The sequence below is a fragment of the Aristolochia californica genome, unplaced genomic scaffold, assembly GCF_029961685.1.
Source record: "Aristolochia californica isolate CCGP_79_NKW_82.1479 unplaced genomic scaffold, dmAriCali1.0.hap1 SCAF_13, whole genome shotgun sequence".
Lineage (NCBI taxonomy): Eukaryota > Viridiplantae > Streptophyta > Magnoliopsida > Piperales > Aristolochiaceae > Aristolochia > Aristolochia californica.
Genome location: NW_027181804.1, coordinates 25,193,668 through 25,315,563, shown reverse-complemented (window position 1 = coordinate 25,315,563; position 121,896 = coordinate 25,193,668). Strand labels below are relative to the sequence as shown.

At 40.6% G+C, this 121,896-nt stretch overlaps 11 protein-coding genes across 17 annotated transcripts in view; 4 read left to right on the top strand and 7 right to left on the bottom strand.

The window, feature by feature from the left end:
• Positions 1-339: 339 nt before the first annotated feature.
• Positions 340-52,801, top strand: LOC137947849 (actin-related protein 4-like). Of its 5 annotated transcripts, none has more exons than XM_068793658.1 (21): positions 349-486; positions 571-712; positions 904-995; positions 1,162-1,329; positions 1,428-1,501; positions 1,625-1,705; positions 1,944-2,004; positions 2,245-2,294; positions 2,856-2,910; positions 3,407-3,484; positions 3,944-3,997; positions 27,716-27,769; positions 27,886-27,946; positions 34,065-34,116; positions 34,236-34,302; positions 34,514-34,576; positions 34,665-34,727; positions 34,852-34,914; positions 39,378-39,442; positions 39,747-39,804; positions 52,384-52,801. In XM_068793658.1, exons 2-21 carry the CDS (start codon positions 700-702, stop codon positions 52,387-52,389), a joined length of 1,278 nt encoding a protein of 425 aa, XP_068649759.1. In that variant the 5' UTR covers positions 349-486; positions 571-699; the 3' UTR covers positions 52,390-52,801. The 5 variants fall into 5 exon arrangements, with proteins under 5 accessions (XP_068649760.1, XP_068649759.1, XP_068649758.1 ...); XM_068793657.1 differs by having other exon boundaries at positions 353-486; positions 633-712; positions 39,736-39,804; XM_068793655.1 differs by having other exon boundaries at positions 353-486; positions 39,736-39,804.
• Positions 52,802-54,246: 1,445 nt separating this feature from the next.
• LOC137948637 (trihelix transcription factor ENAP1-like) lies at positions 54,247-55,744 on the top strand. Its single transcript, XM_068794749.1, has one exon. It carries the CDS (start codon positions 54,514-54,516, stop codon positions 55,600-55,602), a length of 1,089 nt encoding a protein of 362 aa, XP_068650850.1. The 5' UTR covers positions 54,247-54,513; the 3' UTR covers positions 55,603-55,744.
• Positions 55,745-62,188: 6,444 nt separating this feature from the next.
• Positions 62,189-65,010, bottom strand: LOC137947737 (cationic amino acid transporter 6, chloroplastic-like). The gene is made up of 5 exons (XM_068793507.1): positions 64,626-65,010; positions 64,269-64,494; positions 63,673-64,003; positions 63,283-63,514; positions 62,189-62,876 (listed from the first exon to the last, which is right to left on the bottom strand). Exons 1-5 carry the CDS (start codon positions 65,008-65,010, stop codon positions 62,332-62,334), a joined length of 1,719 nt encoding a protein of 572 aa, XP_068649608.1. The 3' UTR covers positions 62,189-62,331.
• A 14,402-nt stretch (positions 65,011-79,412) lies between these two features.
• Positions 79,413-84,191, top strand: LOC137947736 (uncharacterized mitochondrial protein AtMg00810-like). Its single transcript, XM_068793506.1, has 2 exons — positions 79,413-79,556; positions 83,223-84,191. Exons 1-2 carry the CDS (start codon positions 79,413-79,415, stop codon positions 84,189-84,191), a joined length of 1,113 nt encoding a protein of 370 aa, XP_068649607.1.
• A 1,249-nt stretch (positions 84,192-85,440) lies between these two features.
• LOC137947794 (polyadenylate-binding protein 2-like) lies at positions 85,441-102,352 on the bottom strand. Of its 2 annotated transcripts, none has more exons than XM_068793567.1 (6): positions 102,127-102,352; positions 101,881-101,983; positions 88,851-88,924; positions 86,851-87,042; positions 86,115-86,242; positions 85,441-85,797 (listed from the first exon to the last, which is right to left on the bottom strand). In XM_068793567.1, the coding sequence occupies exons 1-6, from the start codon at positions 102,238-102,240 to the stop codon at positions 85,749-85,751; spliced, it is 660 nt and encodes a 219-aa protein (XP_068649668.1). In that variant the 5' UTR covers positions 102,241-102,352; the 3' UTR covers positions 85,441-85,748. The 2 variants fall into 2 exon arrangements, with proteins under 2 accessions (XP_068649668.1, XP_068649669.1); XM_068793568.1 differs by having other exon boundaries at positions 88,851-88,921.
• A 1,470-nt stretch (positions 102,353-103,822) lies between these two features.
• LOC137948306 (phospho-2-dehydro-3-deoxyheptonate aldolase 2, chloroplastic-like) lies at positions 103,823-107,383 on the bottom strand. Its single transcript, XM_068794347.1, has 5 exons — positions 106,720-107,383; positions 105,393-105,670; positions 104,993-105,269; positions 104,662-104,907; positions 103,823-104,582 (listed from the first exon to the last, which is right to left on the bottom strand). The coding sequence occupies exons 1-5, from the start codon at positions 107,164-107,166 to the stop codon at positions 104,310-104,312; spliced, it is 1,521 nt and encodes a 506-aa protein (XP_068650448.1). The 5' UTR covers positions 107,167-107,383; the 3' UTR covers positions 103,823-104,309.
• A 449-nt stretch (positions 107,384-107,832) lies between these two features.
• LOC137949029 (uncharacterized) lies at positions 107,833-111,334 on the bottom strand. Its single transcript, XM_068795285.1, has 6 exons — positions 110,622-111,334; positions 109,374-109,472; positions 109,189-109,233; positions 108,928-109,065; positions 108,170-108,499; positions 107,833-108,042 (listed from the first exon to the last, which is right to left on the bottom strand). The coding sequence occupies exons 1-6, from the start codon at positions 110,976-110,978 to the stop codon at positions 108,031-108,033; spliced, it is 981 nt and encodes a 326-aa protein (XP_068651386.1). The 5' UTR covers positions 110,979-111,334; the 3' UTR covers positions 107,833-108,030.
• Positions 111,113-112,191, bottom strand: LOC137947735 (CBL-interacting serine/threonine-protein kinase 7-like). Its single transcript, XM_068793505.1, has 2 exons — positions 111,608-112,191; positions 111,113-111,287 (listed from the first exon to the last, which is right to left on the bottom strand). Exons 1-2 carry the CDS (start codon positions 112,189-112,191, stop codon positions 111,113-111,115), a joined length of 759 nt encoding a protein of 252 aa, XP_068649606.1.
• A 2,209-nt stretch (positions 112,192-114,400) lies between these two features.
• LOC137948785 (uncharacterized) lies at positions 114,401-116,396 on the bottom strand. The gene has a single exon (XM_068794954.1). It carries the CDS (start codon positions 116,125-116,127, stop codon positions 114,955-114,957), a length of 1,173 nt encoding a protein of 390 aa, XP_068651055.1. The 5' UTR covers positions 116,128-116,396; the 3' UTR covers positions 114,401-114,954.
• A 338-nt stretch (positions 116,397-116,734) lies between these two features.
• LOC137947838 (serine/threonine-protein kinase SAPK3-like) lies at positions 116,735-119,697 on the bottom strand. Its single transcript, XM_068793640.1, has 9 exons — positions 119,397-119,697; positions 118,816-118,890; positions 118,336-118,437; positions 118,106-118,159; positions 117,893-117,985; positions 117,723-117,815; positions 117,487-117,591; positions 117,294-117,392; positions 116,735-117,208 (listed from the first exon to the last, which is right to left on the bottom strand). Exons 1-9 carry the CDS (start codon positions 119,517-119,519, stop codon positions 116,927-116,929), a joined length of 1,026 nt encoding a protein of 341 aa, XP_068649741.1. The 5' UTR covers positions 119,520-119,697; the 3' UTR covers positions 116,735-116,926.
• Positions 119,698-121,595: 1,898 nt separating this feature from the next.
• The window catches only part of LOC137947804 (calcineurin B-like protein 1), a 7,523-nt gene continuing 7,222 nt past the window's right edge, over positions 121,596-121,896 (top strand). Inside the window, exon 1 of one of the 2 annotated variants that reach the window (XM_068793587.1) lies at positions 121,596-121,721. The gene's annotated coding sequence lies outside the window, so the exon portion shown is untranslated. Of the gene's footprint in view, positions 121,722-121,742 lie in introns of those variants that run through there. The other variant, XM_068793588.1, reaches the window with a different exon arrangement.

Below are 121,896 nucleotides of genomic sequence, written 5' to 3'. Positions count from 1 at the left end.
TATTTAAGAGGGCCATTCTTGTCCTTTCTCTATGATTCGTTCTCTCTATAGCATCGCTTCGATCTTTTCTTCTGTATATGGCTAATTGTGGGTTGTGTGATGAGCGAGGGTAGCTCGCACAGTTTTTTTGGTGGCTCGATGTTAGTAGGTTGGTTTGGGTCGGGCATTTTCCGCTTGGGTGGGCTGATTAATCTCATTCGGAGCGGCTTCCAGATGCTGGTCAGATCTCGGGATAGGATCTGTAATAGATTCCGGGTCCAGCGTCCGGGGTAGGGGGTCTGGGGTTTCGGGTCGGGGTCCGACCCGACTTCTGGGGACCTCCGGCTGATGGATTTAAGTTTTAGGTTTCGAATTCGTCTGCTGCTTGTCAGGCGCGCTTCTCTCGTTACTGCTGTGTTCTGACAGGCTGTCAGTGGTTTCCCGTTGCGGACGACCGGCTTCCTCCCTCCTTCCTCGCTTTCCGATCACCAACGGGGTGCGCCGCCGGTAAGGTCTCAGATTGTCTTTCCCGTACTCTTTTTTCTTCATTTTTCTTCCTGGGATGATCGATTTGTGCTAATTTTTTGTCAGGGCGGGGTCGGTTTCGATTGCTGTCTTGTATATTCTTCCCTCATTTGTATTGGAACATATAGACTCCCGGAAAAGTGTCCGGCCGGTACTATTTTGGCTCGAACTCTTATCGATTCTGTTTTGAGGAACATGTATGGAGGTGGTGAGTGCAATGTACATCTTTTTTTTTTTTTTTCCTCGTTTAACTTTTCTTTCTGTTATTTATTTTCTTCCGCTGGAATGTTGAACTACAAATTTCAGCAATACAAATATCCATGTCACTTTCTCACTGAAGGTCTCGTTGTGGATTGTTTCTTTTTTACCATGACATGAGTTGGATTTGGTTCCATACAGATGAAGTATCAGCTATAGTACTTGACTTGGGTTCTCACACATGCAAAGCTGGCTATGCTGGTGAAGATGCTCCAAAGACCGTGTTTCCGTCTGTAAGTGTGCTTTAAACGTTAGAGTTTCATTGACTTGCATGACCACTAATTGTGTTTGATGTTTTTGTTGCAAAGTTTGTTATGCTGTCCAAGTGGGTCTACTTAGTTATAATCGGCTTGATAAAAAATTTCTCCTTGTTTGATCCTAATTTTTCTGCCTTCATAGGTAATTGGATCAATTGAGCAAACTGGAGCTGTGTATAATGAACGAGATTCAGAAGCTCCAACAGATGATAAAAGCGGCAATAGACCATTTGATGCAGAGAAAACAAAGACAAAGCACAAACTTTATGTGGGATCTCAAGCTTTAGGCTACCGTCGTGACCATATGGAGGTGAGTGGGTGGAGCTACTTGCCTAAGTGTGTGCAAGGTCTTTGCCTATTCTTTTTTTCATCTCTAATGTCAGGTTTTCTCCTTGACAATTCATTTAGGTGCTGTCGCCTATAAGGGGTGGAATTGTTCTGGACTGGGATATAGTTGATAATATATGGGATTATGCTTTCAGGTCTTACATTGCTTCTTAGTTGACTTTGGTTTCTTTGTTTTGAGCTTGCCATTTGTTTTTCTGCTTGTAGCTGTTCCAAACTTGATTGCTTTATAAGTGACATGATGAATTATCTTCTGTCAGGGAACGTTTGTTAATTGACCCTAAGGAGCATCCGATGCTACTTGCTGGACCATCATCTAATACGCCACAACAAAGAGAAAAGTCGTTTCCTCTTCCTTTAGTCAGATGATGATTACTTCAGTTTTGAGATATATATGTCCAAGCTACTTTTTTAATCATCCTCTATCTGATTTCCCCCCCTCTCTTTCTTATGCTCACTATCTATCATATGAGTTTGTTTCTTGATTTTTTTTTTTTTTGAAATTTTGTTTCTTGAAATTAAATATTGTTGTTTTTTTACCTGTGGTCAAATGTAACTTGCACATGATAAATTTTACAGGGCAGCAGAGCTAATGTTTGAAAAATATCAAGTTCCTGCTTTATTCCTTGCCAAAAATGCTGTATGTTTTCTATTGACTTTTAGTTTTGTTAAAAAATAGTCCTACATGGATTAGTGAATACAAAGATCTTGAGTTTATTAGTTGGGAAAAAGACTTCCTAAGTTGGCTAGTCATTTTGGGATGGGCCTTGGACCCAACTCACAAGTTTCATATGGACGTCTGTAATTTTCTGCATATATGAAACTCCAATACATGATTTTCTTTTGTTGTTTTGCATAATTACTGTTTCCTCATTCTCAGGTCCTCACATCTTTTGCTTCTGGCCGAGCTACCTCTTTGGTTGTTGATAGGTCAGACTAAATCCTCTTTGAAGTGTCTGTTTTTTGGTCATTCTTATTTCCTTTTTTACTTTGGGTTGATGCCTTTTAGTAATCAAGGGACCCTGGATAAAATTTGACCAGAGTTGATAGCTGAACTTTCATACTAGAATTCTTTTCTCAGGAAGCTGTGCCCTCTTGCTAAGTTTTGTTTTTTTGTGCCCCTCTTCCAAAGGTGTTGTTTTTGTGCCCCTCTTAATAATAGTTTCTTTTCTACCTCATATGAGATAATGGGTTTCACATTTAAAAAAAAATGAGATAATGTGTTTCCACTTTTTACAAAGATGGTCCACATGTTTCCGCCTTTTGTTAGAATTGTTTGGTATCATCTAGTAATTAATGCACCCCAGTTAAAATGTAACTGAGTTGAAAGCTGAACTTCCAGTTTCCATTTCAAACTTGTTGTTAAGGTACCTACAGCTTGTAAACTTGTCATTTTTTATTTAGATTCTGGTTGCCTTTTTATTTATATGAAAACATCAGTATGCTTATTATGTGCTACAAGCATTTATAAATAATATTTTCATTGCACAGTGGTGGGGGATCTACTACAGTTGCTGCGGTACATGATGGATATATCATTCAAAAGGTACTCTCCTGCTTAATGCGGATATCTTAGCATTTCTATTTGGGCATTTCTATTTGGTGCGTAAAAGTACTTATAATTGAGTTTATATCATTGGAAAATTACAGTAGAGGCATCTGTTTGGTACAGAAGTAATTGACCTACACTACACAAAAATGTGATTACCATTAGAAACTAAGAGGAAATAAAAGTAGTTTTTTTTTTTTTTTGAAATGGTGCTGATTTTTATTAAGGCAAAAGCTCAAGAGAGCATATTACAAAGGAGGAAATAAAAGTAGTTAAGAGTCCAATTTTTTTATGTAAAGTTAGTGATTGGAAAAAAAATATGAAATATGTTGCTGAAATATGAAGTTAATAGGAACACCTTCCCAGTATACTGTGGTGGTCCTGAATGAGAACAACAGCTCTTGTTGAGAAGTTAATGCAGTAATACCCTTTTTTCTGCTTTTGAGGAAAAAAACATCCAACTAATTGGCTATGGCTCTCTCTATTATTACAGGCTGTGGCAACATCTCCAATTGGAGGTGAATTGCTCACTGATTGCTTGATGAAAAGCTTGGAAAGCAAAGGCATCACAGTAAGCAATTTTTATTTTAGAGCAAAGTTGGTAAAAAATAAAATGATTGAGTTTAATGGATATTGCGAACTCCACTTATACTTGGCTTGTTGCTGCTTTATTGCATTTTTATGTGTGAGTAGATATAGTTCGCTTTTCATCTCTCTTTTATCTCTCTGTTTGTTTGTCTATCTTGCTCTCTCTCTCTCTCTCTCTCTCTCTCTCTCTCTCTCTCTTTGTCATTGAAAAGTCTTTCATCCATTATTCTTATATTGCTTGTACCTGTTTCTTTCTCTTCTTCCTCTGCTTTGAACTGCTTTCGTTGAGATGCTGAAAAGCCAGCTTAATGGAAACAATAAAATCTCTATGAAATGAAGTTAAATAGTAGAAAAAGTATTGTCTACTTTCAAATTTTAGGAGACTTAAGTCCAATTAAGTTGACCAAACCAATAGATGTACTAAGTTATTTTGGTTCTACAGATAAGGCCAAGGTATTCTTTCAAAAGAGAGGAGATACGCCCGGGAGCATTTCAGGTAGCTCCCTGCTCTCATAGATTGTTGACATGTAAATATTGTTCTTGTAACATTTACAATTTCTTTTATTATTGTACTCCAAAATCGATCTTTCAATGTATAAAGTAAGTGATTTAAGAACATTTCTCTTAGTTCATGGATTCTTGGAAGTTACAAGACTTTTTTTGTAGAAATAGGCAGATAAAGAAGTTCTCCAAGAGATCTCTTGCTTTCACTTATTTCAGGTTGTTTTTACGTTCAATTCACTTTGAAATTCTCTCACCTTATAATTTCACTTGTTTGTTGTCCCCTCTTACCTGATTCTATGCCAAGGACATGACTGCATGTCCTTATTACTCAGTGACCTACATTGCCCTTTAGAACCCCAAAATACTAGTCCCATTGTATTATCTCAATTGGTCAGTCTCATTTGCTTGGAGTACAATAAAAAAATCATGTTGTATTCAGCCTAAATATGATTTTACTAATATCACCTTGAACTGAATTCAAAAACTATGCTGTCAATAAGTTGAAATTGTGGAGTTTTAAGTTCCAGCTTTGTGTGATATTTTGTGAAAAGGTGATGATTTTATTGCAAACAAAAGGAAAACATTAAATACATTAAAAGAGCCCTCCTTTTTTTTTTTTTTTTTTTGAAATAGTGTTGAATTATATTACAGAGCTACAAAGAACTGAATTACATAGTAGGGGGACCGTCCCAAACAATGAGAGATTACAGGGAGGTCCCAAGCTTAGCTAATCTATCTGTCGAGGAGTTGGCCCATCTAGGAACATGATGCCATGTACAAGGAATGGTAAATACAATCTTTGAGATAGAAGAGAGGGTGGGCTAATGATGCCAATGGGGTGAAGCAGAGCTCGAGCACCAACTAATAACTTCTCTGGTGTCCTCTTCAATGAGCAACTTTCCATGAAGCCGGTCCTTGAAAATTGTAACACCATGATGAAGAGTAGTCACCTCAGCTGTTTTGGAATTCGTTACCAACCTGTCTAGCATAGGATAGGATGACGTTGCCTCTGTGGTTTCTGAAAACACCCCCGACACTCTCCTAATTTTGGAGCACCTGAAAGCACTGCCATCGAAATTCAGTTTGATGCAATCACTGGGAGGAGGAATCCATTCAACCATGGTAGGTGGTTTTTGGGATCCCGACATTTGAGCCAGAAGACGCTAGTTTCAACGAAGGGAAATTCTTGCCTGGGGGGGAAATTCCTTTTTGGTGTGCCACCAACTAGAGATAAGACCCATAGTGGAAGAGATGGTGCTTTCCAGATTGCTGAACTTGAGGTTGAAACGACGATTGTTGTGCTCCAGCCAAAGACACTAAGGGGGGGTTAGTCAACTTGACTTAGGAGATGAACTTCAGCCGCATTACTCAGTTCATCTCCTGAGGTCGTTAGTGAAGAGCCGGACTTCAAGTCATATAGATGACTAACATGACTTCAAAAATCATCTCCAAGGCGTAAGCGACGGAATGTGGTTTCCGCTCATACTTGCCCTTCATCCACATGAAATGATCGCCGGGGTTCGAACCCTCGTCGGTTTTATTTTTTTCCCCCCTCTCTCTCCCTCACACCCTCTCACGCTCTCTTCTCATTTCGTTTTTTTTTCACCCTATCTCCTGCACCCCCTCTCTCATCTCCCTAAACCCCGAACTCTCTGCTCCCTCTCTCGTCTCCACCGTCCCTCGCCGGTCTTCCTCTCTACGGCCTCCATCTCTCGCTACGAACTCCTTTCGGCGTCCTTCTCTCCATCTCGTACTTACTCTCCCTCTAAACCTCCCGCTTGCTTCTCCCTCTCTCTTATCCCTCTCGGCCTCCCTCTCTTCTCTCTCTCTTCTCCCTCTCTTCTCCCTTTCGGCCTCTCACTCCCTTCTCCCTCTCGCTATTCTTTTTTCCCCCAAAATACCTTCCGATTTCATTCGTTTCCCCTATTTCGGTTTTGATTTTCTTCGATTTTGACATTTGGGCTTTGATTTCTTAATTTCTACTTCGATTCGGCATCGATTTCCCCATTCGGCTTTGATTTCACCCTTCGGCTTTGGTTTTCCCCAAATTTATTTATTTACATATTATTTTTATTAAATTATATTATTATATTAAACTAGATATTTAAGTCTAGTAAATAAAATAAAGTTACATTATGCATTTGATCAATTAATTATTTTCAATTTTTTGGAAATATATTATTAACTAATACTACGTAAAAAAGCTATATTATGTTTTTAATAAAATAATTCTTTATTTACTCATTATATATATTTTTAATTATTGTATTATATTAGTGATTTAATAGTGGTAATTATGATATTGTTAAATCAAGCATTTGATCAATTATTTTGGTTTAATTAACCCATTTTTTATTTATTAAAATGAATGGTTTCAAATTTAATATACAACTTAAAAGGAAATTTATTATTAATTAATATTACGTACAAATGTTAAAGTTATGATTAGATCAATTTTTCATCTTAAATCTTTCATTTTTAGGTTAAAGTATATCATATGTTATTAATAAATTAATAACTAAACGTATTACTTTCGTTTTTGTTATTTATAACATTATTTATTTATTACTTGTAATTAATCATGTGCGTATTTCATTGGCTCACGTAATTACCATATTAATGCACAATAAAATATCTAATTTAATTAATAAATATATTAATATATTTTAATTATACATTAAATAACTTATTCGTGTAGTAATAATGGTTGTTTTACCTAATTTGGGGTTTAAGGATTATGTTATAATTAAGTGTATTATAAGGGTTTAGGGATTCTCTTGTTTTTTATGCTTTACTCATGTTGGGGCACTAACATTGGAAACTATTTTCCAGTGTACATGAAGTCGTCAACACTAACACCAAGTGGGAATATGAAGTTCATGTAGATGACTAACATGAAGTTCATGTTGGAGATGAAGATGTACTTCAAATTTCCGTTTTGTTGACTGACCCCCCCTAAAGAACATGAGCGAGGCAAGCGGAGAGAAGCAATTTGCCAATTCTAGGCAAACAAGTCCTAGATACCATCTGAATTGTGCCAAAGAGGTTCCGGTGGAGGCCCACTTGGATGCTGATTTTCTGAAATATGACCATCTAATACCCCAAGAGTAGTTGCAATGGAGGAGAACATACTGAACTCACTCCTCGCAAGCACCTCAGAGAGGGCAAGTACTATCGGGAGTGGTGAATCTGCGCTTGTGAAGGTTATCAACAGTGAGGATTTGCTCCCGAATGGCAGTCCATAAGAAGAACTTAATTTTGTTCGGGGCCGAGAGTTTCCATGCTGCATAGGCTTTGTGCTCTGGAGCATTGGGATACCCTTTACTAATGTGGCAATAAGCGGAGGTAACTGAGAATATACCATTAACATTAGGCTTCCAAATCAACTTATCATGAATCTGATCACGCAAGATAATGCTATTGAGGCTGGATAAGAGTGAGGAAAAGGCATCGGCTTCTTCGTCATTCAAATCTCGATGGATGTGAAGATTCCAAGACTGATTGCTTCATGCATCAGCCACCAAGCAGGACAACCATGAGGAAATCCTAGAGTCCAAAATACTCCTCAAAGAGAGGGCGGGGACCGTACCACTCATCATTCTAGAAAAGAAGAGTCCTCCCATTCCCTGTATAGAAGGACGTCGCGCCCTTGAGTAGGGAGCAACGTGTATATAGATTCCCATATCGGGGATCGACGGCGGGGATCGCATCCCTCTCTCAACCAACAATGTGTATATAGATTTCCATATCGGGGATAGACGGCGGGGATCGCCTCCCTCTCTCAACCAATGGCCAGTGTGCTGAAGCATAAAACCTACCATGTTCTTCCACAAGCTGTAGTGCTTTGTATTGAAATTCCAAATCCATTTGAGGAGGAGGGCGCAATTCATGTCTTTTATTGGCTGAATACTCAAATTACCACGAAGCCGAGGGAGACAAACCTCACTCTAACTGACGAGATGATATCTGAAAGTTTTCTTCGAACCTCTACAGAGAAAGCGATGTCTGATGGCATTGATCTTAGAGCAAATAGAGGCCGGACAACACATGAAGGATAAAAGGTAGTTGGGCAGGCCAGCCAAGTAGGATTTCAGTAAAGTAAGGCGTAGTGGATAAGAGCTTACCACGCCACGTGTTCGTCCAATCTCTTCTCGAACTTCTCAATGAGAGGGGACCATAAGGTGCATTGGGACGAGTATCAAATAAAGGAAGACCCATGTATGTGGATGGAGTGCTGCCCAAAGAGCAACCCAGGAACTCAGTCATGTCTTGGAGAATTGTATTATCAATATAATATTCAAGCAAAGTGGTTTTCCTCTAGTTTATAGTTTGTCCCGATGCCAGCTCGAAGAGGCCAAGAATGACCCATAGTTTCTGGATCTGGTCCATAGTGCCCATGCCAAAACATATGGTGTCATCGGTGAATTGAAGAATCGGGATGTCAAAAGTAGCATTCTCAACAGTGGGAAGAAGCCATCCAATCTCTTTGGCCGAGTAGATTAAAGAGGAAAGATATTCAGTCACCAAGTTGAAGAGCAAGGGGGATAAAGGGTCGCCTTGTCGGATGCCACAGGCTCCCTTGAAGTAGCCACACATAGTCCCATTGTGGAGAATAGAATAATTGGCAAAGGAGGTGCAACTTCGAATCCAGGATCGCCATTTTTCCCTGAAATCCATTTTGCCCAATAGAGAGTCCAGCAAATGCCAATTAACCCGATCGAAGAGAAGCTCGTGGCTAGCCATTGCAGAATCCAAAATATTTCTTCCTTTGATGAAAGCGCTTTGACTCTGGTGTATGGCAATAGGCAGGACCGACCGACGACGGTTGGCTAGAAGATGAGCTAGAACCTTGTAAGTGTTGGTAGTGAGACTTATGGGCCGGAAGTCTGCAAGTTGTTCCACCACAACTCTTTTGGGAACTAGGCAATGAATGAAGCCCCTATGCTTTTGAAAGAGGTGCCTCGATGGTGGACCATATCAGAAAAATCCGCGCAGATAGTAGATTGCAGCAGCGATAAAATTCTCCATTGCATCCGTCTGGGCCCGGGGCAAGGCAGCTTTCTCAATTTTTTGGGAGGAGAAAGGTAGCTCAATAAGACCAGCAGCTGGAATTGAAGAGAGGTAGACACACTGGAAGAAAGGGCGGAGCAGATGGCTTTCAGTGTAGAGACTGCAAAAAAACTCTCCAAAGTGTTAGTAACAAGAGACTATTTTGAAGTAACTTTGCTATTGATGCATAGTGAGGTCATTCGGTTGGCTCTTCGCCTAGCAGTTGCAACGGCGTGGAAGAACTTTGTGTTTGCATCACCCTCTGAGAGGCATTTGACTTCCAATGAACTAGCTTATTATAAGCAAAGGATTGCAATTGGTCTTGAAGAGCATAACGCTGTGCAGTTTCAGAGGGAGATAGACATCTGGTATCTTCTTCGGCATCAAGGGTAGTCATTTGGGATAAAATAGAGGTCTTCTCAGCCAAAAGAGGAGAACGACGCCCCAATGGCCAGCCTCGCAAGAGGGGCATGAGAAGCTGGAGTTTAACTAGGAGGGACCATCCCCTAGGGTCGACAACCATGATCTTCTTCCAGAAGCATTGAAAGGAAGGGTCACAAGTAGTATCATTGAGCCAAGTGTTGTCAAATCTGAAGGGAGGGGGTCCCCAACTGCCGAAGTGAGTATCAATCATTATCGACCAATGGCCCAAAACCGCAAGCCCGAGAACTTTGCCCGTTGTATTGTTGTAAAGCCACAACCAGTCCTCATTGGTGAGGAATTGTCAAGTTTTGATAGGATGAGGGGCTGACGGCCATTTGACCAAGTGAAGGCTTTACTGGATAGGGTAATTTACTCCAGGTCCCAACAACCAATGAAATCAACTAAGTGCCTCATGGAAGTTGTAATTCTTTGGGCTGGAGGAGATATCTCATGGCAGAATTGCGTCACATTAAAATCACCGACAAGTAGTAGGGGGAGAGGCCAACGCTGACAGATAGATAGGAGGTCATCCCAGAAGATGTCTCTCGCTATGCTGTGTGGGTTCGCACACCCCCACCAAGCTCCAAATATTGCCATAACACTTGTCACACAATTTGATGCCGAGGGAGAAGCAACCTAGATAGCTATCAAGGACCACAATAGTTCTAGTGTCCCAAATGAGGAGGATTCCTCCCACAGTGGCAATGTCATTGACAGTAAGTCAACTGGGGTCCTTGGAGGGCCAGATGTCACGCATGAAGGCAAGGGTGGGAAAGGTTGGCAAAGGAACACCTCTATCCGGGGGTTAGCTGGGGCAATGTGACTGTCAGTGTCAGGTTTGCATGGGGGTGGGGGGTTGGCCTCAGTGAGTTACATACCTGGGGCAACGAGTTGACTCATCGCTGGGAGTTAGCCATGCCATTGAAGGTAAGCTTGATATTATCAACGACGATGCATAAGAAGTGTTGGCCATTGCAAAATGTGAAGGGGGTTAATGAGGAGGTGAGCTTCATCGGGCCAGTGCCAGTGCTCTGTGGCAGCATCCATGGCGATGATAGAGTCGAAGCATGCTATGATGTTTGACTGATGACTGCCGGAGGTCCACCCCCAGGCCAAGAATGGAGACCCATTGGCCGAATTGACTCGAGGGGCTGAGGGGAGCCATTTGGATATGCTGATGATGTCTGAGAGGGGGCATGGTGGGAGAGTGAGGACTGCTGCCTTATAAGGGTGCACATAGAAATGAATTAGCCAGCTTTGGGGATCGAGGTATGAAATTTTGGGAATGTATTGGAGGTGGAGTTGTGGGGTTAGCCATTGGAGGACAACGAGTTTTTGGACTCCAGGGATAGTGTTGATGACGATCAAGGATAGATTGTTCATCGCGAAGGAGGTTGGAGGGGAGGGGGATTAATTCGGTAGATGTAATTATTTCTGGTTGTATGGTGGCAAAGGGTGGAGCCGTTGGTTTCAGACATTTTGGGACGGCCATGGGGGTTGAGGGGGGTGGGGTGGGAGTTTGTTTTGGGGGCAGGACATGTTTCTAGGGGTGTTGGAGGTCAGAAGAAAGTGGGTGGAAGGTTGGGAGTGGGTGAAAATGAGGTTGCTTCTTGCTCGCCGGAGTTGGGGCATGTGATAAACCACGCAAGGTCTCATACAAAGCTTGCCACCCGAAACCATTGCGCGTTCTATTTGGTATGTAAATACGAGCTAGGACGAGGCTTCCCAGGCATTGGGTAATCCGGCATTCACATTGTCCTCGGAAGGTGGCCACCGAGAAGAAGAAGGCGAAGCAACCGGACCACAACTCACATGAATGCGGACCGTTGTCCTTCACGGTGGTGACACGGGAAAATTGCTAACAAAAGGATGTAATGGTTACAAATGGAATGCAAATGAAAGAGACTTTGGGGCAGTTGGTAGTGGTGATGCAAATGACCGGTTCGAAGGTGGGATTAACTCTTTCAACAATCGCCATATTATTTCCGTAGGAGAAACGCGAAAAGTGTTGGGGTTACCACCATCGAGATACGATAATCCAGTCGCTACTTGGATTAGTAGTCGATTTGGTTTGAAGCTTGTCGTTGGGGGGTTCTGGTTGTCTTGGTCTCCGGTGGCTCGCCTGGTTGCTGCGGACAAGGATGAGCTTCTATTGCTGGAGCTGCTTGCAGGTGAAAAAATAGGGAGGTTCCTAATTTAGCACAAGAGCCAGCAATAGAGTTTGCTGGTCAGGGAATATGAGACCAAATATATCCAATAGAGGAGACAAGGTACAAAATATCTAAAAAAACATCCCAATGTCGCCATGGAGGATTGAGGGCGAAGAGCACCAGCCAATCACTAGTTTGGAGTCTCCTTCAATGATGAGGGGGACTTGCAAAACCTATTAGGGAAGATGTGAAGACCATGAAGGAGACCTGAAAGTTCAACAGTAGTAGAATCAACAATGCCCTTTGTTGTGGAGGAAAACTCTGTTTAGCTAGGTATCGTAATCTTTTCCCCCCTTTTTTAATAGCTTATATACCTTCATTCAAAAAAAAAAAAAAAAAAGAATCAACAATGCCCAAAGGTCCATAATATGTGACGAGGGGGATGCCATCTGCATCACGCAATATGCCACCACAACCCGCAGTTCCAAGATTGCCAATATCACTCTCGTCGAAGTTCAGTTTAAGAGATCCACGCGGGAGAGGCTGTCAACTTGCAACCGTTGGAGGCGAGGTGGGAGTTGACATTTGGACAATTGTAGTGGTTGGTGCGAAGAGGGATATTCTTTTTAGGCAGTCAAATTCCTTCGTTGTGTGAAGCCAAACAAAAATGAGGCCGTAGCAAATAACTTCGTCAATAGTGCTATACATGCCATTGAATCTTCAGTTATTTCTTTCTCTCCAATGACACCAGGGGATGTGGGAAATACAAGTCGAAAGGAGAAGCTTATCCAATTTTGGGATGGGGACCCCAGGAGAAGCGACTCATCTGCCAAGGTCTTGGGGGAGACAAAAATGATTACCCAATCTGTTAAGGAGAGAGGCCTAGACTTGCTAGGCAAATGAGCATTGGAGGAGAAAGTGACTCACAGTTTCCTCTTCCAGGTTGCAAAGGGGGCAAAGAAGGGGTGGAGTTGCCACGCCTTGGTGATAGTCAAGTCTTGGCAAGTCGTGAGCTGCATAAAGGGCTGACAAGAATTGACATGGGTCCATCCCCATTCTACCAATCAGTCCAAAAATTCAGGTTAGATCCATCACTCACAAAAAAACTGATTGTAGAGCAGAAGATTTGGAAAAGGTGAAACATTGATCTCCAAATTGGAGATAGGTGGTGATGTTTGCCCTCAATAATCCATCTCACCCCGGTTTTTTGAAGTTTAGCAATCACCATATGCTTCCATATGGTCTCAGAAGTGGAGTTAAGCTTCCAAAACCACTTAAGCAGAAAAGCATGTCCCATCTCTTTGGTGCGCCAGATCCCGAGATCCCAAGGCACTTGGGCATGCAAACATCATTCCAACTCACCAGATTATAATTGAAACCACTGCTAGCACCCCTCCATTAGAAGTGTCTTTTGATCAAAGTCGATACGGGGCAAGGCAAGAAGGAGAGGAAATAGTTTGGGATCCTGACGATGCAAGAATTAAGGAGCGTATGTCTCCCTGCCTTTGAAAGCAATCGACCATCCTTGGCTTGTTGTTCATTAGAGAGAGCCTGACGTAAATAGAGGGAAGGATCATGACAGTGCACCCAAGAGCATTGGCCACGCTCTGAAGCAGATCTGGACTCATGTGAAGCCCCAAAGTAGTGGTTTTTCTCGAATTGATCTTCTGTCCAAAGGTGACCTCAAAGAGTCCAAGGAGAGCCTTTAAGCCTTTTGACTTGGTCGAGAGTACCAACACCAAAGCAAATAGTGTCATCTGCATATTGCAGCAAGAGGATGTCAAACTCCTCTTGGTTGGCAACCTTAACCCATCCCATTCTTTTGGCTGAGTAGATCATGGAAGATAAGTATTCAACGATGAGATCGAAAAGGAGGAAAAGGAGTCGCCTTACCTAAGGCCTCTAGAGCGCTTAAAATACCCACAAACTATGCCATTGAGCAGGAGGGAATACGAGGCTGAAGAGATACAACTATGGATCTAGAATCTTCACCATTGCCCAAATCCCAAACGCACTTGATACTGTCAAGAAGAGATCGGTTAACCTGATTAAAAGCCTTCGTCAAGCTTGAGGACATACCCGAGGAAGACCGGATTTTGTGAGATGGTCGAGAATCTCATGAGTGGCCATGGCTGAGTACAAAACATCTTTCCCTCTAACGAAGGCATTTTGCCCTTGGTAAGTGACCATGGGGAGGATTGTCTTGAATCTGTGAGCAAGAATACAGGCAATAATTTTGTAAGAGCTTGACACAAGACTGATTGGTCTGAAGTCATTGGGAGCACCACATTAGCCTTTTTTGGAATTAGAGCAATGAGAGATGCCCCAACACTCTTGAAGGAGATGCCTTAAACAAAGAAATTGCGGACCATGGAGATGATGTCCTCCAAAATAGGCTAGCATCGCTCGTAAAATTTACCATTGTACCCATCAGGACCTGGGCTTGATCACTGGGGGAGATCAAAGAGAAATGAAGATCAAGAAGCCTTGGTCTGCATGAAATTCTTCTATGTAGAGAATATTAGTAATAGAGGCCATATTCGAGATTACTTAATTGTTTATTGTTGGAAGATAAGCTCAAGCCCACACAACCAACGAAGACCCCATATATCTAAGATTATTATAAGATGGGCCACACGACCAAGGAAGACCCACAAGATGGGCCCAAGCCCATAAGAAGTAGAACCCACAATGATTACCATGAGCTGGCATCCTTATCACATCAGTTGGAAGATCAAGAAGGACTCACAAAAGTATCTTATCTTATGGTTACGCCAAAGAAGAGTTTTAGTTTTAGTTATGTTTGTCTTTTATCTATATTGAGTTATTTAATTATGTTAGGACTTATCTTTAAATGTTAGAGTTTGGGTGTAGTTGGGACAAGGGTAATATTATTGTAATTGGTCTCTACTACCTTCCTCTATTATAAATAGAAGTGCATGTACTCCGATTACAACAAGTTATTGATGTCAATGAAGTATTTTACTTTTCCATAAATTCAACGTTGTATCAGAGCAGGTTCTGTGAGTTAACTTGGTCAACTCACGGAGGTAATGTGATCATTTTCTCTAAACCCTAAAACCTAAGTCTAGGTTCGTAGTCATTTTTTTCAGTCCCTATACCTGTAGTTTTCTTTGCGTTTTTTACCTCTATACGGAGTTTTTAATATTTAAAAATATATATTGACGGAAATATATTTGAGTCTACTTTCCAAAGAAAAAACGATTTGTTCCAATCGGAGTTATCTACAGAGAGATGTCGATATTTGAATGAGCGAAGGTCATTTTGCAAAAAGGTTCATGTAGCAGCAACAATCTTCAGATTCCGAGGTATTTTTTGCTATCAAGAACTAGACTTGATATGGAGAAATATATATCAAAAGAAATATCTGTAAGTCTATTCGTTTACCTATTCAACCAATTTTTTATCTGTGTTATCTACAAAGAGAAATCGATATTTGAAGCAGCAAAGGTCAAATTGAAAAAGAGGTTCGAGCGGTAGTAGAAAGCATCAACTTTTGAGGTATTTTATGCTATCAAGAAAGAGATTTTATATGGAGAATTATATATCAAAAAACAGATACGTAAGTCTATTTGCTTACCTATTCAACCAATCCTCGGTATAATTTTTTTATAAGGAGATATTGTTCTTGGAAAAGTCGATGGTCATTCTGGAAAAAAAAGAGAAACAATACTTAGTTCATCCAGATGACAAAGACAGAAATATATCAGATTATTTATCTTTTGATAATTATATTTTATGAAGAGAAGTTATACTTGGATGAAAGGTATTTAAGTCTACTTTCATAATGAGAAAATTTCATGTTAATCTGATCTATATTTAAAGAAATATTCGCATTGGAAGAATCAAAGGTCATGCTGGTATTCTGTTACATTGAAATTCCGAATTTAAGCCGATTGTTTTGTGTCACTTTTTGAGTTGATATATCAGGAAAATATCTCACTTCTCCCTGGTTTGATGACTTATTTATACATCTCCGTTATTTGGGCCTATTGTTACTTCTATGTTATTTGGTTCAAGCTGGGATCACTGCCATTTCCTCCCAGCTTGAGGGAGAGAAGTAGAAGAAGTACAAGAAAGAAGTATTTTATTTCATATGTTGTGAATAAGTTTATGTGACTAAGATATTCAAGAAAGGGGAAGCACAAAAGATGAAACTTGTGCATCTAAGAAGAAATTTTTATATCGGATTATTTCATGGGTTATTTTACAAAGTTTATTATTTGGTTATTGTTATATGTGTTGGAATATGGTCATGTTATAACAGCTGCTACTATTATGTCTCTTTGGGGACATTATTATTGAAGAAGAGGTGGCCTCATATCATCATTTATTTTACCCCGTAAAAAAATATCATGGTTTGGGAAACTATGACAGAGGATATCCTATCAAAAAATATCACGGATTGGAAACCATGATGGGCCTTGTAAAAAAAAAAAAAATCATGGTTGGGAAACCATGACGGAGGATACCCTGTAAAAAAATATCACGGTTGGGAAACCATGATAGGCCCTGTCAAAAATATCACGGTTGGGAAACCATGACGGAGGAACTTATTATTACATCTATGTTATCCCCCCCTGTAATGGCTTTTATGACTCCTACCATTTGAGAGTCGTTGTCCTGTGAAGGGACACGGTGGTGGGCACTTCAGAACAATGCTGATAGACACACTACCGATAGAAGACGGAGTGTGCCCTACATCCAACATTAGGACTGGAGTATGAAGCAATGACTTACCGGCTAGTAGTGATTTTTACTCTCACTTATATTATGCCCACAGGTGGAAGGACGTAACAGCGTGAGGGAGAATGTTGGAAGATGAAAGCATATCAGAAGATGTGCCATTTTATTCATCATTTGCAGCAAGCTGGGAGTTCATGTTGTTCTCTCACCCCCAACTTGAGGGGGAGTGTTGGAAGATAAGCTCAAGCCTACACGCCAACGAAGGCCCACAAGATGGGCCCAAACCCATAAAAAGTAGGTCCCACAATGATTACCATGAGCTGGTATCCTTATCACATCAGTTGGAAGATCAAGGACTCACAAAAGTATTTTATCTTATGGTCACGTCAAAGAAGAATTTTAGTTTGAGTTATGTTTGTCTTTTATCTATATTGAGTTATTTAATTATGTTAGGACTTATCTTTAAGTGTTAGAGTTTGGGTGTAGTTGGGACAAGGGTAGTATTATTATAATTGGTCTCTACTACCTTCCTCTATTATAATTAGAGGTTCATGTACTCTGATTACAACAAGTTATTGATGTTAATGAAGTATTTTACTTTTCCATAAATTCAACATTTATGATTAATGAAGTAACTTGGTTAATCCTCCTTGCTGAGGCAACTGCATGGAAGAATTTGGTATTGGCATTTTCTTTGGCAAACCATTTGTATCTGGCTCATTGCTTTCATTGCAACCGCTCCCCATAAACAAGAGATTGAAATTTGTTTTGAAGGAGAATATGACTAGAGAATTCAGTGGAAGTGAGGCACCTTTGCTCTTCACGAGAATTGAGGTCAGCAAATTGAGATTGGAGGGATACCTTCTCAGCATTGGTTGAGAGGTGGCAATCTGAGGACTAAGATTTAAAGTTACTCTTTAAAAGTTTCAGCTTGCGAGGGAAAATTCTACTATCATAGTTCGTGCCATTCAATTCAGACCACCAGGTATTAACACTGTCATCAGAATCTTTGTCAGTCAACCAACCATTTTCAAATCTGAAAGGTGTGGGTCCCCCATTTGCCAAAATTGGTATCGACCTGGATTGGCCATTGATCCAAGCCAGTACGATCAAGCACCATCCCACAAGCATCCTCGTGGAATCTCAACCAATCCGTAGTGGCGAAGAAACGGTCTAACTTGGATAGGATAGGTAGGTGCTACCCATTAGACTAGGTAAAGAATTTACTTGAGAGATTGATTCCAAGCTTCTGGGCGAACCAAATTGACATGCTTGCACCGTTTCAGTAGGAGGTTCCTGTATTGGCGATGATAGCAAAAGCAAGTTTCTCCAAATTGTTGCGAAGCAGATGGGGTGGAAGGATGATAGTGGAGTGGTCGGGATTTTCGGGGGTATTTGGTTTTGGATTTGTCTCAGTGGTGGTGGTTCTTTGGGGGTTGGGGTGGGGTGGGGTGGGGTGGAGGGGAAGGGGGCGAGATGAGAAGGGGAGTGTTTACGGATTCGGAGTTATGAGTAGGGATGGTTGTTTGAAGAGAAGGGAATGTTGTTGTTCAGAGTTTCATTGTCCTTATGGTACTTGATTGGGTGCATTGAAGTAGTTGCCATAAATTGGTGAATAAACAAATTCACTCTCAAATCTTTCTTGGTGATTGTGAGGATGGTGCGGCCTTAGGAGACGCAGAAGTTCTCAGGATTCATGGGTGGTGGGCCCGGGCGGGTTCTATTGCAATATGGTCATGGTAATCCATTATCTCGCATCGTTTTCAAGCACAGTGGTCCTCAGATTGTCATGCAGAATGCCATTCCGAAGTGTCCTACTCTTGCTATTTGCATTGCGACGTTTATTCAAAATTTCAGAGCAAAGTCCCTCACGTCTTTGTCGGTCTTCTCCGTCAGAGTCGTCGCCTGGTGTTGGTTGCTGCTGTTTGTGTCTTTCGGTCTACGGTGGGTCATCACCATCAATTCTTTCATTGTTCTGATTACGAGATACCCGATTGCTAGTGCCCTGTCTCTGTCCATGATCGTTGTTCCGTATTGGTATTGTTCCTTGTCGACCGGCGTGGTCATTGTCGGTGATGCGGTTACGATAATCTAGTCATCGCTGTGGTATTCTCGCACTTCTGAGCTTCTCGGTACTTTGCGGTCATGCGTTTCTGTCTTCAGTGGGGCACTCTCTTTTGTCATTTCATCAATCTTTACAGCTTTGTGCAGTATTGCTGGTAGAAGTACAAAATTGGCAAGTTTCTTACTTGTTTTTATTTTTTATTTTTTTTGCCACCACTGCGCTTGTCATTTTACTTCTTGAGATCCCCCGGAGTTTGGGTACCTAAAATTGAATTTTGACGGCTCTTCTCTTGGCAATCCGGGGATCGCAGGTTTTGGAGGTGTGATTTCGGATCCATCTGGCAATCAGTGTATTTCTTATACGGGTCCATTAGACATCTCCGATTCAACGTTTGTAGAGCTATATGGCCTTCTCAATAGGCTCCGGGTGTTCAGAGATAAATTCAATGGTCCAATCCACATTGAAGGGTACTCCAAGGTAGTCATTGGTTGGTGCCGGTGTGCTTCCCTTCCGCCATGGAGGCATTGGGAAATCTTTCAGGAGATTTTAGAGATTACCTCATTATTTTCTTGTATTTGGTCTCACATTCCGAGATCTGCAAATTTGGCAGCAGATGTGCTTGCCAAGCAGAGAGCTTCCCTCCAACATCTTGTTGTTAGGGATTTGCTCCTTCTTCCTTTGTAAATTTTCGCTTGTTAATATAATACATCTTTATAAAAGAAATAAAAAATTACTTCTTGAGATAGGTCCATGATAACACAATTGTTAACCAGTTTGGAGAAATTATGATTAGATTAGAAAAATATACAATATTTTATCGGAGGAAGTAACTTGGTGATACTTGACTTTTGTAGCAACTCAAAGTAAGAATGCCTTTTTAACATTTTAAAATCAGACTCATCCAACCACCCCTCCGACGAGCCTATAGAGGCTCCGATGAAGGACCACAAAGCCTGTTGGATGACGGTATCACGATAGAAGAAGCGAAACAACCACTTCTGCTTCAACCATGAAAAATACAGAGTTACCATTGAGAGAGTCGTCTTAAGAACTGGTTTGGTGATTCGCATCTCTTTAGCTGACGAATCAAAACTCTCCTTCATCTGTGTTATAGCATAAGCAATCCACAACTTCAGACTTCAATTCCAGAGAACGACCATGGAAACAGAAAGATCGGGTCACCCATAGAAGAGGAACTTCCATTTTGGCCAGATTGTTCATCCCCAAGGCCACAGACTCGGGTTTTAGCTGGAAAAAGCTAGTTGTAGCTTTCCAGTGCTTCTCCTCGACGCTTGATCCAGCAGAAGCGCCAATCCTCCGCCGCGATGTCAGAGAAAGATTCCCACCACTCCTCCCCGAGACTTGACAACACCAAACCACCCGCCGACAACCCTTTCTGTTCAACAACATCTCCCCCCCCCCCCCCCCCCCCCCCCCCCCCTTCTGAAACTTCGTGAATTGCCCCTATACCACACCTCAGTCCCACAGAAACCTCCTAAACCATCCAAATCCCACCAAACCTTCTCCATGACAGGTGCAGAATTTTGACTCGCTCCATTCTCATCCAAACATCTCCTGACGTCGTTAATTCTAGTATTCTCCACTGGCTGATTGATGCACTTTACCTCCTTTACACTCTCAGAATGTCCTACCTTAGCACGGCTCTTGCTCTCACACCCCACACCACCTCAGGCATCACCGGGGTCTCAGAGTGGCTCCCCTCGACACCCTCCAGCCAATACAACCAACGGGTTACTGTTTTTTTTTTTTTTTTTTTTTGAAATAAGTTGTGTAAGCTGTTTTAAAGTAGATTTTTTTTTTTTTTTGAGGAAAATGTGTGAATATATTACTGAGAAGAGGGAAAATACAATACCTATCTAGAAAGGCTTTCCTCCACAACAAGAGTATCGAAGTAGAAATTAAATTACATATATCGTAAAACATATCCCAATGCTGCCACAGAGGATGTTCATTATTTGCGCGCCAATTGATAACAACTTTTGAGTTACCTTCAATACAGAGAGGCCCAGAAGCACGACTTTTGAAAATTCGAAGTCCGTTTAATAATCCAGTTAATTCAACAGTTGTAGAATCCGAAATTCCAATGGGCCCGACATAAGAAAAGAGAAGAACTCCATTTTCATCATGTACAATGCCACCAAAGCCCGCAGGGCCCGGACATCCATATGCGCTACCATCAAAGTTCAATTTAAAATGGCCAATAGGGGGAAGGGACGAAATCGCCATACGAGGGGGCCTTGCAGGATAGGACATTCTAGCTACTATTCACCAGTTTTCACAGAAGTTTGACCCTCGAAGATCACAAAATTCTTTACGCAATAAAATCAACGAAGTAACTTGACCAATAATTTTTTAACCAATGTTTCTCTAGAAATAAACTTTAGGTTGAATTTTCTGTTATTCCTTTCTTTCCATAATGCCCATATGTCCTACACAACAAAATATTAGTAATTTTCCCAGTTTTGGAAGGCTAGTATTTGTAATTGAGAGAATGGTTGAAGGGAGATTATGAGAGGAACAAAATTGGAGACCAATTTTGTTTAAAAGGCTGGTCCACACAAAAAAGGCATATTCGCAATGTAGAAGGATGTGGGTGATCGTCTCCGTAGAAGATTGGCAAAAGGGGCAAAGAGGGTCTGGGACATGGGCACCTCTTCGAATTAGGATGTCTAAAGTAAGAACTTTGTTCCAACATGCAGTCCCAATAAAAAATTTAGCACGAGGGGGAGCATGCAAAGTCCATGCAATGGCAGATGGATGGTTGATTTGTGGATTATTAGTAGAGCTTAGGAAGCCTTAAGCAGTGGAAGTTGAAAAATTACCTTCCGAGCTAGGCATCCAGATGAGAGTATCTGCCGAATTTTTTAGACTTACCGAAGAGAGCATGGTAATGAGGTCAGAAACCACCAAGGCTTCAAAGTCAGAGAGTGATCTTCAGAGATTTAGGTTCCACCCTCCTGAATCAATTCGTAGGTCAGAAATAGAAGCATCAATATTTCTTGCCAGATTTGAAATCAAGTTGTGGCTGTTGTTGAAGCTATGTGCACCAGTCCACCAGTCACTCCAGAATCTTGTCACAAAACCCGTGCCGAAGTTACATTTTACAGCAGATTTGAAAGCAGGTAGTAATTTTACAATTTTTTTCCATACTGGAGACAACCTATTACATCGCCCACCCTCAATCCACCAACCCAACAATTTATTTGCTTTTGCTGTAATCATTTTTCTCCAAATTAATTAAGGAAATAAGTTAAACTTCCAGATCCATTTAAGTAACAGTGCTGAATTTGTAATGAAAGTATCCTAGATCCCAAGCCCACCAAGAGATTTTGATTTACATACCTCAGCCCATTTCACCAGAGAGTATATTCTTTCTCCATTCGGTCTAACCCATAGGAATTTTCTTTTGAGCTGTTCAATTCTTTTCCAAACAGAGGCAGAACATCGATAAAGGGAAAGGAAATAGGAAGGAATTCCATGCATACAGGACTTAATGAGAACCAGTTTACCGGCCTTTGATAAGAATCTTCCTCTCCAAGTGGCCAGACGACCTTCCAATCCCAGATATGAACATGGAGGCGTTGCAATTTTACATCCCAAGTATTGGGCCATGGAATTTAACACTGTAGGATGAATATTAAAGCTAGTAATTGAGGATTTTGACCAGAGGAGAGTTCAAATAAATTTAATAGGGCTTTGATATGAGAAATTTCTGTTAACGTACCTTCCCTAAAGAGAATAGTATCATTGGATTTTTGAAGCCGGGAAATATCTTGAGTTGGATCATTCGAGATAGATTTCAGCCACCCAGAATTTTTTGCAAGACGGACCATAGAAGCAAGATGTTCAGCAATGAGAGTAAAGATGAACGGAGACAAAGGGTCCCTTTGCCGAATACCTCTTGTGGCATTTAAATACCCACAAGGTTTACCATTGACTAACATAGAATATGATACACTCGAAATGCATCTCCTCATCCAAAATTTCCAGTGTGTCCCAAATCCTATCTTATGAAACAGTTGGTCAACAAGTTTCCAGTTTACACGATCAAATGCTTTTTCAAAATCGAGTTTCAGGACAAATCTGGGTTTTTTTTGAATTTTTGAAGGTATCCAATAGTTCATGTGCAGCCATGGCAGAATCGAGGATATTTCGGCCTCGTATAAAGGCACTTTGACAAGGGCTAATTTTCTTGGGAAGGAGGAGTCTCAGACGATTGGCAAGAATTCGTCCAATGATTTTGTAAAAACTTGTGATGAGACTAATGGGCCGAAAATCTTGAGGTAAGGCAGAGTTGGCTTTTTTAGGAATAAGGGCTATGAAAGAAGCACCCACAGCCTTGTGAGTGATTCCCATTTGATGAAAATTTTGAACAAAAGCAAAAACATCATTTTTTATGACCTCCCAATTTTTTTGATAGAACTCACCATTAAAGCCTTTTGGACCAGGGGCTTTATCTTTTGGAAGGCCAAGAGTAGTAGCCTCAATTTCTTGAGTACTGAATGGGCATTCCAAGAAGTCCGCATCCGAAGAGGAAATGCTGTTATAATTAAGCTAGTACAGTGTTGGACGGTTGAAGCGCTCCTCAGAGTAAAGATCTGTGAAAAACTTCACAAGAATGTTAGCCATCTCAGGGTTATTCGTGATCACTTGATCCCCCTGACGGAGAGGGGTGATACAGTTAATCCTTCTTCTGGCCGAGGCTATAACATGGAAAAATTTAGTGTTTCCATCCCCCTTGGTCAGCCAACGAAGTCTAGCTCGTTGCTTCCAATACATGGTATCATTTCGAAAAATAGTTTGACAACTAAAGTTTTAATTTATTTTTAAGAGACAAATCAAGGGAAGAAAGGGATCTTTGTTCTTTGAGGAGATCCAACTCAGATAAATTTTTTGAGAAACAGCAGCAGTGCATTGGCTGAGTGACCATTGGCGGATTTTTGTCTTTAGAGCTTTGAGTTTCAAAGGGAGCATCCAACTCGGGTAGGGTGATGAGAGAGCTCGTGCCACCATCCAGCAAAATTTGAGGTGAAGCAATCAGAAAGGATCCAAGAATTCTCAAATCGAAACGGAGATCTACCCTAAGCAGGAGGATGGGTGTTGATTTGGATTGGCTAGTGATCAGACCAATCTTATTGAGAACTTGACTGGTAGGGTTGGGGAAATTTTGGAACCATTCATTATTGGCAAGAAAACGATCTACTTTGGAGAAGACAGGGGGGTCCTCCTCTAGTTGTCACCTACTAGTGCCGAGCTAAAGGCCAGTCGAGACAACTTCTCTAGGGAGGACCCAGTGTCACCACTCGATACCCCCGCAACCCAGAGAAGGAAGATTTCATCCTTCCAAAGTCGGGTGAAAGAGCTCAAAAGTTTGTGGCTGCTCTTCAGTTAGGACAACATAAATACAACCCAGAAACCTGGGCCCAGATAGTGGAACTTGCCAAGGTGATGGGCACCGTCTTCAGAGAGCCTCTCTGGAGAGACAACTCATCTGAGAAGTCAAAAAAGAAGAAAAATGACCAATGATTATTCTCTCCTGGAATGTCGTGGAATTGGGTCCTTGTGTTGCTGCGCATCCATTTGGGACCTCCTTGCCTCTACCAAGGCAAATGTAGTTATTCTTTAAGAAACCAAGGCAACTTCTCTTCCCCTTGGATATATCTGAGAGTTGTGGCCCCTCAAGGAGCCCGACTGGGCTTCAGTGGATGCAGTGGGATTGGTTGGTGGCATCCTACTGGTGTAGGATACCAGTACAATTGAGGTGCTTGATCGTTGCTGTGTCTTTTACTCCCTTGGGTATCAACCATAATTGACCAATGATTAGAGACGACTCGATTGCGCACTTTGCCAGAGACATTGCTATAGAGCTGAAGCCAATCATTGCTAGCTAAGAAGCAGTCAAGCTTGGAAAGGACGGGGGCCTGTCTGCCATTTGACCAAGTGTAGGTCTTCCCAGATAATCTTGTCCATATCCCAACTGCTAATAAAATTAGCAAAAAGCCTCATGGAGGTTGTGATTCTCCGAGACGGCGGGGATTTCTCATGGCAGAAGCGAGTAGCATTGAAGTCGCCCGCAAGCATTAGAGGAATAGGCCACATCTGACAAGTCCTCAATAGGTTATCCCAAAAAAGGTGGCACTCGTGGTGTCTGGTAGGGCCGTAACTTGATGCCAAGGGAGTAAGAGCCACAACAACGATCAAACACCTCAATAGTAGTGATATCCCACATCAGTAGGATGTCGCCAGCCGATCCCACTGCATCCATTGAAGCCCAGCTGGGCTCCTCGAGGGCCCACAACTCTCGGATATATCCAAAGGGAAGAGAAGTCGCCTTGGTTTCTTGAAGAACGGCTACATTTGCCTTGGTAGAGGCAAGGAGGTCTTGAATGGAGGCGCAGCGACGCAAGGACCCAATTCCACGAACATTCTGGGAGAGAATAATCATTGGTCATTTTTCTTCTTTTTTGACTTCTCAGATGGGTGGTCGTCTCTTGGGAAAGGCTCCGTGAAGATGGTGCCCATCACCTTGGCAAGTTCCACTATCTGGGCCCAGGTTTCTGGGTCGTATTTATGCGGTTCTGACTGGAGAGCAGCTGCAAACTTTTGAGCTCTTTCACCTGGCTCTGGAAGGATGAAATATATCCTCTCTGGGTTGCAGGGGTATCGAATGGTGGCACTGGGACCTCCCTGGAGAAGTTGTCTCGATTGGCCTTTAGCTCGGCGTTGGTAGGTGACAACAGGAGGAGGAGAAAGGTTTTGCATGTGACCACGGGGAGCATGCTCACTAGTTATGGACTCTTTGTCAGATAGGTAATTTTTGGGGTGGGGATTTCTCTGAGGTGAGGGAGGGGGAGAGTCCATTATCCGGGGGGAAGCTTGAGGGGTGTGAGGGCTATGGGGATGATTTATAGGGGGGCATGTGGGGGTCTCAATAGGAGGGGAAAGTGAGGGTGAAGTTATTTCTAGGGTTAAGACCGGGAGAGGGGGATGAAAGTTTGGGGTAGATTCTGTCTGGGCCAGGGATATTTTGTGGGGGACCAGGGTGGGTGGGAAGTCATCCATCTTTGCTATGCTGATGCGGATCTAGTACCGCGCTTTGTACACCATAATGCATCTGAAATATTGCCCTTCACAAGGGTAAATAGTGTTGATGAGGATCTGGGCCTCATCAAGACGGTGCCAATGCTCCGTGAGCGGGTCCAAAGCAATGATGGAGCCAAACTCAAAGACGACTCTCGAGAAACCGTGTTCTGCCAGAGCTCAACAGGAAGTCAGGTAACAATAACCCATTGGCTGTATTGGCTGGAGGGTGCCGAGGGGAGCCACTCTGAGACCCCAGTGATGCCTGAGGTGGTGTGGGGTGTGAGAGCAAGAGCCACAGAAGACTCATGATGGGTTTCGAAATGAACAAGCCAAGTTCGTCAATCAGCTAGTGAAGAATGCTGGATTTGACGACGCCGGGGGATGTTTGGACGAGAATGGAGCGAGTCAAAATTTTGCGCTCATCATGGAGAAGGTTTGGTGGGATTTGGATGGTTTCAGAGGTTTCTGGGACTGGTGTGGTTTAGGGTTTTGTGGGAGAGGTTGGTGTTGCTGTGTCTCGGGGAGGAGTGGTGGGAATTTTTCTCTAACATCGTCAGGGAGGATTAGCGTTTCTACTGGATCGAGCGTCGGGGAGAGGCACTGGAGAGCTACGACTAGCTCTTTCCAGCCAAAACTCGAGTTTGTGGCCTCGAGGATGAACAATTTGGCCAAAAGAGATGTTCCTTTTCTATGGGTGACCCCGACATTCCCGGCGACCACTGAAGGTTGTCACCAAGAAAAGGAAGATCAAATCTTGTGACCAGAGTTCGCGGGATCTTTCCTTTTTTGTGGTCGCCGGGAAAGTCGGGTCACCCACAGAACAGGAACTTTTGTTTTGGTCAGATTGTTCATCTCAAGTAAAAGTTTCTCAATTGCAGTTTTTTATTGGAAAGGTAATACATTCTTCAATTGCTTGGCTGGGTTTGGTGGATAACATTGAAGAATTCTTGGTTGCTTTCATTCATAGAGATTAGAGGTCTGTTTTTGGTTTTTCTTATCGCAGACATGTTGTATTTGTCCTTGGAGCCTACTTCCATAGGGTTCACTTAAATTAAACTTCTGAGGCTGTTGTCCCTCAACCATCATAGAAATATCTCCCTTGATAATTGGCCAAGCTTGGTAGTAGCATTCACCATTGAATCCATCTAGGCCCGAATTCCGGTTGCATGCCATGCCTAGGACTGTCTTTTCAGTTTCCTTCTGGGAGAAGGGAGCTTCGAAAAGAGATGAAACAGAGTGAGGGAGGTGGCCAAAATGAAGTTGTTGGACTTAGAGCCGATTAAGATAATCATCAGTGTATAAATTTGTGAAAAACTGAGCAGCTCATTAGTAATTTGGATCCTATCCAATGTTACGTCGTTATTGATGCATAAAGAGGTAATTCGGTTGGATCTCTTCCTTGTCAATGCGAGGGAGAGGAAATTTTTTTTATTAGCATCTTCATCAGTTAGCCATTTAAAATGGGCTCTTTGCTTCCAACTGACTCTTTCTTGAACTTGGATAATTTACAGCTCCATTTGAAGCGAAAGGCGAGTAGAAAATTCAGATTGAGTTAGATACCTTTACTCTTCTGATGAATCCAAATTAGCAATGTGGTTGTAGAGTGAGAATTTTTTAGCTCTAACTGATTGACGACGCTGGAAAGACCAGTCCTTCAGATTCTTTTTAAGGAGTTTGAGCTTTATCGGAGTAGACCATTCTGGTCTACCCCAAGCTAGACCACCAGTTTTTTAATAGCACATCAAAATCAGCATTAGAGAGCCAGGGGTTTTCAAATCTGAATGTGGGGGGGGGGGGGGGGGGGGGGGGGGGGGGGGACTCCGTCTTTCACACGAGGTGGATAATAGGATGGGGCAATGATCGGATCCTACTCGATTGAGGACTCTTCCGGATATATCATCATAAAGATGAAGCCAATTTGAATCGGCAAGAAAATGATCCAACTTTGAAAGGATAGGGTGTTTTGCTGCCCATTAGACCAAGTGAAGGTCTTTCCGGAGAAGGTCATCTCTTTCAACTCTCCACTACTGATGAAGTCAGCAAAACCTCTCATAGAAGATGGTTAGTGCTTATTATTGTTTTGTTAAATGTTTCCTCCTCTTGTTTGTTTTTACTTTTAATAAAATTTCTTGTTATATAAAAATGATCATTAAGAAACTTCTCTTGTTGTATTTGATTTTGTTGTCTTTTGTTTTTTTTATAAACTTCATAGACAGTAGAACTGGATTTCTCAAATACTACCGAAAGTTACAAGCTCTACTCTCAGGTATGTGGTTATCTCTATTTTTTTTTAACGAGACGCTTCACGTTTGCTCACCTCTTGTATCATTATAAATTTTTATTTTTCCCATTTCAAAGAAAAAATTACTGTTCTTCTGCTAGAGGGTAATTGCGAGTGACATCAAGGAATGTGTTTGCCGGGCACCAGATGCTGCTTATGATGGTAGGATCTTTTCCTCATATTTTGTACACTTATTTCTTATATGGCTGGCCTTATTTATGTTGTATATCCACTATTTTTTTTTCTTTGCCCAATTCCCTTCCTATTGTTTTGTGATTCTATGTTAAAAAGTGTCTGTTTAGGAGGTGGTCCTCAGGGTGTTTGTTTACTTTATTGGTTTTTGGAATATAATTTTTAATTTATCAAAAGACAAGAAGAAATGCAAACAAAGAGAATAGCAAGATTTGCAAAAGCAAAAACAGATATAACATTACCCGTAAGCAAACTTCTGACAAATGAAATCGATTCTCTTCACTTTTTTACTCCCACTCTTTTTAGCCAACTTTTTTTTACAATATTACCAACTTCAGTTTTGTTCCTGGATTCTTGATAACCCTCTTGAGTATATCATCTAATGTTCAATGGTGATCATCTTTTTGGGCATTCCTGGGCATTTGTTTGTATTTGATGTCGTTGGAGTTCAGCGGTGTTATTTTCTTTTTATGTGTACATGTGTTCCCTTTAAGTTGTTTAGTCTAGTGAAGTAGTAGGATGTTATTGAGTGTTTCTTAATCCAATTATTTGTTGCTTTAGTTTTTTTTTATGTATAGTTTTTCTAGAGGGGCAATATGGTCAATTCATGTAAATTTAACTTAAGTCAATTAAATAAGATTAGAGATGAATTTTAGTCTCCTAACCTGGTGCCGGCTCTTGCACTTTTCTTCTTCTTTGTTTTCATCTATATCTTCTCTTCTCTTTGTTTCTTCTTCAATCTTCTTCTTTTTCTTCTTCAAGAAGTCTATTGTACAAATTTTATCATGGTATTGGAACAATAGGTCCAAAGGGAGTTCAAGTTTCAGCCTTTATCTTTGTTCTTGGTATGTACAATTCTACAGGAAAGGATTCTTAAATTTTCTGTTCCAATCATTCTTGAAGTTTCAATTTTTCCTTACTCTGTGCGCTAGAACCATTGGTTCATGGCTTAATGTGCTGTATAAGCACCTAAGTATGTGCTGTACCCAATTTCTGGGTATGTGACTGCCCTTTTAATGGGAAAAGGCCCGCAGGCGTGTGCACTTTATGACCTCTAGGCCTGCGAGTGTGTGCTTGGAGTGTCCCAATGCAACACGAGCTATTCCACTTTCACTTTCAAATTAAATGATCATCTGGAAGGCAAGGAACGTTCAGTGAACAAAGACCAACTCGACCAAAGACATAAAGATCCGGTTTGCAATCTGTTTATCGCTTCGCTAGCAAGGAAGAAGCTTATCCTGAAGCGGCTTCTCTTTGAGGTATTCCATTTCTTGCTTGTTTTTGGTCCAAAGATGAGATTCTTAATGATGGTTGGTTGTATTCTCTAGGTCTTTGTTGAGGAAGGAAGTCCTCAAAAAGAAAAGGTTGATTGTAAACCAAACTGAGAAAGTCCAATAGAGAGGCAAAGTTGTGGTCTTCCATGTGTGCGGTGCCCCTTATGGCCTTTGGGCTTGTGCTAGCTAGCTATGTTACTTATATCTAGGAAAGAGTTGAAAACTCTAGAGGGTCTCCAGGTGAATGAACCCACTGCCCTTTTTCAATAATTTCCGAGACCTTCGAAACACTAGACCAAGCTGTGTCATTGTGTAATCTATCCCCAAAAGAATCACTTAGGCGACCCACCTCCCAACGAAGTGCTGGCTCTCACACCTTTTGTCTTCTTTCTCTGTCTATATCTCTTATATTTCTTCATCCCTTACCTAGCTCCCCATTTTTGCTTCAAGACTTCTTTTGCATAGTTTCTATCTAGCCTCTAACCAAAATATAGCTAATTTGCTAAAAGCAATAAGTTACTTGTCTATTGAAGAATATGCACCAATAGTGGCGAGATTCATATCGTGCACTGTGCGATTTCAAAATCGCTAACATGAGCCGAACAACAACGATGCGAGAGAGAGCCCCCTCTACGATCATCGTCCTCGTGGCCAGCGACCAGACCACTCCCGACGGTTACCGTCACTTTGGCAGGGCTACCGCAATCACTTCCGACGCCGGCAGAAGACGTGATGTGTAGAACCGAGAGAGGTTTCTCTGCACGGCGAGGAAGAAAATCTCACAGAAGGTCAGAATCACCCAACCATCACTTCAACAAGCCTTTTGAGTCTCCGACGGAAGACCACGGCGCACCTGCTGGATGACGGTATCTTGATGGAAGAAACGAAATAACCTTTGGCATCACTGGGATCTCGAAGTGGCTCCCCTCAACACCCTCCAGCCAATACGGCCAATGGGTTATTGTTACTGGGCTTCTTGCTAAGCTTTGGCAGAATGCGTTATTCTAGAGAGTTGTCTCCGAATTTGGCTCCATCATTGCTTTGGACCCGATCACTATGCACTAGCACCGTCTTGATGAGGCCCGGATTCTCATCAATCCTCTTCGTCCTTGCGAAGGGCAATGCTTCAAATTCTGGATCTGCATCAGCATTGCAACTATGGATGACATAAAAAAAGTGGCCTTTGAAACAACAGTCAAGCCTCGAGAACACTCACAACCAGTCAATGCTTTGGGAGTAGCACCTTTGCACTCTGTCCCCCCTCAGCGGATTCGATCCCTCCCCCCCCCCCCCCCCCCCTAGGCAGCTTTATAGCTGGCACTGGAACTATTCTCGTTCACCCCCGACTTTCCTTCCCACTTATCTGCCTCACCACTAACCTGCCCACCCACCCATCCCAGTCCCCCACATAAATTATTCCTGGCCCCGATAGAATTTATTCCAAAACTCCCAACTACAATCCCCTCCCCCCCCCCACCACCCAACCACCTTGCCCTCCCATTGAAACCCCCACACGCCCTCCTATAAATCACCCTCACAACCCCTCTCACCCCTCAAGCTCGCCCCTGAATTATGGACTCTCCTCCTCCCTCACCTCTGAGAAATCTCCATCCCGAAAACTACCTCTCCGACGCATAGTCTGGAACCAGTGAACGTGCTCCCTGTGGTCACACACAAAATTTTTCTCCTCCTCCCCTTGCCACTTACTAACACCGAAATAGAGACCAACACAGACAACTTCTCCAGGGAGGACCCAGTGCTACCACTCGATATCCCCGTAATCCAGACACGTGTGACTTCATCCTTCTAGAGCCTGGTGCAAGAGCTCAAAAGTTTGTAGCTGCTATCCAGTCATTATAGATAGTGGAACTTGCCAAGGGAGTGGGCACTGTCTTCACGGAGCCTCTCCTGGGAGATAACCACCCATCTGAGAAGTCAAAGAAGAAGATTCGGGACCTCCTTGCCTCTACCAAGGCAACTGCACCTGTTTCCGCCATGAGAAATCCCCACCATCTCGGAGAATCACAACCACCATGAGGCTCTTTGCTGACTTTATTGGTTGCTAGGATATAGATGAGATTACCTTATCTGGGAAGACCTACACTTGGTCAAATGGTAGACAACCCCTCGTCCTCTCCAAGCTTGACTGTTTCTTAGCCAACAATGATTGGCTTTATCTCTACAACAATGTCATTGGCAAAGTTCTCAACCGAGTCGTTTCTGATCATTCGACGATTATGGTGGATACCCATTTCGGCAATTGCAATCCCCCCCTCCCTTTCAGATTCAATAATATTTGGATGGTGGACCCCTCTTTTGACCCCTCCTTCGATGGATTGCATAGCTTTTGATATTCCGATCCTCCAATTTGCAGATGATACTATTTGCTTCGGGGTTGGTACTATAGATCATATCAGAAAATTGCGTGCTATTTTGGGTTTATTTGAATTGGTTTCTGTTCAGAACATAAACTGGAAGAAAACCACTCTTCTAGGCTACCACATCGATCTAGCTGAGCTTCAGGGTATGGCTGCCTATTTGGGATGCTCGTTGGGGAATTTGCTAGTCACATATCTTGGGCTCCCACTTTTCGACTCTCAGCCTACGACATCGTTTTGGTCCCTTGTCATTGAGAAATTTGAGAAGAGATTAGCTACTTGGAGGGGTAAGTTGCTATCTACAGCGGGGTGTCTCAGTCTCCTCAAGTCTTGTTTGGCAGGGCTGCCAACTTATCTGCCAAATATCTCCGTTTGCTCCAAGATTGACGCCATCTGTTGGGGCTTTCTCTGCAAAGGATCAGAACACACCTTTAGATATCGTTTGGTTAGTTGGAAGGATATTTGCATGCCCCACACTGAGGGAGGATTAGGCATCCGGCCTACGCAAGCAATGAACAAAGCTCTTATGTTCAAATGGATTTGGAACTTCAACATCAAGTATAACAACCTATGGAGAGATATGGTCAGATTCTACCTTCAATTTTCGGGTGCCTAGTGAAGAGGGTGGCATCACTCGCCTCCTATCTCCGATATGGAAATCAATTTATAAGCTCCTCCCAATATTCAAAGATGCTACTTCCTTTCACACGGGCAATGGAAGCACCCTCCTTTTCTGGGCGGATGAATGGTGCGGCCCCCACCCCATCTTAGTGGACTTCTCGGGGTTCTCTAGGGTGGGTAGAGACCTCTCTTGCTTAGTGGCTGACTCATAGAGAGATCAGTCGTGAAGTCTCCTATTTCGCCGGGGGCTAAGTGATAAGGAAACTCCGCCTTTTTGCTCTCTCCTATCTAGACTCAGCAGTACTATTATCTAGGAGCATGTAGTTGACAAACTGACTTGGAAGCCTAACATTAATGACCGATTCATTGTTGCTTCTGCTTACTCTCATATCAGAAAGCAAGACTATAGTATACATGAGCTCAAGGCAAACTTGGCTTGGAAACTCTCTGCGCCAAGCAAAATTAAGTTCTTCATGTGGTCAGCCATCAGAGAACAAATTCGCACATCTGACAACCTTTATAGAAGAGGTTTCACCGCCCCTGACCGTTCCTGTTCCCTCTGTGGAGTATGCGACGAGATAGTCCAACATGTTTCTCTTACATTGTGGATTTTCCAGGCAAGTTTGGATGAAGATTTTTCTTAAGATAGGGCTCCAAATGAGACTTCATCAGGACCTCTTCGACACCTATGAGATGGTAAGGGGATCCACTTTCCTCAGTTGGGCAAGTTAATTCTTTTAACATGTCTTGCACATGTCCCTTGGTGCTTATGGCTCAATCGGAGATTCAACTCCAAAGCTAGCATCTCGGACAATACGACTTCACATGCCTTGGGCCTATCTCGAGCTGGTTACATACCAGAAAGGAGTTCGCAGGTCTATCGGGTGTTTCCCTTCGAGAAAGTTGGAGGTTGATCGCTCATATGTCGGGCCTTTGCAGGACTTTAGTTATGGCCATCTGGGATCCTCCCCCTTGCAACTACATCAAACTCAATACCTAACTAAAAGGGCCTTCCTCCACAACAAGGGGTTGGAGTGAAACACCTAATTTAGCTGAACTACTTTTCACCCTAGCTGGCCAATTGGAATCTCTGATTCTACCACTGCTGAACTCTCCGGTTAATTTAACAGGGTGCAAATCTTCCATCGCCATCTTGTAGGACCTCTTTGCATTGAAGGCGATTCTAAAGTAGTCATTAACTGGTATGAGAAGTCAACCCCTCCCCCCTGGTGGCATTGGGATATGTTTTTTTATAGATGTAATTTAATTTCTCTTCTTATCAACTGGTGCACTAAGCCATCCAAACCTCCTTGGCGTCATTGGGAGTTATTTGAGGAAATCTGTAAGTTAATTTCTATTTTACATTGCACTTGGAAACATGTTCCAAGATCATCTAATCACTTAGCCGATGCTCAAGCTAAAAAAGGCGTTTCCCTCCAACACCTTGTTGTGGAGGAAATGTCTCTTTAGCTTTAAGGGTTGTAATCTTTTTTCTTTAGTAATACATTCACACTTACTTCAAAAAAAAATTTCTCTTCTCAACTGTAATTGTATATAGTTGTTTAATATTCGAAAAAAAACCTTTCTTTTTTATCTTATGTAGTAATGTCTGCTTCCTTCTTTCATGGGCAAATTTGTTGGAGTATTTACCTTGCAAACTGACATTTACGTTAGTAGTATTATCTGTTTGCTCTACTTGGCTTATGGAGTCACTGAATTCTTGCATAATGTTTTAGTCCATCCTCAATGTTCAACCCCTCTATCCTGTTATTATATCAAAGGAAAAAACAATGACTGGTGCTACCCTATTTACAGATGCTGGATATACAAACATTCCTATGACCCCATATGAACTACCCGATGGACAGTAAGATACTATCTGGTTTTTTATTTTCTAGTTTGAGTATGTCAGGCAACATTGTTAATGTTTCTTTCTAAATTTATCGTTTAGTTGAACTTAAATTTTCCCTTTTGATGTATTTGCAGGACAATAGAAATTGGGGCAGATAGGTTCAAAATTCCTGATATTCTGTTTAACCCATCTTTGGTCCAGGTGAGCAGGCTCAAAAGGTGTTTGTTTCAAACGATATTTGTGCTTTAGTTGTTTTATAAGTATGCTGTGGCGTCACTATCTAACACACTCACACATATTACAGCAGTTTCACGTGCATTGTATGATATTCCTTAGTCGTTTTTTTTTTGTTATAATTTTATTCTTTGATTTGATCTCATCTAACATGATCCATTTGAACACAAAATGTTAGACAATTCCTGGAATGGAGAATGCCATTGATTCTTCTCTTCCCCTCCGTGGGCTTCCACAAATGGTAAAGTCCTTGTTCATGTAATACTTTGGCAAGGCTTCTTAATTAATTTATTTCTGGTCCTATCTGGTATTTGCTTTTTCATTGGCAGGTTATTGAGAGCATAAATAAGTGTGATGCAGACATTCGAAAGGAACTCTTCAGCAGTATACTGGTAGTGTTTTTAAAGTTGTTGTATTGTCGTCTGTTTTATTTCATAGCATATAACATAGCCTTCAATTTGGTATTATGAATCATTTAAATGTGTGTATGATGGTTGCTTGTTTTCTTTAAAACAGCTTGCTGGTGGCACAGCTTCAATGCAGCAGTTAAAAGAGCGTCTTGAAAAAGACTTGATTGAGGTAAAGCTTTAAGAAAAGGATTGAAATTTTATTTAAGAACTGAATTAAAAAGTTTTGCTGTTATTGACTTGAACAATGTGGAGTTTTATTTACAGCTAAAATTGAAATTGCTGGGACCAGTGGAAACTTGACTAGTTTCTTTTTTCTTTTTGATTTTTTTGTTAACACAGTTATTAATCTGTTTGGAGAAATTATGTGTGGGTTGAGAAATCATAACATATTTTATCTGAGGAAGAAACTTTGTGAAATTAGAGACTTGTGTGCTCTAATTACTTTATCCTGGCAGTGCCTCCCTAGGGAGGCCAATAAAAATCTGAATCCCTGCCTAAGGAGGGAGTTATGCTTGTTTCTTTCTGTGAGAACTCCTGTCTTGTACCTTAGGCGCCCTTGGCTGCCCAATGTACTAGTTTTCTTTTCTTTGAGTTATAAAAAACTATTCTTGATATACATTAAAAAGGAAGCATTGTGACACTTAACTTCAGGAGTATGTCAGATTTATTCTTTTCTTCTCGGTGAGAAATAACTTTGTCTCCTTTAAGGGTTATGCATTGTGACGATTGTTCGTGGAGGTCTCCACAAAAAGACCCCTTGATTCTGGCAAATGGATCACAATTACAGGTACCTGGGAGCATACCGATGGAATGAAAGAAATACGAACAGTTAAACATAATATTTTTTATAGATCTAAGCGAAGCCAAAGGCCTCCTAAAGAAAGAGTAGTGAAACTAAAAAAGTAATAGTAAGTATTTAAGTTGTTACTTTGGTCCCTCCCCCTCAAAGGACCCGCTTTTCTCTTTCCAAAATGAGAGTTTTCAACCGGTCACTAGGAGGCTGCATAGAGTGATTCAGAGAATAGTGCACATTTAAGAGATGTGCCCAAGCCCTATAGCGCATAGTCCCAGCTAGCCCAGAGATGTGGCACTCATCATAATGATTGAGAAAAGCAGGAGTCAGCTGTTAGGCAGTTTCCTAAATGCATTCAAGACTGGACCTAGGCGAGGAGCAAGCATGAGCCCGAGAGTGTATGCCCTATACTACCTTCTGGTTTTAGTACTTTTTTAACTTGAGAGATTCTTGAAAACTGGAGAATACTAACCATTGCATTGGAAAGGAACAAAGTGGATTCTAAAGCATAAAAAGGGGATGCCTCAAGAGAAGGAGAAAGGACCTCAAAGACTACGTTTTGGAGGAAGACCAGGCAACAGACCGGGAAGCAGACCTGGTTGTTGACCTGGAGATGTAGTATGTTTGGGCCATGTCTTTGTGCTGCTGTTCTGTCCTGTCAACTAGCGTCTTAGCATTCCCTGTAAACTTTATTCCACTCTTTGCTTCTTCCTCGCAGTTTTTGATCGTTTGCAATGCAGTTCTGTACTCGGCTCCCTCCCGTCTCTGCTTGTGTTGTGTAGTATGGTGTCCACGTTGTGTTTGACTCTCGTTCCATAACTCGTCCCTTTGCATTGCCTAGGTGCTGTGATAGTCAAGCCATTACCTTATGGGTCGAATTGCCACAACATTGGCATTATTCTTAGCAAGAATTATTGAAGCATTATGAGATTAATCTTTCTAAGGTTTAGCCAAGGCTTAGCTCAGGAACCCACTACTTGTCGTATTTGGTTTGGTATTGCTACTGCACAAGATTTCGAGTCATGATGAGATTCTTGAGGAAAATCTTATCAGAACATTTTTACTTTCCCCTCCTTTTCCTTTCTATTTAGGAAGTGAATGTTGTTGTCGGGGGCAGCTTTGACGTAGCGCACTACCCTCTATGTTCAATCAATCAATGAATCAAATTGACCCAGTGGGGAAAAAGTCAAATCAACGTTCCTCAAGACTTGCCTGTAACCGAAAAAACAAATACAACCTTTACAGTTACTCGCTTACCGTAAGCAAGAGAAATAAGAAGTACTACCACTTCTTTTTCCTTTTTCTTTTGTTGTGCGCAAGTAGAGGTGGCATCGAATCGAGCCGAGCCCAAACCTGCCTATGTTTGAGCCGGGCTTGATTTAAATATTTCGAACTTGAACTCCAGCTCGAGTTGAGCCTAGCCTTGAGCCTACAATTTTAATCGAGCTTGAGCCTAATAATTTTAACTGAGTTCAAGCTTCCACCTATATTTAATACTTTGCATAAAATACATGTCAAATAAATTGTATATAAAATTATATATACATATTCATAAAAGCTACATAATTATGCATAAATTTTATTCAATAATCAAACACAAAAACATCAATGAAATATCAATATCAATTTGCAATCGCCCAAATAAAAACATACATCCAGTGTAATTTTATAAACTTTAGCTCTTTCTTTTCGTACGAAGGAAACAATATACGAAGTCTCCTTCGCATGAACAAAATCTTCACCTATGATAAAAACAAAAGAATAAAACTTATTATTGTCTGATAAAAAAATCAAATAGAAGTGGCCATTCATGACAGACATGGAAGAGAAGGAAGCATGAAATTCATGGTTTTCTCAAACTAGTATATATATAAAAACAAGAGATCCAAATTTAGTCAAATACCAACCCATGAACACTTTTTTACACTTTTTATGTATAGAAATAAAAACAAAAACCTACTAAAGCAGAACTGAAAAATATACAAGACCATCAGAAAGCCAATGACAAATAAGGCAGGACCAATCCATGAATCAAAATATTCCCTCCAATCACAGAAAGAGCTTCTTATTCAGTGTGAACAACATTGAAGTGCCACACAGGAAGATCCCAAAAGCCTAGCAGGAACCTTAAAAAGAAGTACAAAAAGGAACAAAAATGTAAGACTCAAAAAAATAACCCATCAAAGCAATTGGGCACTAAGAGCAGATGAAACACGGGAGGTTTTATACCAGGCCAGATGAAGCCCTACCTCTCATCATGTTGCTAAAAATCAAACACTAAAACCCCCTTTTATCAAACACAACTGAACGGTAAGAGCTAAAAACATAAAAATCAACAGTAGGGTGAGAACATTTCCTCTGAGAAATGAGTAGGAAGAAGGTCCTAAAACAGCATGAGGCTTTCGTCCGATTGAAGATAAATAATGGAATAAAGAAGATAAAAATGAAAAAATAAAATCAGTGTTATGTTGGCGACAAAAAAAAAAAAAAAACAGAAGATTAACAATAAAAGAACTTACCTCTGTTTCGTCACTTCTGTTGGCGAGTAAGAAGTTCGGAGGAAGAAATCGAATAGGAAGAAGATCGGAGACTGAGACTGATAGTAAGAAATCGAAGAGGCAGAATGAAAAATTTAAAGGCAAAGTTCCCTCCATTTTTTGCTGAATCGCTGCTTGCCGAACGCTATTTCCCTCTTCCCCCTGATTCTCAAGATGTCGAGAACGAATGATGAAGAGTTTATCTCGAACTCGAAGAGTCGAAGACAACTCCCGCTCCCGCCTCCTGGGCCCTCGTTAAGTTAATGAGCCGGCTCGCGAGCTTTTGAACTGAACCATGGTTTGGTTGAGCTCGGCTCGTTAACTTAAACGAGCCTAAACTGAATCGAACCGAACCGGAACCAAGCTGAGCTCGAGCTGCTTGCGAACTGGCTCGGTTCGATGCCACCCGTGAGCTTATCTTGGTGTTAGTTATGTTGGGTCCGTCCCGAGATGCCCACTATGACCTGGCTTCGGGGCCTATCCCTCCCGTTAGCTTATCTTGGTTTTAGTTAGATAAATCCCATGTGACTCCTAGTATTTATTGTTTGTTGGGATTTGTTCAAGGAAAAGTGCTATTCCTAGTACTTTTACTTGAGTCACTATGGCACTTTCTCTTCTTTTAGTTATTATCATTCCCTAAACTTCAGAGTGAGGACTGCTCTGGAACGGAGCAACTAGAAAGATAAGGAAGCAGCAGATGCACGAATAGAAGAGGGGAAAGAAGGAATTTGAATCCCCAAACTTTTTCTTCCAATTAGCCTTACTGCACTTTAGACTTAACTAGCCTACTACACTATTGCTTTCTTGAAAGATGTCTTGTTCTGGTGTAGATTGGATTTTTGATTGGTGTGGTTGTTTCAAATTTTGATTCCTATGTCTACTGACTCTTGTACGATTGCATGTGATTCTGTTAGTGATCATGACCTTGTTTATAGGCAACAAGTGTAACTAAGTAATAAAGTTGATCAATCCCTAAAAGTTACTTTATGCAGAAATTATGCACATTAATTGTTGGATTCAGAACTGAGTCCAAACCTATTAATCTAGAAAAGCGGATAAGGATGGACGTGCTAGTAAGCCTGAAATTTACCTGATGATTTGTTGGCTGCTTTATGTAATATTTACCCGTTCATCTTGTTACCGGTATGCTTCCGAGGACAAGATTTTCAAATAGGTTAGAAATTAAAAGAACCATATAGAAGAACACAGATAGTGGAATGGATGTGAAAGATGGTTCTAAATTTTTTAGACAACTCGAGCACAATTACTATCTCTTTTCAACATTTGTCCTTGGATGAGCAGGAGGCTCCTCAAGCTGCTCGAGTGAAGGTACTGGCAAGTGGGAATGCAACTGAAAGACGATTCAGGTATGATCCTTGTGAACCAATACATCTTCTCATATAGTGTCTCATACAGCTGCATTATCTCCTGTAATCTTGCCTAATATATTTTCCTGAGTCAATGATTATTTCTATACTTACAAAATAGTCCACAAAGAGTTGCAGGATATACTTTGTCTGTGTGAATATTAGCCCTGCAAAAATATGGTAGTGAAAGGATAATGATGAAAAAATTTAGAAACTATTCGCAATAAATATACAAACTAAATTTTCATGATTATTTACTTCCTTTAGTAGTCTGTTTACAATTGTATGCTCAGTGTTTGGATAGGTGGGAGTATTCTGGCTTCACTTGGTTCTTTTCAGCAGATGTGGTTCTCCAAAGCAGAGTAAGTTCAAAGAAGCTCCACTTTTACTGTATCATTAATTTTACTTTTCAGTTAAAATACCAGTATAAGGGTATTTTGATCATAACACAAACACATATTGGTCTCATGAAATTACTCCATGATAGGCTACTTGTCAGAACCTTACAATCTAATTCTGATATGTATTCTGTGAGTTATAAGAGTTTTGCAAATAGGGGCAATTTTGTCCCACTATGTAAAATTAACTTCAATGAAAAGATTAGAGGAGGGCTCGAGTTTTTTGAGCCCTCAACTCAATGCACCATATTGCTGCTTCTTGAAATATGGTAATATGGAAAAGACAAAATTGTTTGAAGCACGGACAGAACCGGAAGCGCCCCTTGTTTTAAAGATAGGGGGACGGATCATTCACTTTTCATTTGATGGTCAGAGGCAAATTGAAAGCTAACCAGTGGTAATTCTAAAGATCCACTGGGGGAAAAGTAGAGATGTCTCCTATGTTACCCGTAATATGTGGAAGTATCGGCATAATTTGATAGAGTCATTTGGTCTGAATGCTACATGAAGAACATAAGCTAGATAACAGAACGGGGAGTCCTTATTGAAAGGGAATTATTGTAATTTTATGTATCTTATAACTTAAACTTATATCTAGGTATCGGGAAGAAATGAAAAAAGGGCAACGAAAGATAGAAATCAATGATTTTGATAAATCTTGGTTTGGAGAAATCTTGACATGGTATTAGAGCTGTGGGAGATCATCGGCGCAGGTATCCTTCGACGTTTTTGGTGCTCTCAGAGGTAAGTTTTCCTCCCGATTTCTCAATTCATCGGATCTAGGTTCTTGGTTTTGATTTGGTTTCGGTGGACTCTCACGGAGTCCTTTTGTGTCGCGAGTTGATCGTCGAGGAAGGTTCTGCGGTGTTCGATGGGAACATCTAGCACTCATTTGGTTCTCACGAAGTCATTGGTTTCGTTTTTGGTGTTCGACGGGAACATCCAGAGAAGGGTACGGGTTCGGATTTTCGTCTTTTTGGTGTTCTAAGGGAACTTCTGACAGTAGTCGACGATTTTCGGGTTCGGATTTTCGTTTGTTTTTGGTGTTCGATTGGAACTTCCGACAGTAGTCGACGGAGCTGTTTGGCCGTGGGAAGGGAGGCACGGGTTTGGTGAATCTGTTTGGTTGCTAGTTATCTGCTTGGCTGTTTTGTCTGAATCCTGGCTGGTTTTCCGAGTTTTCGGAAAGTGTAATCACCACTTAAGCAATTCGATATTTCTATCGAGTGGAAGAAAGAAGGGGAGTTTCAGTTCTAAGAAGGTCTCATCCATTTTTTGGGGTCTGTGTCTGTAGATACAAAACACCAGTCACATGCGTGTACGTAAAGAGGGCAAAGAGGGTTTCTGTCCAGAGAGGTGTCATCTGGATTTTATCATGTCATCTGATAGGTTAGACTCTTTCCCTATTTGTTTCACGGGTAAAAATTACACTGCTTGAGAATTTTAGTTTCGTTTATTCGTTATGGGAAAGGAGTTATAGGGTCATATTGATGGGAGTGATCCCGCACCAAGAGAGGCTGAGGCTTTATCCAAGTGGACAGTCAAGGATGCTAGGGTCATGACCTGGATCCTTGGCTCCGTTGAGCCTCACTTTGTTCTCAATCTGCGGCCTTATAGAAATGCGGTTGACATATGGAGTTACCTCGCCAAGGTTTACCATTAAGACAACACGGGTCGGCGTTTTCAATTGGAGTATGAGATGGCTAATTTCACACAAGGAAGTCTCTCCATTAAGGAATATTTTTCTGATTTTCAAAACCTTTGGGTTTACTATGCAGACATTATTTATTCTCATGTTCCCGTTGCAGCTCTCTCTACTATTCAAGCAGTGCATGAAACCAGCAAGAGAGATCAATTGTTGATGAAGCTCCGTTTTGATTTTGAAATTGCACGGTCTAATCCTCATCCTGTACCATCTTTAGATGCTTGTTCAGTGAACTTCTTTGTGAGGAGCAACGTATAGTAACTCAGGTTGGCTGTGGCTGATGCAACCCAGGGGAGGAATAAGGGAAGAGACATGCGTGCTGTTTACTGCTTTAGTTGTAAAGATTTTGGTCATATTGCTTGGGATTACCCTAGGAAGTTTTGTAACTACTGCAAAAAACAAGGTCATATCATCTCTGCCTACCCCATTTGACCTGAAAGGAAGCATGGTATTGCTTATCATGCCTCCGCTGGTGCCTCTAGTTCTACTGTATTGCCTGTTGCCTCGCCGATTGTTCCTATTCTTGCTGCACCTACAACCTCTGCAAACCCGAACATGCTCACTCCTGAGATAGTACAACAGATGATCATTTTTGTTTCCTCTACTTTTGGGCTCTCAGGTAATCATAAAGTTTCTTCTAAGTCATGATATTTTGACTCCGAAGCTTCTAACCATATCACCAATATTATTGTTTCTCTTTCCAATGTCAGAAATTATGACGGAAATCAGAAAATTAACACTACTAATGGCAGTTCTCTGCCTATCAGTGCTGTTGGTGATCTTTCCTCTTGCTTAACTGATGTTTTGTCTCCTGACCTTTCCACAAATCTTATTTCTGTTGGTTAATGGTGGAACAACTCTTTCCTCTCTATGTTTTTCCTTCCACCATTAGTCCTAGTTTTCCTTTTCTTTCATTTGCATGTAATGTTGTTAGTTTTGGACCTAAGATGTGGCATAAGCGTCTAGGCCACCCAAACTCTGATGTAATTCGAAAATCATTTAGTTCTAGTGTATTGGGACAAAAATCATGTTCTTCTCTTGATCTTTGTTTTGAATGTCCATCATGCAAACTTGGCAAAAGTAAAGTTCTACCTTTTCCTCATCATGCATCTCATGCCTTACAATGTTTCAATATTATTCATACTGATGTTTGGGGGATTACACTTGTTGTTTCTCAAGCGCATTACAAGTACTTTATCACCTTTATTGATGACTGTAGTTGGTTTACTTGGGTTTACTTTCTACGGGCTAAGGCCGAAGTTTTTTTAGTATTTAAGCATTTTCTTGCACTTCCAGAGACTTAATTCTTTGCCAGCATCAAAGTCTTGCGCTCTGATTCTGGCAGAGAATACATGTCTAATGAGTTTCGGGACTTTCTTCAACGCAAAGGGATCGTCTCTCGTCCTTTGACACCACAACAAAATGGTGTTGCTGAGCGAAAAAATTGTCATCTTTTTTATGTGGTCAGAACCCTTTTACTTGAATCATCTGTTCCTTCTCGTTTTTTGTGTGAAGCGTTTTCTACTTCGGTTCATTTAATCAATCGCTTACCTTCTCCTACATTTCATCATGTTTCTCCCTTCTTTAAGTTGTTTGGCTTGTCCTTCATATTCTGAACTTCAGACATTTTGTTGTGTTTGTTTTGTGCATCTCCCTTCTCATGAACGACATAAAAGCTCAATCAGTTAAGTGTGTTTTTCTTGGTTATGTTATACCTCAAAAGGGTTATGTTTGTTATGATCCACATGCTCGTCGTATACGTGTTTCTCGGAATGTGGTTTTCTTTGAAAATCAATATTTCTTTCCATCTCATGTTGAGCTGCCATCCGCATCTTTAGCTCTTCTGCCTAGCTTTGATGATTCTCCGACAATTGTGGAAAAGTTCAAACCTGGTTTTGTGTATGGAAGACGTAGTAGACATGAGTCTGGTTCCACTTCCTTTGTGCCCCCTCACGATCTGTCTTGGCGCCTGATCCTACTCCTGCTCCAGCTTCCACCACTCTTCGCTGGTCTACTCGCCCTTCTCGGCATCCTCATTGGTATGGTTTCTCCTCCACTATCTATCCTGTGGCTACTTTAACCTCTATTTCCATTCCCACTTGTTACAAACAGGCCATGGCATCCTCATTGGGAACTTCGAGCACTTGAGGAGAATCACACTTGGGATATTGTTCTTTGTCCTCCTACAATTAAGCCTTTTGGGAGTAAATGGGTTTTCTTTGTAAAACTTCGCTCTGATGGCTCTTTGGATCGGTACAAAACTCACCTAGTAGCTCTAAGCAACAAACAGGAATATGGGATTGATTATGAGGATACATTTGCTCTTGTTGTCAAAATGACCACAGTTCATACTATCTTAGCTATTGCTGCTTCCCAATCATGGCAACTGCATCAAATGGATGTGAAGAATGCCTTTCTTCACGGTGATCTTCACGAAGAGATCTACATGAAGCTTCCCTGTGGTATGACTACTTCTCCTCATGATGTCTGTAAGCTACGGCGTTCTCTATATGGACTCAAGCAAGCTCTCCAGGCTTAGTTTGAGAAGTTTCGCAGTACGCTTTTTACCTTCAGGTTTACACAAAGTCAGTATGATTCTTCTCTCTTCTTCCACAAGTCGGCATCGGGTATAGTCCTTATCTTGGTTTATGTGGATGATATTATTATTACTAGAACTGACTGTGGTTTGATTACTAAGTTTCAATAGCTGTTGCATGCCACTTTCCATATGAAAGATCTTGGCCAGCTCGCATACTTCTTAGGCCTAGAAGTCCATCATCGGGCCAATGGTATTTTCTCAAACCAGCATAAGTATATTCAAAATATTATTACCTTGGCTGGTTTGGAGGATACTTCTTCTGTTGATACTCCTATGGAGGTAAATGTCAAATACAGGAAAGATGAAGGGAACCTTCTAGATGACCCTACTCTCTATCGGCGCCTGGTTGGGAGTCCCATCTACTTGACCACTACTCGCCCTAATATCTCCTATGCCGTTCATCATGTCAGTCAGTTCATGTCCTCTCCTTGTCATCTCTATATTGCTGTAGTTCGGCGAATCATCTGCTATCTTTGAGGTTCTCCTACTCATTGGTTATTCTTTCCTACCGGCTCCTCTCTTCAACTTATTGCTTATAGTGATGCTGATTGGGCTGGGTGTCCAGATACACGTCAATCTACTATTAGGTGATGCCTTGATTTTGGAGACGTAAGAAACAAGATCGTGTTTCTAAATCCTCTACTGAGGCTGAGTATCGTGCCATGTCTACTGCTTGTTCTGAGATTGTATGGCTACACGATTTTCTTGCGGAGCTTGAGTTCCCTCAAACTACTTCTACCCTCTTCATGCTGATAACACTAGTGCTATTCAGATTGCCTCCAACCCTGTTTTCCATGAACGCACTAAGCACATTGAGGTTGATTGTCATTCTATCCGAGATACCTTGGATAGTCGGTGATATCTCTTCCTTACATTTCTTCGGATCTTCAAGTTGCCAATGTCTTCACCAAAGCAATGATTCGATAGCGGCATCAATTTTTGGTTGGCAAATTGTTGTTGATTGACTTACCAACATCAATTTGAGGGGGGATGTTACTGTATATTTGTATTTATGAAAGGGCATTATTGTAATTTTATGTATCTTATAACTTAAACTTATATCTATGTATCGGGAAGAAATGAAAAGGGCATTGAAAGACAGAAATCGATGATTTTGATAAATCTTGGTTCAAAGAAATCTTGACAGTCCTAGGATGTATATGATCTGAACGTGAGTGATTAAGATCCTCACACTTCAATTCTTGAACAGAAGGCCTTTAATTCCTCTTTCTATTTATATGCATCGGTGAGTCTGTTTTCAAGCCGTGACACTGCACACTTCAATTTCTTTTTCCTTTCTATATCTAATTTACTCTAGTTCCTTTGATAATATATTATTCTTGTGATTGAATCTGCTTTGATTGCGCTCCAGCCAGAGACCCCAGGGGATGAATGCGGATAAAGCGGAGATGATCAATTTTCCAAGACCGGGGATAGGAGTCCCAACGAGCATTAAACATGTGGCAACCAAGTCCTCAAGGAAGCAGAATAGGAGCCCAATTTTGCTAAGAATCGACGTCCAAATCCCCCAAGAGACAGGGCACAAAAGAAGCAGGTGGCTAACAATTTTTTCATTAGCATGGCAGAAAGGGCAAATGGGGTCAACTCTGAGTTGGCCACGAATTATGAGGTTGTCAGTAGAGAGAATCTTGTTGCGGCATGCACTCCACATGAAGAATTTTATTTTTGGGGGGGTGCTGAGACGCCATGTGAATTCCATTGCATGCTTGGGACCACGAGTGAACCCTCCTCGAATAGCAAAATTAGCGGAAGAGATTGAGAAAGAGCCACTTTTATCTGGCCACCAAATTAGTTTATCTGATTTGTTAGCTTGAATTTTGGTTGGCTGCAAAGCGTCCAACAGGGGACTGGCTTCATGACCTTCTAACTCAGATAGGCCACGACGAGGCTGAATGTTCCATCCTCCATTATCAGTGACTTCAGCATTGGTACTATTCCTCAATTTTGAAATTTTGAAGAGGCTAAGAAAGGTGTTCTGAAGAGGCATATCACCTAGCCACCAATCTTCCCAGAATCTGATATGATGGCCATCCCCCACATAGAATCGGACTGCCGCTGAGAAAGTAGGATTTAAGAGAGTTTTTTTTTTTAAAGGTTAAGAGATAGAGTGACCTCCATATAGGAGATAAATTCCTTCTGTTTCCCCCATATGTCAACCAATTTGAAGAAATGCCGAGCTTTGAAAGCACCATATTTTCCCAGAAGTTTGGAGTAGATGAGTTGAGTCTCTTTAGAATTATCTCTCTCTTCATTTGTGCGTTTCCATTTTAGATGTCATGTTTTGTTTAAAAATCCAAACTTGAGTTTTCACTCTCCCATTTTTCTCGTAAACAAAAAGATAAGGCAAATTGATCACAACAAAATGAAAATTTTAGAGTTTATGTATGCAAAAAATTAAAAACAATAATAAATGTTAGTAAAGAAAGTTTATTCACACACCACAAATGAGCACTAGAGTTTTGTTATCCATGTTTGGGAAATTCCACTAGTACAACCCCTAATAGCTTGGAAGTTTATAAGAAAGAGATTTCTAATTGATCCTAACATGTTTTAAATATGGATATGCATGCATGAAATATGTTGAAGATGCAAATAACCTAAGGATCCAAAACATTTAAGGATTACAAAAAATACTCATTAAATTCTCAAGTGAACCTGCGGTGGGATATTTACCCGAGCCAAATAAGACATTATTTTGCCCATTTACAAAACGTTGACCTAACAATCACAGATCATTCTAAAGTGATTAATCGATCAATCATGGGTAACGGGCTATATTTTTTGAAGAAATGACTTGTGTATTAGGAGTCAACATCAGTTAAATCACCCCCCCCCCCCCCCCCCCCCCCCCCCCCCCCCCCCCCCCCCCCCCCCCCGCTTTTTCCGATGATTGCAAAAGCCAAATCTATTTAAGGAGCAAGGCCTGATTCATGTCTTTGGAGAGCCGGATTCCGAGACTTCCAAAACTCTTCAGGAGGCAAACTTCCTCCCAGCTAACCAAATGGTACTTGAAATCAGGGTTATTACCTCTCCAAAGAAAGCGCTTCTCCAAACAGAGGCTGGGCAAAGCATGAAGGATAGATAATGGTTTGGAATGCCAGCGATACATGATTTCAGAAGAGTCAACCTTCCTACCTTGCTAAGCAAATGACCTTTCCATGATGCAAGTCACAATTCCATCTTCTCAATAACTAGAGTCCAAAGATCTTTGCAAATGGTACTTGAAATCAGGGTTGTTACCTCTCCAAAGAAAGCGCTTCTCCAAACAGAGGTTGGGCAAAGCATGAAGGATAGATAATGGTTTGGAATGCCAGCGATACATGATTTCAAAAGAGTCAACCTTCCTGCCTTGCTAAGCAAATGACCTTTCCATGATGCAAGTCACAATTCCATTTTCTCAATAACTGGAGTCCAAAGATCTTTGCAAATACGGCCAGTGAACAGAGGAAGGCCAAGATAATTATTACAAGGGGTGGATGAGATTACGCAACCAAGCACATCCGCCATTTCAGAGAGAGTTTGGATTGATATTGAACCCAATCAAAGAAGTTTTCCTCCAATTGACTTTCTGACCTGAGCAGATTTTGAAAAGCCCTAAAAGTGCCTTTACTTTTTTTATATTGTCCATCGTTCCTGCTCCAAAGATCAAAGTGTCATCCGCATATTGAAGCACCGGTATATTGAAAGTTGAGGAGTAGCTGGTTGGATGTAGCCATCCACATTCTTTGGTTGAAACTAGTATAGCAGATAAGAATTCTGCCACATTGTTGAAGAGGAGGGGAAAGAGGATCTCCTTGTCTTCAACCTCTAGTTCCATTGAAGCAACCATAGATTGTTCCATTTAAGACAAGAGAGTACGAAGAGGAGGACAGGCAGCTCCTTATCCAATATCTCCAACGATCTCTGAAGCCCATCTTGCTCATGATGTTGTCCAAAAGAACCCAATTTACCTGATCGAAAGCCTTTTCTAAATCCAACTGAAGTATAAAGATTGGATCCTTCGAGCGTGAAAATTTATCAAACAACTCATGCGCCGCCATTGCTGAGTCCAAGATGTTTCTACCCTTCAAGAAAGCACTCTGGCCATGGCTGATGACAAGTGGGAGAACTATTTTGAGCCTATTTGCAAGGAGACTAGCAATAATCTTGTACGAACTTGAAATCAGGCTGATAGGACGAAAATCATCAGGGGTCTCAACGTTTCTCTTCTTGGGGATCAGTGAGATAAAGGAAGCTCCCATGCTGAGGAAGGAGATGCCAGTCATGAAAAAACCTTCTTACTGTAAGCTTTAAACATAAACCAAGTTATTGTTAGCTAGTGACAAGGGATTGGAGGGCAACCCCTCTTTGGCCAAGGAATCAGCAAGGCAATTATCTGCCAAGGGATATGAACCTAAGAACAGACAGAAGAACATAAATCCTGAATCTCAAAAAACCAAGAAAAAAATCGCCAAGGAGGGTCTTTTTTCTGCAGGCACCAATTGATGATGATAGCAGAATAGCCAGCAAACCTTGGAAGCAATTGTTGAAGAGTTGCTCTAGAGTTGGTCACTTTGAGGGAGCCAACAAAGTAAGCAAGATCGGTGCTAGAGGAGTGGAAAAATCCCCAAAGCCAGCAGGCCTAGGGTTACCCAGGGAAGACCCGTCAAAATTGCGTTTGATGATTCCTTCGACTGGTGGCTGCCATTCGACCACAGAGGAGCTTGGGGGCTGAGAGCCTAGTAGAAGACTAGAAACATCTCAGGGAATTGCTGGATATGTTGCTGAAGGCCTCAAGAATGTGTGGAGCTAGGAGATGTTGAGCATTGGAGTCATGTTAGGCTTTCATCATGATCTTCCTGAGGAATGGAAGGTTGGCACCCACACACTGATCTATCATCCTGAAGGAGCTGGGGAAGCAGACTAGTATCTCAAAAAGATTGTAGAAGAAGCACGAAATGCTCCAAGAGAAGGGGTAGTGGATCAGCAAGTGATCAACACTTTTTGTCAATCTACCCATAGAGCTACTCATAGGAAAGGGAGCCCAGCTAGGAACCTCATCGTTGCAAATTGTCTTTGGTTAGGATTTTTCCATGGAGATCACTCCATGTGAAGAATTGCACTGTATATGTGCCACATAAAGACCAAGCACGACTAGCTCTTGCAGTGGTGGAGGAAGAGTTTGACAAGTTGGTTGTCTAGAGGGCATAGCCGGAAGACACCGAGAAGGCCATCAGGGGTGGGGCACTAATGAGCTTGTCATTTTGCAAGCGCTTATGGTAAATGAGTTCCATCTCCTTGAGCATGTTGTAATCCGCAATGGCTTCAATATCATTTAGAGATCTTCGGAATATGGTAGTCCAGTCAATGCATTGCAAGTTTTGGCTCTTGATGATCTCAACAATGTTGTATCGTTGGCTAATTGCAAATTTAAGGGAAATTTAGGAACTAGTAAAGCAGATTGAGGAGACAAAGAGGATGCAAGGATATCAATACCAACATCTGGAATTGAGGAAACATACCCATCAACTAAGTTTACTTGTTTTATATGTGATGACTCTTTCATTTTAGAAAACACGGATGACATACTTGACATGTGAGCAGTAGCTTCAGAATCGATATCCCAGGTAGGAGAAGAGGACACATGAAGAGCGGACATACCTGAAGTAGCCAGAGTAGTAGTAGGAGTAGGAGCATGAACCATGGATATCGAAGATGAACCAACTGATAATTGAGCTAGGCGATGCATAATTTGTTGTTGTATCTCATCAGCTCCCCCTGAAGAGATAGGAGCAACAACCTTTGATATTGTTCCACTGTTCTCATGACTGGTAGAGTTTGCATAGGCAGACTTTCCAAACTTTATCTAACACCTATCAGAGTAATGGTTATGTTGTCTACCATGGACCCACTTCCTCGACCTTTGCCTGAACTGTATCTACCTCTACCTCTCCCTTAACCTTTCCGGCCTCGAGATGAGTTTGTTGGGCTAGGATTAGGGCTTAAAGTATTAAGTGCAGTGTTATCTGTTTCCGTACTCCCTTTTTCTTCTTTGGATACCAAAGTTGTTTCACGATTCTATTGAAAGTAGTGGGTAACGAAGTTACTTCTTCTGAAGCTAGGATTTGTGCCTTAACGCTGTCAAACTCACCACCTAAACCATCAAGGAACTTCACCATCAGTAATTGGTTCTATTATTTCTTCAATCCCTGCTAGACTCCGACAAATCCATTGTAATATTGTTTAACTATCTTGTTACCGCTCTAAAGATCAAAGAAATTGGTGTAGATTCATGCACTCTAGATAATTTGCTCTTTTGAGCATACAAGTACTCTAAAGAAACCCATATAGCCTTTCTAGTTTCACAATGCATCACTTGATTCCTTAATGTTAAATCAAATACTGTTGACAATCCAAGTCATAACTTGGTTATCTTCAGTTTCCCAATCATCAATCGTTGGGATTGGAGTGTCGTCTCAAATGTACTTTGTCCTCCTTTTGCCCTTCAAGAACATTCTCACTGATCTGGCCTAATTGAGATAATTTGGTCTTGTCAATTCTCATATGTCATAAACACAACATCTTTACCATTAGATCCACCCATATCTCTAAATGGTACATAAACTTCATCCAAATCAGTCATAGAATAAGTAAAGAGTCACCAAAATATTCAATTACAATATCCAAACACTTTCGCAAATTTCAAAGATGTGGGTCCCACTTCATAAAAACTAGGGTTAAGGCAGGAATGAGATGTGCGCAAGTGGTATATGCTCAAGTCAACACCATACTGCAATTAGATAAAAAAATTCATGAATAGACCCAAATAAGCGCTAACATCAGCATACAGGTTGATGATATAGGCACTGGTCTAGGGATAGTTGACACACATCTAACCCTTTTAAGGCAATCAAGCCATGAATAATCCTTTAAAGGATGATAAAATTAGTAAACTTGGGTTATGGCAGAAGAAAAAAAAGAAAAATTGAATTTTTACCAACCAATCACTGAGGAGATTTGAAAAACCCTATTTTTGTGAAGTCGTCTAGATAAAAAGAGAGGTGATGCACTCCCAGCAACGATTATTGCTCTGATACCTTGTAAAAAGTGTAAAAAACCTAGAGAGAGGAGAGAAAGAGAGGAGGAAGAGAAAAAGAAGGCAAAGCTCTGAATGAGCTTCATTGGGGGTTGTGCACAACCCCCAATGCTATTTATTTGGTTTTAAGTCATAAATTACAGAAATGACAAAAATACCCCTCTTACATAGAAAACACTTATTTCCTTATAACTCCCATTTTACTTGTGCCAATGAATATAAAAATTGGACGTAGACTAAATCAAACATACTGAACAAGTAGTGTCATAATATAAATTATCCATTCATGTAAAATGACCAAAATACCCCTAAGCTGATTTTCTTACACCTTCCAATGGAGTTTGGAATCTTAAAAAAAAAAAAAGATTTTTGGCTGTTGGAGACAGTTATCTTGATGCATTTGTCCCAAAGCTCATCAATGTGTAGTAACTGCTGCTCATATCTGAATAGCTTCGATTGTCTTGACTGTATCTCGGTGATTGTACTTTTCCTCTTTCTAAACACCACAATCCAGCCATTGTTGGCAGCATGGACGCCACAATCGAATTTCTCCTTGCCAACTAGACTCCGGCAGTGATCCTCTGTGTTGCTGTTTGCATTCATGACAGTGATGATTCTCGATGAGCGGTTGTCTTCATGCTGCTCCTCGCTGCATCCCATCCATCATGAGTTAGTATGTATTATTTGTGGAGAATGTAGTGTTATTTGATGAGTGCAAAAATTGGTGTGAAAGGAAAACTGGGAATATGAAGACCTCAACGTCTCAAAGTTCAAAATTTAGTTAAGCGTGAATATATGAATTGTGGTTTTAGTGGACATTAATTGGAACAAATATCAAGTTGTGTCAAGGGGCAGACTGTATAACAAAGAGACTCATTCTGGTTTTGCATACCATGGTAAGACCTAAGTTATCAATTCTCGAAGAAGCCATAATTGTAACTTTTACTTTTTTAAAATACTTAGAAACGTGCCTACCTCAACATTGCATGTAAGCACGTCCATATTTAACTAGCTTACTTGAGTCTTGAACAATCTATCTGAACAAGAACTGCTGATTTGAATGTATATAAAATAGTTTACAGACTTCCTTCTCTGCTACGCATGAAAAATCAATGGTTTCTTTCTATTGTTTGATAATCACAGGTTTGAGGAGCATGGAGCATCATATATTCAAAGGAAATGCCCTTGAAGTGTCCTGATTCCTTAATGGGAAGGACGGTATGGACTCTATCATCTCTCCACCCAGAAGGCTCAATCAAAGTCCTTAACACTCTCGAAGATACGCTTCATCCTTTAGGTTTTTTCAGTCTTTCCAAGATAATTGATTGCAAGTCAATATTCCATTGGACTTTGACTTGTTTTTACTTCAATTACTGAGGCACTCCAACCTTATGAGCAACCTCATGTAGCTTTATTTTGGACGTTCCGTGTGCTGTCTTTGCCAGAATAGTGAAGTGAAATCATGCCTTAAGCTTTGTGAAAATATTATATCTGTAAAATTGCATCCCATCCATTGCACAAATATAGTTGGTTTCCTCATGGGAAATCACATTGTTGTTAACGAGAAGTCAATGCGGCGATGCTTAAAAAATCGCTTAATACTCAAAGAGAATCTGTCAAAGTTTTTTGCACAAAACGTGTTTGTAGATATCAAACTCCAATTTGTAGAATTACAATAGAATCTACTGAAGACTAGGGTAGCATCGAATCAAGCTGATTCTAAACCTGTCTATTTCTGAGCTGAGTTTGATTTAAATATTTCGAATTCAAGTTCAAGCAGAACCTAACCTTGAGGTTTGAGTCCAATAATTTTAACTGAATTCGAGTTCAGTTTGAGTTCTAACCTATATTTAAAATTTTGCATAAAATATAAGTCAAATAAATTATATACAAAACTATGCATACATTTTACTTAAAATTATACATGATTTATGTATATTAACCTTGCATAAAATTATTTATACACTGCATAAAATTATTCATAAAAGGTGTATAATTATGTATAAACTTTATTTAATAATCAAACACAAATATCCTTTTCAAAAGTAATGTTAGTTTTGTCCATTTGTACTCGATCAGATTGTTCTGATTCAAAGATTGGAAAACCAAATCATCATATGCCCATTTTTCATTTTTTTTTTCATAGCATGGATTCATATAACAGTAGTTTTGAAATGTTACCAATCTGTTCTTCTAAAAACTTGAGTGGAGTTAGCATTAAGAAAGTAAATGAAACAATATGAGTCTCTTCTAGAGCCATGAGGAAGAGACAGCCAAAGTTCAAGAAACAGTTTTTTTTTTATGTGCTTGTGATCTTTGTGTGTGCAGGGAAAAAATTATTTCTCCCCTAACTTAGGTCTTTGGTTTTCGACGCGGGGCAAGGGGGTCTAGCGATGCCTGCGAAGAACTGTCGTTGGTGATGGTTACGACAAAGGTGATAGCTACAGCGGCAACAAAATTAGCGACGAAGATAGTGGCTACTGAGACAACGGGTAAGGGAGTTTGTGATGAAAGCGGCCAACAAGCAACTGTCCACGGCGATGGAGACGACCATGGCAACGGACGGGAGAGGCTGGACAGTGATAAGGATCGGTGACGGCAAACGATAGATAAGGGGAGGAATAAATTGAAGTCAAACTCGAAGAGTCGAAGATAACTCCAGCTCCCGGCTCCTGCCTCCTGGGCCCCCGTTAAGTTAACGAACCAACTCACTTGTTTTTTAACTGAACCATAGTTCGGTTAAGCTTGAGCTGTTCGTGAACCGGCTCAATTCAATGCCAAGGTTGCAAGTTGCAAGGATGGAACCGGGTCCCGTTTTACACGATTTCGCGTCGAACCAAAATTACGGCGGAGAGCGGGGGTCTTTGTTTTCGGCCTTGTCTCTCTCTCTCTCTCTCTTTCACGTGGGTGTGACCTGTGGGAAGTTAAAAAAAAGGCTGGAAAAAAGGAGGGGTCAGAGGGGGTAGGGAGGGCGGGGGCCGGGGGAGGGGCAGTGCGGCACTGGCCAGGCGCGTCTTCTTTTAGAGTTTTGGTTTGATAATCAATGAAAAGCGCCCCCACCCTCGGCGCGCTTAGACCCCTCCCCCCACCGCCACCGCTGGCGCCAGCGCCTCGCTGGAGGGTGCGCAGCTTAAGCCACGTGCGCCACCGATAATCCTATCATCAGCGGCGGCTCCCCTAATTTTCATTCATTCCGATAAAGACAATGCACCACCACCCCTTTCACCCCTCCCCCTTTCTGACTCTTACCTACGCCGCTCCTCTTTTTCTTTCATGGCCTCTTCCTCTCCTTCCCCTTCTCCTTCTCCCCAATCCCCTTTCCCGCAGCAACAGGAAGAAGAGCAGCGACAGCATGAGGACGAAGATCTACAGCCGGAGAAGCAGCAGCAAGATAGGAAAGACGATGGGCAGGAGGAGGAGGAGGAGGAGGATGATGATGAAGAGCGGCAGAAGCAACAAGAGGAGGAGCGACAGCACCAACCTCCTCCCCCGCCTCCCCCTTCCTCCCGCCGTCTCCCCCCTCCGTGTTGGACCCACGACGAGACCGTAGCTCTCATTGATGCCTACCGCGAGAAGTGGCACTCCCTCCGCCGCGGCAACCTCAAGGCCTCCCACTGGCAGGAGGTTGCCGATTCCGTCGCCCGGCGTTGCAATTTCTCCCCGCCTTCCAAGACTGCCGTCCAGTGTCGCCATAAGATCGAGAAGCTCCGCAAGCGCTACCGCACCGAGCGTCAGCGGGTGCTTGCTGGTGCCCCGCTTCCGTCCTGGCTCTATTTTCGTAAGATGGAGGCCATGGAAACCGGTGGTTCCGGCGGTACCGGTGGTCCTGGCGCTGGCAATGCGATTGCCGTCAGCGTTGCCCGCCCCCCTCCCCATGTTCCTGCCAAACACAGGATCCACTCATCCCGCTCCTATTCCAATTATGCCAACCAGAGTCCGCCCTCCTCCTCTGAGGAAGATGATAAACCCAATACCCGCAGTCTCCACCGTCTCATGTCCAACGGAGTCGGCGTCCGTTTCCGTATGCCCAAGGTCGACAGAAGCCCTATTCCTGTCAACAGCCCATCTAAACCTAAATCTAACTCTGATCCCATGATGCTCCGGAGGCACTCCTTATCCAAAAAGCGAAAAAGTAATCCAATGGCTGAGATGGTTTCCTCTATAAGACTTCTTGGGGAAGGGTTTATGAGAGTGGAGCAGATGAAAATGGACATGGCCAGGGAGATTGAAAGGATGAGGATGGACATGGAAATGAAGCGGATGGAGATGATTCTTGAGTCTCAGCAACGTGTGGTCGATAGTTTTACCAGAGAGTTCGGGGGGAGAAAGAGCGCAAAGAGGATGCTTTCTCCCGGAAATTAGACTCTTAAAAAGGTTTTGTAAAGTTTGTTTCTTTTTTCCTTTTTCTAGCTTTGGGATCCTAAATGTTAGAGGGGCTGAAGTAAGCTGATACTTTGACTGCTTTCTTTTCTTCTTTTTTAAATTCTTTTTCGCTTTTCTGGAATCTACTTTTCCTCTACAAACTGGATTGGCTTTTCAAAACTCTTTTTTTTTTTTTTGTAATGAATCATGAATATACCTGATCGAATGCTCAAGTAGAGGAAATGTGGGATGTAAGTGCCCTTATTCAGTTCTTCGGGTTTTAGGCGAATTGGTGAGCTCTTAGGTGGTAGGTGCGTATTTAGACATCTCTGAAGATTGCAATTGTGGAAGTTAGTGGGAAGGTTTCTTTGTCTTATTAATCATGCTCTATCCTTGCTCCATCCTGCTATAACCTAGTTGTTGTGGAATTCTTGTGTGTCCTGCATTTTTTCTTAAGAGGCGAAATTCTACAGTTATCAAATTACAGTGAGCCTAGGGGATGGTACCTGAATTTGTTGTGCCATTCCCCAATCTACTGCCTATCAGGTGAAGTAGTTGCAATTATAGATTCTGTGGATTTCTTTTATACCTTTTTGGTGATATCAATTTTTAACCGTAGTTTTTTTCTTGAAATGTGCTTCTGCATTATGCATATTTATACTGCATGAATTCTTGATGAGAGATATCAGGTGAAGCAGATAGTGCCTGTTATTATCATCTCATTAACAAGAACTACCAGCCTAACACTGACTTTCAATTATCAGCTCTGTTGATGACATGACAGCCCATGTATGAATGAAAACGTCCCCAAAGATGACTCTAGGATTGTCCTTGTTCTCAGAATAAGTCAGTATGTTTAAGAGGATGACTCTATGGCTTGGTCTGTAAAGAGTTCCCTTGCCTTCTTTTGTTTTTGTCAATATCTCTTGACTTGAAGCACCTTTCTTGGGTACACCTAGTGTTTTCATCGCTAGGTTACCACAATAAAAATGATCAAGTTTGACTGTTCAAAGTTGAACAGACTCTATCTACTGCAATATTACTTTTTCTTTGGGATGGCTCTGTTTTCCAATCCTTCACGGTCATGCCAAAGCAGGATCTGAATAGAATGTTCCAAATTTGGCTTGTAACTGGGGAGATATCACTCTAGGTTTGGGTAATATCTGAGAAAAAATGCATGTTCCCCCATCCCCCAAAAGAGAAGTTTTGATAAAAGATCAGGAAAATCCTAACAGTTGCTTTTATATTCATTTTATAGATCAAGGATCAGATAGGCTTAAAAAATGATAGTAAGGGCCATAGATCAAATCCATTAGTTTCCTAACTTTCATACAGCACATCCCAAGATCTATGAAATCACTTGGAAGGCAGCTATTTTTCTGAAGTACACGAGGCACCGGAAGTTCAGCTTACGCTTGGAAATTATTAAATTCCTGGCCTTAGCCTCTATTGTCAAGGGTATGGGCTTGGTGAGGTTGCTTCTGCACACATCTTTGATGGCATCTGAAACTGCTGTCCAGATTGATGCATTATTGCACCAAGGTGATCTTTTTTTATAAAAGAAAATGTTATAAGAAGATTCTGTCACTGTCAGTAGGGCTAAAAATGATATGCACAGAATGGTGAAGAAAGAGTTTAAGAAGGTTAATTTTGTGATGAAATTAAATTAGCTGAGGATAATGATTCATGTAAGCGAGCCTAGCATTATTGAGATGAAGCAGTCATGATGATATTGACTCAACTACAAATAACCCTTCATGTATTATTCTGGTAGATTAGTCGTTATAAACTGATTCTTGTAAGTCATGATGAACTGATTTTTGGTACTGTGGAATGCATTAGCCACTTTAATGAGTTTTATTCAAATTAAGCTGTTTTTTTTTCAAGAATTAAACCTCAATCCATTAATATTCTCTTGTAGCTGTAGTCAGCTATATTCTATAATCACATCCTGCTTTATTTGTTGTTCTTATCTGTTTCTGAGACTGAAGCCCTTTAGGCATCAGCTATCTAGGGGACATACTGACCAACGTGCATGTTTTATAAGTTAAAACATGTAACAGCCGGAAATTCGACATGAAGGTTATATATGATGCACCTGTGCCTTTATTTCTCTTGTTGGATTATTTTAGCTGTAAGTCAAAATGTTTCAATGCTAAATTATTCGAAGAATTAGAGAAAATTTGTACTTTCTCTTTTGATCTTCATCGTTAGAGCCTTATCCCACAACTTTCTTGGGATTGACTAAGCTCAATGTCTTCTTCCCCTCAATCTGTTTGGTGAATCTAAGATTGAACAGACGGGAAGACTTCTGAGAGAGATTTGATTTGGTTTGGATGTTATTTGGGGCTGCTGCTTTCCGTTGCTTTTTAATCCTCTGCGGTCCACATACAATGGCAGAGCTCCTTTCTTGGCTGTTCAAAGCAAGAACACGAGACCATCTTTCTTGCATTCCTGCTATCAGGTACTCTGCTTTATTGGCTTGTAATTGTTGGACATTGGATTGTTCTCCCTGTTCCTGTGCAACCAAGAACACAGTTCCAGAGTGGGAGAGAGACAGGTAATTGAACTCATCATTTACATGGTGCACCGGCTAGATCTTTTGTTACTAATCTATGAACTCGTGAGTTATTTCCCGTGATCTTCAAGTGGTTTGAACTTACCTTAAATACCCTTTTAGGTATTCTTCTTCTGCCATTTTCCCTTCTATTCTTAGAAGAATTGAGTAGTAAAAGATGGAATGGCTGCAGCATCTATTACAAAATGCATTCCTTGAAAGAATCCAAGAGGCGAGTTCTTGCATGGCTATCTGGTAAAGCGTAATATTATCCCCAAAGTTTCTAGTTGGGAAAGTGAATGTGGATTCTTTTCCAAATATGAACAGGATAGGTTTACTCAAAATCAATCTGGCTATTGGGGAACAATCAATACACTTCTAATGTCGAATCAGGATCAACTAGGATTCCATCCATAAATCCATTTTCTTCCCTATTGAGCTCAGATTGTGCCAAAGTAAAGGGAAGGTTGTGTTTGAAGATGTTTCTCAAGTTGTGGAAGCTGAGCTACCTATTCATTCTTCTGTTGTTAAAAGCGAGTCATTTGCCCTTTAATTTCTCTTAAAAAGTGTTCTTCTCTTATTGCATGTGTGTCTAGTTAAGGGGAGAGGGAGAAGATTAAGGAGAGAAAATATTATCAATGTATTTTAGACATATGTATTCCAACACAAATATTACGATGTCTATGGCAAAAGCTAGACAAAATAAAAATGCTTAATCAAGTTGCCAAGTTATCTGTCGTAATAATACTCACTAAATAGGATAATACCCGATGCAAACAAGTAAGCCAACACTAACACTAGAGAGGAGTCATCTGGTGCAATCTCCTTTCAAAAACAGAAATAATAAATAAGACATGAACAAACTTAGAAGGAGAAACTAGAGAGGAGTCATCTGGTGCAATCTCCTTTCAAAAACAGAAATAATAAATAAGACATGAACAAACTTATAAGGAGAAACAGGCAGGATGAGATAGATTAGAGAATCAATAGGTACGGAAGTTTAATTTTCCAAGTGGATGCAAACTGAGACACATTTGATTTACCACGTTTCCTTCTTCAAAAGTATCTGAATGGAGCGCGTCCCAACCAGGTAGCAGCTCCGACGTACCGGAAATGACGGGGACAGACAAGCCAATAGTGGCGAGCGGCAACAGTCAGGAGAGCATAGATGAACTCTGCATTTGTTTGCTTTTGACGATGTTGGGTAATGTCCTGGGAATCATCTATGGCGTTTATGCAATTGTTGCCTTGGATCGGGAACGGGGCTAGAAGCCGGAGACGATTGTTGGGCAGCTCCGCCGACTCAACAGAAACGAACACATACAAATTTGGAAGGGATAACCAGCGATGGCGTTGTAGACTTTTAGCAGAATCAGCCTCCAGTTCCGACTCTGAATCCAACCATAGTCCAACCCCAAATAGGACTCTTCCGACTGTGATGAGTCCAGCAGTCTTCATGCCCCTGGCGCCATCTCAATGCTGAAAGAGAATAGCAACCCTCTGTCCGTTAAAGAAACCAGCCAGCAGTAGTCAACGAGGGACACCTCATTACAGAATGGCGCCGGAGACCGGCGAGTAGAGATGTTTCGGCAACATGGTAGGAACAAGCCTCTAGACACAGCAAAGGAGGAAACAATGGACCGGAACGGAGATTCCGATCGTTGATACCATTGACTCCATCTCGAGCTCTATCGCTACAATAGGACTGCTGCTGCATCGAGGAGGAGAATGCTTATCTCAGTTCAGTGCGTCTCTGTTGCTTTTTTATGTTTTTGATGCGAACGTGTGGTTTCATAACTTGAAACAACCCAATTCAACTCAGCACCCGATGCAATGGCCATAAGAATGAGAATGCAAATTCAGGGAGAAGCAGAGAAAAAACCCACATATGGAGTCATGTAAGATTTTTCTATATCTACTCTTCATTGTTAGGGTATGAAAATATTAAAAAGAATTGTAATCTCTCACCAATGTGATCGTATCGATTATCATCTCTATTATAGGTCAAGGTATTGGATTACCAAGGTTGTGTAAATTACATGCAATCCCATCCCGATCAACTCGAAGCATACCATGGAACTCAAAACAATAGTTTCATCGTCAGGGGGTACTATGAATATAATTATCTTGATTACTAGGGAGTGGTGATCGACACAATAGAGTTGTGATACTCGGGAAAGAATGTATTTATGTGCTCAAATGCATGTAGTTTGATGTAAGGACATCAAAACGAATAAACGGTTCACGAGTATCAAAACTTATTGCACATGGTGCACGAGTGACCCTTTCACAGTGTCATATCAAACCAAACAAGTTTTCCACATAGATGACCCTAAAGATGATGCTCCTTCATGTTGGCATATCAAGTAGAACAAGTTTTCAATACCGATGATCCTAAACATAGTGCTCCATGGCATGTTGTGCAAAAGGTGGTTTTGAAGAAGAAGAAAAAAGAAACTTTCCTCAAATGTTATATGTATGTAGTATTAGCATTGCTTCTTTATATAGATTCTCCCACAATCAAGCCTTAGTGTAAGCAAGGGGTCAAACATGAGGTTACCCAGAGGTTAGACTAGTTTATAGAGACATGCAGCCACTAGTTTTTAAATTATCAAAACCATATGTTTCAGTGAATTTTTTGCCAAAACATGTTTTCATATTCTTGGCAGAATTGAGTTTTTGTTAGAAAAACCTACATTAATAGATGTAGCTAGTTTTGTTTTGGTGGAAAAAAAATTGTTGAAATTAGCTTTAACAACTATTTTTGAGGATTTTTCAGCAATTTTTCCACCCAATTTTTTTTTGTAATGTGACCTAGATGACATCATTATAACAATTTTAAAGAATAAAAATAAAAATTAAGATCAAGGGAAGTTTTGTATGTATGAGGGAGATCCTTCCCCTTTGTCACAGTTCTCTCCCCCCCCCCCACACACACACTAAAAGGGGAACGACTACTACACTTCCCTCATACTTTTTCTACCACAAGGAGGGTGGGGCTCTGCCCATATACTTCCTTGGCTTTGCCTACAAGGGCAACAGGACCCCCCTTGCCCTACTACTATTGCACCACGATGGAAACGACGAGGGATCCTTCCCCTTTCACAGTAATGGGGGGAGGGAGAGGAGCAGTGGCCTCTCTCTCTCTCTCTCTCTCTTCCCCAAAGGCAAAGCACTGCTTCACTTCCCTCATACATTTTCTACCAAGAGGAGGGTGGGGGTCTAATATACTCCCTTTGCTTTGCCTACAAGGGCAACAAGAGACCCCATGCCCTACTACTATTGCAACCACGATGGAAACAACGAGGGATCCTTCCCCTTTGTCACAGTAATCGGGGGAGGGAGAGGAGCAGTCGCGTCTCTCTCTCTCACCACGCCCCACCACAAAGGAGAACCATTGCTCCACTTCCCTCATACTTTTTCTACCACAAGGAAGGTAGGGTTCTACCCATATTCTCCCTTTGCTTTGTCTATAAGGGCAACAGGACACCCCATGCCCTACTACTATTGCACCACGATGGAAACGACGAGGGATGCCTCCTCTTTGTCACAGTAATGGGGGGGGAGGGAGAGGAGCAGTGGCCTCTTCCATCTTTGCACATTGAGAACTTCCCTGTATAGGTGATTAGGCTAGGTCAGTTGATTGAATTTGGATTTTGAGCAAATCCGGGTCTTGCCAGGTTATGACTCGAACAAGAAACAAGATCAGGTCCAACCTAGCTGGTCTGATCAGAGTTTCCAGAAGACTAAAACCAACGGTCTTTTCTTTCATATCACTTGAGAAGATTACTAAAAAAAACTAATTTTTTTTTGGGTGGTTTTGCTTTTTTAGTTTTTTTGCCTTCCATCGAGAAAATCTTCTCCATAGATCCTCTATGCTGACTTCAAAATGCAATTCAATTTCTTCGGAATTACTCAGAAGTGCTCTTGTTGTGAGGCAAAGAAAGATATCAAAATATATCCCTTCATAAGATACATTTGCTGTTAAGATATATGATGGTGGAACCACCATCAACAGGAAATGGGGAAAGCGTAGAGAGAAAAGGAGCAAAAGTGAAAGAGAGAAATGGAAGAAAAAAGCCTTCCTCTCTTTCTTCCTACTACCTTTGCTTGATTTATGCACACATTACTTCGCATATATTGGGATGACAACAGAAAGGGAAGATAGTTTCTTAAATTTCCATCTTGATTTGTTGGATTGGCAGAAAATGGTTCTCGTTGCCCACCTCCCTCTCCAGTTCTTCTGCACTATAAGTCGAGTGAACACCATAAAGAATGTAGAATAGTATGATGACACAGCTACATATACCGAACCTCTGGAAAGACTTCTTTCTGAGGGTGGTCATGAGGAAGACGTTGAGAAAGACTGAGGCTGCAGCTGGCCATGGCATCAGTGGAACTACCCACTTGGATGACTTGCGTTGGCAAGGAACCAAATAGTGAAAGACGGCAGTGACGATGATAGATGCCCCACCAAATAAGGCTAGGAACCACCATTTCTCCTTGAATTTCCATGTTAGAGAAAACCCAATTGAGAGCATTGAAAGAAGTAACAGGAAGAGGACCGTAGGAAGAGGGCGGTTGCTGCTGGTATTCACATACCGGTGGTAGATGAGTGCATTGGCTACCAAATAGAACACAAGAAGGGTGCCAATGGAGATCATTTCAATCACGATGCCGAGTTCTGTGAAGAGTGCAATGGATGCTGTGCAGATGCCTACAACAAAGACGACGGTTTTATGCGCTAAGTAACAAGGAAAAATAAAATAAAATCTTTTCTGGGGTCCTCTGACTTGGAATAGAAGAAGATAGGGATGACTGCTCCTCATCACTTGAAAAATCATAGCAGATTGGCTTCTTAAGATATATCATCACCCATTTACAATCTTCTTGAGACTATTAGTGAATTAAAATTTTCAAAGATCAGTGATAAAATTAAGAGGGGAAAAGTTTTAAGAAACGAGCTGTTTCTTTGCATTTCTTTCTATTAGAACATTACTGGCTTCTTACTGTTGATGGAAGTGTATATTCTAATAACTTGATATCACTAGCTCTTTCGATCGGGTTAATTTGTAACCTATGAGGCTTTACTGAATGTGTATAGGGCATTGATTAGTTCTTACCCAAGAAGATTGTGGCATTCAAAGGGGTTCCTGTGGAAGGATTCACCTTGGCAAACCAGTAAGGTACAAGCCGGGTCCTTCCTATGACACACAAGTACCTCGCTTGCCCTAGCATGGCCACCAGTAGAGAAGCCACAATGCCTAAGCTTGCGCCAGCCCCCACAACGTTGCCTGCCCACTTCCACCCCACAATCTTTTGGAAAGCCGCAGAATATGATGCTGTGTCTGATATCTACAAAGCCATGTAAAATGTATTTTCTCAGCCATTAAACATTTCGGGTCACTCATCTTTGCATTATCAAGTGACAGCTTTTGAATTGATGGAGAGACTTTTTAAATTTACTGTAGACCTTTCTGCTGTTAGCTTTACCATATTAAAGCAGTACTGACCTCATTGTAGGGGCTCATCATGCAGAGAGCCAAACCCATGAGGCAATAAAGTGCAGAAACGATGAGAACTGATCCAGCGATCCCAATAGGAAGGCTCTTGGAGGGGTTCTTTATCTCTTCCGCCATTGTTGATACAGAATCATAGCCGATGTAGCTGAAGTAGACTATAGCTGCTCCATCAAGAACTCCTCTAATGCCGAAAGGAGTTAACCCATCCGGGTTGATCAAATTCTTTGGACTTCCATTGCGGAAACCAGCAACTATAACAAAGCCGAAGAAAATCACATGGAATACTGTCATCACGAGGTTTAACAAAGAGCTCTCCTTGGTACTGCAATCTCAAAACAAAAACCGATTAGTCCAATAGCAGCGAAGATCAAAACCCTTTAGTCCACTAGTGACATAAGGAGGACTCTCCACTACTAAATGATGACCAATAAAGGAAAATATGAAGCGGATTTCAAAGATCCTTTGGTTCATATCAATAAACATTAAAAAAAAACAAAGCACGCATTTCCCAAATCAAACAAAGAACTTTAGTAAGAACATAAAACAATGTAAGACGCCGCAGGAAGAGGCGTAAAGAGAGATCAAACCTGTGACAGAGACAGAGAGTGAGAAGTACAACAAGTGCAACAGCAGGGAAATCCAACATATTATAACCCTCCGTCATCCCTTCCACTTCAATCCTCCACAGATTCGCACTCTTTTCCCCGAAAACACCACAGCACAGGTACTCAGTAAAGCTCCGAGCCACCGCAGCATTTGATAGCACATACTCCATCAATATATTAGCTCCACCAAAATATCCCACAAACTCACCTTCATCACATCAAAAAGCACAGATTACCCACAAGTAGTGCCAATCATGAACCCAAACTCAGTTGGATTCAACCTAATTAATATCTAGTAAGAAAAAGCAGAAATAAAAAAAGTCCGAAATCTCGAAATACCAAAAGTCAGTCTCAGGTAGCTAAAAGCTCCACCAGCAACTGGGATCTCGACGGAGAATTCACAATAACACAGAGAAGAAAGAAAAGCAGCTACACCGGCGACTATGTATGAAACGAACACGGCAGGACCGGAGACCTTAAGTGCCACTTCACCTGTTGTGACGAAAACTCCAACACCCAGCATCCCTCCAACACCCAACGCAACAAGATCGTACCACTCGAGCTTCCTCTTCATGTCTGCACAAGATCTGAGCCTCACCCGGTCGAGCTCTTCGCTCGGACTCCACGTCGCCAGCATTCTCTTTCTCAGCCTGTGGGGCGTCTGGGAGAGGGCGTGGAGATAGGCAGAGAAAGAAGTAAAGCCAGGTAAGCTCCGTGTCGCCATGGCCGTGTCTTAATTTTCTCTGCATGCACAGGTTCTTATAGAGGAGGAAGAGAAGTTCCCAAAAAGCAGCCTCTTGTCCCTTTTAACCTCACTCTTCCATCCTAATGACAGATTTGTCCTATATTTAAACCGTTAACGGTTATCATTTATGTGCTTGCCCGCGAGTACCTTTGGGCCTACTCGCGGGCAATGAATAGGCATATCACAATCCTGACACGTGTCAACAGAGGAGTGTCTGTCTTTTGACACTTTAGGGCATGAGGGGGGGCAATGAATACGCCCTCCATTTTTAACAAGTGGTCCACTACATAATCAAATGCTCATCATTCTTGGGAAGGTACATGACTTTGGTTTTGATCAAGAAGATTTAGGTGGCTTACTTTTTTCTTTTTTGTTTAGTGATGAATCTATGCTAGGCATTTTGAATTTTTAATAAGCTAGGGTTAACCAAGAACCACCTGACTCACAATTCTATTGGACCCCTTTGAGCACATTGGACCACTAGACCATGAAAATTGAACTATGTCTTTGTACATGACAAGGATGTTTAGTAATGTGGAATTTTAGATTAGGAGAGGATAACTACTTACAATGCTTTGTTTAATAAAATAAAAACGAGATTTATACTTGCGATCTTCTTTTTTTTTTTAGATAAGATAAAAAAATAAAATGATTTTGATTGATATACTTAGATTACAGATTGTCATAGAAGTTATTTTATTGATTAACCTAAAACCTTATTGGTCGTCTCAAAGTTTGATTTTATTAATATATTGGTGATACGGTAAATCACGCTCGACAGTGTCCCTACAACTTGCAACAAATCGACAATAAGTGTCGGCCATTTGATTAAACCCTAGGGACCCACCAACTCAACTTCTATGGAAGGGTGCTAAAAAAAAAAGGGCTTGTGGACATCTTTCATTTCTTGGGAAATCAATTGTGTAAGATCTATAGCTTTAAAATAAAGCAAAAGAGCCAAAGGGATGGGATAAGGTAGAAAGGAAGTTGATGAGGTAGAGAAGGACATTTGGTACCATTGAGCTATACTTGATTAATATATTACAATATTCGTAAGCATATGAGTTCACAATAAAAATGGGAAAAGGTCATTGAGAGTGGAACCTAGATTCTCTTTTGTATGATTGGTAGTTAAGTGGAACTTATGAGGGGAAATGGAAAAGCATCCTTGGGCAGGCTGCCTGGTGCTTTGTTTACTCTTTCTTTCTCATCACAGATGGTGGGGGCTTTCATTGACCTTGTTAGCTGCTTTTCTCTCTATCCCCTAGGCCTTGAGGGCTGCTAAAAGCCTAGAGTGCATCTATCACTTGGTTTTTTTTTATCTGGCAAAGGTATAGAACATCTAGATGGAGTCACAGAGCAAAGTAAAGAAAGAGTTCATTGCACAACAAGTTGAGAAGACTTTTTCCTCTTCTTTGGAAAGGGGAAAAGTGAGAAACAGGGACAACAGAATGCCACCACCTAAGACAAGAAGGAATATTCCTCTCTCATCTCTCTTAGCTCAAGCTTGATGCTACTACTATGAAAAAATAGAGCAGGAACAGAGAAAATATACAAGTGACAGATGCTGTGATAAGAAACAAGTGAGAAGAAGTTCTTCATTTTAATGCCTCTCACTGTAGCAATTCACATCAAATGAAGTTTAGAGTCAAGACAGACAATGAGAAGGGGAATGGTTTGAACCTTGAATGAGGTAAGAAGAGGCAACAATGCTGAGGATTCAGAGAACAAACAGATAATATGTTAAGGACAATAATTAGTGGCATATATCAACTCTCCCCAAAAGCTTTCCTGTGCAGAGTTGCTTCTAGTCAGATCATTCTTCTTCTTCATCTTTCTTAGCTGGTGTTTGCTTTTTTGGATGAGAGTGAGAGAGAGAGAGAGAGACTTTGATACAAAAAATTCAACAAAACTCTCAGAGTTGGAAGGGAAAAAGAGAAGGAGCTTGTAGATTACACTGAATAGGTAAAAGCCAAGAATCTTTTTGATTGTCCACCACCAAGACTGACTCAAGATTTTGGCCGGACCCCTACCTAATGAAGCAAGAAAGTAGCAGATCACTCTTTATCTTTGTTTACAGTGATGATTGGGCAAACAATGCATGCCAAAAGCCACTTGTATAGTGATTGACACACTTCTCATAATAGTATCCTGTCCTCTTCCACTGTCAAACATCATTTATAAAGTTTTTACAACCTTTTCACCTGTGAAGACACATCTCCAAAAGAAAAAGTACCCTTTTGCTGCATCAAATGGATATCAAACCATGATATTCAATGGGCGTCAAATTCATTATAACTACCATTCACAGCTGCCACACCCTCACATCCTCAATCATGGTGGATGATACATAACTGTGATGGGTTATGACAACCTCATGACATTTGCACTCAAACCAAAAGCCATGATGGTTTTAAGGAACAGTTGAAAGTGAAAGCACACCAAACAAGTTCTACAAAAAGTCTCCTTTTTCCTTTGGCTAAGTGAAGGGCTCATTTTGTATTTTAGGTAATGGGATTGCTTAGACAAGTATAAAGAAAACAAATATGAGACAAGCAAAAGGAGGATAACGACTAAAGTGCATTCATCCCTAATAAGAAAATATCCATCAGTATTGACAAACTAATGGTGCACCCATTAACCTATGAAATCCAATGAAAGTGAGAAGTGAATTAGATTGATGACAGTTTCAAGGCCCCATCATCATAAAGACAAACAGAAAACTTCTGCATTATGTCGGTTTTCCCATTTGTTTTCATGAATTCCTCCTTGTTCAATTGAAAACTTTCAAAGTTAGAGCTTATATTAATGTAAAGGCTGTCTGCCATCAAATAAAAAAAATCTACCCTCACTAACTAATCTGACTACACTGAAAGTGGTGAGACCGTGAGCCTCACTAGTAAAGTTTAAAACCACGCCTTGTCCTAATTATCAGATCCATCGAACCAATGAAGTTCATTAAGCTTGATTTGGAGCTGTAACTCCATTTGTCTTGCTAATAGTGAAAGTGCAGAAAACTGGTACACCTTGTAAAGTTGGAAGCATACAGTTGCTTGCTCAAACCCATTTAAAGGTCTTCCTTCCTGCAACAACGAAGACCCAACATTTTAGTAGTTATTAGTAAGATAATGACACATTCATGCAACTCACTTTAGTTAATGGAAGAAAACTCTCAAGTATCCCGTACTTGGTTGTTCAAAAGCTCTAGAATAGATTGCAGCGAAGATAGACTATTATTCTGCAACTCTAGTTATACTCGCACATTGAAGTGAAGACTACTTGTAGTGGGCCTCACTCCACTAAAGTCCTATTAGGACTGAGATCCTAATCTGGGAAAGGAGTCCAAATCTAGGAAAGAGTTCTAATTAGGAAGGAATTCTATTTTGGGAAGAGTCCTAAACTGAGAAGTTTTATCATCAAATGTCCCACATTGTATGTAACTCTTAGGTAATTTAAAGGGGAATGCCCTTGGCCATTCCATCATCATTGATGCAATCTATAATCACTTGAGTGATAGTGAAGCTGGTGTGATCCCATGGAGTAGGCACATTACTAAACCACGTAAAAATCCTTGTTTTTGTCTCTCTTTAAATTTTACGTTACGATCTTGTATAGTGCAAGATCCGTTATTCTGCTACGGGTTGATTGATTGCCTATTTTTTTTCAGGTGGTTTGATTCCCAACAATTGGTATCAGAGCGTGCTTCTGCACCATAGAAGTGATCGTACGTGCCAGGAGAGAAGCCAAGAGGTGTGTCAACAGGTTCTACACACGTCGCTGGAATTAGTCACTAGAACTCTAGGAGGTCACTGAATTTTGTCTCCGAAAATTAAAACGACACTGGAATTCATCGTCGAAGACTTGTTAGACAACGAAAGATTCAAAATTAAGAAGTCTACTGGTCAAAATTATGGATTTTGGTGGATGCATATTGAAGATTACTTGTACCAAAAGGACTTGTACCTTCTTGTTTTGTGTGAGCAACCAAAGGAGATGTCAAATGCAAAATGGAAGCTTCAAGATCGGAAGGCATTAGAGCAGTTCGATTTTCTATCTCCTCATCAGTCACTTCAAATATCACAAAAGTAAAGACTACAAAGGAGTGTTTTGATCTGCTAGAGTCGATGTATGTAAACCATTCTTCCACAAACAAGGTACATCTTGTTACACAATATTTTATTTAAAAATGGTAGAAGGTGATAGTGTTTCTAGCCACATGAATTCCTTCCATGATTTACTGAATCAATTAGAGGTTGTCGATGAGGATATTTAATCAGTTGCCTTATTGAAGTCATTACCGCCTTATTGGGAATCTCTTAAGAAAGAAGTACATAGCTCACACTTGATAGGGAAGTTTGTATTGAATGAAGTCTATGGTTTGTTGTTGGTTGAGGAAACTCAGTGCGAAAGCAGTGCATCCTCTTCAGGTTCGACTATAGCATTGGATGCTAGGGGTCGAGTGTCACAACATAGTAAATACGGATAAAGAGGGGAATCCCTAAAGGTACGTTCCAAGTCAAATGGAAGGAAGAAAAATATTACATGTTATAAATGTGGATAAAAGGGTCACATCAAACGTAACTGTAAAAATTAAGAGGGTAAAAAGAATACTGACAATGTTAATGTTGTCGATAGTGAGGAATGCATGATTTTGTCATTAGAAATTAAATGTGATTTTTGGATTGTAGATAGTAGTGCATTTTTTCATGCTACAGCTACAAAGGATCTATTTGAAAACTATGTTTTTGGGGATCTGGGTAGATTTTATTTTGGGAATGACATGGCATGTGAAATTATTGGCAAGGGTGATAGTAGATTGTTATAGTAGAATGGTTTAGTGTTCTTGTTGAAAGATGTTAGACATGTGCCTCGTCTAACTAAGAACATTATATCTGTTGGCCAATTGGTTGTGAGCAGTATAGCTACACAATTTCTAAGTGATAGCTGGAAAATGAGCAAAGGACCTATGGTTGTTGCTAAGGGGAAAAAAATTGGTATTTTGTACATGTTGGCTAGTTTCAATAGAAGTTCTATCTTAGTTGCATCAAATGGAGTAGATGGACATTATGGCATAGACGCCTTGGTCATATGTCAGAGAAGGGTATGAAGGTGTTACAGACAAAGGGGAAGCTACTGGGCTTGAAGCATGTCGATCTGGAGTTCTGTGAAGACTGTGTCTTGGGAAAATAGAAAAAGGTGACATTTTCAAAGACGGCACCAACCAGAAAATCTGAACGCCTTGAGTTGGTTCATATTGAGGTTTGCAAACCCATCGAAGTTCCTTCTATTGGAAATGCATATTATTTTGTTACTTTTATTAATGATGCTACACGTAAGTTATAGGTATATTTTGTAAAAAAAAAATCTGATGTGTTTTTCTTTGTTTATCAAATAGAAAACTCTTGCCAAGAATGAGACAAAATTGAAATTAAAGTGTTTTAAATCTGATAATAGTGGTGAGTACTGTGGAAGAAAATTTCAATCGTATTGTGATAAGCATGTAATCGAAAGATTGCTTACTATACCCAAACAAGCAAGGCAGAATGGTGTTGTTGAGTGGATGAAGAAAACCATACAGGAACAAGAGAGAAGCATGAGACTCTATTGTGGTCTACCATGATCATTCTTGACCTATGTTGTGGACACAGTCATTTACCAAATCAATCGATCTCCTTCTTATGCCCTAGACAGTGAGCTTTCTGAGGAGGCATGGACTCAATAAGAGATATGCTTTGATCACTTACGGGTGTTTGGTTCAGTAAGTTATGTACATGCTGAGTCATAAAGGTGTTTGGTTCAGTAAGTTATATACATGCTGAGTCATAAAAGAGGAAGAAGTTGGATTCCAAATCCAAAACGTGTTGTTTCATTGGCTATGGGGGTGACAGTTTGTGTATAGACTATGGAACCCAATACTCAAGAAGGTGATTAGAAGTGTAGATGTAGTATTCCATGAGAAGGAACTCTAAAAGCACCATCAAGTTCTCCAAAAGGTGAAGGAAATTGTAAATCCTGGATTTGTAGAACTTGAGGGTGAAGAAACTGTAGGCCAAAAATCACAAGTTGATGTGCACAAACAGACAAGTAGTAGCCAAACAGGTGAGTCTACTCATAATATTTCTGACAATGTGCAAGAAGATGTCCCAGCAGTTTCCCTGCAAACACCGCTCGGGAGGACAAGTACTAGACAAAGAAAGCCAAAGGAAATTTCCTATGAGACAAACAAGAAGACACCAAATTTTTGTCCTAACCTAAATTATCTATTGTTGATTGATGGTAGTAAACTTGAAAGCTATGAAGAGGCAGGCAAAATAGATACCTCAATTTGAGTGGGAGCGGGCCATGGATAATGAGACGGGCTCATTGGCATCCAATCGCACATGGGAGTTAGTGGAATTACCCAAAGATAAAAAGGTCTTACATAATAAGTGGGTCTATAGGTTGAAATAAGAATCTGGTGGAAGCAAGAGGTTTAAAGCAAGACTGATTGTCAAGGTCTTTGAACATAAATATGGAATTAACTACATAGAAATCTTTGCTTTGGTGGTCAAAATTGCAACCATCAAGATGGTGTTGTCCCTTGTAGCAGTGGAAGATCTTCATCTAGAATAGTTAGATGCAAAACCAACATTCCCACATGGTGATTTGGATGAGGAGATCTATATCATCAACCCCAAGGGTATGTTGAGAAATGCAAAGAGAACTTGGTGTGTAGACTGTCAAAAAGTATGTATGGCCTAAAGCAAACTCCAAGATAGTGATACTACAAGTTTGATAGCTTTATGCTGAAAATTGGCTTCTACAAGTGTCATTCAAACCATTGTTGCTATTTCAAGAGGTTAGCATCTTCTTACATTATTTTGTTGTTTTGTGTTAATGACATGCTTATTGCAGGAGCCGATATGAGTAAAATTCAAAATCTTGAGAAACAATTGTCCCATAAATTTGCTATGAAGCATATTGGATCAACCAAACATATCCTTGGCATGAGAATTTCTAGGGACGAGAAGGAGAGAATGGTGAAGTAGTCACAAACAAACTATGTGAAGAAAGTGTTAATGAAGTTCAACATGTTTCGCGCAAAACTTGTTAGTACACCTTTGGCGTCTCATTTCAAACTCTTACAGGAGTAGTCTCCTAAGACTTTAGAGGATAAGGCATGGATGGACAGAGTTCCATATGCTTCAGCAATGGGATCCTTGATGTATGTAGCCACTAGTACACGATCGAATATTTTGTATTCAATCAGTTAGGTGGCCAGAATTATGGTAAATTCAGGATGGACTCATTGGAAAGCAATGAAGCGGATATTCAAATACTTGAAAGGTTCTTCAGGTATGTCTCTGACCTTTGGTGGAAACTCCAATACCAAGTTGGTGGGATATGTGGATACAGACTATGGAGGTAACTTAGACAACAAGCGGAGTATTACGGGATTTGTATTTGCAATTAGTAGCGCAACAGTGGCTTGGCAATCTCAGTTACAAAAATCAATGACAAATTCTTCTTCAGAGACCGAATACGTTGTAGTGGCCGAAGCTTTCAAAATGATATTGTGGTTGAAAACTTTCTTGAACTAGGTGTGATACAAGAAAATTTCATATTGTACTACGATAATAAAAGTGTTATTGATATGTCAAAGCATAGTGTGTTTCATGCAAGGACGAAGCACATCGACATCAAGTATCATTTTTTCAGAGAGCTTGTAGAGGAGAAGATACTGTTATTGGAAAAGATCCACAAAAATGGTAATCGAACGGACATGTTCACCAAGATAGTGATAGTCGAAAAGTTGAGCCTTTGCTCTACTTTTATCGGCCTTCTACACTAGGAAGTTGATAAAGATCACATATCTCACGGTATTACTCAGATAGCAACTCTTATAGACAAATGTTTCTAGTGGGAGAGTTACATGTTGAAGAATAGAGTCTGAAGTAGTCTTCAAGTGGGAAATTATTGAAGTGAAGACCACTTGTAGTGGGCCCCATCCACTAGAGTCCTATTAAGAATGAGATCCTAATCTGGGAAAGAGTTCTAATTATTAAGAAGAATTCTAGGAAAATTCCTAAATTGGGAAGTCTTCTAATTGAGTATCAAACACTGAACGAACTCTTAGGCTATTTAAAGGAGAATGCCCTTGGCCATTCCATCATCACTCATGCATTTTTTAATCACTTGAGTGATGGTGAAGTTGGTGTAATCCCACAGAGTAATCACATTGTTGAACCACGTAAAAATTATTTTTTGTCTCTCTTTAAATTTTACGGTACAATTTCGTATAGTGCAAGATCCGCTAGTCCACTGTGGGTTGATTGATTGCCTGTGTTCTATCAAGCGGTTTGATCCCCAACATTGCATGAGCGAGAGTGCTATGTTCATTACACTATGTTCATTACATAGTAAATGATCTGTTTGAATTTAAAAATATTCATCCAGTTCGGGGACCTCTTGAAGTCCACTCTGAATGATGTCTCCAAAGGGCATAAGGAAGACTCTACACCAGATTAAGGGGGGGTTAGTCCACAATGAACTTGAATTGCAGTGAAGAATTGAATTGAAGTGAAATGAATTGATTCAACTTCAACTCATGTTTGGGTGTTAGTGTAGACGAGTTCAAGTGGGTGGAAAATAGATTCCAGTGTTAGTACCCCCAAATAAAAAATATGATATAAAGAAGAGAATGAGTAACCTTTTATAATATACTTAAATAAAACATATACCTAAACATATAATTAACCAAAATAAATATGGTTACTACACTTATAAGTGATTTAACGTGTAGTATTAGAATATATTAATATCCTAATTAATGAAAAACTATATTATATTACTTAATGATTATAGTTTATTATAAATTAAAATAATAATTATGTGTGACTAGAATAAATTATATAAAATTAATAAAAAAAATTAAAAAATAACATAAGAGAATATAATAAATAAACCTAATGGTTTAATTAATTATAGCAATTGGATAATTAAACCAATTAATGGTTACAGTTTATTATAAATTAATATACTAATTATGTGTGACTAGAATAAATTATTTTGTAATAACATAAGATATGGTTTAAAATTAAAACTCACTATTTTAATACAAAATAAAAAATACATAATAAATAAATAAATATATTAATTTATCAATAACATAATATATATTTTACATATTATTAATTAATAATATATTAACAAAAAATAAAAACGAATGGTTTAATTAATTGGATAATTAAACCAATTATGACGATGGTTTAATTTTTCCTAACTTTAGAAAAATTAAACATCGTCTTCCTCAGCGATAGGCAACGGCGACGGAGGCGACGCTCCGAGAGTCTCTGCGACAGAGGCTGGCCTCCCTTACTCTGCGACGGAAGTCGAGAAGGAGAGGAGAGGGAGGCCGACGGGGTGGGGAGTAGAGTGGGAGGCCGAGAGAGAAGAGAAGTCGGGAGGCCAAGAGGCTCTGCGACAGAGACTCGGCCTCCCGTGCTCTGCGACGAAGGTTGAGAGGGAGAGGAGAGGGAAGCCGAGAGGGTTGGGGGAAGAAGACGGGGCGAAAAAAATCGTCAGGAGACGAAGGCCGAGGGAGAGGGAGAGGAGAATGAGGAGAAATTTTTCATTTGAGGGAGGGGAGGGGGGAAGAGAAGTCGGGAGGCCGAGAGGCTTTGCGACGGAGGTCGAGAGGGAGAGAAGAGGGAAGTCGAGAGGGTTGGGGGAAGAAGACGGGGCGAAAAAAATTGTCAGGAAACGAAGGCCGAGGGAGGGGGGGGGGAAGAGAGGGAGGCTGAGAGATAAGAGAAGTCGGGAGGCCGAGAGGCTCTGCGACGGAGGTCGAGAGGGAGAGGAGAGGGAAGTCAAGAGGGTTGGGGGAAGAAGACGGGGCGAAAAAAATCGTCAGGAGACGAAGGCCGAGGGAGAGGGAGAGGAGAATGAGGAGAAATTTTTCATTTGAGGGTGGGGTGGGGGAATAGAGGGAGGCCGAGAGAGAAGAAAAGTCGGGAGGCCGAGAGGCTCGGCCTCCCGTGCTCTGCAACGGAGGTCGAGAGGGAGAGGAGAGGGAGGCCGAGAGGGTTGGGGGAAGAAGATGGGGCAAAAAAAATCGTCAGGAGACAAAGACTGAGGGAGAGGAGAATGAGGAGAATATTTTCATTTGAGGGTGAGGGGGGGACCAATTCAATTCTTTCTACACTAATACCATTTTTTAATAAATTATGTAATGTGGGGGAATTCATTCCACTTCATTGTGTACTAACCCCCCTAAGGGGAACAGCGGGAATGAAGTGAAACCAATCCTCACATTGAGACATCCGAGGTATGCAGATCACTATAAGAGGCTTACCCAAGACTTCACGGTGTTGATTTGATTTGGGTGGACTGTGATTCTCTCTGCTGCTATCTTTTCACTGGCATCGCGAATTTGAAACAAAAATACAGGAAAGATTAGGAAATATTTGCAATGGGAAGGGACTGACAGGTTTACTTGCTTGCTGTGCATGGAATGGCCCAAGTATTAGATGGATTATAGAGCTTCGACTATCGAACGGATTCTGTGAGCATTGGTTAAACAGTTTCACGGTTGCCAAAAGAAGAATCCTCAATCGTCATAGCTTTGACTACCAAGGCATGAATAGGAATCCAATTCTTAACTTGAGAAGATCACGGATCAGTACTGGCCATGAAAGCGAGTAAAGGTTACTGACAAAATGCTTAAGTGGGTTCCAAATTCCACGACGGTTTATGGGGAACCAAAAACAAATAGAGGTGGAGAAGAATAGAGAACATCTTACCTCCGACACGTGCAGAATAATCCGTATCTTCAGTACCATTTCCTCTATTTATTCCTCTGGTTTTTTTTTTTTTATCAATTGTTAAAGATAGAATAACGCCTTTTGGGTGCAGAGATCCTGACGAGGGGAGGTGATAAAAGGAGACCCGGAGAGGAGAATTTCCTGATCATCTTAATCCCACTAATGATAGCTTTGTAGAAAGTGGATAGCGCTGATCGTAAATATTCTCAGCTTCGACATAGATTCAATGGACGGAACAAATGTCATTCTGGAGGGAAGCATCCGGGCAAAGCGAAGAATGGGAAGCAGTGGAAGGGTCGGTGGAGCTCTTTCCACTTGGCTTTTGCTTTATCATCCTACGTGAGCAGTGGAACGCCAAGAGCCCTTATCCCAATCACACACCATTAATACAGTGAGAACCATTAAAATGCAGCAGATGTTTGAGCGACAGAGAAGTGAGGTCAGAGAAGAAGCGGAGGTCATTTGAAGAAACTGAAAAAAGAGAGACTAGAATGAAGACTTTTGTTTTCTTTAACTGATTCGACTGTTGTATTTGGGAGTTTTCCCACCACCCATTTCACTGAAATATCGTATTCTGGATTTCTTCCACATTTAAGTTGCCTGACTGCGGGACTTCCTGTTCAAGTCAGCTTTTGATTGTAATTCAATCTTCTTTTCTGTTTCTCTACTTTGCTTTGAATCCCACTAAAAATTGTGAGGATTAGTGCTGTGAAACATGGTTTGGAGCACAATGAGGCTGCTTCCGCAGAGGCGTAATCATTCAGCTTTAGAAATTGTGATACTGCACTGGTGCTTTGGCATCTCAGATGAGCCACAAGAAAGCTCAGCACCGCAATTTCAAGTTTGAGCCAACCGCAGTGAAATTGGCAAACTTGGAGACTCACAGTGATGGCTTTAATTTGATAGTTAACATTTTGATGTGGGAATACATGAGTCTGCATCCTTTTCTTTCCCTCTTATTATATTATTGTAAGGAAAATCCAAAAGACCGAATGTCCAACTTAGCTTAAACCATTTAGCTAAACAGTCACAGAATATGTCACAAAAAGAATGGACTAAGTTTTTTATATATACTTTTTATTTATATTTAACATATCTTTAGTATATGGGTATGTGATATTATTGGGTTTATAGAATCAGTTATTTCATATACGATTTCGGTGGTAATTTATCGAATGATAGAACGGATAATCGGGTAAATAAAAAAATTATATACCGACACATTAGAATAATATCATTCTAATGTAAAAAAATATTTAAAAATATTACAAAATGCATGAACAAAAATAATTCAATTATTTTTTATCTCTAACGTATATTCACTTATATAAAAAAAATTGAATTACTCATACATATAATAGGATAATCAGTTTATCAGGTAAGGAGTAATCCTAACCCATTTAGATTCAATTTAATAAATGATAAATAGGTAATAAGGTAAAACTATTGGAATGTCTAATCTAGTAAAAAAAATATTATTTTTTTATTCATTTTTTTAAAAAATGTGTGAATATTATAAAAAGAGAAAAAAAAATACAACCTATAGAGAAGGGCCACCCTCCACAATGAGGCTTTGGAAGGAGGATCCCCGTTTAGCATGGGAGTCCGCAAGTGGTTGGTGGATCTTGGGGTGTGGATCCATATACAATTCAGGCAAGAAAATATATTACAAATTTCAAATAAAACATCTCAATGTCGCCAGAGGGGAGTCAACTTAGCATACCAGTTAATGACAACTTTAGAGTCACCTTCAATAATAAGTGGTCAAGAGAGGCAATCTCGAGAGATCTTGACACCCTAGAGTAGCCCACCAAACTCAACGGTTGTGGAATCGAAGATACCCAAAAGACCAGTGAAGGAGAAGAGGAGGCAGCCATTTTCATCATGGATTACTCCGCCAAATCCGGTGGGCCCCGGGCAACCAAAAGCACTGCCATCGAAGTTAAGCTTGAAGTGGCCGGGGGAGGAGACCACGTCGTCATATTTGGGGTGTGATAGGGCCCGGCCATGGCAACAATCTGACACCAATTTCCTTGGAAATCTGAACTACTGAGGTGAAGGAATTCTTTCTTGAGGAGCCAGGCGAAGACCTAGCCAGCGATGCTCTCCACAAGCACCTCGATAGGAGAGGATTTGAACTGGAACTTCCGTCTATTTCTCTCTTTCTAGAGAGCCCAAGGGATGTGACCCGCACAGCTAGAGATAAGCGTTTTTTCAAGCTTAGGAAACCAAGAGTTGATGATGGATTGGATCATAGATGGCAGGCTATGGGGAACATAATATTGCACTCCAAGTCTGTTGAGGAGGTTGGCCCAAATGGTTTGGGCAAAATGACAGTGGAAAAGGACATGGGCGGTGGATTCTGGAGTGTTGCAGTAGAGGGAACAAGTTGGATTCGGAATATGAGTTCCCCGCCTGATGAGGGCATCGGAGGTGAGGATTTTGTTTCTACATGCACACCAAGTAAAGAAGTTGGCACAAGGAGGAGCGAGTAGAGACCAGATCGAAGCAGCAAGGTGGTGAGGCTGAGAGGTATTGGGGCAATGCAGAAGATTATAAACCAAAGCCACAGTGAAGGAACCTTTAAGGCCATGGATCTAAATAAAAGTGTTCAAGAAGTGGTCGCAAATTTTAACATTGGCAAGATAGGAGAAGAGGTTGGAGGCTATTAAGGCTTCAGAATCCATGAGGGATCTACTGAGGTGGAGGCTCCATTTGCTAGAACAAGACCAGATGTTCACAATGGAAGCATAGGGGAGGCTTGAGAGGCTCGAGATGGAGCTGAAATTGTTGTCCAATAGCTTGTCCCCCAACCACCAATCCGTCCAAAATTTTGTAAGAGCTCATTTCATGGGTAACTCTTAATCACCTCTGAGAAAATGGGAAGTAGGAGGGAGATTTTCCTCCATATAGGTGACAAAAAATAACAACAACCACCATCAATCCACCAACCAATCCTCATATTGGCCTTGGCAGTGACCAAAGCTCTCCATATCAGATCAGGAAATGAGTTAAATCACCAGATCCATTTGATGAGGTAAGAAGAGTTGGTATTTGCAATGTTTCTTATGCCAAGCCTACCGAGATGCATAGCTTAGCAAACGTCAAACCACTTAACGAGATGATATTTCCTTTCCCCTTTGGGCCCACCCCAAAGAAAATGTCACTTGTGGCTTTCTAACCAATTTCTTACAGAGGCAGGGTAATAAAAAAAGGAGAGGAAATAACTAGGAATATTGTGGAGACTAGATTTGATGAGGGTGAATTTGTCAGCCTTAGAAGGGAGTAAGAAACATTGAAGATGCAGTTGCGCATCCAAAAACACCATCAAGTACTGAAACCTAGTTGACCAAAAAGGTGGAAGGTGACCCGCTTGAAGGAATCAAGAAGCTCATGAGTTGCTATTGTTGAGTCTAGGATGTTATGGCCTTTGATGAAGGTGCTTTGGCAAGGGTGGATTACTTCCGAGAGGACCGCACGAACACGATTAGTCAAGATTTTGGCGATGACCTTGTATGTATTGGTGTGAGGCTTATTGGCCTAACGTCGTGAGGAATAAAGGTAATGAAGGAGGCACCGATGACAAGTGATCCCACATCAGTGAAAGTTGTTGACAAAGGCATAAAGATCGTTGCAGATGGTCTCCCTATGATAATGGTAGAACTCCCTATTGAAGCCATTTGGCCCCGAGGCATGGTCCGTCGACATCCTGAGAGTAGCCAGGTCAATTTCCGTGGGGGTCGATTAGCATCCAAGTTGGCAATGTGGGGATATTGTAATTGATGCAGGACAAGGCGGTATTATGTTTCCTCAACGTAGAGATCTAAGAAAAACTTAACAAGGACACTAGTGAAGAGAGACTATTTTTAATCACCGTATCCCCACTATTTAGGGAGATGATACGGTTAGCTCTCCTTCTAGCTGAGGCGATGGAGAGGAAAATTTTGGTATTTCCATCTCCATCGGTCAACGACCAGGATCTAGCCCACTACTTCCATTGAATGGTTTCATTATTCATGATATCATGAAAATCACGATAAAGTTGATTTCAAAAACTTAACTTTAGGGAGAGGGACCTTTGCTCCTCCAAGATGTAGAATTGCGAAATCCGGTTGGGAACAGAGTCCTTCTAGTATGTAGCAATAGCACGGGGATTGCTTGACCAGTGGTGAATCTTAGCTTTCAAAGTTTTTAGGGTTGGGGTTAGTTAGGATTGTTTGCCACCAGCTAGCAAGGTCAGTAGCAAAGCATCGATCTTGAGCCAAGAATTCTTGAATCGGAAAGGAGATTGGCCCCAGGAGAGGGGTGTGTGTTTATTTGGATCGGACAGTGATCCAAGCAAGCACGGTTGAGGACGTGAACAAAGGTATTTTCATACAAGAAGAGTCAACCTTGGTTTGCAAGGATGTTGTCAAGTTTGGAGCGAATCGGGGGACGGGGGGGGGGACCACCCATTCGACCAGGTGAACTCTTTTTCAGAGTGGGAATTTTATGGATAAAGGGGATTTTTCTCAATAGAGGTTGATGGCATTGAAATCCCTCGCGAGGAGCCAGAGAAGGCTCCAGAGTTGGACGTGTAGGAGTTCACTCCATAAATTGGTATGGTCATGATGGCGAGTGGAGCCGTAGATGCCCTCAAGGGGCCAAGTATGGCCCAAGAATAATCACGGAATTGGATCCCAATGGAGTACGTGGTCGGGGCAGTGAGAGTGGCTTCAACACTGTTGGGGTTCCAAACAATGAGGATACTGCCAGCGTGACCGACGAAATTAATAGTTGTCCACCCCGAGTCCGGGAAGTACCAGAATTCATGGATTACAGTATTATCAAGAGATTGTGCCTTAGTTTCTTGATAGATTATAATAGACAGTTTACATTCAAAGAGGATAGCTTTGACTATAGCTTGCTTGGACCACAACTCGATTCCCCTAATGTTCCAAGAAAAGAATGATCATAGGAGAGGGACCTGGAGGATTGGTGTAGGATCCTCTCCGTTATTCAGCCAACCATTGTAGATTTCACCAAACTCCATGACGAGGTGCTTTTCAGGTTAGATAGCCTCAATGAACCATTAAGAGCGCTTGCTGGGGGAGAGGACCGGTCGCCCGAGAGCAGGAGTGAATTGGGAGCTAATGGGTGGAATAGTAGACTCACAGGATTCAGCCGATGCAACTTTTTGGACCTAGGATTTACTCTACTTCTGGAAGTAAGTGTATTTGATCGGGATAGTGGACTGTTGGGTGGCGGTGATGGACTGGGTGGAGGATTCGGCATCGGAGAGCTCGACTAGATGGGTTGTGTTTCGCTTCATGATGGCGAGAGGGGTGGGACACATAAAGGAGGGGGGCTCAGTTAGAGGTGGTAGTGGGAGACTGACTAATGGTGTGTGAACCCAGAGGAGGGAATTGTAGTGGGTGTTAGATATCGGCAAGAGGACGTGGTTGAAGAAGCAAAGTTTGTTTTGCTGCGAGGGTGATTTGTAGAAAGCATGAGCAGAAGGTGGCCCAATCGAATTCAGAATTTGTGATTTTGGGTAAGAAAGATACCCATGATTGTGTTTCTACGTCGTTGAGTTATACTACATTCCAGGGAGCCCGGATGGTGCAATGTGAAGAGGTGGAAGCCGAAATCGCCAACTCGCAGAGTGCGACCGAAGTTGTGACCAAATTTGCCTAAGAGGACCTTGTCAAGCAGATGGAGGAATGATTCGGTGGCAAAGATAGGTATTGTGATGAAAGATCGTTTCGTCCCCGACTTGGAGAGGATTCAGACAACATCACCAAAACATGTGTTAGAGCTAATTCATTACAATATATGGAGTCTTTCACGAGTAACATCAAATTTGGGGTTTGTTTACTATGTTTTGTTTGTTGATGATTATTCTCGTTTTACTTGGTTTTACCCATTGAAATTGAAATCTGACTTCTACGATACATTTCTTCAATTTAAAAAAATTGTGGAAAACCAACATTCCGCTTGTATCAAAAAATTTCAAAGTGATGGTGGTGCAGAATTTATTAGCAATTGTTTTAAAACCACCTTCGTACATCTGGCAGTCATCATCAATTATCTTGTCCATATACCCCTGCCCAAAACGGTCGTACCGAATGAAAACACTGTCATGTGACTGAAATATGTTTGGCTCTGCTTTGCCATTCTCACATTTCTCCTCGCTTCTAGGTTGACGCTTTTAGCACTGCCGCCTACATCATCAACCGCTTGCCAACACCACTTCTCGGAGGTAAGTCCCCTTTTGAAATTCTCTATGGTCTTTCTCCCAATTATGAAAATTTTCATCCCTTTGGTTGTCGTGTTTAGCCATGTTTACGTGATTATATGCCTAATAAATTTTCTCCGCATAGTCTTCCATGTCTCTTTATGGGATATAGCTCATCTTATAAAGGGTTTCGTTGTCTTGATCTCATCACCTTTCGGCTATATATCACTCAACATGCTCAATTTGATGAGACTTATTTCCCATCCTTAGCTTATTCTCAGGCTCAACCCCTATCCTTTCTCCAATTCTCCAATTTTCTGGAACCCAGTCCCTCTCCTACTGTCATGCCCCCATCTCTTCCAGCGCCCCATTCCCGGCACATTATATAATTCGGCTCATGTCGTGTGTTATTTGTACTAATCCCGTGGATGAGTCTTTGCATGCCACTAATTCTCTTACAGGACCACCTCTGTCGCCCACAGATCCTCATCCACCTGGATCCACTGCTCTTGTTGCTACACTTCCGATGGGATCTCATCCTATGCTCACACGAGCCAAGGCTGGTATTTTCTAACCCCGTCACTCGGCTGATCTTGCTTACTCTGGATCTTCTGCTCTTCTATATGCTCTCCTGACATCCACTGAGCCTAAAGGGTTCAAATCTGCTGCCAAGAATTCTGCCTAGCTTACCGCTATGGATGAAGAAGTTCAAGCTCTGCAAAATAATCGTACCTGGATTTTGGTCCCTCGATGAGCTCACACAAATATTGTGGGTTCTAAATGGGTATTTCGGGCCAAATATTTGTCGGATGGTTCTATTGCACGACTCAAAGCCCGTCTCGTAGCCAAGGGTTTTACACAAGTCCCAAGTCTTGACTACACTGACACTTTTAGTCCTGTCATCAAAGCTATCATTGTTCATGTTATTCTATCTCTTGTTGTTACCCACTGATGGCCTCTTCGTCAACTGGATGTCAAGAATGTCTTCCTAAATGGTCATCTTACTGAACAAGTCTATATAGAACAACCTCCTGGGTATATTGATCCTCACTTCCCTTATCATGTTTGTAAGACAACCTCTTGGGTATATTGATCCTCACGTCCCTAATCATGTTTGTAAGCTCCAAAAAGTGCTCTATGGTCTCAAATAAGCACCTCGTGCCTGGTTTCAGTGGTTCAGCTCCTTCCTTACTCATCTTGGCTTCTACTGTAGTCGCGCCGACACTTCACTCTTTGTCTTTCACCGGCACTCTTACATTATCTATTTGCTCCTATATGTTGACGACATTATTATTACGGGCAACAACTCTTCTCTTCTTGATAGTTTTACTTGCAAGCTTCATTCTGAGTTCGCTACAAAGGATTTGGGGTCTCTCAGTTACTTCCTTGGTCTTGAAGTTACACCCACTACTGATGGTCTATTTCTCAGCCAGCTGAAATATGCACACGACATCCTTGCTCGTGCTCAGTTACTTGACAGCAAGCATATTCACACTCCTATGGTTGTTTCTCAGCATCTCTCCTCAGGTGGCCAGTTGTTTTTGGATCCTACTCTTTATCAATCTCTTGTTGGTGCTCTTCAGTATTTGACCATCACGCGTCCCGATATAGCTCATGTTGTCAACTCAGTCTGTCAGTATCTACACTCTCCCACTGTTGACCACTTTCTTGTTATCAAGAGCATTCTTCGATATGTCAAGGGTACTCTCCATTTTGGCCTCTCCTTCCGACCATCTGCTGCTCTTGGATCTTTAGTTGCTTATTCTGATGCTGATTGGGCCGGATATCCTGACACTCATCGCTCTACATCTGATTACTTTATTTACCTTGGTAACAACTTAGTTTCCACGAGTGCCAAGAAGCAACCTACCGTTTCTCGTTCCAACTATGAGTCTGAATATCGTGTTCTTGCTTTAACTACCGCCGAACTTCTTTGGCTCACACATCTTCTTCGTGATTTCAAAGTTTCTCTTCCCCAATGGCCTCTTCTATTATGCGACAATAAAAGTGTTATTTTTTTTAGCTCCAATCCTATTGCTCACAAGCGGGTCAAGCACATTGAGTTAGACATCCATTTTCTTTGTGAACTTGTTGCCGGAAAAACTTCGCACTCAGTATGTGCCCTCACTTACAGGTTGTAGATATATTCACCAAAAGTATGTCTCGGCCTCTCTTTCAATTTTTTCGATTCAAGCTACATGTTTGTCCCAATCCGACTCTTAGCTTGCTGGGGATTGTTGAAGATCCTCAGCCTTAATCTACGCTGATTAAGATTATATGCCCTATTTACAGCCTTCCTTATAGAGGTCCTTGACCCTCCATTTCAGGAGCTCATCAAGCTCCATCTTTCCATTTAGTGTACAATCATATCAATTGTAAATCCTTGTAATTATGCTGTAACACTTATAAATATTAATGGAACCTCACCCCGATCAATGTGGTGAATTTTGTAAAAGTTCTCAAATCGTGGATCTTTCGGATTGTTGCGGTCATCTTCCAATACTGACACTCAAACACAAGATTTTCACCTGTCGTCATCTTCCAATATTGAAACTCAAACACAAGATTTTCACCTGTCGAGGCCAAACGGATTCTTCTTCGCGAGGTTCAGCTGACTAACGTTTGCCAGCCGTCGTCGGGATTGCCTTAAGGACTAGGTGTCACATGCATGTCTGTTACTGCTGCTCTTATCGCTGAGATCTTCCGCCATCGGACTCGACACTCCTGAGTTGAGGAGTGCCAACCCCCGAGGGGGAGCAATGGGGCAATCTCTGCTCGGGATGCTCGAGGCACCACTCAGGAATCTCGAGGACACCATCCGTCAATCTTAATTCCAATTTGAATTCGAAGAATCTGAACTAGAACAGGTCCAATTGTAGTGCGTTGCCCATCTTAACAAGCCTATACCACTTCCATTTTTTTATAAATGCTAGCACTCGTCCAAGAAAAAAATAAAACCTTTCAGTAATGGAACAAAAGCTTGTATTCATAAAAAATCTGAATCCATGTCATGCACTTGAAAACTCAGGCTGCCATGAAATAGAAATAATCTGCGTAATTTTTCTGGAATGTTTTGCTAAATCAAATAGTGTCCAACCAATTCTCTCCTCCAACCTTGTTCCTGTCTTGCAGCCCTATCCCAACATATTGCAATAAGCTTTGTAGTCCCTGAACACCATCAAAAGGTCACACTCGATTTTCCTTCAGTAACTTTTTGTTTATTCACAAGCAATGATAATTTTTATCATTTGAGAGCAGTTACCTTGATGATAATTAAACATAGGCACACATTACTCCAAAACATAATCTGAAGAAAGAATGCCGGTTTCCCTGCTCAGCCCATGTAAGACTCCTGTGGTACTGGACAAGAAATTAGTTTCTGCAGCTATGTTTTATACAACAAAGAGCCAGCGCATTGTCCATACAAGAACAATGTGTTTCAATTCCAAATCACGATTTTTTAGATTCATGTCGAAGTCATTAGACCAACCAATAGAAATTTCTACAGGAATGTAAATTTGATCTCTGAAGATGGGCTTCAAGCAACGTTAATACATGCTGCTGTTAGGTACAGAGATTTACTCTGTTCCAAGCAAGGACCTGATCTTCGAACATTTCACATTGCATATTGCATATAGCTGCCTACTGCAATGCTTCAGCCGAGTCGCAACAGAAGAAGACAGGCACAAACGCAATACTCAGTAATATGGTCTATACCGCGTGGGCCTCCTGAACCTCGGCGCCTTTCTGCACCAAATACACCAAAACGTAATCATATCCAAACTCCATACAGCCAAAGAGGACAGGAGTTCAAAATAACAAAATAGAACACTCCAAAAGATATCAAAACAAGAAGCTGTTTTACACAGATTACGAACTGAATTAGTTCAATGTCTATTGCTTTCATATGTAAATTAGTACTTACCATCCACTTACACAATGATGATCTTGTTTTACCTTTCTAAACTAAATTAGATCACATTTTTCATGTTAGTTTTAAACAAGCAGCTGCATTGTCAACTGAAGAAAATAAAACATGACCCGGGGTACAATATTGAACTCACCCATATCCATAAGGAGGAAAGAATGGAGCAGGCATAAATGGCCTGCGGCCACGAAAACCAAGATATGGGTTTGGGCGCCTTCCACGATACACTTTCATTCCAGGAACGTTGGTTCTTTTCGCTGAAACCTGCAATCAAATTATGGAACAATCCATCAATGGTTAAATCCCCTACAAAAAATAAACGAAGGAATGCATCCTGCAAGCTAGACAAATATGCAAAAAGAACTGAGTAATAACAGAAACAACAAGGGACCAAATGGAAACATGATGTCCTTGACATGATTCTCATGTTTCTACTTTTTGTTCCTTCAAAAGGAAGACTCAGAGATTTTAACATAAGCAAACAATGGAGAAAATTAGTCACAGACAATCTGCTGGCTGCACAGAAAAGACCAACAGGAAGATGAAAATAAGCAAAGATGCCATGACAATGACTCCACTCATCAGAACATCATTTACAATACATGTTAGCTTGCACGACAAAAAATCCTTAAGACAATAAATTTCAATATATATAAGACAAATCAGAGGAAAAGACTCAAGCAAACTAGTCCACTCCATATTTTGGTTAGAGGTGCATGGGAAGAAAATGACCCATTAAGTTCACCCTGGTTCATTCTCAGTCTGCTTATGCGTTATTGCTGGAAATCAGATAAATATTCAACATAAGAAGCAAGCATTAGATTCATCTTGAATTCGATCAAAATCTGGGATCTCATGAAAATTTTGACAACCTTCAGTTGTCGACCATGCAACTCCGACTCATTTAAAAGAAGAGCATTTTGGACAGCATCTACTTCTACAAACTCCACGTAGGCAAATCCCTTGGGCTGACCAAACTTATCGGTCAAAATTGTCACTCTGTTCACTGTTCCACAGGATTGGAAATGCTGCTGGACTTCCTCAGGGGTGCAGGCATAATCCACCTGAAAAGGAGAAAAGAGGTTATGTGAAATCAGTGTGACTAAAGCATATATTGTGAACTAAAGCATATAAATGGACAGTTAATATAGGATCAGGAACAATGATAATATTTTATGATAAGAAAGATCCAGCACTGACATTGTATTCGGCAACTTTTACAGGAGAAGATGTCTTACTCTACTGGGATAAATCCATTCATGGAGCTAATCCAACAAATAAGCGTACATACAAACATAGAACATGTAATGATTGGGGGAAATAAACTATATTGGAGAAATGCCACAAGAACAGTAATACGCAAGCAGCTTAACTAATATTCCTCAACTTATTGTTGGAAAAAAGCAACTTACAACTGAGTTCCATGTAACAGAGTGATTTGGCAAATCCAAGATCAAGTGGACATGTAAACTTACCGACATTCACTGATTAAGGGACATGTCGTCCTGTTTCTGAGGCCAATATTAGAGATAAAAGAAGTCGGTTGAACAAAGTAGTGCGTAATTGCATTAATGTATCAGGAAAATAGGCCAATACAAAGGCCAGAAAGTAACTCACATTACTCACAGTGACCACAACATGATCTTCACGAAAAGGATTTCACTCTATTTTAGCTTATTTTCAGTTTTCACAAACATCAATACTGAAAATGAAACATATTGAAAGGCAAACCAGGAATAATAAAAAAGCGGAAGACTGCAACCAGGAGGAAGTAGGAAATAGAGATCTCAAAAAAAATTGAAATGAAATTTTTTGTGCCTGAGCAGGGATTTGAACCCGCACGATTGATACATATCTAGCGCCGGTGACCATTAGGCCCACTGGCCTTTATGTCCTAACTCAACAAAATTTGCTAATGAATTTCTTTTAAGGTAAGAAGAATTATATAACATAAAACAAGTACTTAACTATTTCAAAAGGAATTCATACTCATTCCGTATTATACGCAAATACATGGGATACTTAGAAAAGACAAATGCATATAATTCAGCAATGACAGAAATAAGTCACAGCAGCAATGCGCAGCTACATTCCACAGAATCATTGTGCAAATGCAAAATAAATTATTGAGTACAGAATGTACCAATGAAAGAAACTAGCTCAATTGAATAATCACAACAGAATGTTGCACCACTTTCTTACTACCCACAAATATTATTCATGGCTATGATTTAGATCAGTAAATCACATAGAAACAAATAAAATACACAGATATCTCCTAATCATAGTGGTGAAACCAAAATTGCAACTGATTTATGTTTTATGTTTCTAATGTGTGACTTGGCCCTTTGGCTCAATATTCACGTGTACGTGTGTGTGTGAGATCAGCATTCAAAAGACAAAATACCTAATGTGTGACTTGGCCCTTTGGCTCAATATTCACGTGTACGTGTGTGTGAGAGATCAGCATTCAAAAGACAAAAAACCTGTGTTTCAAATACAAGATATACCATGATAAAGGTGAAATCTTTTTTTAAATGTTAGGAAGAGAACATTTAATTTTTACATAAACCATAACTAGTGATACTGATCATATGCCCAGCATGCTTTTGTATAAATAATAAGAGTATGACCAATTTAGGCATAAGTGAGCCTTGTGAAGCAAAAAGAAAAATTTGAGAATCCTCCAATTGACGTTAGGTCACAAAAAGCTCCAAGGGCTATATAACAATTTAACTATAAATATGAAAATAGCAAAATAGTATCAGCTGGCAAGATTATAGAAGGACAAGACAATTCAACTATAAATACGGAAATAGCTAAATAGTAACAGCTGAAAAGACCACAAAGATAAAGGATCACAAATGCTCACATTGCCAACATAGATTGAGCGAGAATCCACCTCCTCTTTTTCAGCTTGAGTCGCAGTAGCACCAGAGAGATCTTCTTCCACAATCCAATCATAGTAAAAATTTATATATTATTGCACATTTGACAAAACACCCTAGATAGCATCTAAAAGTGAATAAATAAAACAAAGAGAATTAAAATGTTCTGCTGCAACCCAAGTTTAATGTTGCCTGCCTGTGTGCTTGGCCCGCTTGATTTATTTATAAAAAATGGCATCAAGAAGTTATCAGTAGCTAAACTTATTCTAGGCTTTTCCTTGAATGCAAAGAAAATATTCCACAGATTATCACCATGTCTCCTACCCAGCTAACTATGGGGTAAAGAGTAGATAACCTTCTCAAGAAAATTATATAACTAAATGTACACCAATAACTTCTATGTTATGCAGAACAATGCTAAAATAGTTCATTTCAAAAACAAATTCTAAAATAGTTAATTAAATACAGGGTCTTCAAAAAATTCATATAAAAAATGATAAGAATAAAACTTTGTTGAAGAGAAGATATGGAAGACTCTTACATGACTCTCATAGTAAGAAAACTCACAGAACCAAAATTAATATGGTAGAGTCTTACAAGAGTTTCACTGAAGAATCTTAGTTTAAAGGTGTTTTAGTTATGTTAGTCTTCTATTTATGTTGAGTTGTTTAATTATGTTAGGACTTATCTGTAAGTGTTAGACTTTGGGTGTAATTGGGACAATGAGTAGTTTAATTTTAATTGGACTCTATCAATTTCCTCTATTATAAAAAAGGGTTCATGTACTCATATTACAACTAGTTAATGAAGTTTTCCTTTTTTCTAGAAATTCAACATGGTATCAGAGCAGGTTCTATGAGTTGCACAGAGATAATTTGATCTTTTTTTATCTATCATCTCTAGTAGTTTAGGTTCATATTCTATTTTTTTTCTCTTTTCAGTTCTAATACATGTTGTTTTCTTGTTGTACGCACCTCCATATAGAGCTTTTAATATTGAAAATTATAAATTGATGGAAAAATATTCGAGTCCACTTTCCACCACAAAACAAATTTTTGTCATCGGAATTTTCTACAAAGAGAAATCGATATTTGAAGCAACAAAAGTCAGACTACAAGAGAGGTTCGAGCAGTCGCAGAAAGCTTCAACTTTCGAACCGTCTTATGCCATCAAGGACGAGACTTTATAGGGAGAATTATATAATCCAAAGAGAAATCTATAAGTCTATTTTCTAACCTATTCAACCAATTCTCAATCTGAGTTTTCTAGAGGGAGATGTCGATCTTGGAAGGGTCAATGGTCATACTAGCCAAAAAAGAAAAAGTACTCAATTCGGCCAGATTACAAATTCACGAAATATATCAACTTCTTTATCTTAAAAGAAGTATATTTTATGAAGAAAATTTATACTAAGATGAAATTTATTGAAGTCTAGTTTCATAAGGAAAAATTTACATGTCAATTTTATCTATATTTAAGGAGATATTCATATTGCAATCGGCTAGGTCAAGAGCCAGAATGACGAGCATCAAGAGGTTATAAAAGATCCAAGAACAAATATTTTTATGTCAAATTAGATATCAAATTAAAGATATTTGAGTCTAGTTTCTTGATCAATAACCATTAGTGATTCTAAGTTATATGTTTGGAGATATTGATATTAGAAGTATCAAAGGTCAGTTCAACCGAAAATCTCTCATTTTTCCCTATTTTCTCTCCTATTATCTCTCCAGGCATTGCCGTTATTTGAGTTTCCTTTTCACCAAAAATGCAAGTTTTTTAGCCAAATTTGTCTTCTAATTAGAGAATTTTGGTCCAACTTAATCACACCATGATGTGCTCTTCAAGATATGCAATATCTTGCATCAAAGTTGTTTTCAAGTTTTGTGTTTTTGTTACTTGGTTGTACATCTTCCGTATAGTTAAGTCCGAAAAATTGTGATCACCCCAAAAAAGTTATAATTGTTAAATTTATTAAATTTTACTGTTATAGTCTCCCCTAGTTTTCAAAAAAAAAAAAAAAAAAAAGTCACTTTGGAAGTATGAGTGTTGCATAGTCGCCTCATTCCGTTTAAAGTTGTTTTCCTCAAGTATTTCTTCAGGTCATCATCTTGTGTTTTTATCACTTCAGAGAAATGCCAAGACTACCTAAAAAATTTAGGAGTGTACCCAACATCCATCTCAAGTCAAGTCTATTATTCTTCACTCAAGAGGTAATTTGTGTTTTAGCAACCCTTAAAAAGTGAATAGTCTTTTTTTTAAGCCCTAAAGTTGGGCTAATTTTCTGCCTTTACAATTGAGCAGAGTGTATTTCAGACTATGACTGTTTTGACTGGTGTATGGAACTTTTCCATACGGCTAGGAGTAATTTTCTTCTCCCATGTTGTGTTTTGTCCAAGTTAGGTCTCTATGTTTTTTTTATCCCCAGCTTGAGGGGGAAAAGTAGAAGAATAATTAGAAGAAAGTTGTTCCACATGTTGTGGTAATTTTTATGTGAACAAAATATTCAAGAAAGAGGGAGCACAAAAGATAAGTTTTTGCATCAATGAAAAAAAATTTGCTACAAAGAAAATTGAAGACCAAGAATCCTTTTGATTGCAAGTTGAAGTTATAAACTCCAGCTTGAGGGGGAGTGTTAAAGAGAATATATGGAAGGCTCTTACATGACTCTAACAGTAAAAAGTCTCATAGAGCCAAAATTAACATGGTTAAGTCTTACAGGAGTCTCACAGAAGTGTCTCAGTTTAAAGGTGTTTTAGTTATGTTAGTCTTCTATTTATGTTGAGTTGTTCAATTATACTAGGAATTATCTTCAAGTGTTAGACTTTGGGTGTAATTGGGACAAGGGTAGTTTAATTACAATTGGACTCTACTACTTTCCTCTATTATAAATAGGAGCTCATGTACTCAGATTACATCAAGTTAGAGAAGTTTTTCTCTTTTTCCATAAATTCAACACTATTATTTCACACATAAATTTGTGATTTTAGCTTTGTTTACTTACCCCTAAATTAGTTTTATCTGAAAAAATTTATATGTGTTCCTTGAGCTTTCTTTCCTCCTTTTAACATTATCAAAATTACTTACAACTTTCAAATTAAAAGAACACAACACTATGGGCATAAAAAAACTTTGTATTTCATTAAACGTGTAAAGACATACAAGAATACAAACGTATACAACACTAAATGTGTTATTACATGGAAAAGACACCAAGGCCTACTGGGAGGCTGACTAAATTCTTTCTCAAATTGGTTAAAGTGCCTTTTCAGCTAAACCATCTTGTTATTTGCTCAGCAATATGCTGGGTGCATGCATGAGGATGGAGATCAGTTTCATCTTCTTCCTCTGGTATGTGACATGCCAGATAAGTCCATTGCTAGGGGAGGTGCAAACTAAGGGAGCTTCTCCTCAACTACCTTCTTGTAAACTTCTCTGCTCATCAGCTCCTTTAGGCTTCTTCCTTGCAAGAGTCTTCTTCTTTGCTAAAACCTTCTTCATTGTGGCTGGCTTCCAAATTTTAATAAGGTCCCTGACAAGGTTGTCTTTCAATGGCTCTCCTCATCACTTTCACTCAAATCTATTATCTCTATGGAATTTTCCCCTTTTTCTTTGTTGCCTTCTACTCCCAATTTATTTTCTTCTTCCTCCTCATTTTCTACTTCGGCCTCCTTCACCTTTTCAACCTCTACCTCTTTTTCCTTTTCCATCTTTTTCTTTCCAATCTTTGTTTCCTTTTCCCTCCAAATCTCTACCTCCTTTTCCTTCTCAATTTCCGTTGCTGCTTCTGTCATGCTACTAGGCTCTTTTATCTTTTCTTGTTCAGTTGCTTCTCTTTTGCCTTCTTGTCCCTCAAACTCTTTTCCATCCAACCCCATAGCCCCGGCTTCATTTTGTGCTTGGCCTTCTTCAAACTCAACTACTTTATTTATTTCTTGGATGATCTTCACAATAATTTCATCCATAGTCTCTATTTCTTTAGTCTCCTTCTCCTTCTCCACTTCTTTAGCTTTCAATTCCTTTTCTACTTCTTCTGGTTCATTTCTTTCTGGAGTGTCTCTAGGCTGTGTATTTTCTTCTTCTGCTTGGGAGTCACCCATAGATCTCTCCGAAAAGTCATGAGAGTGTAGTTTCGTCTACTATCTTTCTCTCCACCTAAGTTCTCTTCTCATTCTTCATCATCTTCTTCTTCACTCTCCTTAGTTTCTCCTTTCTTGTTTTCTTCATTTTCTTCCACTTCCTTATGAACCTCAAACTTAACATGGCTCAATGGCCACTCTCTCCTTACTCAGTGCTCCTTCAACGGTTCATCCAAATTGTGTCCTGACAGTGCACCCAAAGTCTCCACTTTAAATAGCAACTCCCAAACTGGCCCAAGGTCATGGGAGTGGAAGGTGGGACAAGGACCTCTGTGGTTCTTCTCACTTCTTCCACAAAGGTGGGGGCTGCTCTCTTTCTCTACCCCCTTCCTCTTAGACCTCAGATAGTTGTGGGCTGTTTCTCTGGGATCTTCTCCTTTCTCTTCACATCAATTCCAATCACTATTGTCTTGTTTACAAACCTATCTACTTTCTACAATCCATATTTCTCAAACTCAAACCCCTTATTGAGCAAGAAATGGGTGAGGATCCAACCATGTGCTATCTTCATGTCTATTTTTGTTCACTGTTAAAAATAGAGTCAATGACATAAACTCCAAAATTGACTTTTTCCTCTTCATCTTTCAAAAAGAGACACATGTTTTGTCACCTTGCTTGCCACTGTGTATGGGGCAACGGAGAGCAAAATCTTATGAAATGTTCTTAAACTTGTTCACATGGAATTCATTCTCCTCACATAGAGCCATGTGAATGTCTTCTAAGGTTGTATCAAATGGTTTGCTCTACATGCTAGTGTCGAGAAACCAAGACTTACCATCCTCTCAACCAAACGTGTCATTGATGACTTTTGAATACAATATAACTTCTTCACCTTCAAAAATAATGTGAATCACCCTATTCCCGGGATGCAGAGCATTCTCAACCCACATAAATGAATACAAAATCTGCATTGCCTCCTCAATATTTAAATAGCCATCATGAGCATATAACTTTCACAAATTTTGTTCTTCTAAACTTCCTTGAGATGAGGGGTTTCCCAAACTAACTCCCTTTCTAGGGGTTTTCTACATTGAGACTTCTTTTAATGAAATAACTATTCAGAAAACACCCTCATGAGGCAGACTTACCGAACTGCCCTCTTTTTCTTCATGTCAAAATTAGGAATTATCACAATAACCTCTTCTCTAGAACTCAACTTTCTCTTCCCTGCCTGAACTGCCCTAGCAAATGATCTTCCATTGTTGGTGGTTCTTCATTTTGATTTTTCCATTTCAGGAAGTTGAGGAATGGATTTGGAAGGGTTTTGGATGAATTTTGGGATGAGATAAACAAATCGTCTGCCCTAATCATTTGGATTAAGTGTTTTAAAATTTCTAGGTGCAGGCTAAAATATATAGCCCGCATAAGTCGTTTGAACGGTTTGTATATGCCAAAGCTCTCTATTGGCATCCATGCAGCCTTTCATTCAAACTATTAGTTTAATTTAATTCAAAAACTCTCTGTTTAACACAAAAGATGAAAAAATCAAAAACAATACAAAGAACACATAAAGATTTATAATAGTTCACGATCCTATCTAGGATTGTTAATCCACTCCTAAAGTGTTGGCATCTCAGAGTTAATTCACTATGTTCCGTAGCCTAACGGCATCTACAGCAAATTGCCACAAAGGTCAATTACAATATTCACCCTCACAGGGACATATGCCACTCAATTGATCACAACAACCAATTTACATAATACACCCTCACACAAATTTATACCACACTAGGCTCTCCAGCCTAGGCCTATAAAGGGATTTTCAACACACCTGCCCACACTTGGAATTTACGATCAGCTGCAACTAAGAACACTTACCTAAACCGATAAAAGGATCTACAATACCACTCCCCTACACAAGAACTTAAGAGCATTGTAGGCTCTCTAGCCTAGACCCACACAGGGATTTACTCAACAGCCAACCTAGCAACTTAGCTTAAAGCCACAAAGGGATTATCAATAGTTAATTCTCAAACATAATGGTTTCTCTCAATAATTTGATATGAGGAATGGACTTGCCTACACAAGAATTAACCAATGCTTGCAAGGACCACCTATTTACAATTCAGTACATGCAAAGCCTCTCAAGGCTGATTTCACAATACAATCTCAAATAAAGGTACAACCAATCATATATGCCCACACTATGTAATAGTGACTCAATAAGTTCTTAATTGACTTCATCTCAAAATACAAGCTAAAAATAAATCTAGGATTGATTTCTCAAATTCAAGGACACATTGAAAGAGCAACTAAAATGCAAATATGATTTCAATATTGAAGTTCCACAAGTAATGAACTAAACAAGGCAATTTGATTTCAAACTTAAAGAGCTCTAGTTCAATTTTTTTTTTTTTTTTTGAGGAAGTGATGATTTCATTAAAACAAAACAGAATAAGATTAGGCAAGCCTCCTCCTTACAAGAGGAGCATGGAGGGAGGCCCCCTGCTTAGCAAAACCGTTTGTAACAAAATTTGCAGAACGGGGAACATGGGACCAAATACAGGAATTAAAGGGGAGAATGTCCAAAATGGAATGGTAAGCATCTCAATGACGCCATGGCGGGGGAGAGGGAGAGGGAGAGGAGAACCATCCGATGATCACCGCCGAGTCTCCCTCAGTGTGAAGCGGCCCAAAGAAATGCTCACGAAAGACGAAGAGGCCTCTGAGGAGGGCTTGAAGCTCAACAACAGAAGAATCTGCTATGCCCATAGGACCGGAATATGACAAAAGTTGGGCCGCTTAAGTATAATCAATTCATTTCAAAGTACATGCATATGGATACTTGGATTTTAATAATTCATTCTCAAATCATTAAAAATTGCAAATGCGATTCAAATCCACTTGCTAGAATAAATGATAACAATTCTAGAAAATACAATGCTAAGTAAATAATGATTTCAAAGAAATTGCACAAACCACTAAAGACTCCTTTGAAGAGTGGCTTTCCAAAATTAAAATTCAAACTCCAAATTTGGTTTCAATGTGAGTGTGCCCTAGAGTTATTTTTGAAGCTTAGCGATTGAGAGTGCATTGTATTGGATGAAAACAACTTTATAAACAAGTTTTTAACGTTCAAAATTGAACCGTTAAGCTTGGAAAGGGACATTTTGTCATTTAGAAAAAATCAATCAAAACGAACCTCAAAATCTCAAAAAGATAATCAAAATAATTGTTTCGAGCTCTTAATCATAATGGTAGGTCAATTAGAAATTTTGGAAACCTTCAATAGCCCAACTGAAGCTGTGAATCTTCACCTGCAACTTTTCCAAAATGGGTTGTTCAAACACGTGATCCATTTGAACGATCTTCATAAAACACTTATTTTCTTTTCTTCAATCCATCCAGATGATTAGTTGGACAACTTCAAATAGAGCCTCTTCTCTTTCCTGTTCGATCTAACATTCTTCTTGGTCATGCCTTGTTTCCTTCAATTCTCTTCCAGGTTTCTTCAGGCTAGCCGTTCGAACCAATGTTGTCATAACCAAACCATTAGATTCACCCCGATTGAACCAGAACCAAAGTCTTGTTCAGTTCTCAAACATAATCAAATTGTTCTAAACCAAAAATTGTATGAACCAATCAGGTGAATCAGTTAATTGTGACGGAACCATTTGGACTTGAACTAAACGAGTGAAAAATAATTTTCCAAAAGGGAGATTAAAAGTAGTGAGCTATTAAACATCTTTGTAAATATCTAACCAATATGTTGCACATTGCCTTGTGTTATGATGTGAAACATATTTAAATAGCAACTTAGTGGTCACATCCTTTTTTCTCAATTGTTTGAATGGCATCCCATTCTAGTTGGTTGAACCCAGTCTAACCAGGTTAAACCAAAATCGGTTATCACTGAGTGTTGTTCGGTTTTAACAACACTGATTCAAACATCTGGGTGAGCGGTTCTAGACAAAGAGCTTTCTCTCTCCTAGCCCATTGAATAGTTGGCTTCATGTTGTTCAGATAGTTGGTGTCTACATCTCATTCTGCATTAGGCGGTCTTCTGGCCTAGATAGTCATTCTTGAGAGCTTTCTCTCTCTTCTTCGATCTAATGGATGCTACTAGGCCATTTTGGACTATGTGCCTTCTAGCTTCAATTGTTAATTGTCCATTGCATGTAGTCTTTTTCATTAGGCCATTCCGATGCTTTTTTTGTCAATTATGCTCACTCAAATTTCACAATTAATTGTTAAGTGTTTGTTATTATCAAAATTAAGTTAATGAGAATCCTGAGACCAACACTAATAAGCTAGCAAATAAGATGGTTTAATATGTTATGGGTAAGTTTATTGAGGTCAGATACTACATCTGTGAAAAGGTTCTAGAAACATTAACCAATCAAAGTAATGAAGAAAGATCCAAAACAAAGAGATCTACTGCTAGCAAATGATAGAACAAAGTATAGCAGGACCTAAGAGCCAACACCAAAATATTTGATATTTTTTTATGAAATGTGATTTTATTAAGAGAACAAAAGGAGGAGCTAACTTTGAACAACAAGAGATTGCAAGGAGGCTCCTTGCTTGGCTAAAACATCACAGAATTTCTTGATCTTGGAATGAGAGACAAAAAACAATCAAATAAATTGACAATATCCATAATTTCAAAAAAGGAGTCCCAATGGCACCACGGAGATGTAGAGCAATTCTCACACCAACCAATCACAACCTAGGAGTCTCCCTCAATCAGGATGGGCCCGGAGCAATGATCGCAAAAAACACGGAGCCCATTAAGTAGGCTTTGAAGCTCGGTCGTCGTAGAATCTGCAATACTAAAGGGGGTCAGAGAAGGAGACGACCTGGTTCCCAAGATAATCACGAATCACACTACCAAAACCCGCAAAGTCAGGGTTACCGAAAGAAGATCCGTCAAAGTTCAACTTAAGGACACCAACAGGCAGCGGGGTCCACTCAGAAATAATTGGGGGTTTTGAAAAAGTGTGGAGCTAGGCAAGACACCTCCAATTATTTCTGATGGAAGATCCCAAGAAGGGGGCGAAGGCTTTTCGAAAATGAAGCCAAGTTTCAATGACTATCTTGAGTGTTGAACTTGGCATTGAATCTCATATGATTGCGCTCTAGCCAAAGGCCCCAGGTGATGAATGCGGAGAGGGCAAAGATCATCAATTTTCCAAGACCGGGGACAAGGTTCCTTGCAGGCATTCGGCAGGCGGTGACCAAGTCTTCTGGGAAGCAAAGATTGAACCCAATTCGGCTAATAATCGACATCCAAATCTCCCAAGAGAAAGGGCACAAGAGAAGCAAATGGCTAACAGGTTCTTCATTGGCATGCAGAAAGGCCAAATGGGGTCAACCCTAAGTTGGCCACAAATTCTGAGATTATCAGTTGAGAGAATCTTGTTGCATCATGCACTTCACATGAAGAATTTTATTTTAGGGGGGGCAATGAGATGCCATGTGAACTCCACTGCATGCTTGGGACCACACGTAATCCCGCCTGGAATAACAAGGTAAGTGGAAAAGACAGAGAATGAGCCACTTTTATCTAGCCACCAGATTAATTTATCTGATTTGTCAGCTTGAATTTTGGCTTACTGTAAAGCGTCCAAAAGACGATTGGCTTCAAGACCTTCAAGTTATGATAGACCACGACGAGGTTGAATGTCTCATCTCCCATTATCGGCAACTTCAGCAATGGTAATTTTCTTTAATCTTGAAATTCTGAAGAGGCTAGGGAAAGTGTTCTGAAGAGGCATATCACCCAACCACCGATCTTCCCAAAATCTGATATGATGGCCATCACCCACATAGAATCGGACTGCCGATGAGAAAATTGGAGTAAAGAGATAGAGAGATCTCCATATAGGAGATAATTGTCTTCTATTTCCCCCTTTAGTCCACCAATTCGAAGTAATGCCGAGCTTTCCAGAGGTTTGGAGAAGATGAGTTGAGTCTCCAAATCCATTTAAGGAGCAAGGCACAGTTCATGTCTTTGGTAAGCCAGATTCCGAGACCTCCAAGGCTCTTTGGGTGGCAGACTTCCTCCCAACTGACCAAATGGTACTTGAAATCAGGGTTGCTTCCTCTCCAGAGAAAACGCTTCTTCATCTTATCCAGTTGCTGACAAACAAAAGTTGGGTAAGGTAGGAAGGATAAATAATGGTTTGGAATGTCAGCAATGCATGATTTTAAAAGAGTCAACCTTCCGGCCTTGCTTAGTAACCGAACCTTCCAAGATGCAAGCCGCAATTCCATCTTTTTAATGATTGGAGTCCAGAGGTCATTTCAAATACGGCCCGTAAACAGAGGAAGACCGAGGTACGTACAAAGGGTGGAAGAGATCGAGCAACCAAGTACTTCCACCATTTCTGAGAGGGAGTTTGGGTTGATATTGAACACAATCAAGGAGGTTTTATCCCAATTTACTTTCTGACCTGAGCAGATTTCGAAAAGTCCCAAAACTGCCTTTACTTTTCTAATGTTGGCCATTGTTCCTGCTCTGAAGATCAAGGTGTCATCCGCATATTGAAAGACAAGGATATTGAAAATCGTGAAACTGGTGGTTGGATGTAGCCATCCACATTCTTTGGCCGAAAATAGTATAGCAAAGAGGAATTCCGCGACAATGTTTAAGAGGAGAGGAGAGAGAGGATCTCCCTGTCTCAGTCCCCTCGAGCCATTAAAGCATTCACAAGATATATCATTCAAGACTAGAGAGTACATTGCAGAGTACAAGCAACTCCTAATCCAATATCTCCAACGATCTCCAAAGCCCATGCGGGTCATGACGTCATCCAAAAGGAACCAGTTTACCCGATCGAAAACCTTTTCAAAATACAGCTTTAATGTAAGCGTTGGCTCCTTCGAACAGGTAAAATGGTCAAACAACTCATGTGCCGCCATAGTGGAGTCCAAACTGTTTCTACCCTTCAAGAAATATATGATGTAATTAGGGTGTCACTGATGTAATTAGTTAATATTTCTTGTCTCTTCTTCACTCTAACTAGGGTAAAGGGTATAATTGTAATATTGTACTTTTATCATTTATAAATCGAGCTTAAAGAGGAGGGTTTGGATCAAGTCCATAACCCTATTTTTCCTCAAAATTTTCTCCAAATTCGTCACTCTTCCTCTTTTCTTCCTAAAACTTTCTCTCCACAACTCTTCTTCTTCTTCTCATCCCTTAATCCTCTTCTACTTTGATTATAAGTCATAAAATCCTAAGTTTCAACATGGTATTAGAGCGGGCAATGATCTGAGATGGAAAAGGAGAAGAAGATGGACAAGAAAGGGAAGAAGAAAAAAAAAAGTTTTTCTCATTTTTCCTTTAGTTTTCTTTCCCTGTTTCTGTTTTTCATTGGATGTTTCACTCACGTTCCGTATTTTTCATATAGAAAATTATATACCGTTGGAAAGATCTTTAAGTCTAGTTTTCAATTCAAAAGAATCGTTGAAATCAGATTTTTTTTAGAAAGAGAAATCAACATCTGAAGCAACAAAGGTCAGTAGCAAAAAAGTTTTGTGCAGCAACAAAAAACTTCAACTTTCAAGCCAATTTATGCCATCAAGAACAAGACTTTATATGGAGAATTATACATCAAAAGAAATATTTGTAAGTCTATTTTCTTACCTATTCAAACAATTCTCAATCTGAGTTTTTTAGATGGGAAAAAAGAGTGCCAGATTACAGAGTCTGAAATTTATCAGATTATTTATCTCAAAAAAATATTTTATGAAGAGAAGTTATACTTGGATGAAAAAAATTTAAGCCTAGTTTCAAAAAGAGAAAACTTCATATCAATCTGATCTATATTTAAAGAGATTCGCATTGGAAGAATCAAAGGTCATGCTAATATCCTGTTGCATACGTAGATCTGAATTTAAGCCGAATTTTTTGCTTCACTTTTTGAGTTGTTGTTATTGATCAACAATATCAGGAAAGTATCTAATAATCTACTCTTGGAAAGTTTTTGTTTGTTAACTAACAATATCTGAAAAGAATTTGGATCAAGTCCATACCCCTATTCTTCCCCCTTTTTTCTCCAAATTCGTCACTTTTCCTCTTCTCCTCCTAAAACCTTTGCTCCACAACTCTTATTCTTCTTCTCATCCCTTAATCCTCTTCTATTGTGATTATACATCATGGAATCCTAAGTTTCAACCGATACAATGCTCTGACAATAAAGATAATGATAATCTCTTTTTCTTGAAAAAGATGATGACAATATATGACCATCATCAGACATTAAGGTTGAGTATTCTCCTCCCATGCTAGTGTATATTGCACTCTACCATTTGTTTATTTCTATCAAGAATCAGAGATGTCCAGCTACCATCCTTGCAACTGAATTGCTGCACGTTTGATATGTTCAAGCTCAGATGATCACAATGATTTAAAACTCTATACAATTTCATTGCTACTAATAATCACTTGAACTCAGGTGCTTAAAATTCAAAAATCACCAAAAGCGTGACTCCAAGAGTGTCCCATAAGTTGCAGACAAGTAAACAACATACTGGTGATAGGCCACTGATGAATTGGTGTGGCTCTCTTTGAGAGGTTGGTCAGCAACAAAAACGAAATATATCCATTGCACTCCGGACTGCCAAGTATGGAGTAGAAATACGAATAAGGGTTTTTAGGCACATGGTTTGGCAGTAAAGCTCATATCAGTTCTTCAGAAGCCGTAATCAGATTTTAACGAGAATCCTTGGGTTCAGAATTTCTACAGTTTAACATTTCATCTCGCAATACTCAGAAACCCAAGGAAGCTAGGACACTTCCAGATGAAATTTGAGAAAAGATGTGGTCGGTTACAGATCTGGAACTACAACCGAACTAAAGTAGACAAGTAGAAATCACTTCGCAAAGCCGACAAGCTGCTAAAACTCAAGACAAGAAATGCAGAAGTACCTTGAACGACCCCCATCTCTTTCTCGACCTTGGCCTGCATCTCTCGAAGTGCACCCGCTTCTTCCTCAATTTCCTTCAATCTCTTCTTCATATCCTCCAGATTCTAACCAAAAAAAAAGAAAAACCAAACTGAAGTTGAACTCTTCCTTCCGCCATTACGACTTAAGGCTTACCACTTTTAGAAATTAGAGTTGGGTCGAACGGAGGTAGACAAAAAAATTGGGTTAGAAACTAATTGAAACAAACCTCTTCTTTAGAGGAGGACTCCTCAGCCCTAGCCATTTCGACATCGGCATCCATCTCACCATCGTCTGGAATCTCTCCGCCATAGGCTTCATGCTCCTCCTGTTGCCCTTCCATGCCTCTCTATCTACGTCTTCTTCTTTCTTTCGCCACCGTCCAGCTGCTGACTGGCCTCAAGCCGTTTCTCCCCGCTCCCCTTCGCTGAGAAGCGCATTTCTAAGCAGCCACTAACCGGAGGCCTAGAGAACCATGAGGTTAGTTCCGTCATTGTGAACTTTAGGGCTATCAATTTCGGACTCGCATTTTGTTTCAAGCTATATTACCTTGAGGATAACCTACTTTCCAAATAAAAGAAAAAATAGCTACTAAAAATGCTAGTTTAAATAGTATATTGATCTTATTGATCATACTTTTCCATTTATATAATAGTCTAGGGAGCCAGTCTTTCATCTTTCAATGGACCACATAAGCTCACATAGTAACCGTACTTTTCCCACCTCTTCCTCTAGTTAAATTAAGAAGAGTTTCTTTTCGTTAATCCTTCGTGTCGGAGGGGCCCCCTCCCTTCTTACTTTAGGAAAAAATGTCAAGGGAGGGAGAGCACCCTCCACAGCCAACTCAACATGCTTAGCTAGTTTAATAGTATATTGGTCGAATTGATCATACTTTTTCGTTTATAAAATAGTCGAGGGAGCGAGTTTTTCCTCTTTCAATGGACCACATAAGCTCACATAGTGATCGTACTTCTCCCACCTCTTCCTCCTGTTAAATCAAGAAAAGTTTATCTTCCTTTAATCCCTTGTGTCGAAGGAGCCCCCTTCCTTCCTTACTTTAGGAAAAAATATCCAGGGAGGGAGAGCCCCCTTCATAGCCAACCCAACTTGGTTAGCTAGTTTAATAGTATATTGGTTGAATTGATCATACTTTTTCGTTTATAAAATAGTCGAGGGAGCGAGTCTTTCCTCTTTCAATGAACCACATTAGCTCACATAGTGATTGTACTTCTCCCACCTCTTCCTCCTATGAAATCAAGAAGAGTTTTCTCTTCCTTTAATCCCTTGTGTTGAAGGAGCCCCCCTCCCTCCTTACTTTAGGAAACAATGTCTAAGGGAGGGAGAGCCCCCTCTACCTCCATCCCTCTCTTGACATGAAGTCCACATGATATCATATATATGAATATAAACACACACACACACACATATATATATATATATATATGAGGAATTAGATTAAAAAATCAGAAAGGGCTTTTATAAAATGGAATGGAAAAAAGTGTTTCAAGTAATTATAAAATGGAAGAAGGGTAGAAGTAGGGATGACAATAAGTCATGTTAGGTCAAGTTTATGAAACATTGATCCTTCCCCACTGTCACTACCTCCTCTCCCCTCCCCCACCCGCCCCCCCAAACCAATCCTCTCCTTCACATAGTGAGGCAAAGACCTCCTTACTCCCCTCATCTCCATAAGAAAAATTAGGTAGAGATAGCATTTAATCAATATAAAGATCATACTATAAGAGTATGAAGCAATTTTAGGGCAGGGAGTCCATGGGGTTAGTCTGGAGTTATTGGGATCAAAATTAGTGATGAAAAAGTCCCAAGATGGAGAAGTTTGGATATCCTTGTTTGGAGTCCTAAAAGGGTTAAGGTATTTGCACAACTTCTTATCACCACTTTTTATCTAAAGGAATATCTTGGAATTTGAAACCCCTAACAAAAGTTCGTGTACATGAGAAAGTGCTCACTTGATAAGGCTACCAAGTATCAATTCACTCTACAATGTTTGCAATAGTTTAGAAGTTGTCAAACACCATATTTCTTCACTGCCTCTTTTTCCTTGAAATGTGGGCATAGGAAAAGTTAAAAACATTTTTCCTAGGATACATATTTCCAAGAAACCTTCAAATACAATTTTATCAGTGCCCAAAGCATGTGTCTAACTGCTCACCAAAATCTTAGTTTTCTTTGTTGGGGTCGGATTATATTCTCAAAGCTTCTCACTGCCAGTTCATCAGAGAAGGTGAAGGGAACCAAGCGAAAGAAAGATAGTGCAAGAGAGTCGAGCACAAAGGCGAAATACTCTTATTCCTTGACCTCCTTTTGCTTTCGGAGAGAGGAGAAGAAAAACACTGTTCCTTGAGGACATACAAAGCACATAAATACTACAATCTCTTGCAGTCTACCTTCTTAGAACTCTCCCATCCTCCCTAGAAGGACATTATCGGACCTGATCCTTCTCTTCCTCAATCTCTCAGCGATGGCAAATGCAAGCTCCAGAGACTGTGAAGCGTTCAGCCTAGGGTCACAATGAGTGTGATATCTGGAGCTCAAATCATCAAAAGTCACTGCCTTCGATCCACCGATGCACTCGGTGACGTTCTGTCCAGTCATCTCCAAGTGGACTCCTCCCGGGTGGCTTCCTTCTTGTTTATGAACATCGAAGAAGGCCCTCAACTCCGACTGGATAACAAGGAGTTTATCAGCATCAATCAACTCCATTTCAGGAAACCAACTTAAACATTTTAATTTGAGGACTTACCCTGATTGCATCAAATGGCCGTGTCTTCAGTCCACATGGTGCTTTAATCGTGTTACCATGCATGGGGTCGCTTACCCAGGTGACAATTAGCCCGGCTTGACGTACAGCTCTAATCAGGTGGGGAAGCTTCACCCGCATGTTCTCAGCTCCCATTCGAGTGATTACGGTGATCCTTCCTGGCTTGTTATGAGGATTTAGAATCTCACAAAGTTTCACAAGATCCTGGGGGTCCATCTTATCACTCACCTGCAGAGCACCCACTCTAATCAGAATGCAGTTCAACCGTCAAAACAAACTGGATGATGCTCACCACTGAAATAACTAGGATCACCTTGACTCCAAGAGGATTTGCAACACCACGTAGAAATTCAACATGTGCACCATCTAACTGCCGCGTCCTCTCACCAGCCCAAAGCATGTGCGCCGAACAATCATAGTAAAGGCCAGAAGTTGAGTCCTCCCTAGTCAGTGCCTGCTCGTAGGGCAGGTGCAGACATTCATGGGATGTCCAAAACTCAGTCGTGGTCATTATGGGATGCTCGCTTGTAAGGCCAGCTGCAACCATGAATCCTAGTGCTTCATCAACTCTCTGTGCAAGTTCCATAAACCTGTCCCCGACAATAACTTAAAATATCAAAACAAACACTACAAATATGACACTATACAGCATTTTGTCCATTCTAAATGCAATCAATACAATTTCCTTTTGAGACAAAGGAAGAGAGGAATACCTTTCGCCCTGCTCACTGTGCTCCATGAAATCTAGGTTCCAATGCTGGACTCTTTGCATTGCAGCATACCCGCCAGTAGCAAAACCTCGAAGAAGATTCAGAGTTCCTGCAGATTGCAAATAGGCTCTTTTTAACCTTTCAGGGTCTGGCAGTCTTGCTTTCTCATCAAATACATCGCTGTTGATATTGTCACCCTGATAACTGGGTAGCTTCACCCCATCCTTGGTCTCAAAGGGATCAGATCTAGGTTTTGCAAATTGGCCAGCCATTCTCCCTACCTGTAACATGAAGCAACGAATCAAACAGAATTAGTTGAATCTCATTGACACAAACTGATAATCAAGATCTCTACGAACTGAATATTTACAAGGCTGCTGTAAAGACGAAATTAAATTTTCAAACACTTGATGAATGGTCTCTCTGTCTTCATCGTGCTTCCACTCCAAAAAGAAGAAGAAAAAAAGCAGTAATGCTGGATTCTGATCCAAAAAATGCCAAATCATAGAGTACATGTACATTCATCAGAAACAGTATCTGTCTAAATAACCAATCATACCCAGAAATGAGTGACACTTAGTTACACGCATGCACACCCCTATCCAAATCATCCATGAACCTTGAATCCAAAACTTCAAATCAAGAAACCCAATGTGCACATTCAAGCAGTTTATTCTTAAAATCGACTACATGAAAAACTAACAAAACAAGAATGAAGGTAGTGAAACCCATTAAAGAACCCAATAGTATATGTGTGGAAGAAAGAGAATAATGTAAATCATGAAGGATGTGCTAGAGTAAACAGTGATGCTAGACAAAATAATGTTCTGCGTGTAGAAAGAAGATACTGCCATAAACAGAAAGCTAAAAAAGAGCACATCAACTACGGCCTAGGAAGTTCACTTTTCAGTAACTATTCAATCAGCCTGAACAACAGTGAAAACCAAAATGAAAGATCATAGAACAGCTATATTTCTTGACAGCATCATTTCAAAGATCAGAAAGTAACCAAGTCATAAAAAGGGGGAAAAAAGTCTCATAAAGAGTATAAAACTAGAACTCAATAGACAAAAAGGTAAGAAATGGAGCCAATGAAAGAGATGAATCGATAGCATGCAGCAAGCTCCATGGTCCAATCACCAGACAAATTAGTAAATCCAACTTTGACCACAAAAAAGTTTCAAATTAACAAAAACGAATTAGCATAAATAGTCTCGCTCCAGAAAAAGGAAAAGAATGTGTATTCTACTCTAAACAAATCCATTACAAAAGGTGCCTACAGAAAATTCCAAATGAAAGAAAAAGAAAAAAAGGGCAAATAAATCTTCACCTTTATAACCGGCATCTGCCCTCCGAACTGTAAGACCACACCCATCTGCAACAAGACCCTGAACGTATCCCTGATATTATTCGCATGGAACTCCTTGAAACTCTCGGCACAATCTCCGCCTTGCAGCAGAAACGCTTTCCCAACAGCGGCATCGGCGAGTTTTTCTTCCAGCTTCCGCGCCTCTCCAGCAAAAACCAGAGGTGGGTACCTCACCAGTTCTTTGAGAACGGCCTCGAGCTCTGCTTGATTGGGATAAGTAGGAATCTGAAGCGCTTTTCTGGATTTCCAGCTATCAATTGACCAATTCGCGGAGCCCACTTTCACTTTAGTCTTTTTCTCTGGCTCAGCAGCGTGTATAGCGGAAACCCTCATTCGAAACACAACTCTCCTGGAGCTGGATTTCGGGGGTGGCGCGACGGTCACGTTTCCGGCACCGGCAAGAGCCATGGTTGGATCAAATCCAGGCTCAAGGTACAGCAGATGGAGGGAACCTGAAAAAGGGGTTTTAGGGAGACGGAAAACAAGAGAAATTGCCCAAAGGTCGCAACGGCTGCTGATCAGATCAGCCACTCGGACTCGTGCCCTGTTCCTTTTAGACGGAGGAGGAGCTTAAAACTGATATGAGCTTGTGAGATGACACGAGACAGGGATTTTACATAAATGCCATTGGTGCCTGGGGACTAAGTATCCCACGTGCTTCGGGAGGGAGGGAGGGAGGGAGGGAGGGAGGGGACGTCGTAGAGAGGACAAGGCCTCCTCCCGATCGATCTAACCGCTTAAAACATGAAAATCAATTGAATCGACCAGCTTTTGTCTTTGCCTGAGTTTTTTTTTAGTAAAAGGACATTGATGGGTTTATTCCGAATTTTATAACATTATTCGTGATTTGCGATGGCTATCAAAAGTTTCAACTTTTGCTCAGAAAACCTGTTAACTGAGAGAGGGAAAAGATTAAGCATGGGAAGCTGTCAATACAGTAATTAAAAAAAAAAAAAAAAGGAATGAAAAGTCAGTCTATCCAGAGCAAAACAGAAGAAGAACGAACGAGGACAGCGAATGAAAAGTCGGTCTTTCGCTTGAAAGCACCAATGACCAAAAATTGCAGCACAATCTTGCTATTCCAGCTTTAAAAGAAGAATGAACAATGAACAATATGTCCACTTGATTAGCTAAGGTAACCAGCTTTAAAAGAACAATGAACAATCCAATTTCAACTAATTCTACATTCTCTCCTATTCCTTTACAAACTTTCATGACTAAATCTTCAATCCAGTAAGTGGAAGCGCAGCATTCCAGCTAGTCACCGGCGGCTTATATAAGTTCCTAAAATTGCCATGAAAAATCAAAGGCATCAATAAGCTTGCAGAATAAAACCTCAAACGATCCCTAAAAATTCAAACACTAAGAACTAGCTCTAGCCAAGTTCCATAGGGTCTAAGAGTTTATTCACCTTGGGTTTCTTGATTCCTCTAACCGAGAAGCTGACAGGTGTTTCTAAGATAGAAACCTCGGTCTTTCTCCAAGTCTGTATTGTGCTAGGGTGTTGTGCAATCCGGTCAGCAATTTTCATGTCTACAGGAAGCACAGAGCCAAAGACAGTATAAGCTTCTTTCCATTCGTCGTGATTTGCAAGGCTTATTAAAAATTCGGGTCCTGAACCAATCCAAGCAACTGATCCTCTTTCTATAGAAGGGCATGCTTCCTTGGGTATCTCTTTGAATGGGATTCCTTGAGTCTCTAAAATTCCTTGAATCAAAGCATATGGAGGGCCAAAAGGAGCCTGCAATGTTCGCATAAAACTCCATTACTTGTGTTGTAAGATGAGAATAATGTGATGTCTTCCTAATGCAGCAGTCTAGCATTCCCTGTTGTGCAACACCAGCATGGTTTGCCGATAGGATTCGACCAACAAGGAACAAACACTCCCAGAGAGGCTCAGCCATTGTCCAAATATACTGGATTGGACAATTCTTGCTGCCAGCATAGGTGTATGAGCAAATTCATTTTGCTTTTATCCTTCTATTTGTCTATCCATGCAATGGGTAGCAAGAATCAGCTAAGGAAAAATAAGCTATGAACATCTTTTAGTTTCAAGCAAAGGCACTCAAATGGTTTCCAATGGTATGAACACAGATTAAAAAGAAAATATTTGGAACTTTGGTAATTAAACAATAGGAGAATACAATGAAGAAAGATGTTAAGACTTACATCAGCAATATGGTTGCCTTCTGAATCCCAAGAGCTTCCCCGACCTTCCCCACGATAGAATCGGCAGTCAAAACAGAAGCTGCCCTCCAACATTTGCAAGATATAGGCCACAGAGTGTGGAGCACAATCAGGAAAAAGCTATAGCAGTAAAAAGACAAATCAAAACAGCAGAAACAACTCACCATGCAAGCATACAAGGGTCACCAAGTGACTTGTCAACCAACCGGAAATATTTAAAATCAGAGAAATCAATTCACTTACTTTAATATGAAGGTTTCCATACATCGAATCTAATGCAATGATACCCTATATGAAAGAAACAGAAATAGAATGGAAGACTTTCAGAAGGAAAACTCAAGCACCAAACATAATTTGGAAAAATGGTTTTGATGTATAAACTCTACAAATTTACATACGGAAGAATAAGATACCACTTGGCCACGTACCTCTCCTTCGCCAAAAATAAGCCCAGAGGTCCACATAACTTCGTCACCAGAATCTTTTATTTCAGGCTTTAGTGGGTTATTCTGCTTCTTTAGCCAACACTGATGCACAAAAGCCAAACAGGATGGAAGATCAGAGTAAGAAAAACATTTCCTAACATCATTGCTGCCATACATACATGATACATCGAAAGTTTAAACATGCAACATATTGGCCACTAAGAAAAGATTGAAAGTCCGAAGAGGACAGTAAGACAGGAGGACAATATTCTTCCATAGTCTCTTCTGAAAGATAGTTCCTAATTTCTTACATGGCCTACCTTGTCATGATAGTAAGGGTTGTCAACCATATCAATCCCAAGAAAAGGGTTGTCAACCATATCACTGCCAAGAAAAGGGTTGTCAACCATATTCACTCCCAGCAAAAAGGGTTGTCAACCAAGTCCCAAGAAGTATTGTAAAGTTTCATGAATATATGTAATCCAACTTATATCCAAATACAACACATTGCTCTTGGACAGCCACTCAATTCATATCTCTAGCTCTATATAGAAACTAGAAATTTACTTCCAACATTTTTGTAAATTTTAGAAAATGCTATCAGTTCACATTCTCAACTCTCCCATTATTAACTCCGAATAACTTTCATAATCATCATAGTTCTTTCACTGCAACATGATCAGATATAGTATTTATTTAATGATTTTAGCAACTCAATTACGTGCTTCCAATTATTTTTACATATCAATTTCCATCTCAAGCTTTGCTGGTCTTTATACATTTAAAGCTTTTTAAATAAGGAATGGTCAATCCACAACACCAACGAGTCGTCTCAACAGAAAACAAAACAACACTATAACTACACTACCAAATTTTATCAGAAAAAAATATCAAAAACAAAACCTCCCTCCAATACGGCAAGAAATACTAAAGAACCCATGCCATACTGAACTAAAACTCAGAAATAATACAAATCAGCTAGAACCACAATATCCATTTCATTCTAGCAGATGCACCAAAAGAGATAAGGTCAAAGATATCTAACTGAATGCACCCAAAATTCAAAGAAAGCGAAAACATTTAATATGATAGCAGCAGATAGTAAAAGAACTAAAGGACAATCAAAGAACCATTTCCCAAGTCGACAGTTAAAATTCACCGCATAGATCAGACAATTACCTCCAAGAATCCCACAAGAAAGTAAAAACACAAACAAAATTAGCATCAAGAAGAAAACGAAAATCAACTCACCTCACCCAAATTAAGCCCACATTTCTCCCTGTCACCACAAAACACCCAAGAATTGCACAAGCAAGGACTGTCCCCACTATCACACATGGCCTTACAAGCCCGGCAACACTCCTTAGAAGAATTAAGCTTAAAATCCGTACCCCAATTGACTGCGGGACCCCAGAGTTCTAAATTCTTTATCCCATTACAGCACTCTTCCACTTCCCTATCTTGGGCGAGAATCCCACTTTCGCGGGTGATCCTAGGAAAGCGAATAGTCAAAAAAATATGCGACACACAACACGTAAGAACACCAACGAAGAGCAGAAAGAGGTAAACGCAGCGGGTAATGTCGTGCTCGTTGCGTGGTGGAGCCATGAGCTATGAGTCTACGGCCATCAGAATCTGACTCGAATTGCCGTTTCTTGAACCTCTTGATCTTTGCAGATAGGCAGAATCGGAAAGGTTGATTGCAGACAAGAAGCGGATGCGCTGTACTGAAGAACTCTCTCTTATTTATAGAAGGGTTGGGCAACTGCATGCGAGCCGTCAGAATCTGACTCGAATTGCCGTTTCTTGAACCTCTTGATCTTTGCAGATAGGCAGAATCGGAAAGGTTGATTGCAGACAAGAAGCGGATGCGCTGTACTGAAGAACTCTCTCTTATTTATAGAGGGGGTTGGGCAACTGCAGGCGAAGAAACTCCTTCAAAGCTAACCGACTTCACCTTTCTGTTTTTGTTTTGAGACTGGGGACAGTCCCTCTTCAATTGTGTTCCGAGTAGCCGTAGGCGTGGCATCGAACCGAGCCGGTTCGAGCTCGGCTCGGTTCGATTCGATTTATCTGAATCTCGAACCGAATTCGAGATCCAGGCTAGTTTGGATCGAACCATGGTTCGGTTCGAAAGATCGCGAACCGGCTCGTTAACGGGCTCGACAGTCGGGACCGGGAGCGAGAGCGACCGGGGGGGGGGGGGGGGGGGGGGGGAATTTTCCTCCCCGCAGGACCAAGCGTCGGCCTTGGCGCCGTCGTAGCCCCTCCTGCTGACGACCTCCGGCGCCGTGTACCCCGGAGTGCCGCACGCCGTCTGTAGCATGCCGTCCTTGAGCTGCTTCGGGAGGGCGGAGAGGCAGAAGTCGGAGACCCTCAGACCCTCGTCTCGACCCAAGAGGAGATTGTGGCTCTTCAAGTCCCGGTGCGGGATGCCGTTCGAATGACAGAAATGGAGGGCGGAGACGAGCTGCTGGAAGTACCTCCTCGCGGTAGATTCCTTCATGAGTCCTTGCCGGCAAACCTTGAACAACTCGCCGCCGCTGGCAAATTCCATGACGAGGTATATCTGGGTCTTGCTGACCATGACCTCGAGAAGGCGGATGATGTTGGGGTGATTCATCCTGTGCATGACGGAGACCTCACGGAGGATTCGAGGAACCGTGGTCTGATCCAGGCTCTTCTTGTCCATGACCTTGACGGCGAACCCCAAGCCGTCGGCGACGAACTTGGCGTAATAGACCTTAGCGAAGGACCCCTGGCCAATGAGCTCTCTGAGCTTGTATTTTCCAAACAAATCGAGGGATTGAGGGGTCTCCATGGGTGGCGGGAGAAATCGACCCCCAAGAGAGCCTTCCTTCTCTCTGAAATTTCTAAATTAATGGGGTTAGTTTCAGACTTTCCCTGTTAATTAAAAACAAAAACAAAAAAGTAATACCAGAATTCGTTGAATACGTCAGAAATTAGATTTATATATTTTTTTATATATAATTATCCATATAAAGTCTCGTAGGATTAAAAGTATAAATATAAAGTCTCATAGGACTAAAAGTGTAAATGGAGTCCCCAAGTCCAAAATTAAGAGAAGTTTAAGTAAGAATCTTGCAATATTTTCCTTTCTTTTAATTTCAAGTGATTTTTGTTATGCGCTATATCTGTGGGAGACAAACGGCTGAGATGGACCCATGAGTAACTTGAATGTGGAAGATCGTAGTTTCTTTCTCCAAACAAGAAAGAGCAATAGATTTTGACCATTTTTTCTTTCTTATAATTTTAAGGACAGGGGGTACCCTTGTTTGCATAGGAGTGGCATTGAACCAAGCCGGTTTGCAAGCGGCTCGAGCTTGCCTCTATTCCAGCTCGGTTCGATTATTACATGTCAAATAAATTATTAGGCTTGAGCTCAATTACAATTTTAGCCTCAAGGCTAGGGTCGACTCGAACTCGAGTTCGAAATATTTAATCAAGCTCGGTTCGAACATAAGAAAATTCAATCTTGAACCGAGTTTGAGATCTGGCTCGTTTGAGTTAACGAGCTGAGTTTGATCGAACCATCGTTCGGTTCAAATATCGTGAACTGGCTCGGGATCTGGGAGCGAGTAGGAGTCATCTTCGATTTCTTCCTCTCCTTGTTTGCCGTCATCGATCCTTATCACCGCCGAGCTCCTCCCATCCACTGCTATAGCCGCCTCCGTTGTCGTCGATAGCTACTCCCCGACCACCTTCGCCGCTACTTGATTCGATTTCTTTCTCCCCTCGTATGCCTTCGCTGCTACTCCTGTAGCCACCACCTCCGTCGCAGCCGTTAGCCTCGACGACAGCTCCTCGCCAGCGCCGCTAGATCCCCCTACCATCGTTGTCTCGATGGAAAACCAGAGACCTAAGATGAGAAATAATTTCGCCGGTATCACAAAGACATTGTGCGATTTTGCACGTACGAGATCAGAAGCATGTGGAAAAAAATGTTTCTTGAACTCCAGTTGTCTCTTCCCCATGGCTCTTGAAGTGACTCAAATTGTTTGAGATACTATCTTAATGCTAACTCCACTGAAGTTTTTCATAAGAACGGATTAGTAACATTTCAGAACTACTGTTATATGAATCCATGCTTCGAAAAAAAAACAAAAATGGGCATACAATTAAATCATCCAAAACCATTTTTCTTAAAAAAAATTTATCCATGATTTGGTTTTCTAGTCCTAGAATCAGAAATTGACAAAACTAAAGTTGTTTTTCAAATAAATATTTTTTATGTTTAATTATTGAATAAAATTTATACATAATTATGCAACTTTTATGAATAACTTTATGCAGAGTGTATAAATAGTCCGATGTAAAATATATATATATATAATTTTATATACAATATATTTAACTTATATTTTATACAAAGTTTTAAATGTAGTTCGGACTAGATTAGATGCCACCCCTAAGAGGAACAGCTTCCAAGGGCCCGCACACACACTCGGCCTCTTTCTTATGATTTTATCTGAACCGTTGAATGCTTAACTCTCCACCGGTACATTTGCATGTTATTATAATAAATCGCTTGTAGCCGGCCAACGGCCATATTGGCTTCAACTATTTATTGGCCATAGCGATAAGGATGCTGAGGAAGAAGCTCCGGACAACGTTGGAGATAAACCTCTCGAGAAGGACCAGCTTAAAGCATCAGCGAGCCGACAGCGTTTGCAGAGAAGCTCCTCGAACTTAAGGAGCACAGAAAGCAACTCAGGGCCTTACTCGAGTAAATTCAAGTTGAGGGGATCACACGCTGGATCAAAGCTGCCGAGCTTGCCTGCTACTTCTACAGGGAGATCAAATACATGTAGCAACCATTATAAAAGAATGAGATGCCTATGTGAAGGAACCTTATAAAACATTCTTGCCTGTTCGAATTCAAAATGGGTAGGAGATCTAAATATGAAACATTCCAAGGCTTCAAAAATGAAGTCCAGGGCTTTGCCTAACACCAAATGAAAATCAGCTAGCAAAACAGCTATTGATTCACATGACAAGACTTGGCTTAATATCCATAACTAAGAAAGAAATGCAAAATGAATCCATGAGGAAAAGCAATATCATATAAGAGAATCTTCAACCACACTAAGATCACTTCAAAATGCTTCTCTCTTGCAATTCAGAATTAATTTACATTCCATTTGCACCATGCAGCAACCAGTATTTCGATTTGCTATACAAATATAAACAGCATTTCTTCCTCTTCCACTGTTCCACCTCATAATCAGCACAGAGAACCTCCATGACTCTCAAACTTTTAAAGCTCCTTCCAGCCTCAACCAAGGAGCACAGGAGTGGATCCATTACCTCAGGTGTTTGAATGAATTGGATTTATCGTTCTTCTTTTTTATGATGAAGCAGACAACAATTAATCTGTTTCTGCCATCTAATAAACTCATCAGCTTTCTATGACAGAGACCCAGGTTCAGCAAAAATTACAGCTCTAGAAGCTTTTGTATCAGAAATGATCTTCTGTTGAGATGATACTAATTGCCTGAAATTTTCTGCCTATACATCTTCTTGTCCCATGATATTTGATTGCCCGAGTTCTATACCCATCACTTTATTCAAGCGCCCCTCTGCTTCTAACTTTCTCACTGTTATTGGAGTGTTCTGAACCCGACCTAAGAGAATATGTAGACTTATGCCTCCGAGCATTTCCAGTGACTCTCAATTTACCTGTATTATAATACTCCTTTCTGTCTCTGCCATCACCGGAAACCCCATTAACATGCACGGCAGAGTTCACTCTCAATTTACCTGTAATATTATACCCCTTTCTGTCTCTGCCATCACGGGAAACCCCATTAACATGCACTTCAGACGGACTCTGCCAATTGGAATTATTTCTAGTAACAGATTCCTGGTTTGAGCGACGCAGTGAGAGCCTGCCTTGTCTTCTCGCAGTATCCCCTTCCGACGCCCCGTTTCTTCTAATGCCGTCTGCGTCCGGGTTCGTCCATGTTTCTTCTCCGCTTTCCCAAATCGTCAAATCCCCTGCACCCTCCGAAGCCATATCGTTGCTTGTTGGATACAAATCAATGATTTTACCATCTCCAGAGGCATTTACTTTACCTCTATGTCCCCTACCAGAAGATCTCCTCGATCTCATAGTCCCGTTCTTTGTCTTGGGCAAATCTTCCCCAACGTCCAACATTTCTGAATCATTAGAGCGCCCAGCACTGTGAATAACACCATACGGTTTGACACTGTGCACAGCCCCTTTAGGGAAAAACCTAGCGGAAGGGAGCTCGTCCTGGTTATGAAAAAGCTGAGGCCCGTCCCGCTCCGACCACATATCGTACCCTCCAGGACGCTGAAACCTGTCAGCCAAAGCCTTCAATTGCTCGTCGGCTTTGATGGAGAAAAGAGTCGGGGCCCGCTCAACAACCTTCCACGGTTTCTCAAGCTCAGAAACCGCTGCCCTAAGTTCCGCCCTTTTCCTCATTTCATAAATCTGGCGCTCGCGGCAAAGACGAGCCTTCAGAAGCTGTTTAGCTTTCTTCGCCTGCATCCGCTTCCATTGCCATTTCGAGACTCCACCGGGGTAGGTGCGAGGCCCCCCGCCCATACGAATAGTGGTGCAAGGGAACCCATCACTGGCTGTAATAGAGAGTGAGAATCTTTCAAATGGAAGGTGAATTTGTCGAGCAGATGTTATAAGTCTAAGAGACGAGAACTCCTGAGAAGGCAAGTGAGCCGGGAAGGAAACTGAAATACCAAGAGAAGCTGTCATACTGGTATCCTCTACAGGAGAATTTCCTCTAGTTACAAGAAATCAAACGAACCCTAAATGGTGAACCCCAAATCTCAGAGATCCGTACACAACGACAGAACCGCAACATGAAATTGTCCACAGGGAAAGCCACCACACCAGAGTGAGAGAGAGAAAGAGAGAGAGCGCTTCTCTTCAAGGGAGACGGAGAGACTCAGGCCACTGAGAGTCGATCTTATCCTCGCCCAGGCGTTTAGCTAACCACAGGGGGGCGGCCAGAGTCTTGAAAATCGAAGGGTGCCACGTCTAGGGTGCCGAAGCCAGACAGCCCACAGTAGCCGCGATTTTCCTCTGGTTTTAATTAAAATTAAATGTGGACATATTATATTTTTAGTTCCAATTACACAGGATTGTGTCTCCCTCATCCCATCCCTATCAACTCCAACCCTACCATTTGGGTGGCACCAATCCAGACTGGTTTGCAAACCGTTCGAACTCTCTTAAAACAATTAGGCTTAGTTCAGTTTTTACTTGAATTTGGCTGGAGTTCAAATTTGAAATAAAACTCGTTAAATATAACTAGCTAAGGGAAAGAGCTCCTCTGTCCAACAACAATAGAGTACATACATCTCCAAGACTAGGACTTGAAAGAACTGAAAGCCAACGCTTCAAGGCTTCAGCAGCAATCGAGCAGCCCACCCTATAATTTTTCATCAAATATCTGATAAAATCGTGTACAACCCTTTTTGAATTGCATCACAGAGAAACCAACAATTTTGTCCATTTAGAACACAATTAGCATCAAACAACTGTCAAAATATCACTCTGCTCCAAAGACATCTCCACTGTAATCGACTTCTTCCTCAGCATCCGCATAGCTATCAACTTCATTGTCAGGGTCCAACATGGCGGAGCTTCCACTTGCTTTCACAGCTTCAGCTGGAGTGCGTGCCTCTTGGAAGATCCTCATTATCTCTTCAATGCTCTGAGATGGTTGGTCCCCGTTCCTGCTCTCATTGTTGGTTTTTTCTCCATTGACAAGCTCCTTGGGCAGGTTCTTTAGAAACCAAGGGTGTTTTTTTATCTCTGGGATGGTGATCCTCTTCAATAAGATGAAAAAAGACGGTTCAACAGAGTGAAACTTATATTAAAAAGATTCAATTCAAAGCAGGTTACGAGCCTAATACCTTAGAAGGGTTTGCAACAAAAATTCGAGAAAGAAGGTGTTGGCAATCCACTGATATGCGTACATAATCCGGTATGGAGTATTGAACACTCATTATTCTCTGTTAGGTGTCCAAGAACAGAATATAAGTCTTAATCGTAAACTTGCACCCGATAATGGGTGTTTATGTAAACAGTTATAAGTAGTCAACATACTCCGATTGTCTTCCGAAAATTTCGAGGATCCTCAGGATCTTCAAATGGATAGGCTCCAACAAGCATCACATACAGAGTCACTCCACAAGACCAAACATCTGCTATCTGATTATTGAATCCCATAAGACAACAAGATTGAGCATGGCACTAATCAAGATTCATCGATAATGAAAAGTAAACAACTAGTTCGTTTTAATTACTTGACCCTAATTTACAACAAAGAGATGGAGAGTTACCTTCCCATCATATTCCTTCCTTGATAGGACCTCTGGAGCAATATAGGCAGGAGTTCCCACTGTTGATTTGGGTTGGGAATGTAACAAGGCTGACTGCATTGAAAGGCAGATCATAAAGAAACAATTTGGCAAATGGTATCCAACACAAGAACCAACGGAGCAATGCAGACCTTGGAGTAACCAAAATCACAGATTTTAAGGCGAGGAATTGGACTACCATCAAGCAGAGTGTTTTCCAATTTAAGGTCTCTATGACATATTTCCTGCAATGAATTAACAAATACAACTACCATCAAAATGCCATTTCACACAAAGGATCGGTCTTACGCTTGCATCAGACATTACAGATTAAGAATTGATCCTCAAGGCAGTGCAAGACTTACCATGGAGTGGCAGTAGCTAACCCCAGAAATTAGTTGCTGGAAGAAAAACCTTGCCTTGTGCAGATAGAGTCGCCAGAAGACAAACAGAAAGTTAGAAACCATGACAAGTGAAGATACAAGTATTAAGATAGGGTTTAGGGAAACCTTGTCTAAACCCTAAACAGCGCAGACAAGGTTTCAAAACCATGGATCATATTCTAATGAGGATACAAGTATTAAGAGTTGGGAACCTCATCCTCACTAAACCGGCCAGCGGTACATATTCGCTCGAAGAGTTCACCACCTGCAGCATATTCCATGACAATGGCTAGATGTGTAGGCGTTAACAGGACCTGCACTGTTCACTCTATAGTCACTGTTCAGAGTCAAAACATCATTGGGACAATTCCTCAACAAGTAATCACACTATCCATGAAAACAGTCTTTCGATCCTCTCATTCCCCAGGTGAAGGAATCTCTTTCTCTTCTACTAGAAATTAAAAGAAGAGTTTCCAAGGGATTTAGTCCAGTGTAACAGACACAATCGTTTTCCGTTCTAAATTTTCAAGCAAAATGGAAAACCAGTTCAATCGGTTCTCGGATATGAATTCAACCTAAAAAACGCCTTGGAAACCTGAAAGCTAGTCTCTGAATCACACAATGTGGGGCAATTAGGAAAGATTTACTTAAAAAAAGACTTGGAGAACAGAAGAACTCAATGGTCAAAATACCTCCTTAAATCGAACAATGTTGGGATGCCTCAGCGATCTATGATTAATAATTTCCCTCTGTACATTCTCGTCAATCTGATGAAAACAACCAAACGCAGTACTTCAACAATCCATAATCATATTAAAGAAAAAAATAATTAACAAGCTAAAGAAATACTAGTCAAACCAAAACCAGGAATCAAACTAAAATAAGGGAACCCCTCGTGGATAAAAAACAAAGTAAAAAGAAAAGGAATCATTGTCTAGGAATAAACTCGCGAGGCGTTCGAATATAAAATGGACTGATTACGAACAAAACTCAGTGGAAGAATTGAAAAAGGAATACGGTCAAAACGTAACTAAAACAGGATATAAGAACAAAAGCTACGGCTTAATTTATTCAAAGCAGAGCGCAGAGAACCAAGGAATGGCTAAAAGTAGAATTCCAACCAGGCAACCACCCTTTATATGAATAAAAAATAATAAAACCCAGATAGAAAAAAAAAAAAAAAACAGAGCTCAAGCCAACCAGAAGGAAGAAAAAAGATTGAGTAAACATTTGCAAATAAGAAGCAGCAGAAGCATGTCTCAGTCATCATCACCTTCTTCCCTCTTTCAATATACTTAACAGCAACAAGCTCCTTGGTCTTCTTATCCCTCTCTAGCCTGGCCACCGCAAAATTCCCAGAACCAAGCTCTTTCAACGGCTCGTATCTCTTCTCCATTCACTCCCAAATAAAAAACCAAACTGATTCAAAAAGTTATCGAAACTGCAGGAATTGAGGGAGTCAAAATCAAGAGCTCGAACAAAGAGACGATCGATGAAATGGATTGGCGTCGCTGTTGTTGAAAATCTGCCTCGAGGAGTTTGGACGCCACGTAAGAAACGGTCACTTCAAGCCTTCGTAGTGTCGAGACATGAATGTTGCGAGAAGGCGAAGCAGACTTTTGGTGTTTGACACGTTTGCGTCTTGGCTGCTGACTCGATAACGCGCCCCATTCGCGTACGATAAGTTGCTGTCCCCTAGAGTACTAACGTGAACCAGTGGGCCCTACGGAGAGTAGGTCTGTGGTTGGCGCCTCGTTGGCCGCTCTAGTAACGGCGTTACGGTGGGGAAGTGAGGCGACAATCTAAGATGGGGAATGACTCGATTTGATAGGATTGATTGGCACTATGGGACAGGTGTATGGTGGAAGATGGAAGTAAGATGAGTGGGCCACAGTGTCATCTTGATTTCTCATCCTTTTGTTAAGAAAGTGGGCCATGTAATAAAGATAACTTTAAAAGGGTCACTCTTGTTACCAAATTAAATGTATTTTTCCTAAGAACTTTTATTCGAGAAAAAAATTTACTATCTTGCTCGAATACCAAAATTATAAAGATATTTCGGCTCTCTTTAAGCTAAGTGTAATATCTAATTACGTTATCACAATTTTCCCTTCTTTAGCCTGCACTCTTTTTCTAGATTTAATGCTCTAGAATGTCAATTTTAAAGTATTAAAGAAATAGTTTTTCTTCGGGTGAAATCAAAACTTCCAAATCATTACAAATACTAAAATATTCCCAAAGTTTTATGGAATTCTGGTTTTTGAAAGTTTCTAATACTATCTCAAAACCTTCTTAATTATAGTTTTTTAAAGTTTTCTCAATCATATACGTTCATAATTTTTTATTTTTTTTATATACCTCTTTAGTCTAACCAAGTCGTTTTTTTATCCATTTGTTAGTCTAAAAGTATCTCCTATCAGAACTAAGTGGTTTCGGTTCAACTGGGTTAGGTTCCGTCCACCCCTGGTCCATTTAGGTTAAGTATATGACTTTTTACACTTAATAGACCGGTCTTTTAGGTTGTATTGGCTAGGCGTTTGACATGGTATCAGAACTGGGCACCACGTTCCGCGAACGAGAATGGTAGGTGTTAGAGCTAGGTGGTTTCGATCCACCTGGGTTAGTTACTCGGCTTTTTGCATTTAACAAACTAATCTTTTTGGTTATATTGGCTAGGCGTTTGACATCCCCTTCGTATGAAGAGTTGTTATCTTTTAATTCACACCATTAACTACTTAAAATATTTTTTTCTAATTTATATATTTTTAAACCACTTTAGAGTAAATATCTTTAGATCTACAATTTTTAAAGATTAGAAGTGCGCCCAATATCTAATTTAATTAATTAATATTTTTTTTTACCAAAGTCGTATATTTAGATCTCACAATGATTTTGCGCAAGTTTGAGTATCTTGATAAAAAACACTAAGATATCTCTATATAGGAAAGAGGTAACTAATAATAAAGGATTTCACATGTTGTCGTAATTAAAATTAATCAAATTTTATGTGACCAGAATATCCAAGTAAACGGGAGAAAAAGATGAATCGAAAGAAAGATAATCAAAATTTGTTTTTTAAGCCACACACTACCATAATTTATTTTCAAACCCATAAGTTTCACCATCGAGAGTGTTCCTGAGCTAAAATTACAAACTCCAACTTGACTGGGAGTATGGAAGAAACCCAATTGTTTGATATATTTGTTTGCTTTCTCTTATCTTATTCTTTCAAGCCGAAAGCCCCCTCAATCATCATTAATTAAGGTTCTTTTTTCGTGCACGCTTTTAATTTTTAACTAATTGAGATCCTTGACGGGCCCACCTATAGTTTATGCCGCGTGCCACGTGTATGGTTATGGTAACTTTCGTTGATCTCATCCAAATTGGCCATCGTGGCAGGTTCTTTGGGACCCCAACATGACCCTTAATTCTTGACCGATGATCCCCGGTTTGTTGGTTGTCGAAAATTCCAATTTTTACATCTCGTTCGGTTCTTGTGACGATCTTTTTCCCGGTTCTTGTGCTGGGATTTGCTCAGCGACGCGAGGCGGCATTGTTGAAGTACTTGGCGGTTGAATTCCTGGCAGGAATCCGCCCGGTATGTCTGCCGGTTTATAATTGATGTCTCGTTTGGGGGAGGAAACGTTTGGGTGGATCACGATCTCTGTTTTCCCTTTGTTTTCATTTTGATTTTGATTATTGTTGGTGTTTTTGGGATTCTGTGGGTGGGTTCCTTAGAAGGCGGTTGGTGATTTTTCTGGGTTTCGAATTTG

What these genes read in the sequence shown, in the direction of transcription:
- LOC137947849 (XM_068793657.1), top strand. An exon ending in ACCGTCGTGACCATATGGAG is followed by an intron (nt 1,330 to 1,427) that starts GTGAGTGGGTGG and finishes CAATTCATTTAG; the next exon opens with GTGCTGTCGCCTATAAGGGG. An exon ending in ATATGGGATTATGCTTTCAG is followed by an intron (nt 1,502 to 1,624) that starts GTCTTACATTGC and finishes ATCTTCTGTCAG; the next exon opens with GGAACGTTTGTTAATTGACC.
- LOC137948637 (XM_068794749.1), top strand. Translation starts at nt 54,514, where the DNA reads ATGGCCTCTTCCTCTCCTTCCCCTTCTCCTTCTCCCCAATCCCCTTTC.
- LOC137947737 (XM_068793507.1), bottom strand. Translation starts at nt 65,010, where the DNA reads ATGGCGACACGGAGCTTACCTGGCTTTACTTCTTTCTCTGCCTATCTC. An exon ending in CTACCTGAGACTGACTTTTG is followed by an intron (nt 64,495 to 64,625) that starts GTATTTCGAGAT and finishes GATGTGATGAAG; the next exon opens with GTGAGTTTGTGGGATATTTT. An exon ending in GAATGCCACAATCTTCTTGG is followed by an intron (nt 62,877 to 63,282) that starts GTAAGAACTAAT and finishes TCTTTGTTGTAG; the next exon opens with GCATCTGCACAGCATCCATT.
- LOC137947736 (XM_068793506.1), top strand. Translation starts at nt 79,413, where the DNA reads ATGACAAGTGATCCCACATCAGTGAAAGTTGTTGACAAAGGCATAAAG. An exon ending in GACATCCTGAGAGTAGCCAG is followed by an intron (nt 79,557 to 83,222) that starts GTCAATTTCCGT and finishes GCCTGGTTTCAG; the next exon opens with TGGTTCAGCTCCTTCCTTAC.
- LOC137947794 (XM_068793567.1), bottom strand. Translation starts at nt 102,240, where the DNA reads ATGGAAGGGCAACAGGAGGAGCATGAAGCCTATGGCGGAGAGATTCCA. An exon ending in AGTCCTCCTCTAAAGAAGAG is followed by an intron (nt 101,984 to 102,126) that starts GTTTGTTTCAAT and finishes TTTTTTGGTTAG; the next exon opens with AATCTGGAGGATATGAAGAA. An exon ending in TGCATGGTCGACAACTGAAG is followed by an intron (nt 86,243 to 86,850) that starts GTTGTCAAAATT and finishes ATTTGATTGCAG; the next exon opens with GTTTCAGCGAAAAGAACCAA.
- LOC137948306 (XM_068794347.1), bottom strand. Translation starts at nt 107,166, where the DNA reads ATGGCTCTTGCCGGTGCCGGAAACGTGACCGTCGCGCCACCCCCGAAA. An exon ending in GGCAGATGCCGGTTATAAAG is followed by an intron (nt 105,671 to 106,719) that starts GTGAAGATTTAT and finishes TTCATGTTACAG; the next exon opens with GTAGGGAGAATGGCTGGCCA. An exon ending in GGCCATTTGATGCAATCAGG is followed by an intron (nt 104,583 to 104,661) that starts GTAAGTCCTCAA and finishes CTTGTTATCCAG; the next exon opens with TCGGAGTTGAGGGCCTTCTT.
- LOC137949029 (XM_068795285.1), bottom strand. Translation starts at nt 110,978, where the DNA reads ATGGCTCCACCACGCAACGAGCACGACATTACCCGCTGCGTTTACCTC. An exon ending in TTATTTTTGGCGAAGGAGAG is followed by an intron (nt 109,234 to 109,373) that starts GTACGTGGCCAA and finishes TCTTTCATATAG; the next exon opens with GGTATCATTGCATTAGATTC. An exon ending in ATGGAAACCTTCATATTAAA is followed by an intron (nt 109,066 to 109,188) that starts GTAAGTGAATTG and finishes TTACTGCTATAG; the next exon opens with CTTTTTCCTGATTGTGCTCC.
- LOC137947735 (XM_068793505.1), bottom strand. Translation starts at nt 112,191, where the DNA reads ATGGAGACCCCTCAATCCCTCGATTTGTTTGGAAAATACAAGCTCAGA. An exon ending in GGCGCCAAGGCCGACGCTTG is followed by an intron (nt 111,288 to 111,607) that starts GTCCTGCGGGGA and finishes CTTCGCCTGCAG; the next exon opens with TTGCCCAACCCCCTCTATAA.
- LOC137948785 (XM_068794954.1), bottom strand. Translation starts at nt 116,127, where the DNA reads ATGACAGCTTCTCTTGGTATTTCAGTTTCCTTCCCGGCTCACTTGCCT.
- LOC137947838 (XM_068793640.1), bottom strand. Translation starts at nt 119,519, where the DNA reads ATGGAGAAGAGATACGAGCCGTTGAAAGAGCTTGGTTCTGGGAATTTT. An exon ending in ACATTGTTCGATTTAAGGAG is followed by an intron (nt 118,438 to 118,815) that starts GTATTTTGACCA and finishes TGAACAGTGCAG; the next exon opens with GTCCTGTTAACGCCTACACA. An exon ending in ATTTTCGGAAGACAATCGGA is followed by an intron (nt 117,393 to 117,486) that starts GTATGTTGACTA and finishes GACACCTAACAG; the next exon opens with AGAATAATGAGTGTTCAATA.